Source organism: Callospermophilus lateralis, chromosome 15 (genome assembly GCF_048772815.1).
Source record: "Callospermophilus lateralis isolate mCalLat2 chromosome 15, mCalLat2.hap1, whole genome shotgun sequence".
In the NCBI taxonomy this organism is placed as follows: Eukaryota; Metazoa; Chordata; class Mammalia; order Rodentia; family Sciuridae; genus Callospermophilus; species Callospermophilus lateralis.
In genome coordinates, this window is record NC_135319.1 from 44832219 (window position 1) to 44976397 (window position 144179).

Below are 144179 nucleotides of genomic sequence, written 5' to 3' on the forward strand. Positions count from 1 at the left end.
ACCTGATTTGTATATAGTAGTTCTCTGATTTTTCTTCGTACTCAACTGTATAATATGTCCTTTCATCTGAGTGTGTATTACCCAGAAATGGAATTGCTGGATCATGTTAACTTTTGATTAGGAAATCAAATTTTGAGGAATTTTCATATTTTCCACAGCAGTTATACCGTTTTATATTCCTTCCAGGAATGCAAGAATTCCAATTTCCTCACCTAGCTAACATTTTTTAAAAATAGTAATCCTAAAGTATTATAGTTCTGATTTTACACTTCCTTAATGACTAGTGGTATGGCATACCTTCACATGTGTTTTACCTTTGGAGAAATGTGCCCATTTGCAAGTATTTTTCCCCCCTTGTTTTTTTTTTTTTTTTTTGAGAGAATTTTTTAATATTTTTAGTTTTCGGTGGACACATCTTTATTTTTATGTGGTGCTGAGGATGACCCTAGCACCCCGCGCATGCCAGGTAAGCGCGCTACCGCTTGAGCCACATCCCCAGCCCACCCCTTGGTTTTTAAATTAGGATTTATCTTTTTGTTTGTTCTTCTATTCCAGTTGTCTCTATCTTTCTTCCAGTATCACACTATTTTGATGACTAACTTTGCAGTAAATGTTGAAGCATTATGAGACTTCTACAACTATTCAAGATTGTTGGCCATTTAAAGTCCCTTGGATTCCTTATTCATTTTAGGAGGGATTTTTGTATTTCTGCAAAACTCTTGGGGATTTTGATAGGGAATATATATTTCCATCCTTTCACTTTGAGCCTGTGTCTTTAAATTTACAGTATTTTACAGACAGCATATAGTTGAATCCTTTTTTTTTAAATCCTTTATGACAATCTGTCTTTTTGATTGGATAATCTATACTACTAAGTTTAAAGAAATAACTGTTAGGGAAGGATTTCTCTGTTTTGTCTTACAGCTTTTTCTCCCATTTTTCCCCCCCATTATTGGCTTCCTTTGTGTTGACTTTTTTTTTTTTTTTTTTTTTAATAGTAACATGTTTTGGTTCCCTTGTTTTCCTTTTGTATAAATTGTGGTTTTCACGGGAATTACATGTAACATCCTAATGTTATAAACAATCTTAACCTGAGTTCTGGTGTGTTGTTGAATTACTCTAGTGAATTTTTCAATTCGGTTATTATGTATTTCAGTGTCAGAATTTGTCTAGCTCCATTTTACATATTCTTGTTGATAATCTGATCTTGTTCACGTAGCATTTTCCTACACCCTGTAGTCCGTCCATGTTTCCCTTTAGTTCTCTGGGTATACTGCAAACAGGTATATTAAAGTCCTGTCTAGTCCTCTGAGATCTATGTCTTCCAGATGGTCTCTACCACCCTTGCTCCCTTTGAAGGTTAGGTTTGTTTCCTCATCTGTCTTTTCGTTTTTGGTTGAACCTGCATTCACGCCAAGAACAACCTCTGCTAGGAGTGGGCAATGTTCTGAGCCTTGAGATCAGCCAGGGTGATGGCTTAGAGTCCTGCAGGTTTTCCCCAGCTGCCTCCTTGCTTCCTGCAAGCTCTGAGTTAGGTGAGACAGACTAGTCCTTTAGCCAACTCCCAGACAAGTCAGAATACTGAAAATAAGTTCTGCTCAGTTCTCTCTAGTTCAAGGAGGAAACTGGGAATTGAAAAATTTTACTTTAAACATGATGGTTTTCACTGAAATAAGGAATTTTTCCACAATGTAAATAACACATTGCTTTCATCTAGAAAGTCTTGCAATGAAAAAAAAATGAATTAAATATGTTCTTGATGTAATATGATTTTGATGTAAGGTCCTTAACGTTAAATAAGAAACCCCACGGTAGCTCATCTACAAATCACACTCAGAGCACTTTTATTATTGCTTTTCTTGAATTTTCCATAGACTTTCCCCATAGTTAAAGAAATAAAATGAGAATGTGGGAAAGATAGCACTGATTATTTTTAGTTAGGACTTTTTTTTCTGTTTCATGGTAAAAGTCTAAAAGGTATTTTCAGAAGTCACAGAACTTCAAGTAATTTTTGCCTTTTAAAAGTAAAAATAGAACATAACTAAGTTCAATTATTATGTAAATTATTTCATCCTTTAAGATTAGACAATGGAGGGCTGGGGTTGTGGCTCAGCGGTAGAGCGCTTGCCTCGAATGTGTGAGGACCTAGGTTTGATCCTCAGCACCACATAAAAATAAAGATTAGACAATGGCAATATTATTATAAAGGCATCAAAGGATAAGATAACTACATAATGGTTAACTTCTAACAGGTATTTATCTTATATGATTTAAATAATATCTAAACCCATATAAAACCACTTTGCAATGGAGATCAACTGTGACTTTGAAGTAGATAGGTAATAATTCTGATTTTTGTGGAATTTATGTGAATGATTTTCCTAAAAGGTTAACTCTCCTGAAAAACACTGAAGTGTAAAAGTGCCTGTCACTCTATATTTAAAATGCTTTATTCTGAATTCTGTAAGGTGCTTAGCCTAAAACAGATTTTTAAAAATAAGTCTATTAGGAAATTAGAAGGATCGAATGACATAATTTAGGAAATTTTCCTTGAAAGTTTTCAAGTTTATCTGTGATTATCTTGCTTTGTACAATTAACTTCAATAAAATAGTACTGCAAAAGAAGTTCAAGAAGGCCACCAAAAGCAGAATAAAGGATAGGCTCAGGGTTACTGAGGAAACCAGAGTTTCCACTCCACTGGTTTTCTTTTACTTAATATCTGCTTGTACATTTAGTAAGTTACAAAACATCAACAGTAGGCTATCTTATCAGTCTTCCTGTGTCAAAATTTAGATTTAATTGAAGGTGATGTTTATATAGAAAATGAACTTAAAAACCCTCAAAAGTTAAACAACCAAGAACTTGTCCACTGTAGTTAAATTTTGCAAAACACCATCAGAGTGGTAGGATAATATTCAAAGACATTAGAATAATATGAAATTAACATTATTCTGATCTGGTAATTGATAATACTCTAGTGTTAATTCATTCCTCTCTAACTTACCCAATATTATTCCTTCTAAAACACCTAATTTAACACAGTAAAAATAGGTCATACCAAGAGAAAGAGATTTGCTCTTATGTTGCTTACTAATCAGATTAAAATGTCATTTTTCTGTTCTGCTTTCTCCTTGCAATCTTTATTTCACAATTATCTATTCTTGATCAAATGATTACAGTTACTCATGAAGGTGTTTTGGTATTATTACAGTATAACTTTCCCATTCAACTATTTAGCCCATGATGTCTGGCACATACATTCATTATTCAGTTATCTGGGTATAAGTAGTCACCTGGCATGCACCTTACATATATAAATCTATACATGCTTATGTATAGATATTCAGATTTTTATCAGCAATAAGATTTCATTCATATACACATAAAAATTAGTCAATAAATTACATATTTTACTGCTTGCAACCCTTTCACACAATATAAACCTAAGATTTTTACTGAAGTAAATGGCTAATTGCTTCTTTCATCATTGTATTTCTCATTTAGCCAAAGAATCCTACAGTTGCCTTGGTCTTCTTTTACTAGGTCATGACCTAGCTATCATATTCACATATCCTGCTGTTTAGGATGTTCTGGTGGATACATTAGTTAACAATGAAACTTCTAAATTTGAAGGATAGGCCTAGGGTTGGTGAAGAAACCAGTTTCCACATTTTCCAGGAGAGTTCAGCTCATTAACTTGAAAGGTCAGCATTAAAAGAAAAAGGAAAAAAACAAAAAACAAAAAACAAAAAACTTGTGATAGCTAGACCCCAAGCTTCCTGTTTTTTTTTTTTTTTTTTTTTTTTTCCTCCTTTTTCACTGGAAGGAACAATCACTGATACTTATGAAACTGTGGTGGGTTCTATTGAGACCTAACTCTGAAAGGAATTTACCAATCCCCATGTGGGATTCTGGGTGAATATAATGAGATAATTTGTAAGGTCATGGAATATGCAACTTCCTTGTGAAAGTTATCTTACTTGCTAAAACACATAATGGCAATACATTTTATTTTCTATGCTTTGAATACCTATCTTATTTCTATACTTTTTCTATACATTGTTGCTTCAATCTTGATTAGAAATTTTTGTTGTTGATGTTCTGGGGATTGAACTCTGGATATCATTTATGCTAATAAGCATGTGCTCTAACACTGAGGTACATCCCAACATCCTCAGCCTAAAAAAGTGAAAACAAATGAAAATGCTAGACTTAATATTTTTGGCTAAAATACTTGGGGTGGAACAGAGGGTAGCTGAGAGAAAGGAACTTTGTAGTTCATTTATACATAGGTAAAAATAATAGCTACTTCCCCACAGAATCAAACAGAAACCTTCCTTACATATTCAAAATGCAAAAGGATAAAGAACCAGGATTCACCACAAGTAAAGTAAAAAGTCGGGGTTAATTAACATAAGTTCACAGCTTTCTACTATCATACCCTATTTCTGAATAGGAGAAAGCCTTAAGTACCATTAATGTAATAACCCCAAAACTAACCAAAGCAAAGCACTCTAAAAGAAATTTTTTTTTTTTTTCCTGTTGTTTTGGGGATATAAAACCTGGAGCCTTGTGCATACTAGGCGAGCTCTACCACTGAGCTAAAATCCCTAGCCTAATGGAAACACATTTGACTGTTAATTTATCTGAAACTTCAGAGTCTTTGGCCCATAATAATGTGTTGTCAGTGTGAGTGAAAACCAAGAGTTTATAAACTAAATCTTGTGTATTAGGTAACATAAATTAGAATTAAACCATTATTGCTATATTAGACGTTCGATTTAAATAAGAAATACACAGAAAACAAACATTTTAAAAAAAGATTTAAGATCATAAATAGGTTGTTGTCACAACACATTTCAGAATTTTTAAAAAACATTTTGGTTTTTTAAGAAATATTTTTTAAAAAATCAATTCCCTCATTGAAATGACCTGTACATTTTTAAAATTCCAGTCTTATAAGGCACAATATTTAATCAGAATGCCAACATCACCACCCTGCTATAGTAGGAATAAGATGCAAGGTACTGGCACTAAGAAACAACAAGATTTCCGGAAAAAAAATGTCAAGAAAAATGAAAAAGACAAAAATGCCTAGTGTTATGGAAGACTTTCTGTTAAAAAAAACTTAAGTATTTTAACTCATTTAATTCACTAAAGAGGAGCTATGAGAAAAGAGGGGCAGTAGCAAAATACATTTTCTTTAAAAACTTACCAAAAACAAAACAGCTTTGAATAGTGTATGGAGGGGGCAAACATCTAGAACCCAGATCAGAGCCCTAGATTATTACTATTGTCTGAGCAGATTCAGAAAATAAACAGGAAGACTTGGTTAGTATGACACAGTAAGGCATTTGTTCTGGCCTACCACCGAACAATGGAGATATAGTGGAATATTAAAATCACAATTATATTTTATCCTGCCAAAAAAATTCCTTAAAATTCCCCATTTTTAACTTTGCCTCATTTCCTGTGGTATCAACTGAACTTTAAAGTTCTATGCAATGTGGTGATTTACTATTTTAAAAGGAAAAAACCCACAAAGTGATTGTCCACAGATGAAACATGGGATGAGGTTCATGACTGAATCAATCATGGAGTGTTAGTCAATTGTAAACTCTCAAAGGTTAGGACTAGGAACTGTATCAGACACTAATTAGAGTACAACAATAGGAATGGAAAGGGAAGCCTATTTGTCATTCCAATTCTGACAAGGTACATGGTCTTCGAAATTCTTGTCCACGTTCATGAAGCCATTTATTGGATACTGTGAGGAGGAAAAAAAAAACATTAATTTTCTTCCCTTTTAAATGCTAGTCTATAACAAAGTTTCAACAAGGACTAGGAGTTCAAGACCAAAACCAGATAAAGGCAGACATTACTTTAAACACTCGGCCTGGAAATATGATTTTGTTATGTACTTGTATGTGTACACACGTATATACATTTGAGTCTATGTACGTTTCCTAAAGCTTCCAAAATAAGGCTTGAAATGAGTACAAATAGGATTCAGATTGAAAGGTAAAACAACACCCTGCTCTAAATATGACATCCAAAATAAAAATGAATGTAAACTCTCCCATATAGAAGAGCAACTCTGATCAATCACTATTATTATGTGCTCATTACTTTTCCTTGGTTCCTAGATAATTAATTTCTTTGAAATATATTTTTTAAAATTTTATCCTTTGGGGTGGGGTTGTGGCTCAGTGGTAGAGTGCTTGCCTAGCATCTGTGAGGCTCTGGGTTCAATTCTCAGCACCATATATAAATAAAATGAAGGTCCATGACAACTAAAAAAATATTTAAAAAAAATTTTTTTCCTCCTTCATCTCCAGTATCATAAACTACATACCTTATTTCTTAACTGCTTTTTTACCATCCCTTGAATCTGACTGCTATTCATCAAACTGTCACCACTTCTTTTTATTTTGGTACCAGAGATTGAACTCAGGAGTGCTTAAGTACTGAGCCACATTCCCAGTCCTTTTTACTTTTTAAGATGGGGTTTTGCTAAGTTGTCCAGGCTGGCCTTGATCTTGCAATCCTCCTGCCTCAACCTCCCAAGTTACTGAGATTGCAAGTACGTGCTACCACACCCAGCTCTGGATTCCTTATCTCTTGAAACTACTATTTGTTCCCTAACCCTTCTGCTGCTGCTTTAGTTCAGGCTCTCGCTTCGCCATTGCCAATTTAGAGGAAAAGAGCCTGCAGAAGGCTTCTCCAAACTTAGGTTATAAACAAGATGATGATTCCCTTTGTATTATTGTGTACTGCATGATACTGCTTGAGATTCTATACTAAGAATTCATAAATCAAACTCTAAGCCTCCGAGGGGAAGATGTTTTATCATCTTTGAGTCAATGTTTCTTATAAGAACAGGTGGAAATGCAGTTAAAAATATCTGTCATCAAAATTCTGATCTGAAAAAATGAAAATTTATATAAAGATCAGGGACTTCCTTGGTTGAATCCCATACAATCTATGTTAGTCATATGAAGCAAATCTATGGCAGGAGGTGCTTTTGTTTTAAGGTGTAGATTATGAGTTTCAAAATAAGACATTCTTTTCATGGAATACAAGAAATATTTACCCCATTTGTTTCCAACTAGCACTGGACAGGCTGCATGCCGTGTACTATAATCTCCTTCTCCACTGGCGAACAGATTATACCAGAAAACAGCAGTTCCCTGTGGGAAACAATTCAAAATTATCCCCAAATAAAATGCCAGGTTAGCTGAGGTTGAGGCTCAGTGGTAGAACGTTTGCCTAGCATGTGCAAGGGCCTGGATTCGATCCTCAGCATCACATAATAAATAAATAATATAAAGGTATTGTGTTCAGCTATAGCTAAAAATAAATTTTTTAAAATGCCAGGTTATAACTTTTTTTTTTTTTAATTTTTGGGATTACAGGTGTTCAACATAGCTGGGCTCTTTTTTTTTTTTTTTTTGGTTTGTTTTTTAATAAACATTTCCCTTTATTTTCATGTGGTGTTGAGGATTGAACCCTGTGCCTCACACTGTGCTAGTCAAGCACTCTACCACAACCCCAGCCCTACGTTATCACTTTCTATAGTTAAATATTTGTTTCCTCTGGGGAAGCATTATACTTCCCCCTAATTTAATTCTGAAAGTGATAAAATCATTTCAGAAACTTTCTTTGATTATTTAAAAAAGTTAATAACACAAAGCTTCTTGACGAGAGTATTTGCTAAAACAAAGATAATGAATCTAGTCATAGCAATGTGAAGAGGAAAAAAATGTCTGAAAACCAATATTAGGGATAAGAACTTTTAAATACCAATCCCTGGTTGTTACTCATCTCATGGTAATTTGTGCCATAAATCTAGAGATAATATATCCCTTAAAGGATACTACCTTTAAAAATTTAACAATCAGACCATGAAATACAAGTGCATCTCCTCCTCAGGGGAAAAACAGACAAAAACAAAACTCCCACAACAAACCCAGCTTACTTTTTTGGGCCAAACACTAGCTCCGACTTCAGGAAAAACAGTGGCTCCTCCTGCAGACACATCACTCATCTACAAGGAACAAGAGGGCATCATCAAAAGTGTTATAAAGTAAAACATGCCAATGAGGAAAATGTGATATTGAACTTTAGAACACCAGGGACATATAGATTCCTATTTACATGGCTGGTCTTTGCATGATACTCAGAAAAACACTACGAAAGAATGCTTAATAGCAAGGGAGATGGGGATATAATTTGAGATATGCACTTCTTTTATATCAACAGGGAAAATGAAATGACTTGAAACCAATAAATCAAGTAACAGGCATAAACATCTATTTTATTGCATTAACATGTAATCTCTTGGGCTGGGGTTGTGGCTCATCGGTTGAACGCTCACCTCAAATGCGTGAGACCCTGGGTTCGATCCTCGACACCACATAAAAATAAGTGAAATCAAGGTATTGTGTTAAATAAATAACATGTAATCTCCATGGAGACAAGAATGTCATTTGTTTTGCACTTCTGATCTTTAGCTTCTAGAACAGTAACTCAAGAACAGTAGGTACTCGATATTTCTTTAAATAAAGCTGATTTCTTTGTTTAAATTTTATCATTCTCATGCTAGGTAACCAATTATGTTAAAAATGAAAGGATTATATTAAGTTAGTCATGAAGGAAACAGAATTAAAAACATACATTTCAAAATTAATAAGCACATGCACCAATATAAGGTAAAGGAAGTATAGATCATATCATGAAGTTTTTTTTTTTTTTTTTTTTAAAGCAACACAACAGGGGCTGGGATTGTGGCTCAGTGATAGAGCGCTCGCCTAGCACAGGCGGGACCCAAGTTCGATCCTCAGCACCACATAAAAATAAAAGGCATTGTGTTGTGTCCATCTACACCTAAAAAATAAATATTAAAAAAAATTAAAAGCAATACAACATATTAGGTTTTGCTTTGTGATAACGAAAGTCTATGTGTAATATCAGCTTATCTAAAATAAGACTTATAAATACAAAGATAAGATTTTGGGGGGTAATATTGCCACCCCCAAAATACAAAGTATGATCTCACATCAGACAGAATAAATCAAGGTAAAAAGTATTAATGAAGGGTATTTCACAAGAATGAATGTATAATAATGAAGAGCTTATCTCTTAAGCAATGAGAAAATCAACCCTGGAGATATTTAAATGTTACGCATGATAGGAAAAATAAATATAAATGCAATGTGGCTCACCTGGAAATAGTATTTAAATATAAGAAATGAATACTAATCAAATGCTATTCAACTATTTTAGAAAAATAGGATGAGTGTATACATTAAGAAGGAAAAAACAATAATCTAACAATCTAATAGACCAAATAATATAACATCAATATTCATAAAGCAAAGACATATGAGAAACCCAGAAACTAACAAAACACAATGGCTCTAAAACCTCTGAAAATATGTAAGATCCTAAATAAACCTTTCTAAGAGAAATACAAAATTAAATAACTGCCAGTTTGGTGAGTGGAAGATATACAGATCAATAAGTCTGATAAATGTATCACACTTAGAGGTAGGACGATTTGGTACAACCTCTATGGAGAACTCACTTCTAGAAAGTATGTAAGCTTTCACAGCATAAAATTATACACTGTACCAGTTTCTCTTCTGGTTTTTCCTCGGTGATATTTCTTTCACTTTATTTTATATGAAACTTAGTAATGTACCTTACCTCCTTTCAGAAACTAGATGGAGTTGTGAGGGAGATGCAATTCGAAAGACAGGAGAGAGGGGAGGATAAGAGGGTGAGAAGGTGGAATGGAGGCAGGGAGAAGAGGAAGAAAATAGACTGAGCAAAGACAGATATTGATAGGGAGCAAGATACCACAGATAGCAAAGATAATTCCATAAAAGTCTAATAAGGGTAAGAGATGGAAATAATGAAATAAGCAAAACTAAGTCTAGTTATAAAATACATCTTTAAAATTAAAGGTCATAGCCTTGTAGCAAATTATATTTTCCAAATATGTATTGTATTCCAAATATGGATGTATTCATCACAGTATGCTTCATTCTACATGTTTGTTGTTTTGGGTCTCATGCATGCTAATGTTGTGGATTAGCATGCATGAGATCCAAGATTGAGCCTTGGGTCTCATCCATGCTAATCCACAACCATGCTACTGGTGAGTTACACCCACAGCCCATGTCTTTTTACATGACACTGACACTCATCTCAGGTGGTCGAACTTATATTCCCTCATCTTGAAGCTGGGCAGAGCTTTATGATTGCTTTAATTAATATAATAAAGAGCAAAAATTACACTGAAGGACATTGAGGGTAGGTTATAAAAATGCCATGTACTTTTGCATTGTTCTTTTGGGATGCTTGGTCTTGCAATACAGACACCATGCTGTGAGGAAACACAGGTCACATGGATTGACTAGACTTGAAGTATGCTATACAAAGAGCCAGTTTCAACCCCAGCTTCAAGATGACCCTAATACCAAACATCTGACTGCAAATGTGTGAGAAATCTGGAGCAGGAACATGAATTGAGCCAAGTCAACCTCATAACCATGAGATAATATTAAAAGGACTGTTATTTAAAAAAAGTTTTTTTTAGACTTTGGACATTTATTTTGTTCATTTATTTATATGCGTTGCTGAGAATTGAACCCAGTGCCTCACACATGTGAGGCAACAGCTCTACCACTGTGCCACAACTCCAGCTCCAAAAGGACTGTTATTTTAAACCACTTAGTTTTGGGGTGATTTGTTATGCAACAATAGAAAAGTAGAAGAAATATGACTGAAACTTAATTTGAGGGCTGGGGATGTAACTGTGGTAGCCCTGGGTTTAAACCTCAACATCACAAATACCAATTTCATTTTACATTTATGTCTATATAAATTTTTTAAAAAGATCGGTGTTTTGAAACTAACAATGTTAGAGTTGTTTACTGCTGATAGCACATTGCAGTACTCCAAAAGCCCTATTTGATCTGGGTACCAGTTACCAGATGTGTTCACTTTGTGCAAAATTACCAAGATATATACTTAATGTGTATATTCTTCTGACATAATACTTCAATAAAAATTCTAATTTAGAAAAGTTTAATAAAATATGTGAATATATGGGCTTTGACATATATTAATTATACATCACAAAACAATTCTATTAATCATTAATATTTGAATATTAACTAAATTTAAATTTTAAGTTTTTCAAATTTCTACACTGAACTTCTATATTACAAACTAAGTTAATTGTAAACTAGGATGTTGAATAGGAATAATGCTGAACAATCTTAGTTGAGTACATCTAAATATTATGTGATCAAATCCCAACTTAAATTTAGCCATAACTTACATAAAACAGCCATGTAGCAATTCTGTTTCCTGTCCCCAGCTCTTTGAAAGCATCTGGCTCATCTTTCTGTGAATGCAACAATGAATTCAATGATATAAAATTCAGTAATGCAAATACTCTAATAATAACTGAACATCAGTAGTAATAAGCTGAATGATAAGCCAAATTGTTCCCTTATAATGTCCATAAGCATATACAATAGCTGCTTAAATATCTGTTGAGACTGGTACTTCCATCATTAGCAGGATAAAAACAGATTTGTTAGCCTAAACAATAGTAGCCAGCATTAAATGACTATAGATTATTTAAAAGACATGACAGCCACCTCATAGCTACATTCATGAAGTCTATTCTCTGTGGATAAAAAATTTACACGGAGATTAATTTTCAGCTTATAACCTCCTCAAATACTTATTGCAATTCTGATTGTCTTTCTTTTGGATAGTCAAAAATAATGAGGTTGAGGGCTGGGGATGTGGCTCAAGCGGTAGCGCGCTCGCCTGGCATGCGTGCGGCCCAGGTTCGATCCTCAGCACCACATGCAAACAAAGATGTTGTGTCCACCGATAACTAAAAAAATAAATTAAAATAATAATAAAAAAATGAATAAGATAAAAAAATAAGTATAAAAAAAAATAATAATGAGGTTGAAGACTTCATATCTATCTACTTAAATCTAAATTAAAATACATAAAAATCTCTTGGCATTTATGAAAATGTATCTTTCACACAAATTTGTATACCATTGTTTGTAATAACCCAAAATTGAAAACAATCCGAATGTTTTTCGATTTGTGAATTGGTAAACTGAGGTGCATCTATGCTATGGAATACTACCAAGCAATAAAAAACTCACTGTTGATGTGTGCCTCGAGGAAATTTTATGCTTGGTAAACAAACACAATCTCAAAAGGATACATACTGTATGGTTCCATTAATATAACATTTATGAACTAACTGAAATGGAACAGATTATTGGTTACCAGCAGTTAGGGATGAGAGGAGGAAGTTTCTTTTAAAGTTTTTTAAAATTTTTTATTCTAATTTGTTATATATGACAATGCATTACAGTTCATATTATACATACAGAGCACAATTTTTCATATCTCTGGTTGTATACAAAGTATACTCACACCATTCGTGTCTTCATACATGTACTTAGGATAATGATGTCCATCTCATTCCACCGTCTTTCCTACCCCCATGGCCTCTCCCTTCCCCTCGCCCTATCTAGAGTTCGTCTAATCCTCCCTTGCTCCCCCTCCCAACCCCACTAGGAAGTTTCTATGTAGCTTTAGAGCAGTACTGCAAGGGAACACTGCTGTGACGCTACAGTGATGCATCTTGACTGTGGTAGTAATTGCATAAAGCTACACCATGTGCTAAAACTACATAGAGCCACACAGAAACAAGTGCACATAATTGGTATAATATGTATACTCATGGTGGATGTGTTAATGCCAAATTCCAGGTTTGGATATTTGACCATACTAAAGTTATATTAACATTGGGGGAGGATGGATGAGGGGTGTATGGGACCTCCCTGAATGTATGTTTACTACTTCCTATGAACTAATAATTAAAAATAAAAAGTTAAAAACATACAACTTAGTTTTGTAATTCAAGGATTTAACTGTATAGTTTTCTACACCATCAAAAACCTTCACATCTTTGAAAACTGAAAATAGAAGGAAAACAGGCTTTACATGTCTTGATAGAAAAAAAGGCCCAAGATTTGGGGATTAAGGCAGTAGAGGGTTTTTATAAAATATAGACTGTTTTCTGTGAAAAAGAATCTACCAGGCTGGGGTTGTAGCTCAGTGGTAGAGTGCTTGCCTAGCATGTGCAAGGCCCTGGGTTTGATCCCCAGCACCACATAAAACTAAATAAACAAAATAAAGGTATTGTGTCCATCTACAACTAAAAATATTAAAAAAAAAAATCAAACCTTGTTTCATAATGGTGACCAAGAATGTTGTGGATACATGAGGCACATTCCTTAGAATTCTGTCATTATAATAAAGATTAAATTAAGATTGGTAATGCTATACTTTAAAGCCAAATATATAAAAGAAGTAAAAACAGACTAACATTTATTAATCTTAAATCAAGAGTACTTGACAAGCAGCACAAACTTTTATAAACTGCTTTAATATTATTATCCTCTATCCTCTAAGCTCTCTAGATGCTTCTTGTTTTTTGAGATAGTGTCTTACTATGTTGCTCAGGCTGCTCTGGAATTTCTGGGCTCAAGTGATCCTCCTGCTTCAGCTTCAAGTAGCTGGGACTACAGACACACACCACTGTGCCTGGCTTCTTTTGTTTATTTTCCTGTCTGAAAATGCGTTCATGTCATTGCTTCAGATCTATTGGTTCAGAATTCATATGAATTCACTTCATCTGTCTCTATTCTGTTTTGAACTTAGCCATTACAATTTAATTCTCAATTATTTTTTAATTTGAAACTTCCCTTATTTTTTAAGTATAAAAATTCCTTCTTATAGTTTCTTTTGTCCCATTCTCTAAGTACTATGTAAGTATTTTATATTATGTATCTGATAAATTTTAGTATGTAAAATCCTGGGGATATCTGTCAATTGCTTCAGTCCTACCAACAGTGTCTTATTTATTACCAGTTAGTGATTTTTAAAAAGTGAATCCATGTTTATAGCTTAAGTGCTCCAATGAGGATTGTCTCTCTCTAGACAATATGAATTTGTTTCTGACACAGCAAGGAATACCACCTAGCTGAACACTCTGTTCTTTTCCAGAGTAGTAAAAATTCAAAAAGCAGATTCATGTGAGGGTAGGCCTATACTTCTAGAAGCAGCATCCCATACCACCCCAGCCAGGATAGATTATTTTTAAACCCACTCTTTCTTTCACTGAAGGTGTAATTCTTCTGGAGATTTAGGTGTGATACTGGCGGTTCAGGTGCAGCAGCTCACATTGAGGCAGATCCTCTCCCTGAGCTGGTAATCTGGGTTCTTACAGGTGTGTGCCTCTGGCATCAGCTTTTCTGTCTCCTGTTAACCATCTAATTTTGTTCTCTAGGTGTCTTTGTTCAGTTTGTCTTTGGGAATATCCTTTACTTTCTTCCAAGCTTACCAATGCACTTAACCAAGTATCTTAAATACTTTCTCAGGTATCTAGGTGTTTTTAACTGCTAAAAAGGCTCTGCAGAGTATGTATTCGCTCTGGATTTATAACACTAAAATAACGGAATAAATATGTTGACATTCTCTTCTTGACCAACTCTACTCAGGTCCCTCCAAAAACTCTTTTCAACTAGGCCCCAAATTCCAAGCTTCTGTGTTCACTTCTGCGTTTAAGCAAGAATCCTGTTAAAGTTAATTTAGCCAGGATTACCCAACCTCAATATCTAGTCAGGTTCCTCATCTTTTATCCCCTAAGTGAATATGATCTCTCTACCCTTTCTGCAGCAAGATTCTTCTCTTACCTCTTCCATAATTTTTCACTTTTCCTTACTGTATTTGGAGTTAAGCTCTCCCTCACTGCAAAATCTGACTGCAGTGGTCCCTATACTTATCTAACCCAATAGTCCTCTACTGAACTAAGTCGGCCTTCATCTTTAACAAGGGTCATGAATAATTTTTCTTTAACAATGTAATACCTAAGCTTCAGTGGATTTGTTAGGTCTCCATTTCTTTTACTTACCCGTGCAAAGTCAAAATGGGGTTCATATTGTCCTCCAACTCCATAATTTGCAACCTGAAGAAATAAAGTATGAATTAAAGAACTGTCAACATTAATGCTTTAAAAAAAAATTCTGTGAGCCCTATTCTGGCCTTTTATATGGTTAGGAACTTCAAGAGAAATAAAAAAAAGTATTTAAAGTCAATGAGAATTCCAAAGAAAATAGGAATGAAAAACTAAGGATAGCTACTATGTGCTATTTTTAGAAACTTAGTTAATGTGATTTTCTCTCTTGCTTTTGCAGTGAGGGCACACTTAAGCATATTTGAGAGACATGCTAATATGCTTTTTTCCAAATACATGATTTAAACTAAAATTTTAAGATTGCTATTTATTTTCACAAATACATTTTCCTTAGAAATTTAAATGTAAATAAAGTTTCTCAAAGCACCAAATGCTAGCAAATTCCCAATGTATTTTAATAAAATTCCTTTCCTTGAATATTTCCTCCTCCTCTTTTTTTTGAACCCAGGCCTTGTGTATGCAAGGCAAGCACTCTACCACCTGAGCTATATTCCCAGCCCTTGAATATTTTTTCTTTGCTAAGGTAAAACGGGAAAAGGTCCACATCTATTTAGTTATTCCTGCTGAAGGGCCCCAACAACTTCAGTTGGTTATGACAATATCTCTGTGTGAGAAAAAAGGAAATAAAATTTTTGTTCTGGGCTGGGTGCAGTGGCGCATGCCTATAATCCCAGCAGCTCGGGAGGGAGGGAGAGAGAAAGGGGGGTCGAGAGTTCAAACCCAGCCTCAGTGAGGTGCTAAGCAACTCAGTAATACCCTGTCTCTAATAAAAATACAAAATTGGGCTGGGATTATGGCTCATAGTTGAGTGCCCCTGAGTTCAATCCCCAGTACCCAAAAACAACAATAACAAAAATTAGACCAAGTATCTTTTTTATGTTCCAGCTCTCCTATTTACAATGTTTGTAATGTTGGATACATCTAGTTTTCTTATTTGGAAAATGATGCCTTCCTTAATTTCCTCTATCACAACATAAAATGCTGACAAAACAGGAGATCATAATTAGAAGTACTGCCCACAGAAAGTGCAAGTCATGTATATTATTCTGGACATTTTATTTTTGTTTTAAGTAGGTGGACCAATCTGTTAGAAATTGCAAACCAATCTGTTAGAAATCCACAATTTGCTTGGAAGAGGTTATAAAGGTTATGGAGGTTACAATAAAAACAAGATTGGAGAAGAAGAAGACAGTGTTTTTTTTTTTTTTGATGATAATAATCAGATAATCATAGAATAAATGACAATTTAAGAACATATAAATATAGGCAGTTCTGCTTTACACAGTTCTAATCTCATTTACTATGGCTTATCTACACCAGGACCCTAAAACACAGTTCAAATTTCAGTTGCCATGGTATATTAACTGTAATTGCATAAAGTAAAACTTTGCTATTTCCTCAGTCCACAAGTAACTATGTAAAATAAAAGCTACACATCATGATCAATAATCAGTCATATCCAATTTTTCAAAGGCTGTCAGTGACTGGTCACTGTGCATCTATTATTTTTTGTTTTAAATTATCATGACAAGTGACTTGCCAAGACAATTCAATAGGAAAAGAACAGTCTTTTCAATAAATGGTTCTGGGACAATTGATATCCACAGGAAAATAATGAAGTTGATTGCCTACCTCACAATATCATATGCAAAAGTTAATTCAAAAATCAAAGACCTGAATGGAAGAGAGAAAACTATAAAATTCTTAGGGATCAGTGGTATAGCACAGTGTCAGTGTATGCTTAGCATTTGTAAGGCAAGGGAGGAGGGTTTAATTTCCAGTACTGAAAATGAAAACTACACAACATTTAGATAAATGCACAAATGTAAATCTTCATAACCCTGCATTAGGCAATCATTTCTAAAAAGCATAAACAACAACAAAACCCTGACAAATCAGATTCCATCAAAATTAAAAATATTTGTGCCATTAGAGTAGATGCCATTAGAGTGAAGACAGCTCACAGAATGGGAGCAAATATTTGCAAACCACATTTGAAAAGGGTCTGGTATCCAGAATATATAAAGAAGACTTGACAAACAATTCAATCTGAACATAGGCAACAGATTTGAACCTCTTTTTTTTTTTCCCAAAAAGATATAGTAAATGGCCAACAGCACAGGAAAAAGATGTTCATTATCATTAGCTAATATGGATATGCAAACAAAAACGAGACAGTACTTCAAACTCATTAGGATACCTATGCTAAAAACAAAAAACAAAGACTGACAATATCAACTATAAAGGTTGTGAAGAAACTTTAACCCCCATATATGGCTACTGAGAACATAAAATGGTTCAATCACTTTGAAAAATAATTTGGTATATCCCCAAACGTTAACCACTCTGGAAAGCAGTATGGAGATTCCTTAGAAAACCTGGAATGGAACCACTACTTGACCCAGTTATCCCATTCCACAGCATATACCCAAAGGATTAAAAATCAGCATACTATAGTGATATAGCCACATCAATATTCATAGCAGCTCAATTCACAATATCTAAGCTATGGAACCAATATAGGTGCCCTTCAGCAGATGATAAGTAAAGAAAATGTAGTACATATACACAATGGAATACTACTTAGCCATAAAGAAGAATGAAGTTATGGCATTTGCTGTTAAATGGATGGAACTGGAGGCTATCATGCTAAGTGATATAAGCCAATCCCCAAAAGCCAAATATTCTCTGATATGTGGATGCTGACTCACAATTAGGTGTGTGTGGAAGAGAAGAAGTTCATCGGATTGAATGGGGGAATGTGGGGAAGGGAGGGGGAATGGGAACGTCAGTAGAATGAATCCCACATAATCTTCCTATGTTCATATGCAAACACATGATCAATGTAACTCTCATCATGTACAACCACAAAAATGGGAAGTTATACTCCATGTATGTATGATACATCAAATTACATTGTGTCATGTATAATTAAAAAGAACAAAAAAAAAATGTTACCATATGAGTCAGCAACTCCTAGGCATATACCCAAGAGGATTTAAAATACCTGTACATGAAATGATCACTGCAGTTATTCATAATAACAAAGTAGAAACAACCCAAATGTCCATCAAGTGATGAACAGATACATGAAATGTATTCTACCTACAAAATGGAATATTATTGTGCCATAAAAATAAAGAAGGGCTGGGGTTGTGGCTCAGCAGTAGAATGCTCGCCAAGCAACGTGCGAGGCACTGGATTTGATCCTCAGCACCACGTAAAAATAAATAAAATAAAGGTGTTGTGTCCAACTACAACTAAAGAAATGTTTTTTTAAAAAAGGAATAAAGGACTGATATATGCTTCCACATGAATGAACCTTGAAAATATAATGCTTAGTGAAAGAAGTAATATACAAAAGGTCACATATTAGATGATCCCACTTATATAAAATACCTAGCAAAAGCAAATTCAGAGACAGAAGGAAGACTAGTGGTTGCCAGGAGTTCAGAGAGGGGGAATATGGTATTACTATTTAAAGGGCATGGTTAGGGTTTCTTGCTAGGATTGTGAAATTTTTATGGTATGTGAATCACATTTCAATTCAAAAATTTTTTAAAAGTCAAAATTCATAGTGGCTACCCTCCAGACAGCCTGGGGAATGAAAAAAAAATTATTATGTACTTAGTAAGTTTTAGTGTCACATACTTTCCATTTCCTTGTACATTCATATTTAATAGTACTTCATGTTTTGACAAAATTCAAAGGTCATAGAACAATTATAATTTCTCCCACTGATTATTAAAATCACATTGCATGGTTTCAGGCAACAGTTACTTTTTACAGTTTCCAACTATTATTCAAATAAAGAACTGCCTGTTCAGTGTCCAAAGTTCTTATCTGAAGCCTTTCTTGAAGAACTATAAAAATAACTTGCAAATATGATTACCTACCTGTAATTCCTCTGCTGTGGAAACATCGAGTCCTGTTAGATCTTGAATTCTCATATTTATTCGAGACACTACAGGGTCTTCATAGCCAGAAAGCCAAGCACTACAGACAAGAGAATATTAGTTTTACTGATATTGTTTTATTATATGAAGATCAAGAGCTGTAATGGGGAATGGGAAAGATAGTAGAATGAATCCCACATAACAAGAGTAATGGGGACTAAACCCAGGGGTTTTGTACCACTGATGCATATAACTGGCCCTTTTTCTTGTTTTGAGACAGGGTCTCTTTAACTTGTCCAAGCTGTCCTTAAACTTGTAATCCTCCTGCCTCAGCATCCTAAGCTGTGATCATATGCCATTGCACCTGGCAAGAGCTCTAATTTTAAAAATCAATAACATATAGGACAATAAACGCTTAAAGGCATTTAGGTGATTTGCTTGTTTGTGCTTTTTATTAATGAATATTTTTTTTTCTAAAGAGAGAAATTTTTTTTTCAATATTTATTTTCTAGTTTTTGGTGGACACAACATCTTTCTCCGTATGTGGTGCTGAGGATTGAACCCGGGTCTCACGCATGCTAGGCGAGTGCGCTACCGCTTGAGCCACATCCCCAGCCCGTGAATATATTTTTTTAAAGGATGTCACATTCTATAGTTAGAGACTGAAAGGAAAATATTTTTATCATTTTAGTGTTTCTATAAAAATGGTTGGATTAATGTAAAGAGACCACACTGAGAATTTCTTTCCTTGAAACAACATCTCACTATGTTCCTGGCCAATCTATTAACTCCTGGAGTCAAACAATCCTCTTGCCTCAGTCTCACATGTAGCTGGATTGTAGGCAAGCATCACTGTGCTCTGGCTTACAATGGCAATTTCTAAAAATTCTAGAAAAATACATTTAAACCGAAAACAACTGTTTCATATAATGTATAAGAACAAACTGGGGTGGAGGTCAAAGGGTCTTTAGTCATATGTATATAATAGTAATATTTTATAGGAAACAAATTCATGTATTTTAATTACTTTATTTAAATAAGTTTTATAAAAATATCCAAACACACCCACTAAGATAGTTATAACAAACTGAGGATAAGCATTTATAGAAACTGGAACCCTCATACATTGCAAGTGAGAATGTAAAATGATCCACCAATGTGAACACAGCTTGGCACTTCCTCAAAAATGTCAAGTACTACCCGGAAGAATGGCACACACCTGTGATCCCAGCTACTCTGGAGGCTGAGGCAGGAGGACTACAAGTTTGAGGTCATCCTTGACAACCTAGCAAGATCCTGTCTCAAAAAAAAAAGGGCTGGGGATGGAGCTCAGTAGTCAAGTGCCTCATGAGTTTAATTCCCAGTACCATAAAAGAAAAAAAAAAAACCCAAAAGTAACCATATTAGCTTATAGCCATCTATGCAAATTAAATATTACATACAGAAATGTTCAGAGCAGCATTACTAACAGCCAAGAAAGTAACACCACAATGTCCATCAATTGATAAAAAAAAAAAAAAAACCCCAAATGTAGGGTGTGTGTGTGTGCGCGCATATATCCATAAAATGGACCTTTACTGTGCTGTGAAAGTACTGATATATGCTATAACATGGATGAAAACTTATAAGCATATTCAGTGAAAGATGCTAGATTCAAATGGCCACATATTATATGATTTCACTTATATGAAATATACAGAATAGGTAAATCAACAGATGTAGATTAGTGATTGCCAGAATAGGGTGGGGGGGGATGGAGAATAACTCATATTTTGGGGGTGGGGGGACAAAAATGTTTTGGAATTAGATAATGGTGACAGCTATACAACTAAAAAGATTAAAAATCATTTGAATGCACATTCAAATGGGTGAATTTTATAGTATGAAAACTATTTCCATTTTTAAAAATATAACTCCATCATAAGGCCCTGGGTTTAATTAACCCCAAATTCAACTATATCCCCTTTACATATATTTTTAAAAACATTTTTTAATAGTTGTAGATGGACAGCATGCCTTTGCTTAGTATTTTATAGTGCTAAGGATCAAACAAATGCTAGGCAAGTGCTCTGCCAGTGAGCTTCAGCCCAGCCCCTTCACATATATTTTTGCCCAGTCTATTGGCCCTTTTCTTTCTTCATTTCTCCTCTCGGTAAGCTTAATTCCGTGGTTTGTCATTTTAACAATATTCTTGATATGGGACTAAATTTAACCGAGAAAAACAATCCTGCATGAATTTTTTTCTCCAAGCTATACCTATGTCACCAAACCATAGTCACAAAATAGGGCAGATATGGTCCACTAAAAAAACATGAAAACCAATTTCAAATGGGCCCTTACTCTTACTTCCTTCTCTATTCTGGACCCCAACCCACCCAGCTTCTTCTTTACTTTGCAAACAGAACAAACCACACAACTTGCCTACATTTGTATCCACCCGTTCCTTCTAGTTCCTAGAGGCTAACCTAAGGCTTACCTTTTCCTTTAGATTTCATTACCTCAGGCCATCTCAGGAACTGATTAGCCCTTCTCTCTATGATCAACTTGTTCTCTCTCTCGTACCCACTGCCCTTAATTGTGGTGCTGGCAACTGAACCCAGGGCCTTCTACATGCTATGCAAACATCTTACTGTTGTGCTACAACCCATCTTCCTCAATAATTCCCACATCTTTTAACTGGGCTTAAGTCTCTCATTAATATAGAAAAAAAAATTCCCACAGTTGTCTCCTTCTCACCAGCTACCAAACACCTTATTCCCCTCTTAATCAACTTTTTCAGACTCATAAATCCATTCTAATCTAGTTTTAGTCCCTTATCACTCCATTTAAATTGCTCTTGATAATGTTACCCATAATCCTATCATGCTACTAAATCTAATAACACTTTCTAATTCCTGTTGTTTCTCCCTTTGGAAACATTTGACAGTATTAATTCTTTCTGGAAACTCTTCCTCAAACACTCCTTCTCCAGATATTCCTGTAGTGTCTGGCTCCTTTACAGTCACCTCCACAGCCTTCTACCTCCCTCCCAGGACTTCACCACTTCCTATGGAACATGCCGCCTCTAGCCCTAAGGCTAGTGCCATGCTTTTCTCTTTGCCCAGAATATTCCTTTTTCCTTTGCAAAATTAAGGCTATGGATAGCACCTTAGACATCACTTCTTCAGAGAAGCATTTCTTGGCCTCTCTCCCTGTCAGACTAAAGTCAAGTCTTATAATACTCTTTTTTTTTTTTTTTTTAAGAAGACAAGGAAGAAAGGAGGAGGAGGAGAAGTTTTTGCTAATCACATGAAACTGGCATAAATAACATCCTATTAGAATTAAGCGAGGATAAATACTGTTATAAAATTTCTATTTCTCACATCAATTTCAATGGAAAATATATTTGGCTTTTTGATCATATGGACTTATGTCAGTGATTTTGATCATATGGACTGACTTCAGTAATACCATGTGTGTGTTGTGTGGTATCAGGGTTTGAAACCAGGGTTTGTTCTACCTAACACTGAGCTACATCACCAGCCCTTTTAGCTTTTTGAGACAGGTCTAATCCATCCAACTTTTAGTCTTCCTGCCTCAGCCTCCTATGTAGCTGGGATTACAGGCTTGCACCACCATACCTGGCCAGTAAAACCATTCCCCATCCCACTGCATCCAGTAGAACCATTTTTAAAAAATAGTAAATAGCAATTAACATCATCCTAACTGCTAAGACATTGTCTTAAAGGCAATTATAAAATCATATAATAACAACTGGCAGGATTAGGACTGTGTTGTAGAACACTAAGAATCATCTCTATTTTAGCTGTTATATCAATACACCTTGCAGTTTTCTCTCCCAGTTTTGCTCTCTTTTGGAGTACAATAAATAATATGTTTATAGGTAGGGAAGTATTATGAAATGCAGCTGTTCCAATTTTCTAAATTTTATTCCTTCAAAAGTAATGGGGGGCTAGGGTTGTGGCTCAGCGGTAGAGCTCTCACCTAGCACGTGTGAGGCCCTGGGTTCGAACCTCAGCACCACACAAAATAAAATATTGTGTCCATCTACAACTAAAAAATATTTTTTTAAAAAAGTAAATGGGCAATTCATGATTGTTAGGAGTAATTCTTTGAGATACTTCCAGTTTTCTAAAAAGCAAGGTTTCTGAATAAGTTCTTAAAACTAGTTTTTCATTTTGGTACAAGAGCTTATAAGCATTATACATTTTGAACTGAATTTTAGTACTTTTTTTTATGACTGTACTTACCTTCAATGAGGATTAATGTTTTAGTTTAAAACAAATTCTACTTAGATTTAAAAACTGAACTGAGATCTTTTTTCCACATGTATACATTAATGTGTTAATCTAACATACACATAATATACACTTGTATATGAATGTACATGTATTCTAAAAGTAAGTTACTTTTACCAGTAGAATAAAACTAAACTCAAGGAAAAACTCTAAGGAACAGTTTGGTTTGCCTTAGAAATCATTTTCAAGGTTGGAGAGAGCAGGTAGTTTGTTAAGAGTACAATAAAACTACCTATAGTCTAAACATCTGTCAGTCTCACACTGTGTCAGATTGCTCTGCAGCACAGGTCTCTAGAGGGATGCATATCAGACACAGCATGCTGTTGGGTGGTCAGTCAACGCTATCTGCAATCTTTCAATAACTTTTATTTTCCACTTTGTGCCTAGTTTTTGTACCAAAGTAATCAACACATTCAAGAATATCTCCCTCTATAGAATGCCCAAATAATAGCCTTTGTGCCACTATACTCTCTTAGATATACACTTTCATTTAAATCTCCCTTCATTAACTGAATGCTGTAACTACATCTTCAAAGAATTCTTATATCCAGCTCTGAATGCTTCTATCTCCATGTATCCCTGTAGTTATTTCAGAAATAACTGCTAACACACATTATCTGCCACAGCCTGGTTCATCTATTGCAGGTCATATGCCCTATTCTCAGGATACAGGGATCAGAAGGGTCCCATCCTGGTGGGAATCCTCTTCAGGACTATTTTCTTAAAGGACTTATATTCTGCTGGCACTCCTTTTCTTTCCGAGAGGGAAGAAGCATTTTTTCTTGTGTATTTTTTTTTTTAAGTTGTCAATGGACCTTTATTTATTATTTTTGTGTTTGTTTATATCGAACCCAGTGCCTCAAACATGCCAGGTAAGTGCTTTACCACTGAGCCACAACTCCAGCCCTGGAAGTTTTTTTTGCCTGTAAATATTCTTAATGTTTTCTTTTAATAAGACTTCTTCACAAAAGCAATCTATTTTGTGGCACCTTTGCTACATACTGGAACTGCAATGACTTTGGCATCTGCTGGATGCTACTAAATGAATCAGCCTGATAGTTGGGATAATAGAGGGTGTCATCAACTGTACACCCAAAACTCTCCTAGGTTTCTCATAGTCCTTTAAAGAATCTTGGAGTTAGCAACTGCCTGCAGCCTGAAGCACATCAGGGAAGGCCACCTATGAGCATTAGGAAGTGGAGAAAGCTGCTGCTTCAAAATGCTTTTGTTGTTGTTGTTGTTGTTGTTGTATAAAACATTTTATTTATTGATCTTTTGGGGGGAATGTGATGCATCACCATTTTGTATTACAGCTGAGCCTTCATCTTGTAGCTTTGTCAACGTAAATTTTTTTGGCTGGCTATGTGAAATACATTCCTGGACTTCTGCCCTCCTAATCTGTTCTTGGCCATCATCTTTCACCAGATCTCCCACATGCAGCTGCTCAAGTTCCAGGTGATGCTCTGCCTCAAATATGCTTTTATAGTACTATGCTATCCTTCCTTTCTAGCATTAATCACAGTAATAATTTTACATTTATTTGTTATTTGACTATAGTAGATATGTTAATTTGACTCTTATTTCCAAATACATTTAAATGCTGCCTGTTTCTGCTCACCAGTACAACTGTAGAACCTACAATGTCTGGCATATAGTAGATGCTTAGTAAATATTTGCTAAATGAATGAACATATTCTGTACACTTCTTAAAACAAATCCAAGATTTATCTTATTTTACCAAATTTCTTTGTCTGTTGATCTCTTATAAATTTATCAGGACTGGCTGAGTAGATTTCCTTCGTGAGCAGAATGGGAAGAATAAAAGAGTCTTATTGTAAATTATATAGGTAACATACAGGTAATAAATATTAAGAATTTGATGGATTTCATTTAAATTTAATAAGCAATCACCAAATGACTTATAGTTAGCGGCAATGCAAAACTGACAAGTATTCTAAGAAAGCTTCAAATTAACACATCTTGATAACTGTTCCTATTCTATCCTAGAAAAACTATTATCTCAAAAATCTGTTACCCAAAAAGAACCTGACTTCTGATATCTTCACTCTCCTTCCTTGCTACCACCAATTTAAGTGTCTAGGCCTATCTTTTTCTTATACTTTAGTGGAATCATTTCCTTCAGCCTTACAGAGGCATACTCCCCCACACCTCCCCTTTTGGGCTGAGAACTAAACTCAGGGCCTTGCACATGCTAGGAAAGCAATTTGCCACTGAGCTAAATCCCCAATCCCCAGAAGCAGACTTTTCTATGATGCTTTTGAGTCTATCCTACTATCACATACCTTATTCTAGCAGCTGTAGCCTCCCTTTTTATCTTTAATCTCCTCCTTGCCAATGCTTGTTTGCTCGTTTGTTTTGGTACTAGAGAATGAACCCAAGAGCACTTTACCACTGAGCTATTTTGAGACATAGTCTCATACAGTTGCTGAGTCTGGCCTCGAAATTGAGATCCTCCCGTCTCAGCCTCACTGAGTAGCCAGAATTATAGGCATGTGCCACCACACCCCACTCTAGTGCTTGCTTTTTATTCTTCACTGTGAAGTCTCCTGCTACCAAGAGGAAAAAAAAAAAACTTTCATTTTTTTGCTCTTCTAGAAAGTTTTCAAAGCTCTCACTTTACTCATGTAAAATTACAAAAGCAAAAAAAAATGTTTGTTATATTCAACAAATGGTCATGGAACACTAGATAGCTACATTCAAAGAAGAAAACTTCATACTATATTAAAAAATATTTTACTCAAGATGTATGAAAGATTCAGGTGTGATGGCACATGTTTCTAATCCCAGCTACTCCAGAGGCTGAGACAGGAGAATCACAGGTTCAAGGCCAGCCTGGACAACAGGGCAAAACCCTATCTCAAAAAATCAAAGGTGTGTGTCTGTAGTTCCAGCTATTGGGAGGCTGAGGTGGGAAGGTTGCCAGGAGTTCAAGCCAGCCTGTATAGCACAGCATGACCCCATCTCAAAACAAAAAACAAAAACCACACTCCACCATAAGATATAACACTTAACCTCTACTGGGATGGCTACGTTCAAAGAGACAGTAACAAGGCAGGGGCTGTGGCCCACACTGGTAATCCCAGGGACTTGGGAAACTGAGGCAGGAGGATTGCAAGTTCAAAGCCAGCCTCAGCAACTTAGAGAGGCCCTAGGCAATTTAGCAAAACCCTGTCTCTAAATGAAAAAAATAAGAAGGTCTGGAGAAATGTAGCTCAGTTGTTCAGCACTCCTGGATTAAATTCCTAGTACAAAAAAAAAAAAAAAAAATCCAGGCACAAGTATGTCAATCACTAGACATGATAGACATCAAAAACCTTTTTTTAAAAAAAATTTATACAATTTAGTAGTTCTTGATATATCCATAGAGCTGTACAATCATTACCAATACTTAATTCCAGAACATTTTTACCACCACAAAAGAAACTCAGTGCTCATTAGCAGTCACTTCCATTCTTACCAAATATCTCATTTATCAGAAAAATGATTTGTAAATATTCTATAAGTTACCTTTCCATCTCTTGATTGAATCTGTGGATGCATAAAATTTTTTTTTCTGATATAGTAAAAAAAAAATATCTGGAAAAACTAGAAACCTAATAAATTGTTGGTGGGACTATAAAATGGGACAGCCACTTTGGAAAACAGTCTGACAGTTTCTCAAATAGTTAAACAGAGTTACCATATGAATCAGCAATTTCACTTCTAGGTATAAACTCAAGAAATTTAAAATGTTTGTTCCTACAAAATCTTGTAAATATTTATAGCAGCATTATTGTAATAAAATTTGTATATATATATATATATATATATATATATATATATATATACACACACACACACACACACACACATTTGTGGGAATATCTCTGGATAAATTCCCAGATGTAGAATTGCTACAACTTTTATATTCTGAAAAACTATATCAAATTGTCCTTTTAAAAAGCTGCACTGATTTATACCTGCTTATTTCATAAATGCTTGTTAACATCAATCTTTTTATTCTTTGTCAAACATAAAGGCAAAAATAATTTTAAAAGTTTAAATTTTCTTAAAACTTTTAAAATTTGCATTTCTGATTATAAAAGATCTCAATGGAAGGTTTGGAGCTTAGCCGTTAAAGCCAATAATGATTACAGGTTAAAAAAAAAAACTTGCCATTTTAACTGTGGTTCTATTGTAGTCACTGCAGAGGAAAATGAATGACACATGGGAATCAATCCTGCAAATATAACTTTGCAGACATTACTATAGACCTATCAGGTAATTTAAAAATCTAGCTGTTATTCCTGCACTTAATTTAATCATCAGAAATCATGGTTTCTTTTTTCTAGTACCCAGTGCTTTACGTAAATTAATATGTAAAGTTATTTAGGGGTGGGGATGTAGTTCAGTAGTACAGCACTTGCCTACTGTGTACAAAGCCCTGGGTTTGATTCCCAGCACTGCAAAAAATAAAAAGAAAAATAATTTTAAAATAAGTAAATAAGATTACAGAATTTATTTATTTTTTAGTTGAAGTTGGGCACAATATCTTTATTTTATTTTTATGTGGTGCTGAGATCAAACCCAGAGGCTCGCACATGCTAGGCGAGGGTTCTACCGCTGAGCCACAATCCCAGCCCCAGAATTTATTTTAATAGGAAAAAAAATCATTTGAAGCTGGGCATCTAATCCTAGCTACTTAGAAGGCTGAGGAATGAAGATCATAAGTTCAAGATCAGCCTCAGAAATTTTGCAAGACCCTCAGCAACCTAGTGAATCACAGTCAAAATAAAAAGGGCTGGGGATGTAGTTCAATGGTAAAGTGCCCCTGGGTGGCTCAACCCCCAGTAGGAAACAAAAACAACCATTTGAAGATTTTTTTTTTTTTTTTTTTTTTGTACAACTGTATTAGAAAATGTTAACTAAGCTATAGTGTTTTCCCCATAACACAGTTTAGTGCCAGGAGGAAAAAAAAATTTTGCTTCAAATAACTTCATACAAATCCCTAACTTCCATTAAAAGCTAAATTGCCCAGGGCTGGGGTTGTGGCTCAGTGGGTTGTGCATGTGTGAGGCACTGGGTTCAATTCTTAGCACCACATATCAATAAATAAAATAAAGGTCCAGTACAAACTAAAACAATAGTAAAACAAACAAACAAACAAAAAACTAAATTCCCCCAAATATCTTCCTTTTGGCCTTAAAGACAAACTTATTAACCAAGTTGTACATTTAATTAGGGTACTATTTTTTTTTACATTATCATTTTTTTAAAAAATCACAATAATGCTTTATTGACAAAGAAACAATATTCTCACACTAAACAAGCACAAGTGAATAAAACCATTTTGGAGGTTTTTACAAATGTCAAATGTCAGTAATATAGTTTGAACACCATCACTGCCTTCTTCTAACACAACACAGATGTGAAAATTAACTATGTACAATTAGCTAATATAAAAATCACTATGCAAATTATCTTTTGCCTTTGTAATTTGGGGCTCAAAATGCCAGGGGGCAAAAATTCCAACAGTTCTTCAAGTGCTCTAAGGTTAACAAACTGTTGTAAACAGTGGTTCTCAGACTGAAATGGACAGATCTGTAGTCTTGTTAATTATTCTACTATTAACAAGACTACAGATCTGTCCATTTCAGTTCTTAGTCTGAGAACCACTGTTCAACCCATTAAAGGGCAGTGTTGTTAAAAATTTAAGCTAAGATTATGTTAAAATTTTTAAAAATCTGAAATTATTTAAAATTATTTGTAATGCTTACATATTGTAAAAGTACTTTTATATCTGGATCTGCTCCTTATTAGCATGGTAAACTAAATTCTGAGCAAAATATAAACATTATATTTGGTATCATAAATGTCATATTGTAGGAAAACATTACTTCAGAGCAAAGCAATTAAAATCATTTCCAAGAATAATTCACCAAATCATAGAAGATTTTTCTACCACTTTAAATAGATTGTTGTTTATTATATATATCACTATTTATATTACTTCAACCGAACTTTATAAGCTCATCTAATTTGTCTTTTCAGAACATGTAACTGAACGTTTACCTTTCAAAACTTCAATTTCTTAGCCAGGCATTAACTTAGGAGGCTTCTGCAATTTAGCAAGGCTCTAAGCAATTATGTGAGATGACCCTGAGTAGCTGGGGCTACAGGTGTGCACTAGCATGCCTGGCTTAAATCATGTTTTAAATTATAAAGAACTTTCAAAAATATTTTGCCAAAGAAAATTCCATTTGCTGGAATGCTGGAATAAATTTTACTTCCACAGAAGATAATGTACTCTCTTAGATATTTCTCAAAACACAGTTATTTGAAATCACCTTCCAGAAATTTTCAGAATACAGATGTTCCCAGAGCAAAAGAAAGCATTATATTAACAGACATCAGAACACATAAATTTTCTTCCATTTGTTATCTGAGATGCCTTTTTCTTATACAAGAGAAAATATTTATTTCACTTACAGGAATCTTCAAAATTAAGATTTACAGTGATGGGTGGCAAATGACTCCACATAGCTTTAAAATAAATTTTCAAAATAGAAAAAAACACATTTTTATTTATTAATATAAAACATCAGGGGGCTGGAGTTGTGGCTCAGTAGTAGGGCACTTGCCAAGCATGTGTGAGGCACTGGGTTCGATTCTCAGCACCACATATAAATAAACAAATAAAATAAAGGTCTGTCAACATCTTAAAAAAAAATACACACACACACACACACACAAACATAGGACTAGGGGATGTATCTCTGTGGTATAGTGCTTGCCTAGTATGCACAAGGCCCTGGGTTCAATCACCAGTACCACCCACAAAAGATTTGTGTGCTTGTGTGTATATATATATATATGTATATACACACATACATATATACATACACACATATGCATATATACATATATATGTATATATAGATTTTATATATACAATATAATAGAAATTATAATATATATAATATGTATAATTATATATAATAGAAAATTTCCAGGAAATGTCTTCCAAAACCCTTAACTTATTAAATGTTGTTTTATATGCTTCCTAGAAACATCCAAATGTGAAGAACTAAGTACTTATAAATTTTATGATAGTAAAAATGTCTAAAACCATGCAATCAATCTCTGATGAATTACCTAACAGCTTGTTTTTCTTTTTTTTAAAGAAGGGGTTCATTTTTGTGGAAATGAACAAGGTTCTGTAATACAATGGAAAATTAGTGTAACTTAAAATCAGGTTAATAACAATGATCAGAAGCACAATAAATTATTCTCAGAACATGTCTACCCAAGTTGGATACTGCAAATCGTTACCATTTATTGGTGTTCCTGAAAGACAATTGGCTCCTACAATTAAATCAAAATCATATTAAAGCAAATTTAAATTTTCTTCGTGTCTTCTGATTGAGTTCTGGATGCTCTACTCCAAAATATGGCACCTGGCATATGAGGAAATAGCAAAGCCAGAAAATCTCTCTGACCTCCTCCTATTCTTTACCCATAAGGCAGGCCATAAAAGAATTCTCTGACCTTCCTCAAAATAAAGATATTTTCATTCCAAAGATACCCTCCTTTATACCTGAAGGAAAAGAACTTATTCTTATCTTAAAAATATAGAGATGCCAAGAAGTATCTGAACAAACAGGCCTTGTTAAATTCACTCTTGTTTATCACCATTAGATCATATGCTACTTTGTCCAATCATGCTTTTCTAAAGGCTTTAATGTAATATAACACTTTATTAAATAAATTTGGATGCTCTTATTAATCTCTTTGGTTGTAGTGACTCAGCCATAACCTAGTGAGAAGTGAGAAAAAAACCTTTTCTTCCCTATTCTTACTGGGCAAGAGGACAAGTAGTGGTATAGGGTAGAGACAGGTAGGAAACTAGAATATGTATATGGTGATGTTAAGGTTAGTACATGAAGGACATAAATATATGCTCAAAAAACAGTAAGAAACTGTTCATGAATGTATTATCTAATCTTTAAAATTATTTAACAATTATTTGTAAAATAATTGTTAAAAATCTATGAAATTATTTGCATAATTTTTTTAGTCGACAACTAAAATTTTCATAAATAATTTCAAATGATTCCATTCTGTCACAATGAAATATTGGTGTTATTTTGGTTTTGGTACTGGGAATTAAACCCATGAGTGCTTTACCATTGAAGTACATCCCATTTCTTTTTGAGATAGGGCCTTACTAAATTGCTGAGGCTGCCCTTGAATTTATAATCCTCCTGCTTAAGCCTCCTGAATTGCTGGGTTACAGGTGTGTGCCTCTGTGCTTGCTTCTAAATCATATATTCTTAAAAATCATTCCAGTGATCTATCAGCTAATAATTGGAGTCTCTTTAAATATTGTCAAAAGCAAGGAATCTAAAACTGACTTGCAAAGGTTTCCTTATGTAATAACTCAAGGTGTTTACTTTCTTAATACTTACAGCTACTATGTGAACTAGAGATTAACTCTTATTTATAATAGAGTACAAATTAGGCCCTATTCTATGGAGAGTCTTCAGGATCTTCTCTTACTTCAATATGAAAATACAACTTTACATATAAGTTAAAGAGTTTAGGAGCCTTACCAGGCACTCTGTAATCTAATAAATTACTTTGGAAAATGTCATCAACTGCCCCATAACCATGTCTGTTTATTGGTCCATCATAAAAATTCAAGCACAGATGTCATCAAATACCTACACTTAACAGCTGAGGTCTCAGAAACCATATCAAGGATTTTGTGAAAATTAAATTCAAGAAAGAAAATGGTCCAAATATGACCAAAGTTCTCTCCATTACTCCCTTACCTCTTAGATACTCTGTACTGTGCTGTGGTCAATTTTCCAGTCTCAGGGTCATGTACTGTAGCTCGGCTCAGCTACAAAAAAAAAGAAAAAAGAAAAAAAAAGAAAGGACAAGGGCTTACTCCAGTAGCAGGCAATTTTGGACTTTATTCCTTTTCTTTTGTTTTGCCAAGCCACAGGTGATTGGAAGGATTCAGATTGGTCTGGATGGTAGGTAATAGTTTCAAATCAGCAAAAAACATTTAGAAAGGTGGCAATAAGAAGAGCCACTTCTAAATCAAGAGAAAAAAGGGTTGTTGACAGATTCTATGTTGTAGATTTATTGTCCTTTCACTTTAAAAAAAAAAAAATCATTTGAAACTGTATGTAAATGATTTTTGGCACTGGATTTCACAGGCATTTTCCCAGATCCAGAAGTTTAATGTTCTTCAAATATTTGGGGGGGGGGAATAGTCTCTGTAATACATTTTTTTTTAAAGAATTTAATCTTTATTTTTTATTTATGTGAAGCTGAGGATTGAATTCAGTGGCTCACCCGTGCTAGGCAAGTGCTTTACCACTGAGCTTCAACCCCAGCCCTATAAGTACATTTTAAAAAACTCTCACCAAGATAACTGTTTTTCACTGTCTCTGCAAAGTAAAAGGCAATTAAGTTCAGAAGTAATTTTTGGAAGCTTGAGCTCAGAAGCATAACTCTGTTCTTTCCATTGCCAACTTTTGAGTCAGCAATTTTTTTTTTTAAATAAAATACTCCAACAGGAGAAATACATTACTTTGTAATGACAATATTTTATAAGATGTAAGGGCAAATGCCAACACAATCACCATGAAAGATGATGTGAATCACTGCAGCACTTAGGAATGCCAGAGAAATGCATAAACAAGGTCTATTCCCAGATTAACCAGGCTGCTGCTTTTTCTTTATTTCCTTCATTAGCAAAGTGGGGAAAAGAAAACAAGTATCAGGCCATTTCCTGGATATCTGATACCTGATCTTAAGAAACAAAGCTACTAATTCCCTAAACATAACCAACCAACTAACAATTGAAAAGAGAACTTCTAGTTAAAGGGAAAAGCCTGTGAAACACAGAGCAGTTTATCTGTGTGTTATCCTGTTTACATATAAGGTGGCAACTTGAGCTGGAGACTGAAAATGACCTATTTCCCTTAAATGAATAAAAATTCCTGTAGGATGTACAAAACACTCATTAGAGGGCAAAATATGCAGCATACACATCTCTTACCTTTTGCTAATTCTGTAATGTACCGTCTCCAAGTCTCCTGTTATTGGGTTTGAAATGGTGGCTCGCCTCAGCTGTGAAGCCAACCATCAAAACAATTGCATTACAAGACAAAAAATGAATCACATTTATCCAACCAGTCAGAATTCTGGTGTTTTGTTTTGAAAGGAGAGTAAGTAGAGGAAATAACTCCATACACTTCCATTCACCTTGTGTTGAGCAGTGAAAGTCAGTTGGTTTCTTAGGATTTTGTATTTTTTAAAAAAATTATTATTTTATGTGCTTTTATGTTCTATGAATAAAGGATTACAAAAGAGATTGGAATATAAATTTCTTTCACTGGTTAGAGGATCTGACAGTGAGGAAAAGAGAAATTTCTAAAATTTAAAGCATAACTTACAGCTATAAGAAAGAATGGCTATTTACAATTAGTGATCTATTCCAAATTCTCTGATTTTAATTTTTAGTGACAGAACTGTTTACGCTAATACTGTTTAGAATTCATTTTAAGGTCAATCTTTCCTCCTTCAAGACATCCACTTAACATATACAGTGAAATAATTTTGGACTGAGGAGAAAGGCAGATGAAAAGAACTCATAAATGAAAGAGATGACAGCCAAGATATTATTTCAGACGAGATCGGGTGCATTCAGGGTGGCATGGCCATAGACTATTATCTCAAACTTCTTTTTTTAAAATAAAAGAGTGTTTCTGAGGTTAACAAAAGAGTATGAAATTTTATTATTAAAAAAAATCCAAACTACGGAATCTCTGAATACAGAACCTTCAAATCCAGAGATGAATTCTTAATATTCTACCAAGATAATTTAGTAAACTAAGTTTACTGACCACAAATAAAGGACTAAAATAGGAAGAAAATAACATAATATGATGTAGTTATAAGTAGCATTCTGGTAGTAGATTTATAAAAATTTCAGTGGAGAGTGCCCATCTGCATTAGACCAGTCACTTCAGTTACAATGTAATCTTTGACTAAAAAATACCAATTTGGAACAGTAGTCAAACTTAAAAAATTCAAAGTTAATTTTGCAGTACACATACCCACATAATTTAAACCTTTATGATATAACAGGGGTGAGCAATTTTATTTTTAGAAATAAAATTTTCTTGTAATATAGCCACATTCATGTATTTTAAAGCCACACTTTATATATTTTCTTTGGCTGTTTTTACACTGCAGTGACAGAGTTGAGTTGCCCAAAAGGCCTAAAAAGTATTTTCTATCTTGACCATTACAGAAAAAAAATTCACCAATCCCTGTGTAAACAAGTAAATAAAAATATGCCCACGATTTAACAAAATCTTTCTGAAACTGATAGCAGTTTGTAGTTTACTATCAATAAGATGAACTGTTTTAAGAGCAAGCTGATTAAAAAAAAAAAAAAAAAAAGGCAAGAGCATAAAGGCTATCCTTTCCCACATTATCACACACACAAAAAAAGAATTTCTATTTTGAATAGTTTGTAGGATTGGGTTTTAACCTACATTAAATTATTTTTCTTATCAAGATATAGGTTAAAGTCAAAAAACTATGATGTCAACCCTTTAAAAATTAGCATGATTCTTGTGCCCAATTATATTTTTCTGGTATTAATGTGTCTAAAAGGGAATGAAAATATTTCAAAAGTCTGTTTTTTAAAAAAGAAGATATTTTAAAAAGTTAAGTTTTGACCTCTGCAGTTATTAAGACTACAAAATATATGAAAAAGTTCTTCAGTAAGACAGTGAAAGAGATTTGTTAAGTGTGAACAGTGTGAATAAAAATCTCATCTATAATTTTCATAATTCAGTTTCAGAATTACTTGTTGTCATAACAAACAGAAAAACTGGTATACATAGAGCATAATTAACAACTCCATTATGTTTAAGTGATAATATCTAAAACTATTTGTGAAGTTATTGCCTTATCAATAATCCTTTCTATTATCTTACAAAGGAAAAATTATAGACAGGTACAGTAAACTGAGGAGGAAAAAAAGAAAAAGAATTTACCCTGGGTTTTGCTAGATCTTTGACGATTTCAATTTCTGCATCAGAAATAATATCATGGAAACGAATAATACGAGGTTTGTCCCACTCATCCTCTTGTTTGGCGGGAGCCAGAATAAATTTAGGATTCCGGTTTCCATCATGGTAGCGGCAAAACAGCTTTTTTTGTCTGCGAGGAGTCTGTAAACAAAGTTAAAAAAAATGCTAAGTATATTATATTTGGTAATATTTTAAATAGCTATTCCTTCATATATACATAAGAGTATCTCTAGAAAAATACACAAAGTACTCTGCAAATACTTTGCATCAAACAGGACTTTCAGGGCTGGGTCTGTGGCTCAGCAGTAGTGCACTTGCCTTGAATGTGTGAGGCACTGGATTCAATTCTCAGCACCACATATAAATAAATAAAATAAAGATCTACCAACAACTAAGGGAAAAATATTTTTTTAAAAAGACTTTCAGGACTTAAAATTTATTAATGATTATTTTCTTGGGGGAGATATGAGACTAAATAGGAAAAAAAGGGTTTTTAACTATTCCTCATCAAAATAAAGTTCAAAATTACAAATATGAAAGAAACAAGGAAATGTTTATGGAAATATGAAATGAATGCCACCACTGTTCCAGACTTCAAAAAGTAACTGGGTCTGTGCACGTGGAATACGCCTGTAATCCCAGCAGCTCGGGAGGCTGAAGCAGAAGGATCACGAGTTCAAAGCCAGTCTCAGCAATTTAGCCAGACCCTCTCAAAATAAAATATGAAGAGGGCTGGGGTTATGGCTCAATGATAAAGTACTTGCCTACCATGTGTGAGGCACTAGGTTCAATCATCAGTACTGCATATAAATAATAAATAAAATACAGGTCCATTAACAACTAAAAATCTATGTTGAAAAGGTATGTGGGTGGGGCTAGGATTGTGGCTCAGCGGAGAGCACTCATCTAGCATGTGTGAGGCCCTGGGTTCGATCCTCAGTACCATATAAAAATAAATAATAAAATAGAAGGTATTTTTTTAAAAAAAAGGTTGAGGGTGGCTTGGGGTAGGGTTGGACCAGGAATGTGGCTCATTGGTTAAGCAACCCTGGTAGCAAAAAAAAAAAAAAAAAAAAAACAACTGGAAAGTACACAGAAAGTGAGAAAATACCTAGAAGAAAAGGGACAAAACCAAACAGGTTTTCCTAAATACTTCACAATTAAATGCTTGTAGTGGTAGTAGTAATAATAATAATAATAATAATATTTAAACTGCAAAGGTGAAACTGGGCCATTCTGTAAAAGAGAAAACAAGTTATTAAAGAAGCCAGGTGCTTTTATTAGGGGGCATAAAATACAGCTGTCATCAAACATCTATACCTTAGGGGCTGGGGTTGTAGCTCAGTGATAGAGTGCTTGCCTAGCACATGTGAAGCAGTGGGTTTGATCCTCAGCACCAAATAAATAAATAAATAAATTAAAGGTACTGTGTCCAACAACAAAAAAAAAACTTTTTAAAAAAATCTATACATTAATGAAGGGCCTTACACGGCTAGACAAGCATTCCAACACTGAACTACAACCCCCCTTTAAAGAAGTCTCTAACAATGAAATGAAAACCATTTGATAAAACAGATGCTCCTTTGTGGGCAAAGTTGACGTGTATTTGTTACATTAAACTACTAAATTAGTAGGCTCCTGTTTTCTACCTATAATTCTATTTTGCTCTCTTATGCAAAGGTTATTAAGGGCAATAAAAAAGTCTGCTTACTGTTGGAAATTTGATGATTTTATAGAACTATTGTAATTTTTTTTTAAGGTGTGATCATGGCCTTATTCTGAATCTTTATCTTTAAAAGATACACACTGTTAAAGTTTGGATCAGTTTGAGTTTGTTATAGTCAAGAAAAATTCAAACATCTTTCAGAAATCTACCCTTTCTCTAAAAATTCACTAATTATTTTTCAACTGAACACCACTACTTAAAAGAAGTTCTCATGATCGATTAATTTTGATCATGTATATTAGATTTATAATAATGCAAGTTATTATAAAAAGTTTCTGAGAAGTCCTCAGGCTAAACAAAAACCTATGTTCAATTTTGTTCAACTGATGTTCCTTGGAACATTTTTGGTTTGGGCCCCAAAATCTATTGATATCCTAAAGAGCTGGCATTTTTAGTTCTAAATACATAAAAATCAATATACAATAAATAAAGGAAAATTTATAGATATATTTGGGCCTCTTAAAGAGTAAATATTAAAATAAATCTGTCAAATGTCTGTTTTAAGTATTTCTTAAATAGACTAAAATATTTCACAAAGGAATCTTTTTAAGATTAAATAGGATCAAAACTACAAGAGATTATTGTACAAATGAATCTTTATGTCTCATAAAATCAGATTATAATTTCAACATAAGATGGCTGAAATCTTTTCTGCTTTAAATATAAGAAAATATATCACTTTCCTTAAAATTATTTGATCCTTCACCCTATAAGCCTCTTTTGACCTGTGAAAATGTAATATTACCACAAATGCATATAATGGAATATGATCCACAAGTTTTATGTTTTACCAACAACTGGAGCATATAATAGTGTGACATACACAGCAAGGTAATGTGGCATACTATAATATTTTACACAGTCATTCTGAATTTTATCTCAGACTTATAAGAACTCTGGCTCTCTCTTGCACAACGTACATACACACACACACACATTCTCTTACATACACAATTGACTTTTCCACTTTACCATTTTGATACCCTCCCCACGGCACAGCATTTCGTACTTCTGTCTCTCTGGCAGGTAATCCACAGCAATCCCTTTTTTCTTCATTGTGGTTTTCTGATCAGACTGCTCATCTGAAGCAGACTTATTGACATCTTTTTCTTTAGCCATTATATACTCAAAATATTTTAAGTTACCATTAGCTCTCTGATGTTCAGGGTCTATTTATTACAAGAGAAATAAAGCATGTCCATGGGTAAATTTACAGTTGTTCAAGCATCAGAATATAGTAACATAAATATAGCAGACCATATAATTTATCTTCCAAACTAAGATGATTTAAAGGAGTAATAAAAATTATTATATTGTAACAATAGATATAAAATAGTACTTTGCCAAGTAAATGAGGATATACAATCATACTATGTAAAAACAGTTGGAAACAGCCTTTTATTCAAGGTAGCAATTATTGCTTCTACTTTGAGAACTTACTAATCAGCTAAAGGAACTATGTTCAACTTGATGTCAAATGAATCTTGAAATCTTACTCATTTTATTTATTTGAAGAATTGGAAAAGATCTTTCTGAGACTGAAAAGTAATCACTATGGTGAAGACAAAGCATACATGGTTGAAAAGCAAATTTTTCCACAGATATATTATTAATGCAGAACACAGTCTACATCTGAGGGCTAAGTGGATTACAGTCCCAACCTTCTAAGTAAGAAGGAAAAAGGAAACTAAAGATATAATTTTCAAATAAGCCAGAATCCACTAACTGCCTCAGAATTGCTAGTGATAATTTTAGCTATCTTTCAGTAAAGAGGAAGAAAAGAAACATACCACCCATCTGGGGAAAGAGGGGGGAAAAAAAATCAAAGCAATCCAAACTACTACTATACACAGATTAAAAAAAAAATGCAGAATGGTAATTAGAGACTTCATGAGGTGTTTAGAAAAATCTAGTACTAGATTGTATAATATTTCTGTCCTTCAGAAACCACTCAAAATATATGTCATGATATACTATAAAAGCCTATTTTTTGTAAAATGGAAAAGTGTATATTATGTGCAGAGGAGTATATACTACATTGAAAATTTGTGTGTATCTTTGGGTAACTGACTCATGGATGACTCTTCTATATATTTTTCTATTTTAATTTTCTACAATGAGTACAAAGTATATTTTAATTCAGGAGGAAATTCATTGAAAGACACTGAAAGAAAAGGAAAGGATAATTGAACTAATATCTATTTGACTTTTTTCTTAACATATACAAATATTCCTATTCACAAAAGAAATTTTTACAAAGTTTTAAATCTTCATTATAGCCAGGTACACTGGCACATGCCTGTCATCCCAGTTCAATCTAAACTAAATAAATACATAAATAAGGAATTTTCATTTCTAACAAGTGTCCATGTAGTGTTCATGGTCCCTGGATCATACTTGCAGAAAGAATACATCTCTGTAGAAAGTGGTAAAATTCTCATAAAATATAATTTTTTTTTTTTTTTTTTTTTTTTTTAGTAGAGGTGACTGAAACCAGGGATGTTACCACCAAGCTATATACCTAGTCCTTCTGATTGATTTATTTTGAGATAAGTTCTAAGTTGCCTAGCTGGGTTTGAATTTAAATCCTCCTGCCTAGCCTCTTAAATTGCTGGGATTACAGGCATGCACTACCACACTGGTCTTATTTTTCTAACATCTGAATATGAAATTCAACAAACTGATAACACTCTTCAAAGGAAACTCATTAACATGTAATATGGCAACATGGTAAATAAACATTTTTAATTATATTTTTATTGGTGCATTATAATTATAAATTATAGTGGAGTTCACTGTGATATGTTCATACATACACATAATCGGATGATTTCATTCACCTGCACCTCCCCTTACCTTCCTCCTTGATCACCTTCCTCTACTCTATTCTTCTCCCCCTTCTATTTTTATGAGATTCCTTATTTATATTCCTTTTTCTCTCTATCTTCTACATATGAGAAAAAGCATTCAACACATGATTTTGAATCTGGCTTATTTCAATTAGCACACTGTGAATTTTTGACTAAATTAGACAAGATTTGGTTTTGAAATTCCTGGAAAATATAGAGCAGAGGAACACAGCCACTGTTGTAGTACTATTAGGTGAGAAAAAACTGGTTGCCATTTACTTTGAGAATTAACAGTGAGAGGATAAAGTGTATCTAACAGACATGGCTCTTGAATTCTAATAAATGAAAAAGCACCAAAGATATATCGATGAGTGAATGGGTAGATACATATATACATACACAGATGATATATATCCCCAACCCAATATAATTATAACCTTAAGTTACACATGGATAACATACCTAGTTCAAGAAGCTTCTTTGTGAGCAAAAGAGCCTTATCCAGATCTCCCTGCTGGTATACTGCATAGCTCAAATAATCCAGAACAGAGACTTTATCTATGGTAGAAACCTCGCCTTCATCCAGCTGCCTTAGTGCTTGATCCATCCATAGTTCTGTATGGTAATAATCTGCCTCTGTATAGGCCACTTTGCCCAACTCAAAGCAGTCCTCAGCTGTTAGAAAAGATTTGTGTTTTACTCCTATGAAAGAAAAAAAATAGAGAACTTTAGGAATCTTTACATTACTTTAAATTTTATTTAGGACCACAGAGCTTTCAAAGTGCGATTTAACTTTACAATAATCCTGAGGTAAAAAAGGCAAAAATTATCCTAATTTTATAACAAAGGAACAATTTACAAGGTAATACAGAATGATAGAGAATACACTGCTGGTAAAAGAGGACACAGCACTTAAAGAACCCAAGATTTAAATCATCAGCCATTATACCCAAATGAAACATCACTGAAGTTGAAATATACTCTTCTCTAACACACAGCAATAACCATGAGATGTATCTATCTTACTCTTAACCAACAATCTGGGCAAGAGATGAATGTACAGTAAGAGAGGCAATCTTGTAAAATGTTTGCTTTTTAAAAAATGGCATTAATGATATATAATTTAAAAATCATGGTCTACCCACTTAGATTACAATAGCTCTTAGAATACATAGAATAATGCAACAATCATCACAATCTGTTTAAAACTGTATACTATAAGTGAGAGAAAATATCCCCTATAGAATTCCATAGGCATATCCTAAGGGAGGTTTTAATTTCAAATTTATATTGCCTGCATGGTCTGAAAAACTAAAGCAAAAAAATTAACATGATCTGAGTTGGCAATGTTATAGGACATCTAGCAACATTTATACTCTGCAAAATGTACTCTTTTCCCAAGCTTTGCAATATTCCTACAGGTGACGCAGAATGAACACACACAATCCAAAACGGCAAAATACATTATAAGCCATTATGAATAAAATCAGAAATTATAAAAAAGCAGTAGATATACCCCAAGATCTTCATATACTGGAGATTAAGAATATAAAATAACTGATTAAAATGTTTGAATAAATTATGTGAATGATAAAGATACCTGCTGACATTTGGATGTTAAATGTCTCCCAAAGGTCCATGTGTTTAGGGTTGGTCCCTAGATTGGCAATAGGGAGGTGGTGGAAACTTTGGGGAAATATCTGTGAAGGAGACTGTGGGACCTTGGCCCTTTCCTCTTTGCTTCCTGGCTTATGAGGTAAACAATTTACATTCCTACATGTTTCCCACCATAGCCATCTAACACTCCCACCAGAAGTCCAAAGCAATGGGGTCTACCTGATGCTAGATTGGAACCTCCAAAACTGTGAGCCAAAATAAACCTTTTAAGTTAATTGCCTTAGGTATTTTTGTTATATTAATATAAAGCTGCCTAATATAGTAGCCTACAAAGGACCAGGCAAATTTAAGTGGGGTGAGGTGGTAACTTCCAGTTATTAAGTACAAGTTGAGTATCCCTAATCTGAAAGAAATGCTTCAAAATCTGAAACATTCTAAGCACTGACACAACGCAATAGTGAGAAATCCTACACCTGTCCTCATATAACAGGTCACAAAGTGCAGGCACACTAAAAAGTTGTGTTAAATTATCTTCAGGCTATATGTATAAAAGGTTTATTAAACATAAATGATTTTTTTTGTTTAGACTTAGGATCTATCCTAAGATATCTTATTATATGCATCCAAATATTACAGAATCTGAAAAACTCCAAAATCTCAAATACTTCTGGTCCCAATTTCTGGTTTGAACTTATTTCAGATAGGGGTTACTCAATCAATGCTATTAAAAACTCACTGGACAGATTAAATAGTGGACCACATATAACTACAAAGAGAATGATGAAACTAGAAGAGCTAAATAAATCAGCATGTGATAAACTAGCCAGAATACAACAGAGAGAGAAAGAGAAATGAAGTGCCAGTTTTAAAACACAAGGAATAAAAAATAAAGTCTGTCTACTTAGAGTTCCAGGAAAAAAAAAAAAAAAAACAGGAGACAATATGTGGAGACATTAAAAACAGAGTGGTAGAAATTTTTCCAGAATTAAAATACCTGAAACTTTAGATTCAGGAAGCACAATGAATTGCTCACCAAATGAATAACATATATACAAAGGTTTATTAAGGATGTATTTCAAGAAGGAGAAAAATTTGCTCAAAAGAAAAGTTTGAGGTACAAGAATGATAAACAAAATGGCATACATATGAGCCAATCTAAATTAAACTAACAAATTGGCAAAAATATCAGTTTCACAATATCTTTTGGGAAAAGGGTCATATACTACTGGCAGAAATGCAAACTGATACAAACCCTATGCAGTGTATGGGGACAATATTAGCAAAATTATTTATTTACTCTGAATCAGTGGTACCCCTTCAAGAAAAATATCTGTAAAGACTAGTTAGCAAAAACAGAAAATAGCCTATTAACGAGGTTACTAGCAGCATTATTTTTTTTTAGCAGCAAAGGACTGCAAATAAACCAGATTTTCATCAATAGGGGTGTGGTTAAATAAATTGTGGAACCTCCACAATAGAGTAACATGCAGCTGTAAAGTGAAGTGAAGATATTTTTAGGATATAAAGTAATATTTAGGAAATATAAGTTCAAATACCAAAGTACAGAACAGTATTCACAATATACTGCCTTTTGTGTAAATGTTAACTGTGTTACCTTTTGTGCATATGTCAAGAGGAAATTGGAATATGTATACTTAGTTTTTCTATTTCAATTCTTTAAAAAAAATAACAAAATGGAAAATATAACACAGGAAAACAAAGGGAGTAAGATAAAGAATACAGAAATTAAAGTGAGATTTCTATAAATGTGCTTCATTAGTATAGATTGGGAGATTAAAGAATATGAAAGTTTTATATAATTAAAGGGAAAGGTCAATAATCCTTAAAAATACAGAATAAAACACTGATTGAACCTAACTGTAAAACATGTTGAAGGCAGACCATACAGAGCAATTAATTATTTTAGGTGTCTTCAAGGTAATATTTTGACTTTTCATAACTGGTGTGATATATATACTAAGGATTTAAAAAAAAAAAAAAAGCCATGGACTGGGGTTGTGGCTCAGTGGTAGAGTGCTTGCCTAGCATGTGTGAAGCACTTCGATTCTCAACACCGCATATCAATAATAAAATAAAGGTCACTGACAACTAAAAAATATTAAAAAAAAAAAAAACAGCTGTAGTGGTACATGCCTGTAATCCCAGAGACTTGGGAGACTATGGCAGGAAGATTGCAAAGTTTAAGTCAGCAACTTATGAAGAATGTGTCTCAAAAATAAAAAGGGTTGAGGATATGATTCAATGGTTAAGCATCCCCAGTTCATCCCAATACCCAAATTAATAAGTAGTACAAAAAATACTGCAGTGAGTAGTCAATGTTATTAACAGCAAAGGCATTGTTATCCTCTGATATTATTTTGAGCATATTATAGGTAATACAAAGAAGTGATTAAGTTAATGTCATTAGGAATCAAAATTTTCACTAGAGAAAGGAGATATAAGCCCTGTAATCTTTAATTTGAATCAGAACTAATATGAATCCACATATGTCCCATCTCTATTCATTAAAAAGACCCAGAATAAATGACAAACAGAAGTAAACACCCCTAGAACCTAGCTAGTCTGTTCCTTAAGTGCTGTTCCCTGTTAAAAGGAATCAAGGGTTGTTGAAAAGCCCGATTCCAGCTTTGGAATAGAATTTATAAGATAAACTTGGAAAAAACTATGCCCAAAAGTAAGAAAGTTTCTTAGCTATCAAAGAATATGATCATTTCAAAAAGACAAAATGAGATGACAAGCTAATCTGAAGAAATTCACATTGGCAAAATAAGGTAATCTGATTCGATGAATAAAACAGACTGAAATAAAAAAAATACTACATTTAAAAATGTGTTCATGATATTTTAGATGAAGATCACTGGTCACTAACAAAAGTTATTAGGATATCAACTAATTATGCTGAAAACTGATAAAGAGGAATGTTCTTGTTATTACAGAATTCCAGCTAATCAAAGTAGATGAAATGAGGAAAATCACCATTTTGTAACCCTGAATGAAATAGTGGCTTTAGGCAATGATCATCAAAGCTCCAAAAACCATGAGATAAAACTCAGAAAAACATTATATGAAAGGATCAGGCTCTCAGTACCTGAACCTACTCATCAATCAGCATCACAAAAAGTGCAGGAGACATTAGGTGTCCATTCAGATAATTCAATAGAAAGTTCACAGCGCCACCTATGGAGTTAGTGAAATAAACCTAAACTGAATGTAACCAAGCCTCAAGCTCTAACCAGTTTATAGGAAAGGAGAGTTAGAAAAAGAAGTTTAAACACCACCAAAGAAGAAATCAGCCAATTCCAGGATGTGGGACATTCCATAAAACACATGTCCATATTTTTCATACTTATCAATAGCACGAAGAATTAGAAAAAGAAAATAGAAATTTAACCCAAAACTCCAACCATGAAAAGATATCTTTGAGATCATTGCAGAAATTGAATATTGACTAGGTATTAAATTATTAAGGGAATAGTATCCATTTTGTTATGCAGGATAATAGCTAAGTAGTTATGTAAGTTTTTTAAAAATCTGAACAGTTAAAATATGCATACTGAATTATTTGTGAATAAAATAACAGAAATGTCTAGGATTTGTTTTAAAAATATTCCAGCAAAAACAACAAAAAGGAGGAGTGAAGGAAACAGATAAAATACCAAAATATTAAGAACCTTTGGGGGGTTGGGGCTGTAGCTCAATGGCAGAAAGCTTGCCCAGCATGTGTGAGGCACTGGGTTCGATCCACATAAAAATAAACACATAAAATAAAAGCATTCTGTCCATACACAACTACCAAAAAATAAAAAATAAAAAAAGAACATTTGGAGCTCTATGATGGATACACGAGGCTCATTATGTTGCCATCTTTATTGTGGGGGTGTGTGTGTGTGAGAAAGAGCGAGAGTGTGCACTTACATGTGCACATGAGTGATGTTTGATATTTTCTATAATAAAAGATTTGTAAATAATAAAAAAGGAGAAAGCCAAGCTAATCACTATGCTTAATAACTGATTATTAGTGTACTCCCAAAATGAAGATGAAGTTCCATGTTTTGATGTTTTTCCCCTTAACTAATTCTTTACCTTGCCACCCTCCACTCTGGAATACTCTATCTTTGGCCATCTGTGTTGCTGTAGCAAAATACTGGTGACTGGGTAATTTATAAGGAACAGAAATTTATTTTCTCACAATTTTGGAGGTTGGGAAGTCCAAGGTCAAGGTGCCAGCAGGTATGGTTGTCTGGTGAGGGCTGCTCTCCACTTTAAGATAGCACCTTGTTGCTACATCCTCCAGAGGGGAAGAATGCTGTCTCTCACATGGCAGAAGGCGAAAGGAAAATAGAGCTGAATACTGCATGAAGCTTCTTTTATAAAGGTCTTAATCCTGTTCATAAGGGAGAAGACCTCATGGACTGATTCCTAAAGGCCCCATTTCATTGGCAATTGCTATGGTTTGGATTTAAAATGTCCCACAAAAGCTCATGTTTTTAAAGCTTGTCCCCAAAGTAGCAGTGTTCAGAGGTGAGGCATTTAACGGATGATTGCCTCCTAAGAGCTCCAACCTCATCAATGGATTTATAGGTTAACAGACTGTTGGGAAGTGGTAGAAACTTTAGGAGATGGGGCCAAGTTGGAGGAAGTAGGTCACTGGGAGAGTGTCTTTGAAGGATATATTTTGTCCTTAGCCCCTTCCTTTCCTTCCTTCCCTCTGCTTCTCAGCTGCTACCTAGGCAGCTTTTTTTAATTAATGATGTACTGCCTTGCCACAGGTCTAAAAGCAACAGGCCAAGCGACCATGGACTGAACCATGAACCAAAATATATCTTTTTGCCTTTAAATTGGTTTTCTCAGGTATTTTGTCACAGTGATGGAAAATCGACTAACAGCCATTAAGTTTCAACACCTGAATTTTGGAGGGAACACATTCAAACCACAGCAGACACTAAGAAACTAACTCAGCAGTTTAACATGACATAATTCCAAAAACTAAAACAAGTATATTAAATTTTAGCTTCCTTATGATTTTTTATTTCTGAGAACTGGTGATGCACAGTATAGCAATTATGAGTGTTTCAGGGATATGCAAAACATGTATGAGAACAGTACACCATCAATACATGCAAGTAGCATCAGTAATATTTTACGTGACCTAACACTTTGGCTATGTTACTTGAACAAACATAATTAAGAGCATAGGCTTTAGTGAAATACCTCTGCTGGTCTTATTTTTGATCTAGTTACCATTATTAAAGGAAACTAGGAATCAGATTCTTAAAAGAAGAAAATAAATGATGTGCAGCTTTGAAAGTAGAAGACATTGCAAAGTAGTAAATATGAGGGTAGAAATAGGCTCGACAATGAGAAAAAATGAAATGAGCAAAGTTATACAGCCAAAAATAGACCTTAAAAAGCTTTCATATAGGGGCTGGGGTTATAGCTCAGCGGTAAAATGCCTGCCTCACACATAAGGCACTGGGTTCAATCCTCAGGCACTGGGTTTGATTGTGTCCATCTTAAAAAAAAAAAATCTTGGGGCTGGGGCTCAGCAGTAGTGCACTTGCCTGGCATGTGTGAGGCACTGGGTTCACTTCTCAGCACTGCATATAAATAAATAAAATAGGGCTGGGGATGCGGCTCAAGCGGTAGCGCGCTCCCCTGGCATGCGTGCGGCCCGGGTTCGATCCTCAGCACCACATACAAACAAAGATGTTGTGTCCGCCAAATACTAAAAAATAAATATTAAAAAAAAGTTCTCTCTCTATCTCCCTCTCTCTCACTCTCTCTTTAAAAAATAAATAAATAAATAAAATAAAGGTCTATCAACAACTGAAAAAAATTAAAAAAAGAAAAGCTTTCATACAAAGGGTAATAGTTGGAATCAGGCCTATAAAAAATTAGTTGTAAATTCCTTTGGTTCAAAGGAAGAGGCATTGATGACTTATTAATATAAATATCAGACTGAATATTTTGAGACTCTGTCTCAAAATAAAAATAAAAATAAAAAAGGCTGGAAATAGCTCTGTAGTAAAAGAGTCCCTGGGTTCAATCCCCAGTACAAAAAAACAAACAAAAAGATCCTAATTTATTGTTACAATACAATCACCTCATGCACTCATGACTTAAACTCATGTTGTTAAACCATACAAATTTGTTATCTGAATATGACATGCTCGACTCTTCAGCCTTTGTGTATGTTCCCTCAGAATGGAACACTTTTCCTCGGTATGACCACTTCTGCCTTCTTTTTTTTTTTTTTTTTGAGAGAGAATTTTTTAATATTTATTTTTTTTTTAGTACTTGGCGGACACAACATCTGTGTTTGTACGTGGTGCTGAGGATCGAACCCAGGCCGCACGCATGCCAGGTGGGCGCGCTACCACTTGAGCCACATCCCCAGCCCCCACTTCTGCCTTCTTCTTCCATTTTCATGGCTAATGCTTTGTCCATTAGATCTCTTTTTTGGTGGGGGAAGGGGGCACCATGAATTGAACCCAGGGGTATTTATCCCCAGCCTTTTTATATTTTATTTAGAAAAGGGCCTTGCTAAGTTGCTGAGTCTGGCTTTGAACTCAATCCTCCTGCCTCAATATCCCAAGCCACTGGGATTAGAGGCGTGCACCCCCATGCCCAGTTAGATTTCAATTTTTAAAATGTTGTCTTCTCCAGGAAGTCTTCTTTAACCCTCCTTATCAAGTCCAGAATTATGTTTCCAGTTATGTGCTGCCACGGTATGCATTTACTGTCGTATATGCATTCACTGTAGTATATCTTGAAAATATAAGCACCCTGAAAGGCAAAGGTAGAATTCTCTCTTGTTCATTATGTATGCTTAGTTCCTAACATAGTAGCTGGTACATACTAAATAATTAATGTCTATTAAATGTGGCATTTTAAACCAGAACTTTTTTTTTTGGGCAGTGCTGGGGATCAAACCCAGGATCTTGTATATGCTAATCAAGCACTTTATCACTGAGCTACATCCCTAGTCCTTCAGAAGTCGATTTTTAAAAATAAGTTATAATCTTAATGAAAGTGTTACAATATATAGTATTAGCAGAAACAAATTTGCAATTTTGTACATTTTGGGGAACTTGAGTTAATGGAATTATATTCCAGTTTAACAAATTTATTTAATATTATACCATGTTTAGCTTTACCACTTGATACTTTTATCCCAAATGAAGCAAGAGAAATACCTTTTTTTTTTTTTTTGGTACTGGGGATTGAACTCGGCCATGCTCAACCACTAAGCCACATCCCCAGACTATTTTGTATTTTATTTAGAAACAGGGTCTCACTGAGTTGCTTAGTGCCTATTGCTGAGGCTGGCTCTGAACTCATGATCCTCCTGCCTCAGTCTCCTGAGGTGCTGGGATTACAGGAGTGTGCCAATGACCTGGTTACAAAGCATCTTGACAAACGACTCATCCCATTGTTTTTTCCTTCCTGAGAAAACCAATTTCAGTATGAACAGAGGCAACATATTTATTTTTTTCAGATGACAGTGACAGGAAAAAGTAATCGTAGTAAGCCTCTGACTGAAAGAAAAAGTGAGTAAATTATCATGAAATAAGACGTAACTTTAAAAAAGGAGAGCTTTGCCAAAAAGGTTAAAAACAAAATGTTCCATAACATCTGTGTATACTCAACACATCTTGGCTCTTAATTATTAAGCCTATAAACTTTGATTATCAATTCCCTTACAGTTTTACAAAACATTCTAGTAAGAGATGTTCTAACCTAGAAATATGATTGTTTCTTTTTCTAAACATTAAAATTGCCTACTTAAGTTAGTTCCCATAAATACAAGCTTTCCCAGTAACAAGCTAGAAGAACATCCACCACTATTAAGTCCTAGAGAAAGGGACAGTTCTTTTGTTCTCAAAAGTTATGAAACAAACTAAAGTTTAAAATCTTAAAATACAAGTCTTTTTAAATTAACATTATCCTAGTGGACTGAATAGAGCAACCAGGTGATAGACATTACATTGACTGGAAGAATGACCTTACCTGGAAGATTTCCCTTTGAAATGGTATCTGTATCCAGATTGTAAGTGTCCTGGAGACGCAATAGAGCTTTGGCTGCCCCAACCTGATCTTCATCATTAGGAAAGTATTGTCTCTGAATGGTTAGGTTAGAGATAAAGCCTTAAAATAGGAAAAAAGAAGTTAAAAAAAAATGTACAACCTCACAGACTTCTAAGAGTCTTTACAAGGATTTTTAAAATTTTATCATTTTCTACCATTCTATGAATGTTTCATGTGTTCATCAAGAAAACATTAAATACACTGAATGAGATTTGACATATCCCTAATTTGTTCGACCTTCCCAATGTCTTCTAAGGTTAAATTATTTGAGGTAACTGCACAAATTATATGAGTAGATAAAGATCAACTAACACATAATTGCAAGAAAACAACAATACAATACCAGCCAGGCTGGAAAACAAAAAGTGCCTCCATTAAGCTTCAGAAATGAAATATTTATGAATTTGCAAAGGATATACCTTGGCAATAAATTAAAACTTTCAGATAACAGATGGTACGTAAAATCTGTGCTCTTAAAAAATCTGTGCTCTGTTTTCTTCCATGTACCACATGTTATATAGCATGTAAACATATATTTTAGTGGGATTCTTTGGAGGACAGAAAATTATAGATTTAAGATTAACAGTTAAGCTAGTATACTGAAATATATTTAGAACTGTTAAATTATCAAATACAGTGATAATCAATCAAGATTTGATATATAAAACCTTAAAGATGATTTATAAATAATATAGCAAAAATCAAACTAACAAATCAATTACTGATAATGATATTAACTCCTAAGAAGGATGGATGCTAAATACTCTTTGAGAAACCAAAAACAATGAGTTTAAAATTTTTATAATGTAAATGTCATCATTGTAAATAAAAAATAGGTATGAGATTTCTCTCTTCTCTTATTAACTTTTATTTTTTTTTATTGGTTGTTCAAAACATTATAAAGCTCTTGACATATTTCATACATTAGATTCAAGATGGTTATGAACTCCCAATTTTACCCCAAATACAGATTGCAGAATCACATAGGTTACACATCCACATTTTTACATAATGCCCTATTAGTGATTGTTGTATTCTGCTACCTTTCCTATCCTCTACTCTACCCCCTCCCCTCCCCTCCCATCTTCTCTCTCTACCCCATCTACTGTAATTCATTTCTCTCCTTGTTAATTTTCCCATTCCCCTCACAACCTCTTATATGTAATTTTGTATAACAATGAGGGTCTCCCTCCATTACCATGCAATTTCCTTTTTTTCTCCCTTTCCCTCCCACCTCATGTATCTGTTTAGTGTTAATCTTTTCTTCCTGCTCTTCCTCCCTGCTCTGTTCTTAGTTGCTCTCATTATATCAAAGAAGACATTTGGTATTTGTTTTTTAGGGATTGGCTAGCTTCACTAAGCATAATCTGCTCTAGCGCCATCCATTTCCCTGCAAATTCCATGATTTTGTCATTTTTTAGTGCTGCGTAATACTCCATGGTGTATAGATACCACATTTTTTTTATCCATTCATCTATTGAAGGGCAACTAGGTTGGTTCCACAGTCTAGCAATTGTGAATTGTGCTGCTATGAACATCGATGTAGCAGTATCCCTGTAGTACGCTCTTTTAAGGTCTTCAGGGAATAGTCCGAGAAGGGCAACAGCTGGGTCAAATGGTGGTTCCATTCCCAGCTTTCCCAGGAATCTCCATACTGCTTTCCAGATTGGCCGTACCAGTTTTCAGTCCCACCAGCAATGTACAAGAGTACCCTTTTCCCCACATCCTCGCCAGCACTTGTTGTTGTTTGACTTCATAATGGCTGCCAATCTCACTGGAGTGAGATGGTATCTTAGGGTGGTTTTGATTTGCATTTCTCTGACTGCTAGAGATGGTGAGCATTTTTTCATGTACTTGTTGATTGATTGTATGTCTCTCTTATTAACTTTTAATCAGGGGCTGGGGATGTAGTTCAAGTGGTAGTGCGCTCGCTTAGCCTGCGTGAGGCACTGGGTTCGATTCTCAGCACCATATAAAAATAAAATAAAGATATTGTGTCCATCTAAAACTAAAGAATAAATATTTTTAAAAAACTTATAATCAACTATTTGTATTTTGGTCAGCAAAAGATTAGGCATTTTTATGTTAATGGAAATATACAAATATCAACTAGCTGGAAGAAGGCTAAAGCTCATATAAAGTTTGAGACTATCCCTCAGTAACAATTTCCACATGGAATTTTACAAACAAATTTCACAAGTCTTACAGAAGATCACAATGTTGTGTGTGTGTGTGTGTGTGTGTGTGTGTGTGTGTATGTGCGTGTGAAGCACATTATGGGATAACTACCACAGATTAAACACCAAAGTCTACAGGTCATTATTTTCTTTTCCAGCCTTGTACACTGCACATTACTTTAGAATGAATGATATGTGTGTTTATGTTTGTGTAAACATGCTATGCATAGAATGAGGGGGGTGGAGAGAGATAGGTGGATGTTATTTCTTTCAAAATGTTCTCATGGGGCTGGGGTTGTGACTCAGAGGTAAAGTGCTTGCCTCACATGCAGTGAGGGACTGCGTTTGATCCTCAGCAACACATAAAAATAAATGAAATAAAGATAGTGTCCATCTACAACTAAAAAAAAATTTTTTTAATGTTCTCATGGTGTTATATAGCAAAGAAAATAATCACAGACATTTCCCCTCATAGTGAAGTATTCATAAGTACTTGCAATTACTTTTCAAGATTTCTGGTCTTATGCATAATACAGTAGTCCCCTAAACATAAAGAGACATTCTAAGACTGAATATTGCCTGAAATCATGTATAATACAAAACCTATATAAACTATGTTTTTCCTATGCATATATACACAAATTTAATGCTTTTTCTATCTTAACAAGTACTTATGATATTGATATCACACTTCTGTAGTTTGAGATGCAACTATAAAACAACCATGTTTCTTTTTCTTCACAATTTCATGGAAAATTCATTTTTACTATAGATCCTAGTAACTTTGTGTGTAATTTTTTCAACTTCAGTACATGATTTTTTTTTCCTATCAAGTCAATAACTTTCACTTAAAAGAAATAACTTTCACTTAAAGAAAATACTTTATGTCTTCTCCTTGGCACATCCAAACTGTCATCACTACTCTTGCACTTTGAGGTCATCATTAAGTAAAATAAGGGGTTATCTGAACATAAAGCACTATGATACTATGACAAGAGAATTACTAAGTGACTAAGGTTGGGTAGCATATATAGCATGGATACACTGGACAAAGCTATGATTCCTATCCCAGATGGAACAGGATATGACAGCATGAGATTTAATCACACTACTAAGAAAGGCACAAAATTTAAAACTGTTTATTTCTGGAATTTTCCATCTAGTATTCTTCAACTGTAAGTAATTAAAACTGCAGAATGTAAAGCTGTGCCTAAGAAAGGAATAATATAGTTTACTTCATTGCCTAAAACACTGGTAAGTACTCCTGGAGGATTTTTTGGTGTTTTTTTTTTTTTTTTTTTTTTTTTTTTTTTTGGTGGTACTGGGGTTGGGACCCAGTAGCATCCTACCACTGAGCTATATCCCTAGTATTTTGGGCGGTTTTTTGTTTGTTTGGTTTTTTTTTTGGGGGGGGGTGTTGTTTTTGTTTTTTGTTTTGAGATGAAGTCTTTCTAAGTTACCTAAACAGGTCTCAAACCTGTGGTTCTCCTGCCTCAGTCTCCCAAATGCTAGGATTACAGGTATGTATCACCATTCCTAGCTATCTTGGGAGTATTTTTATTTGAGACCAGCTCTCTTAGAAATTTTTTTTCTTTTTTTCTGGGTACCGGGAATTGAACTCAAGGGCACTTAATCACTGAGCCATATCCCCAGCCCTATTTTGTAATTTATTTAGAGACAGGGTCTCACTGAGTTGCTTAGCTGGCTTTGAACTCACACACTCCTCCTGCCTCCACCTCCAAGCTGCTGGGATTACAGGTATGTGCCACCATGCCCAGCTTAGAATATTTTATCTCTACAGCTGGCTCAGCATTCTTGCTCCCTCTTTTGGCCACCTTATTATATTCAACAAATATATGAGCCCCTAACTGTGTACTAGGCATAATTCCTTTACCTCCTGCAATTCTAGACTAAGTTTTCTGTTACTAAAATATCTAAAACACCTGAACAATTTCAACTACAATTTTATTGTTTCAACTAGGAAGACTTATTCATTATTGGTGTTTGTAGTCTCAGTTTTTAAATTTATTGCCTATATTCAGTAATAGAGTAATCCTAAACTCAGAATAATAGGTAGAACATACTAAAACTCTCTTTATGATATCACTCCTGATATTTTAAGAATTGAAAATAAAAATTTATATATACATCTTTAAAGTCTGAAAGTAATCCTAAATATAAACGATTACCCTCAGAAATGCCAAATGCTATTTGCCAAATAATCTATTCACTTCTGTGGATTTCATAACAAAATCACCAGTGTTAGTCACTAGTAGCATAAATTACTATTTTTTAAATCAAAGTATTCAGGATCTTGACTAAATTAGCTCTGATCTAACCAAATGGAGTTGGGCAATAATTCACTTCATTTACAACATTGATGTCCTAGGAACTGAATTTATCACAAATTTTGGCATTTCTATAGGTGGTGAAAATATTGCCTTACCCTTTTTTTCCCCCCCTCATTAGACTCCTCAGACTTACCATCTGACATATCTTTAAGGATCAGATTCTCCAACTCACTCCACTCAGTGTTGAGTCGTTTCATTAACTTGAACGCATTTACAGGATGCCCAACAAATCCTTCTGGATCTTTTGTTGCCGTGCTAGTTAGCTGATCTAACTTCTCTGCCCATCTACAGATGTTAAGACATAAAAATGGAGTATACACACAGTCAAATAAGGAAAAACACAATTTAGTAGCACTTGAAAATAGAGACTAGAGGCTTAAAACTACAACTTCTTTTTGGGCTGGGGTTGTAGCTCAGGGGTATAGTGCTTGCCTAGCCCATATGAGGAACTGGGTTAGATCCTCAGCACCACATATAAATAAAAAGTACTGAGTCCATCTACAACTAAAAATATTAACAAAAAACAAAAAACTTGTTTTTAAAGTAAAATTATAAAGGTTCTTTAAAAAGTAAAATGTTCTTATGGGTAAATCCAACTTGGCAGAATCAAAATATAACTGTAAAAGATTTTTGGTTTAGTTTTTTGTTGTTGATATTGTATGTTTGTTTATTTATTTATTTGCAACACTGAGGATCGAACCCAGTACCCTCACATGCCAGGCAAGTGCTCTACCACTGAGCCACAACCCCAGCCCTCATGGTTTAGATCTGTTTTTTTCCAAATAGTAAACAGAACCTACCTTAGTAAAAGCCGAGATTTGATACCTCTAGTACAAGTAAAAAAAAAAAAAAAAAAAAAAAAATTCATTTTCCCATAGGTCCTTAAGGCCAAATAACTGATGATTACAAAGTACAAATAAGCTCAACCAAATTCAGCTACACGTTCATTTAAATCAACTTACACTAAAATTTTTTATGTGGGTGGGTAGAGTAGGAATGGCATCTTGCCACGTTGACCAGGCTGACCCAGAACTCTTGGGTCCAAGCAATCCTCCTGTCCTACCTCAGCCTCAGGAGTAGCTGGGTTTATGGAAGTAAGCCACTGAACTTGGCTTAACTAATGCCAGAGTTTTACATTCAATATCTAGAAAGTAAACAAAAGCCTTAATACTTAGCTACTCATTGAACAAAGAACAGGAATTCTCAGGTCAGGATTAACTATAATCTGAGTCAATTAAAGATAATTAGCATTTGAGAAAAACTACATCAATTAAATAATATTAACTATACTTACCACTATTGGCTCAAAAATGAAGGAATGAAGGATAAAGAGAACTTTATCCAGGTGGCTTCATTAGGGGTTGGGGCAATAATAGAAGGATAGATGATATTTTGAAAATATTTGACACCATTTTTAAAAATGGTCAGTCAATTCCTCATTACCCATCATATCCTCATCTCAATCCATGTTCTTCCACATAAACCCGGGCCTAGGCTTTAACCCTTGTTCACTATACTCTTGCTTTAGCCATTTTAACTTGTTTTCTAAAACTCAAAGATGGTTTTTATTTCTACTCAAAGTTTTAGCTTAAAAAAAGAAAATATACAGGTGGAGGTCTGTTTGTTTGGTACCAGGGATTGAACTACTGAGCTTAACCACTGAGCCACATACCCTATCCTTTTTTATTCCGAGATAGAGCCTTGCTAAGTTTCTGAGGCTGGCTTTGAACCTTTGATCCTCTTGCCTTAGCCTTCCAAGCCACTTGGATTATAAGTGTGCACCAGCACACCCAGTTTGGAGTCAATCTTAATAAGTAAAACATACTACTTACTTTTTTATTTGTTCTAATTTGTCCTCTTCGGCCTTAATATAATCTTTCAGAGAAGTCACCAGATCTTTCTCAGTATGGATCAAATCAGTCATCTGACCTATAAGGGAAAGAGGAGAAGAAGGTTTTGCTCATATCCATCTACACAAATATTTTAGAATAAGCTTAGAATGATTAAGAATGCTTCATTCTATGGGAAGATTTGATTAGAGAGGATCATCTTTTCCCTTTTTATAGCACTTGCCTAGTATATGAGAAAGGCTCTGGGTTCTATCCCCAGCAAGATAAAAAAGAAAAGAAAGAAAGAAATTAAGGAGATAAATCAAAATAAAGCCCAAACTTTATTCTAATCATGTGTTCCAATTTTAATTTTCAATCTACTTAATTTTACAAGCCTTGTCTTTTCATTGACAAAATTGTTACAAAACAATACTACTTTCCAAGGATCAATGTTTGCTTTTTATCACTTCCTTCCTCACCTTTTGTTTTCAAGACTAGAATTAAACAGAAACTACACTAAAAAGGTTGCAAATATTCTATTTTTAGTTATTTATAAGAGATTGAGATTGCTCATCATTTTATATGATGAAATCAAATATTATAAATATTTGTGTTTTAGCTTACAATTCTATAAGGGTCAAAAAGTCAACAGAATGAAGGCAAACACCTTATTTAAGGCAATTAAAAGTATATACATGAAAATATAAAAGTATACATTTCAAACTCTAAGGAATTATTCTGGGAGCAAGGAGACATGAGGAGATGTACTATAGTCTGTGTAGTATACTTTTTTCCCCCCACTTTAACCAATATGCTATTTTTATAATACTTTTAAATAAGATCTATAAAAATTATGATGCAGAAAAATAATGTATTCACAGTAGATTTTAAATGGAAAAAGATTAGAAAACAATATGTAGGATATTTGTTTATCTATGCATCAAAAGACTATATGCATTAAATTATTTCCTAGATTAAAAAATCAGTAATTTTCTTTGGCATGCTTTTCTAAATTTTCATAAGCTTCTAATCAGAATATTTATCATGGAACTGCACTGTATCTGTTTCTACTAATTTAAAAACACTTAAAAATGGAAAATTTTAAATGCAAAATATAGTTAAGACTTACCAATTGAAGTAAAAAAGCCTGGATGGGCCAAAGACTGGGGAAGTAGAATCCCTATGATTAAAATACACCAGATCATCTTAGAAGACTTAATTTTACAGATTCACACACCTGCAAGAGAAATAAAACCATTGCCAAAAAAAGGAAGAAGGGAAATGTTATTTATCTTTCCCATTTACATAGTAAAATCCAGATTCCAAGAATTTTTTTTAATCTGTAAATGGACAGATTAAATGTCTCACACTTGCAAGGCAAGTGCTCTAACCCCAAATTGATGTTAATTATCATAAACTCAGTGGATTAAACAAAGGGGAAAAGGGAGCGGGACTAGGAATAGGAAAGACAATAGAATGAAAAAGAAAAAAATTCTTATAAATTGATATAATAATTTAATGAAATAATTTAATGATAGTTAACTTCTTATTTTTCATGTAGAATACTACCCTGATATTTCATGTTAGAGAAAAAAATACATATTTTTTATTACCTGATAACTTATGCTTAAAAATTTAATCTGAATTTTTTTCATAATTAATACTACAATCAGAGTAGCTGAAGAGCAAAGGCTCTTCATATAACCTAAGATATGTTTTCTCTGTGATATAGATCAAAACCATGATATTCCCAGAAGATATGCTTTATTAGATATTGCCAATATATTTTAAAGATGTCAGAATATGTTTTAAAGGAAAAAAATTTCAGAGCTTTATAATTAATCCTTAAAATTCCTAACTTGTGGGCTGGGGATATAGCTTAGTTGGTAGAGTGCTTGCCTCACATGCACAAGGCCCTGGGTTCAATCCCCAGCACCACAAAAAAAAAAAAAAAAAAAAAAAAAAGAAAGAAAGAAAAAGCAGAAAGAAAGAAAAGAAAGAAAATTCCTAACTTGTTCCATCTTTCTCTGTATGGTTTTAAATTTTAAATAAATTCAATTAAAACTTGTGCATTTGGGGGTAATGAAAATGTAGGGACACATGATTAAATAACTCTGACAGTACTGAATCATGAATACTAAGTAGGTGAATTGTAATGGTATATGAATTATATCTCAATGATGCCTAAAAATAAGAAAAAAAAGTTCATAGTTGTGAATTTTTTTATTTTTTAATCCTGGAAGCAAAGCCCTTCTGTTTCTCTGTGCCACTGGTAGCAGTTTTTTCTAGTGAAAATTCTTCACAGCAGATGAGGATATCAACTAACCAACATAAAGGTTTTAACTTGATTTCCCAGATGCCCTACCACCACTCTTCTCTTTCTCCTTCTCTACCCAAACAAGAACTTTAAATGCTTCTGATTACCTTACAGGCGAATAAACCACCAGTATAATCCTGTTTGCCCCAGTAACAGGCTCCCATTGGTTATTCTAATTTGTCACACTGTTCTCTTTGTATAGGCACCTCTGATTTCCAGTGTGAATTTACCTAAACCAACAGGCTGAGTGGAGGCCACAGTGAAAGGTCCCTATTCCAGCTGAAAAATAACACTACTTTCCCTGTAACTTGAATCTCAATAAAAATAGATCACCACAAAAAATGACATTCTGGAAGAACTCCTAAATCTCCTCCCTCAAGTTTGCTGAAAACTTCCAGATACTTCCAGAACCACACAGTAGTGAAATGCCCTGCTTTCTTGGCTGCCTTACAGTGATTTTGGGAAGGCTTCTAGAATGTAGCAGATGCAGACACTTCCTTTCCTGGGTTCCTGCCAAAGCACAAGTCTTTTTCAAAACCCGATGCTGTCTGAAGAGTCTAGAAGTTTCTCACTGTTTAAAAATATTTCTGTCATCATTTTCTTCATGAATAAATGATATTTCCAAAAAATACAAATGCTTTGTCTGTACTCACAGAAAGATAATCACAAATGTTGTTTGAACTTTTAACTCTAATGAGAAAGTTTAGATATTTTCAGATAAGAGATTATTGTTTCATTGCTAAAATATATTGTCATGAACGATTCTTTGTCAACTTTTATTGTCCTTAAACTTCAAGAACCATTAGCTTACAGAACTAAAAAGATTTCAATGGTGCTTTTCTTCAAATACAACTTGAAAGTTTTATTTTAAGAATGACAGAGCTTACATAAAAACCCAAAGCATTATTCACATAAAGAATAAGTATTTCTTTACCTTATGTTATGCTTTAAAATAAAGTCTACACAGGTTTAACAGTTATAAACAGTTATAAACAATAAAACAAAACAACCACAGAGTATCTCTGAAAGCAGATAATTTCTAAATTTAAGAATAAGAAAGCAATCTAGATAATTTACACAAATTCCAGGTGATGCTGATATTACTGGGACTAAGGATCACACTTTGGAGAACCACTGGATACAAAAACCCTTGTAATTATGGAATTCTGCCCTTAAATAGCTTTTACATCAACTCACATTTTGTAAAAATTTAACTGAAATTCTAATTACTGTAGGGAATGGTTCCTCTAACCTGTTTTAACACTATGTCTCATTTATCCACATTCATTCAGAAACCTTAAGGAGTATGTTAATGTGCTTTATCAATCACAGATTTTTTTTTTAAAGAGAGAGTGAGAGAGGGAGAGAGAGAGAGAGAGAATTTTAATATTTATTTTTTAGTTATCGGCGGACACAACATCTTTGTTTTGTATGTGGTGCTGAGGATCGAACCTGGGCCGCACACATGCCAGGCGAGCGCGCTACCGCTTGAGCCACATCCCCAGCCCAATCACAGATTTTTAAAACAATGATTTCCTTACTCATAGTGTTTTACTTCCATCATTTCCACTCTCATTCAGTTATCAACTTGCAAAGTAAATCATTATAGAACATCTAAGAGTCAAGTGCCCAAAGACAATATAACTTTATAAAAAAAAAAGAGAGAGAGAGAGAGAGATGTCTCCTGTTCTAAATTTTCAAACAAGCTTGAATAGAATGTAAATAGATCAAAGTGGATGCAATCTCCTTTAGGAAAAAAAAAATGTCTCAGGTAGGCCTGGATAAAAGTAAATTGCAAAGTGCATGAATTATTCAACATCAAACTTTCCTAAAGTGCTTCTTCCAGGAAAGTCCAGTCCCACTAACTCAACAGGTCAATCAAACCCTCAGAATAGACTTTAAGAGTTCTACTACACTGTAAATATTTACAATGTTGAGTCATCAGGATTTATTGAATTTTAAGTATAAATTATTCAATAAATTACTAGAATTGGGCATCTGGCAAAAAAAAAAAATTCTATTATCCTTTCGGTTTCACATTTTTTCTTCCAAGAAAAACCTGCAACATTTCCAGACAAATCATCCAACAATTTAAAAAGGCAGACTCAAGAATGCTTGATATCCTAAACTTTAAAATTTTTCACAAAGCTCCTTTTAACAAGTCTCTCCACACCTTCCATACTTGTTCTAATTATTTTAGAAGGCTCCAACTTTGTTTTTCTTCATACAGATCTCATATCCAACTGTTGGTTCTCCTGTCACAGTGTTCACTTAAATCATTCTGACAGTTTTCATGATCAACACAAAAGACCAACACAAATTCTGGCCATTACAATGTGCTATGTGTCAAGATGTGGCATGCCTTTTCCATCAAAGATGGAATGGATTTTCTGAGACAACTAAGAGTGATTACTGATGCAAGTAGTTTTATTTTTGCTTTTCTCTGTAATCCCTTAGCAAATTGTCATTTGTTTAACTTAATTCCATGAATTCCAGTCATACTTTTGTTCCCAAAGAATGTGAGCTAGTATCTAGTACTTAGAATCTGATGGACAAGAGCTTTAATGCTCTGATCAACTGCTCTATCAAAAACTCAAGAAATCTTGCTAACTTCTTTTCCACACCTTTATTACTTGAGCAGTGAACAGAGTTGCTGACTTAATTCCAACTTAATAGCATTTTAAGACTCATACTGGGAGTCAGTTCCAAGTCAAGATATTGCCCTTTATTAAAAGTGCAACATGGGGAATCATTTAGAAGTTCTTCTATCAGAGAAAACCTTAATATAAAATCATTTCAGAAAACACACCTCTGATTTTGCCTATTATACCTCCATTACTCCTATTCTCTTCTAGAAACTGCCTCTTCTACCCTTTTGATGCTGCTCTCCTCTACCTTCAACTCATCCTCACAGTTTTAGCAGTCATGTTACAAACAGCATGATCCCTAACTAAGTGGCTCATAAATTTCTGGAAATTTTGGAAAGTGAGAAAGAAATGGCACTCACTCTTTGAACTACATAAAGTAAGTTCAGGAGAAATTAGAGATCAAGCTCTGTCATATAGGTCCAAAGAGTGGATGAAGCAGATATACAGAAAGACAAGAAGACGAACAAGATGGAGAAGAAAAAAACATATTCTTGAAGTCTAACCATACTCTTAATCTCAGTTTTTTAGACATTTTCCTATTTATACTTACAATTACCTAATGTGCTAGTAGGAGTTGGGTTTTTATTGAGCCCAGAGTACTAAAAAATAATCTGTCTCCTCATCCCTGTGCTTAATGCAATATTTCTCAATAATTGCTTTTTGCTTGTTAAAGAGATCCAAAAATACTACTTCTAAGTCAAACAACAATAAGTGTTGGCGAGGATGTGGGGAAAAGGGTACACTTGTACACTGCTGGTGGGACTGTAAATTGGTAAGGCCAATATGGAAAGCAGTATGGAGATTCCTGGGAAAACTGGGAATGGATCCACCATTTGAACCAGCTATCGCCCTCCTCGGACTATTCCCTGAGGATCTTAAAAGAGCGTACTATAGGGATACTGCCACATCAATGATCACAGTGGCACAATTCACAATAGCTAGACTGTGGAACCAGCCTAGATGCCCTTCAATAGATGAATGGATAAAAAAAAAATGTGGCATCTATACACAATGGAGTACTACGCAGCACTAAAAAATGATAAAATCATAGAATATGCAGGGAAATGGATGGCATTAGAGCAGATTATGCTAAGCGAAGCTAGCCAATTCTTAAAAAACAAATGCCAAATGTCTTCTTTGATATAAAGAGAGCAACTAAGAACAGAACAGGGAGGAAGAGCATGAGGAAAAGATTAACATTAAACAAAGACGATTGGGGGGAGAGAGAGGGAGAGAGAAGGGAAAATATATGGAAATGGTAGGAGACCCTCAATGTTACACAAAATACATAGAAGAGGTTGTGAGGGGAAAGGGGGGGAAACAAGGGAGAGAATTGAACAACAGCACAAGAGGTAGAGAGGGAAGATGGGAGGGGAGGGGAGAGGGGATAGGAAAGGTAGCAGAATACAACAGTCACTAATATGGCATTATGTAAAAATGTGAATGTGTAACCGATGTGATTCTGCAATTTGTATTTGGGGTAAAAATGGGAGTTCATAACCCAATTGAGTCAAATGTATGAAAGATGATTTATCACAAGCTTTGTAATGTTTTGAACAACCAATAAAAAAATAAAATAAAAAAAAATACTACTTCTATATCAAAGGTAGTTTATGAATATGTGACTTAATCTACTTTTTTAAAGATTTGAACTGGAATTCAGGTTCACTTCAAGTTAAATTAACTCGATATTTATTCTTTTATTTATTTTTTTAAGTGCCAGGGATCAAACCCAGATACACACACACCCCAGGCAAACATTCTACCACTGAGCACATGCACAACTTAATGTCTGAAGTTCTGCTCAGCTAGGAAATCAGATACTCCTAAATCAGAAACTTTTTAATGTAGGTTAATGGAGAAGTTTGACAAAGATATCAATCTTATTAAAATGGTACCATTCTTCACTAACTTTGAGACTATGTGTTTTAAACTACATAACAGTTGAATATTCAACTATTTCAAACGCCTACTTAAAAATACATACATTCCTAATATGCAAAAAAGGTCAAAATTCTTGCTTCCAGGATAGAGAAGCTAAAAATTTACAGTAAATCAGTAAATGTCAACCTTTATTTGATGGTTCTTTTAACAGGAACCAGGAATAAGCCAAAGGGTAAGGTGTAAATATGAAGGTCAAATGTGACTGCCAGCAAGTAATTTAAAAAGCAATAATTTATATCAAGGTGCTTAGGTTACCACCTGGAACACAGAACACACTTAAAAAATGTCAATTACTTTTGGATGTGGGGCAAAAACTCAATAATAGCTGAATTTGTCACCAAAGATGTCTCATGGGGCACAGAAACAGAAATGACCTGGAGAAGAAAGCTCAATTTCAACTCTGGTTAAGATAGCAAGAAGGAACAAGTAGCCCAGACCCCTAGAAGACAGATGCAGGTCCTTTATGTTTTAGGAATTTTGAGAAGACAATAGACAGAGGCTGAAGAAAGAAGGAAAAGAAAGAAACATTAAATGATATATACATTCCTTGATGTTGCTTAATCCAAATATTATGTTGTTATGTCCAAATATTAACTTAGTCTAAAGGTTTCTCTCAGAAATAAAGATTTTTTTCTTCTTTTGCATACAAATATCCAACAGTTCCAGACTGTCTTCTCTCTATTGAATTGCCATTTATTTTTCCCAAAAGAATTGACCATTTTTGAGCATCTGAATTCTTTTTTTAATTTTTTTAGTTATTTAGGTGGACACAATATCTTTATCTTTAATGTAGTGCTAAGGATCAAACCCAGCGCCTCATGAATGCGTGGCAAATGCTCTCCCTCTGAGCACAATCCCAACCCTGAGCATCTGAATTCATATTTTGTTCCATTGATCTATACATCTTTTCTCTAAAACCATACTGCCTTGATTACAGTAGCTCTATATCAAGTTGAAATCAAGTAATGTTTTAGCTTTTTCAGTTCCTTTGCTTTTCCCTATCAATTTTAGAATCAGCTTGTGAGTTTCTATAAGAAATCCTGCTGAAATATGGACAGAAGCTGCATTGAATCTATATTTCAGGTGGAGAAGAATGTACATTTTTAATAGAGCTTCCAATCCTTGAGCATGGTATAATCAGTGTTTTTTAATTTTCAGCATACAGATTTTGTAAAGTCAATTCTTCAAATATTTCATGTTTCTGGTGCTGAGATGGTAATTTTTTATTTTCAATTTCCAATTGCTCACTACAAGTATAGAGAAAAGCAATTGATTGATCTTCTATCCTGAAAATCTGCAGAATTCACTTATTTACCATAGCTGTTTTTGAAGAGCCTTTTAAGTTTCTACATAGAGATGTTGTCTGATAACAGAGATTTCCCTTTGAAATACACTTGTTAAAAGAATGAAGACAAGCCACCAACTGGAAAAAAATTATTTCCCTATCACATAAATTCAAGTTATTCCACTCCTAGAAAAGAAAGCATATGCCCTGCTAAAGATGTGTACATTAATGTTACAGATTTATCACAGTCAAAAATGGGGAGAGGCTGGGCATGTGGCTCAAGCTGTAAGGAGCTCCGCTGGCATGCGTGGGGCGCTGGGTTTGATCCTCAGCACCACATAAAATAAAGATGTTGTGTCCACCGAAAATTAAATATTAAAAAATTCTCTCTCTCTCTAAAAAAAGGGGAGGGAAACAGCCCAAATGTCCATCAACTGGTAAATGGATTTTTAAAATTATGGTAACTTGTACAATCTACTACAATTTAACAAACAACAAAAAGGAATGAACAACATGGGTGAATGTCAAAATAATTATACTGAGGGCTGGGGATGTGGCTCAAGCGGTAGCGTACTCGCCTGGCATGCTTGCAGCCCGGGTTCCATCCTCAGCACCACATACAAAGATGTTGTGTCCGCCAAAAACTAAAAAATAAACATTAAAAAATTCTCTCTCTTTAAAAAAAAAAATAATAATAATTATACTGAGTATAATAAGCCAGACTCATACTCTATAACAATATATATAGAGAGAGATTATACTAAACAATCCCATTTATATAAATCTGTAAAATACAAACTAATCTCAAGTGACAGAAAGAGAAAAATGGTTTCTTAGGGATGAGAAGCAGAGGAGGAACTGCAAATTCATAAAAAAAATCTTAAGGGTGATATTTTTACTTAACACCATCACAATTCTAGTATTCACATATAACTTATTTTTTTTTAGTTGTAAATGGACACAATACCTTTATTTTTATTTATTTATTTTTATGTGGTGCTGAGGATCAAACCCAGTGCCTCACATGTGCCAGGCAAGTGCTCTACCACTGAGCTACCACCTCAGCCCTAGAGTGTTTTTTGTTTGTTTATGGGTACTTTTTTTTATTTGTTCCTTTTAGTTATACATGACAGTAAAATGTATTTTGACATATCATACACAGAGTATAAGTTCCCATTCTTGTGGTTATACAAGTTACACTGATCATGTATTCATATACGAACATAGGAAAGTTATGTCAGATTCATTCTACTGTATTTCCCATTCCCATTAGGCCTTCCTTCCTCCCATTCCTGCCCCCCTCCAATCCAGTGAACCTCCACTGCCCTCCCCCTCAACCCCCACAAGGTCCACTGTGGGTCAGCATCTGCATATCAGGGACAATATTTGGTCTTTGGTTTTTTGCGGATTGGCTTATTTCACTTAATATCCTCCAGTTCCATCCATTTACCAGAAAATGCCATAATTTCATTCTTCTTTACAGCTAATATTCCATTGGGTATGTACCACATTTCTTTATCCATTCATCTGTTGAAAGGCACCTAAGCGAGTTCCATAGCTTACCTATTGTGAATTGAGCTGCTATGAACATTATGTGGCCACATCACTACACTATGCTGATTTTAAGTTCTTTGGGTATATGCTGAGGAGTAGGATAGCTGGGTCAAATGGTGGTTCCATTCCAAATTTTCTGAGAAATCTCCATACTGTTTTCCAGAGTAGTTACACCAATTTGCAGTTCCACCAGCAATATATGAGTGTCCCTTTCCCCCCACATCCTCACCAACATTTATTGTCACTTGTAATAGTGTTTTTTAATAAATTAATTGAAACCTATTCTCTAAATATCTTTGAGGTTAAAAGAAATGACAGTAAAATTTGAAACTATGTAACTTTGAGAATGTCTTCATGCAACCTTTGAATAGGAATAAATCTGTATGAATTTAAAAGGTGTTGGGACAGGATTCTCTGGAAATGAGGCAATAACAAAGGTCAACATAGCAATGCTGAGAGATCCAAAATGTTTTGAGGTCTTAAATTCAAACAAGTAGATTTTAGAAACACTAAAATAAACACTTATTAATTTTTGAAGGAACTAGATCTATAAATACAGCTAATCTTACAGTGTAACAATAGTTCTAAGCCTATTTAAAACGAGTTAGTTGATATTTACTGCACTCTTATATAAACATATAAACACATCCTCCATTCTGTATGTTATTTCAAACAAGAAGCTATTATTCTTTAAGCACAATGTAAAGTAACAATATCATTATGTGCAATAAGACTTAATGATCACAACACAGAACCCAGAAGAACATTTCCAGGACAGTTTTTCTAGAAGTAAACAACAGTGCAGTCTTTGTATACATATTTTCCTTCTTTAGTGAAATAAACATTTCACAGAACAATTTTTGGTTAGAAACCTTGAGAAATTATTTGGGCAATACAGCTAGGGAGCCAGGTAAGAAATCTTATTCAGAAAATAAAAAACAGATTAACCATATCTTAGTGATTAAAACTTTATAATTTTGGGCTAGGGATTTGGCTCAAGCGGTAGCGCGCTCGCCTGGCATGCGTGCGGCCCAGGTTCGATCCTCAGCACCACATACAAACAAAGATGTTGTGTCCGCCAAGAACTAAAAAAATAAATAAATAAGTAAATAAACCCCTCTCTCTCTCTCTAAAAAAAAAAAAAAAAAAAAAAAAACTTTATAATTTTCATTTCTATTACTTATTCCCCAGAAACCTTACTAAATACCTTCCAAATATAATATGTTTATAAAAATTTGTGGGGGGGTGTGCACCAGGGATTGAACTCAAGGGCACTAGACCAGTGAGCCATATCCCTAGCCCTATTTTGTATTTTATTTAGAGACAGGGTCTCACTGAGTTGCTTAGTGCCTTGCCATTGCTGAGGCTGGCTTTGAACTCAAGATCCTCCTGCCTCAGCCTCCTAAGCCACTGGGATTAAAGGCCTGCACCACTACCCTGGCTAGTAATTTTAAGATGCTCACAGAATCCACTTCTGTCACTGTAGACATGAATAACAGAACACAATAGTTTTCCTTTATCCACAGGTTTACTTTCTGTGGTTTCAGTTACCCATGGTCAACTGTGGCCTAAAACTATCATTTTAGTGCAATGAGGAATTAAGACAAGTGCAGTGATCTGGCAATTTGGATATACAAAGAGAATCCATAAAGTGCTCCCAAAGTAACATTCAAAATTTTGAGAGACCATATCACATGACTTTTATTATAGTATAGTTATAATTATATTTTAATTTATTGTTCTATTTTAATTTATTGTTCTTAATCTCTTACTGTGTGTAGAGAGAAAAAAAACAATATATGTACAATCTGATACTGAGGCTTCAGACATCCTTGGGGGTCTTAGAATGTAACCCTCCTGGATCAGAGAGTACTACTATATACTGCTCTTCTACTTGATACTTCATACAATGTTCAAAGCTTTTTTCATGACTTGTAGTTGTTGACTATCAATTCTTGGGTCTTATTAAGTTCCAAAATCAAAGTTAGTTTGATTCTTATAACTGAAACATCTGTTTAATTCATTCTGCATATATTACAGACAAATACCCACAGGTACCTATAATATTACTCAAATCTCATTCCTAATACAAAAGAGGTTATTTATGTATGCTTGTATCTCTGAACATGATCAATTCAGGCCAGGGTCCATTAGTTCAGAGTAGAATAGCCAAAACTGGTTAGCAACTCCTTTCTTAATAGATGGATTATAGCTTCAAGACTCAGGTATACTTTACTCAACTTCAACCCTCCCAAGGCTATATTGCCAAAATGCCACTTTTCTTTACCCTGGTCTAATTCTTCTTTCCAGCCTTCAATTCCCTTTTTTTCTGATGCCAGCTGAAGAAAATATACACAAAAGACTACATATACTAGGAAAAATGAATTCCTTATTGCAGAGGATAAGAATCTAGATAGGTGCTTCCATTCAGCACTGACTTAACAGAGTAAAATAATAGCATTATTTTAAGTATTCATGTCCTATTTTTTCTATGAAACATTTTTCATCACTCTTTTGATACTCCCAGTCATTTAAATTGAATGGAAAAGACTGTTAATTACTACTAGCCAGGAACTCAAGTTTATTTCAACTCTAGATACTGAAAACATTTCTAATACAGTGGTAGATATGCTATTAATCAACTTTCATCAGCGATGATGAAAGAATATGAAATATGAATCAGAGAACAGGTGACCTGAGTCCAAGTCCTAGTTTTGCCATTTATTAAATTCTTGAGCAAATTACTTGACTTTTCTGAGTCTTGTTTTCTTTATACTGTGAAATGGAGATAATTTAAAACTACCTCACAGAGTCATCTTCAGGCATTATAATATATAAAGAAACTCTTCCTAAGGTGCTTTAGTTATCTGGCAGATCATATAAAAGGACTTTCCAAGTCTTTTTAGAGTCCAGTCCAATCCCTGGATGATTAGAGGAAGAATTATTGACTGCTATGGTTTAGATGTGGTTTGTACACCAAAGGTTCATTGTGAGAAGCCTGGTCCCAATGTGGTGATGTGAAAGGCAGTAGAAACTTTTAAGAGTTGGGCCCTAGGGGGTGGGGTTGTGCTCAGCGGTACAGCGCTAACCTAGCACATGTGAAGCCCTGGGTTCCATCCTCAGCACCACATAAAAATAAATAAATAAATATATTGTGTCCAACTAAAAAATAAATATTAAAAAAAAAAGAGTTGGGCCCTAGTGGGAGGTGGTTACCTTGTTGAGGTTCTGCCCTTAGAAGGAATTAATGCTGGTCTCAGAGTAAGTTTGTTTCCCCAGAGTGGATTGTTAGAGAGAGTAAGCCTGAACCCTCAATTTCTCTGGCTTCCTGTCTCACCATGTCATTTTCACATACACTTCCACCATGGTGATGTCATCTATCATGAGGCCCTCACACCAGAGCTGAGCAGAAGCCAGTGCCATGCTCTTAAACCTCCAGAAGAACAATCTAAATCAGCCTAATTTTTAAAAAAAACCACCCTGTCCTATTTTTTCATAGCAATAGAAGACAGACTAGTATATGAATAAGGTTTTAGTGTCATGTGTTTCTTTCTTTAAAGAATACAAATGGAAAGAAAAATAGTTAAAGTTAACTGTGGCTACCAGTTATTTATAAAACAGGTTAATTGCCCAAAAAAGATTTAGGCTAAGTATATTAATTTATGATTCTTTTTATTAACTTTACAATTTAAATTGGATTTATAAACAAACAAAACTTGGACATACCTATATGAAACACTAAGGAAGAAAAAAATCCAAGACATTACTCACTCACTGACCTCTGTATTTTTAGCTAACACACAATAAAGTATACTAATGGTCATACTGATCATCCAAGGAATGATCAGTATAAAGTTCAAAAACTGTTGGGAGTAACCTAAATGAGAAGCCTTTTGAATTCTGTAAATTTTTATTCATGCACAATATTTATTTGACTAGAAGACAGGATAGCTTCAATTTAAACAAATACATTTCACCAAGTAGGAAGAGAAATTTAACAAGTTTCATATATATATATATATCTACTTTGAATCATCTCATATATTTATATACACACCCATTATTGTTTAATTCTAAGATTCAAGATCTCAGTGTGAACAGCAATGAAGTTTAATCCAAGAGTGATACAATTTATTTCTGTTTACCTTCATGCCTATTCTACTTTGAGTGACAAACCAAATATGTCACAATATGGTGGGAATACACAATATGATGTACTATTATTGACTTGGCAATTCAATAATTCTAACGATCTATTAACTTTTCTTAAAACCCTTTAAGCAAGTGGGTTGGGGTTGTGGCTCAGGGGTAGAGTGCTTACCTGGCATGTGAGAGTCACTGGGTTCTATTCTCAACACCATATATAAATAAAATAAAGGTCAACTAAACACACACACACACACATATAAACAAAAAAAAACCCTCAAAATTCATGCCTAATTCAATTTTCAGAAATATTCAAGAAATTCAAGATGCCTAGATAGCCTTAAACATTAGCTTTCCATGCCTTTTATTTTTTCTAGAGTATCTTATAATAAGAGTTCATGAGTAGGGAGGGGGCAGAAATGGTATATAAAATCCCATGTTAGAGCATATTTGCCCTTTCTGACCTAGGACCACACTTTCCAGCAGTTTTCCAAAGGATTCCATGACCTTGAAATAAGTTGAGAACCACTACTATGTATATCCCCTAGGTCAATAAAAGAGCAGTAACTACAGTTCAGTTCACTAAATAAAATAAACACCCCTTCCACAGAAATGAAGACTCGCAAGCTTTATCACTACTCTAACTCTTGCTTTATCCTTGGAATAAAAGCAGGAGTTTGAATTTAACTGCTCTATAAAAGATACTGCTTGTCAGTATACAGTTCACTCTGCAGTAACAGAAAAGGTTAACATCTCCTTACCAAAAGCCAAGGTCCCTCTCTTTTACAACATGGACTACACAGGTGATATAGTTTTCTTTTTTCAATGGTTGTTTAAACAATAATTAAAAATTGTACACAATTTTCATCTGTTTTACCAGCTAAGTACCAAGACAAAAAATGGCCAATGTAATTATCCTCTTATCAAAAAGACCTGGCTTTGAGTAATTTAAAATTCATTTCAGTATGTCAATGGAAACAGCATTACCCATTTTAGAAGAGACAAAGTAGTCATTTTTCTTAGACTGTAAATCCAAGAAGCTTTTGCCATTAGCTATCAAAAACACTGGTAAGACTTACAAGAGCCAATAATCCAAAACCAAAACTGACAAGATTTTTAAAGGTAAGTGGTAAAATCTATTCTTCTAAATAAAAAGATAAAATTTAAGTTTCATATTAAGCCAAAGACAAAAATCACAGAATGACTATTCATGTTTCAAATCAAGGCAAAATATATTCAAGGTTGTTCACTTTTCAGCTTCTTGGCTATTTTCTGCTTAAGGTACCTATTTTCTCCATATAAACTAGATCCAAAGAACCCTTCAAAGTGTTTAACTTCCAAAGTTCCTGCTCTGATGCTGAATATTTCATCTGATTATTTTAGGAAAAGACTAGCCCCATTCATAAGCTACATCCAAACCTACAAGGGAAAATACGTTACTTCCCAGAACCTTAAAAAAAAAAAAAAATGAGCAAAAGTTGATGAAAGAACACTGCTGCCACGTCTTTCCCCCTCCCCCACTCACGTAGTGGCCACTTCATCCCTTCAGAGTGCATTCCAAGGGAAAGTCCAAGAGCCACAGCTCTCAGAGAAACAGTTAAGTAGAAATTGGCAAACGTCTTAGACATTTTAGATCAATTCCTAAAAGGGGATTTAGCTGCTTCTTTATCCCTTTAAGACAGTGCAAAATTCCAAGAGTCTTCTCCACTCTGCGGAACGCATGTTAGCGTCTAAAAATTGAATTATGTATTTAATAGGTTCGATTATTTAGGAGAACTATTCTCATACTTACCGTACCATCCCTCCTCCCCTAGAAACATGTATCTGGAGGCCAGTCATATAATCCAACTCAAAATTCTCACACAATCATGAAATGTTTGACTTAAGTGGACTTTTAAACTCTGCAAATTCTCGAGGGCGGGGAGAACTCATGTGCCTTTAAAAAGATTTATGGGGACGAAGAGGGAAGCAGCAGCCCAGCTTCCCCAACTGGGAGATGTGACAGCAACTTCCTCGGCTCCAGCAGCCCTAAACTCGGTGCCCCCGGCTACGTCTGGCTGCTGAGGCAGCACCCCAGCGCAACAGATGACTTCAGCCCGAACTTTCAGAGAAGGTCCGCTTCCCGGACCAGACGATTTTTTCGATAGCGCAAAATGCCTGGAGAGCTTCAGCCTCAGCTGTAAGCTGTAAAGCCCACTCTCCATTGCCACATGCTAACCATCTGCGGCTGTGGCAGCCAAAAACCCACGCCCCACCCTCGCGTTCCTCTCAGCTTTGTAGGGAGCACCAGGTACGAAGGGAGCTTGGAAAAATCAACAGGGCGATTCCTGCCCGGGAAGGAACATTCAAGAAAGTCCTGGTCCCTGGGGCGGGGACAGAGGCTGCTGCAGCCCCAACAGTCAGAGGCGGGATGGGGGCAGAGGTGGGAAGGGGAGCCCCGAGCAGAGCAGCCGGGCCTGCGGGGCAGCACGAGGGCACTGGGAGACGCGGACCCGTCTCCAGCGGAGAAAGTACCCAAGCTGCTGTAGTTAAGCGGAGACCCCCGCCCCCCAGCCACCCTACCCACCGCCGGGAGAGCACGGACCGCTGCGGCAGTGCGAGGTGGACCCGGGCTGCCCCTGGGCCACAGCCCGTCTCCAAGGTCGAAGGAGCGTCTCACCTGGAAAGTGGGACGGGAGGGCGGCGCGCTCTTCAGTTCCTGTCGCCTGCACTCGGGCCGGCTACCTACTCCCTGCCCTCAGCCCGCTGGCGGCGCAACTGGGCAGCAGAGGGAGCCAGTTAGCCCTTTTATAACCTCTAGGCCGCGACGGCAGCTCCGGGGAGGAGGCAACTGCAGCCCTCGCTACGTGAGCTCGATCACACCAGCGCCCCCAGGACTGCGCAGGCGCCCCAGCTCGAGCCTCCCTCCCGCCCCCACCCGCGGCGGGTGCGTGGAGTCGAAGGCGGAGAGCAGGGGCTGAGGCTGGTCGCGCCGCCAAAGCGGGCAGGCCTAGGGAGTAACGCGCGTGCGCAGTGGTGTCTCCACGCTGTCGTTCCCGCGGATACCACAGGATTTCCCCGCTCCTGTTCAATTTCATGGTCAGCGCCAGGTCTGAGCAACGAAGCCACCAGCAAAGGCATATCTTTAAAATGAAAAGAGGAACAAGGAAGCATAGAAAATATAGCAGAAAGGAATCCTGGAGTGGAAAATAATACAGTTTGTCCAGTCTAGTGTCTCAACTATCTTGGCTTAAAGCCTTTTTGCTTTTTAACCTCCCTCTCATATCTCTATAGTCATTTTATAGGAATCTCATTCTATCTCCCATCTTTATTCTTTATCAGCAGATAGTAGGCTAAAAGCTCCAGAGTCAGATTATCTGGTTTTAAATCCTGCTTAGTCCTTTGTAACGTTGGGCTTTAACCTTTCTCATATCTTTTTCCTCAACTACAAAATAGGAATGACGGTATTATCTGTCTCCTAGGATTAGCCTGAGAAAATGGGTATAAAGCACTTAGAACATGCCTACCATACAGAAAGGATTTGATAAATATTAGAATTTGTTGTTAAAGTAGTAAGTCCTCTAGAGTCTGGGGGTGTAGCTCAGTGGCAGACCACGTACCTAGTATACAGGAGGCCCTGGGTTTGATCCCCAGTCATGCAAAGAAAAGGGAGGAAAAAGAAAAAATATATACTAAGTACTCTAAGACACCAAATAGTGCATTGGATCTTAGTCATTTTTAAAAGAAGAAAGCTTTACTATCAAGGATCAGCAAAGGTGATTTTCCTCTTGTCAATGAAAAGAAAAAAAAAAAAAAAACTTCCCTACAACATTTTATTCATTAAAAAGTGTTCACACAAAATTTTCCATATGTACCAGAAAGTATATCCAGGAGGTGTGGTTGAGTATACAGATATCAAAATAGATAAAGCCTACTTGGGAGCTTCAGGCAACCAAAAAAGTAGATAAGGTGATGCCTTAATCAGTGGTTCTTAAAGAGTAGTCAGGGTATCACAAGGTCAAAATTCTTTTCATGTTAAGAATTTATTTGCTTTTATGGCAATACAGTGGGGTTTTCCAGAGAATACAGATCCTGTGCTCTTGCAAAGGATTGAGTACAGAGCATCTATAAGAATCTTCTTTTAAGCCAGACATTAGATTTGCAGAAATGTAAAATAGTGCCAATCTTCTTACTTTAGAAAATGTATTCTATTTAAAAAGTTAACATGCAACTTTTTAATTGTTTCTGAATGAATTAATAAATCATATCCTAGACAGATATGATCTACATAAAAGCTTCTTGTTGCCAGGCACAGTGGTACTCACTTATAATCACAGTGATTTAGGAGGCTGAGGCAGGAGGATTGAAAGTTCAAAATCAGCCTCAGCAAATTAGTGAGACCTTGTCTCAAAAAAAAAAAAAAAAAAAAACCAACTTCTTGTAGTCCTCAATATTTTTTAAAAGTATGAAGTGGTCAAAGAGCCAAAAAAAACAATGGCTTCAGCAGATTTACTGTGAAGTTAATGAAGCTCCAGCTTCAGGGATACTCATTTGCACTTCCCCTTTCCAAGTCCATAGAAGGAGTCCTAACAATATGTTCAAATAGTCATATGCTTTTGTAAAAATTTTAAAAGCAAAATATTTTAACAATCTTTAGTCTTTAGTGATTTCACCTCTTCCACACTTCCTCTTGTCTAGTGGAGTTGGATAGCTAGCAGACATTTTTTAAATGAAGCTAAAGTTGAATTAGGAATACATTTGGTTTGAGTTTAGTGGGATATATTTTTGTAACCCACAGTCTCTTTCATGTGCAGTTAAGATATTGCCAGCTGTCCAGGCTTCCAAGAATACTCCTTACCACCCATTGTGTTGACCCACCCAGGATTGTAAAACAAAGGTGTGGGATTAGACCTCTTAGAATTATTTGAATGTACCCTGTGTGCTAGCATCAAAAAATATGTGTGGGCTGGGGATGTGGCTCAGTGGTAAAGCACTTGCCTAGCATGTGTGAGGCCCTGAGTTCCACCCCAACAGTTCAAAAATTAAAAAATAAAAATATGTTGTTAGTAGGGGAAGAGCAGGGTTGAATTTTAGGGAGCTTGAAGCTAATTTGTTGGAAATTCTTCCTATTTGATGTGTAAGCCTTTAAAGTAAAGATTTAATGTTTACCAATGCATAGCCCAAAAAAGGAAGTTCTTTTCTTTTAGAATGTAATAAGAACATCCACAGAAAACTAAAGAATGTCATTCACCCAAAGAAAACTGATGTTTTCTGAATTCTGAATTCTTTTAAGTCATATATTTAACAACCCTTGGGTATTTTCCCAAATTTGACAACAATCCTAAAAATTTATATGCATAATCAACAATAGTTGTGAAGCTTAAACTTTTCTGACCTGTTTCTTTGTCAAATATTATAATATTTTAAACCAACCACACAAAAGGAAAAAACTAAATTTTCTTTTTATCTTCTCTATAAAAGTTGTTAGTGAATTATTAGCATTTGAAGCGACAAAGAGTATAAGGTATAAAAATGTAGAGAAAGAAAAGTAATACAGAGATGTCTAGCAGCTAATTAATAAAATTATTATGTTCTTCTAAATTTTATGATGTTTTGATTGTCTTAATCCATTTGGTGTTGCTGTAATAAAATACCTGAGACTGGATACTTTATAAGGAAAGTGGTTTATTATAGCTCACAGTTGTGAAGGGAATAAGACCAAAATCAGGCTCCCACATCTGGCAAAAATCTCATGCCACATCATAACATGGTGGATGGCATCTGGTGGTGAGAGCACATGCAAAAGAATCAGAGAGTTCACATGATGAGAGACAAAGCCAGAGGGCAAGCCAAGAAAGTTGAACCCAACTTTACAACAACTCTGTCTCATGGAGACCAATCCAATTCAAGAAGACCTAATCCCTCACAACATTGATCCCTTCTGAGGGTGGTGACTCCAATTACCTAGTCACCTCCCACTAAGCCCTGCCTTCTAAAGTTCCACTACTTCTCAATACTGTTGCATTGGGTTCCAAAATGCCACATGAGACTTTGGGGGATAAAACATACCAAACCATAGCAGTGAGGGCATTTTTAAAAATATTTGTTGTTTATTTGCTCCCCGAAAAAACACTTCAATTGAAATCTACATGACTATTCAACCTGATCATCCCTGCTTGGTTATAATGACAATGAGAGATACTTAGAGTACTAGAAAAGAATAACATGAATCCCTTTTGAATGGGCAAATATTCGAGCAGAGCTCATCTAGCCTTACTCTAAATGGCCAATAAATCTCTTCCTCTTGCATCTGAAAAACTTGAACATGTCCATCAATCAATAAATATTTTTGAATAAGGCATTAAAAATTTGATACACGTATATATGTAACAGTCTTAGGAAAAGACTGTTCAGTAACTATGGTAACAACTAACACAATAATAGATTGATGGCAACTCAACTTGGCAAACAAGACTAAAAACAAAACAAACAAAAAACCCCAAACAAGGGGCTGGGGCTGTAACTCAGTGTCAGAGTGCTTGCCTAGCATGTGTGAGGCACTGGGTTCGATCCTCAGCACCACATAAAAATAAATAAAATAAAGGTATTGTATCCATCTACAACTAAAAATATTAAAAACAACAACAACAACAACAACAGCCAATCAGTAACAAGCTTCACACTTTTTAAAGTTAGTTAAATAAAACAGTCTTACTCTAGTGAATTCATCTCTGAAAAGTCAGCCAGTCATCCAATAAATTCTTTCCACCAAAGTAATCATGCTGCTAAGGGTGATGTCTACCCTTCCCCACCTCTGAAAATCAATTAATCCCTTCCTCAAAAAACTATACAAGATCAGCAGAGAATTGATGTCAAAAAGCATAACACTTATACGTGTAGAAAATAAAGTCACCTTTTTCTTTTACATTTTGAATGTTTTCTTTTCACATTGAGCAACTGTGTGACCAACAGAGGGAACCAAAATAGAACACATTTCCATGTTATCGAAGGCAGTTTTAAATAACTTGCACTCACATATATGAAACAATTAGAAATCATTTGAGATAGTAAAGTATTAAATTATGAAGTAAGGATTATGAAATAATGTACAATTCATAATCAGAATGAATAAAATTAAATCTGATGAAATAGATAACAGTGAATAGTTCCTTTGGTAGGGGGCAAAGATGATGGAAGAAATATTTTAGATCCTGTGTGTCCGTGTTTTAGTCAGCTTTTTCGCTGCTGTGACTAAGGATCTGACCAGAACAATTGTAGAGAAGGAAAAGTTTATTTGAGGGCTCACGGTTTCAGAGGTCTCAATCCACAGACAGCAGGCTCCATTCCACAGGGCTCAAGATGAGGTAGAACAACATGGTGGGAGAGAGGGGGGGAGATTAAGGCTATCCACCAATCATTTTTCCTCCAAACTTTCTTGCATTGTCTCACATATGAGCTTTTGGAGGGCACCACATCTAAACCATAACAGTCAGGCACTGTGCCATGGGGCTGAGAAGCAGACACTAGTGGCCCATCTCCTGGAAGTCACAGCCCAGCCAGGGGACTACTGCTCAGTTCCATTAACTGAGGAGCTTTAAAGTTCTGGTTGTGTATGGGGAAGGAGACAAATCCACATAGACTGTTCTCACAATGGCCCTTCCTCCCTGGGCAGCTCTTTCACCCCACCTATGCCTCCTAGGCCAAGGCAACCTGTTACTTTCATGGTCTTTGCAACAAACCATGCTCACAATGTGTGTAAAGCCTGGTGGGAGAGAGAGATGTGAGGGTATGTGTTACCGGGATAGCTGGTTTGGAGAGAAGAAAAGGAAAAGGAATGAACCACTTCATGAGATTCATTCAGACTCTCTCTGCATGGGTTTAAACCTGGGATTTGTGAGTCCCCTTGTGCAGTTTTCCCTCAATTTTAACCGTCCCAAATTTCAGGTGTTCTTCTCCCACCTCTATAATTTTGCAATAGCATGCAATATATTTTTAATTAACTCACTTAAATAAACTAAGTTAAGAATTTTTATATTTTATGAACTTTCATAATTCTTTATATTACATATAATTATTTATAATATTTATATTTTTCAAATGTTCTTGCCACACTGTCTTGGACACTCTTAGGTATTTGCTTTCTTAGGAACAGTCTGCCTAAGAAACTCATGACTGTTCCTTAAGGAGGACCTTGAATCTCTAAAATTAAAAATTGTGCTTATAGTGCAAAAAAAGGAAACATTTTAGAAATATTATACTATATGAATTAGAAGAGAAGGGTCTGGTGAGAAAATTAAGATTCATTGAATTAATATTTATGGAACATTAACCTACTATACACAAGACACTGGCCACTGAGCTGTAGAAAATAAAACTTTGATTAAACAATCTCTGTTTTAAGAGGTTTAATTCTATCTTATTAGAGTGAAAACCTGCACTTGTGGCAATGGGAATTCATTCATCCTGCCTACATGAACTAGACTATGCTAAAAGCTAGGTATGTGGCTTCTGCTGTCATAGAACTTGGACTCCTTCTAAGTAAACTGACAACATGCCACATTAGTAAATATATATATTATATACATATAATATATATTATATATAAATATATTATAAACATATAATATATCATATACATATAATATATTTATATATTATATATAAATATATTATAAACATATAATATATTATATACATATAATATATTATATATAAATATATATATTATAAACATATAATATATTATATACATATAATATATATATGGAAAATAATAAGAAAATAACCAGAGTGTTATAGGCAAGAATAAGAGACATAATTTAGATTGATAACACAAGAAAAGTGTCAATGAAGAAGTCACATTTAAACTGAGGCCTGAGTTAAGCTGATAGAGTGTGTAAATAAGAACATTATAAAGAGAGGAAATAGTATATGTGAGGACCAGGGGACAAGATAAGTTTGGTGCATTTGAGAAGCTGAAAGAAATTCAGTGTGGCTGTAGTGCAGGAAAGAAGGAGGAAGCTCTTATGAGAGGAGATTGGAGAGGTCTGCAAAGGCTAAATCATGTGGGGCATGTGGGGTTTTTTTTTTTTTTATACTGTAGCAAGTATAATGAGAAGGCAGGGAAGTATTTTAAGCAGTGCCATAACATATTATTTGCCTTTAACAAAGGAAAATGCAATGTAAGAGAATAGAGATTTTTCTATGAATAACATGTCACTGAATGTGGGGATGGACCTTAGGAAAACATGAAAGTCAAGAAACGAGGAATTCTAGAATATAGCTAAAATTGGAAAGCATTCTATTCACTAACATACGGGTATTGTGACATTGTGGGAAATGACTGCATTGGAATAGCCAGACCTCCTACATCATGTGATCTCACCAGGGATGGAATACTTTTTTTTTTTTTTTTTTTAAGAAAGAGAGAGAGAGAGAGAGAGAGAATTTTTTAACATTTATTTTTTTTAGTACTTGGCAGACACAACATCTTTGTTTGTATGTGGTGCTGAGGATCAAACCCGGGCCCACGCATGCCAGGCGAGCGCGCTACCACTTGAGCCACATCCCCAGCCCCAGGGATGGAATACTTGCTGTAGTAAACAGGATAATGACTTCTAGAAGATATCTACCTCCTAATACCCAGAACCTGTGAGCAGACTGCCTTACAGGTCAAAAGAACTTTGAAGACATAATTAAATTAAAAACTTTCAAATGGGAAGATTAGCCTAAATTAGGGAGCTGGCCCCAATCTGATTACACAGGTTCTTTAAAACTGAGAACCTGGGCTCAAGATGTGGCTCCGTGGTACAGTGTTTTCCTGGCATGTATGAAGCCCTGGGTTTGATCCCTGAACACTGCCCAGGCCCCCCACCACCAAAACAAAAAAGGAGTACCTGCCATGGTCAGGGAAAGAAATGTGAAAAGGAAGTAGGGTCAGCTATATACTGTTTTGCTGACTTTGAAGATGGAAGTGGACTTTGAGTCAAGGAATGTGGTGGCCTCTAGAAACTGAAAAGTGAAGGAAATAGATTCTTCCCTAGAACTTCCAGAAAGAAAGGAAGTCAGTCCTCTCAGCTCTTTAGATCTTACCCAAGAAAATCTATATTAGAGTCTGACTTACAGAACTATAAGAAAATAAATTTGTATCAAGCCACCAAGTTTATGGTAATTTGTCATAGTAGCAATAAGACCTTGTGTGACCACAACAGAAATAATGGCAAAGACAATGACTGAAGATATTTCTGAAGAGTTCTTAGATGTGAATGTTCCCTTACACTAGGTAAGTGTTCTTTTTTTTTTTTTTTTTAATGGGCATAGAGTTTTTTTTTTTTTTTTTTTTTTTTAAGGTAAGTGTTCTTGAGACCATGGGAATTATCTAAGGAAGAGAATTTAGAGAGTAAGAAAAACCTTTTAATAAGCAGGACAGGAGCATTAAGAGCTTTAATTCTAACATCAAAAACTTTATGACCTTGTATTGTATCTTCAAGCAAGACACGTGTGTTACATAAGAATTGTGCCAAGGTTTCTACTTTGGAAAACCGTCAGAATAGTGGTATCAACTACTAACATAAGGAATTTGGAAAAGCAACCTAGCTTGTAGAGCATATGATGACTTTGATTTTGTATCTTATTGGGTTTGAAATGACAGTGGCTTTCACAGGGTTCAAAGGCACTCCAAGAGCTTGTCAATACGAAGCAGATTTTCATATTGCAAAAGAAATTGATCTAAATTCTGTCTTTCTGTCTACATGTAATTCTAACTTAAAAATAATCCACAGTTTCTTGGGCTCTAACTGCTAACTTGAATCAGCTATATGTTTACTGAACATATCTTTCTGTTGTTGGATGGCATGGCAAGACTACCTCCTTGTACTAGCCATTAATATTCCCCAAATATTTCTAGGGCTTTTCTCTTCCTGGGTAGGAAGATATGTTCTTCTCTACCATCTCTGAAGTTAACTGTCGCTAATTAACTCGCTTTAGCAAAAAACAAAAAACAAAAAAAGTGCCAGTTTGAGAGTCAGAATTGTTTCACCACGTTCTCTTCCCATTGTAGTTTACCATGGAAGTTCATATCAAGATGAAGCCTTCATCTGTTTGGGTCGAGAGTTCCTACAATGAACAGAGCCCCAGACTCTCCATTGCCTTGACAATCTATACTGAACCTGTACCTTGAGTGAAAAATAAACTTGTATTATTTAAACCACTAAAATTTAAGCTTTATCACTGCAGCATTACCTAGTCCATCTTAACCTATGAACTGCCTTAACCAAGTCAAACTCACCCTTTACAAAAATCTACTATCAGAATTGTCAGGGGACTCTGGTAGTAGTTCAGTGGTGGTGCGCTGCCCCTCACATGTGAGGCACTGGGTTCAATCCTCAACACCACATAAAAATAATAAATAAAACAAAGGTAGTATATCCATCTACAACTAAAAGTATTTTTTAAAAAAGGAAAAGAATAATATTTAAGTCAGGTGTGGTGGCTCAAGCCTGTACTCTTCGGGGCTCAGGAAGGTGAGACAGGAGGATCACAAGTTCAAGGAAAAACCTCAGCAATTCAGCAAGACCCTAAGACACTTATTGAGACCCTGTCTCAAAAAACAAAAAGGATTGGGGGGACTCAGGTTGTGGCTCAGTGGTAGAGCGCTTATCTAGCTTGTGTGAGGCACTGGGTTTGATTCTTAGCACCCCATATAAACAAACAAATAAAATAAAGATCCACCAACATCTTAATTTTTTTTTTAAAAAAAGGACTGGGGATGTAGCTCAGTGGTAAAATACCCTGGGTTCAGTCCCCACTACCAAAAAATATTGTATTTATTAGGTCTGTTTTGTATCTGGATTGTAGCAGAATTCTATTTATTGATTATATTTTGTAACTCTTAATAAATACTGTGTGTTGCCCACATACTGTTCATTTCCCACCTCCTCCAACCATTAAGACTCTCCAGATTGCTCAGTTTTCTAGTTTAGATGTGATTTCTACTTCTGTTTAGGATGTAGAAAATGGCAAAGAATTACTTCTGTCCTTACAGTGGGGAGGGGGAGCCAATAGTCTACAATATAACAAAGTTTTGATCATAACAGACAGCTGAGGTCACAAGAAAACCAAGTAACCTGAGTTCCAAGGAGAAACAGGACACACAATTAAGACCTTCAGCCAAGCAAAAAAAGAAATCAGCAAACATTTTAACAAATTGTTAGCTGGGCACACTGGAACATGCCTGTAATCCCATTAACACAGGAGACTGAGGCAGGAGGATCACAAGTTCAAAGCCAGCCTCAGCAACAGCCAGGTGCTAAGCAAGTCAGTGAGACCCTGTCTCTAAATAAAATACAAAATAGGGCTTGGGATGTGGCTCAGTGGCTGGGTGCCCTGAGTTCAATCCCCAGTACCCCACACACCCCCAAAATTGTTAAAAGCCAAATGTAGGCTACATGTCAGTTGAGAATCTCAACCTCCCAAGTAGCTGGGACTACAGGTGTTCATTACCACTCCCAGGTCCTAGCCCCAATATTAATGGCCATTTTATAACATACTCTCTGTACTCAACTGTTGTCTTGTTTTGAACAAATTCTAATTCCTAAAGGAATCTCTTTCCCAAAGGGAACTGTTCTAATAGGAAGACTATTTCAATTATTCATGTCTTCATTCACTCAACAAATATTTACTGAGCACCTACAATGTGCCAGGCCTTGTATTAGATACTAAAAATATATTGGTGAATGAGGAGCAATTATTTATTAATGTTGGTGTATTAAAATTGATGAATAGCCTGACAGCTGTAGCAGACTCCATTTGTTCCTCTTTCATTTTCTGGTCTCTTTCCTAAGAAATTTATCATCCTTTGAATATAAGTAGTTTGAGTTGCAAATATTCAATATTTTCAGTTTTACAGTTTTCAGGGGAATATCTAACAGCTATTCTATCAAGCATAGAAGGTGTTTACAATTTTAAAAATACTTTACTGAAAGCAAGAAGTTACATTTGAGAGTGCTTCTGTTTATAAACAAACAATCTGACTTGGCTGACTAGAAGATTTGTAGAGCTTGGCCAGTCCTCACATTCTTCCACCCAAATGAACTTGTCAAGAGGTCAAAAACACCCAGCAGGAATGCCAGAAATCTCAGCTTGATTTGGTGAAGCAAGACTTGGAAGAATAACTCTTGGTTTGAAAAGAGCACTAATAGATTCAATGAACTTGGGTCCTGGTCCACCATTAAGAGGATAACAGAGGATAGTAGAGGGCTGGGGTTATGGCTCAGTGGGGTATGACGGTGCTTGCCTAGTATGTGTGAAGTACTAGGTTTAATCCTCAGCACCACATAAAAATAAATAAAATAAAAGGTATTGTGTCCATCTACAAGTTAAAAAAATTATGAATTTTAAAAAATAAAAAAAAAGAGGATAGTAGAATGTTCCTGTGGAATTGCTCTAACTTTTATGCTGAAATTTCTTCATCCATCAAATGGCTGTTATAATATGCATTATATTTTTTAAAAATCATGTATTCGGTGCTGGGGCTGTGGCTCAATGACAGAGCGCTTGCCTCGCATATGAGAGGCACTGGGTTCAATCCTCAGTACCACATAAAAATAAATAAACAAAATAAAGATATTGTGCCCATGTATAATAAAAAAAATTTTTAAAAATCATGTATTCAAATTATTTTTAACTTTATCCTAATTTTTCTTTTTTCATCTCCACTTCCAGCTGTTTATGGCCTTTGGTCTTGGCTCTATTCATTGCTGTGTGTTAAGCATCACTTCATGTTCGAGAAGATAGTTAGGAGGGAAACCTATTCTACTTTGCTTTTGAAGAGAAGCATAAAGATCACCCCATGTTTAGGGCATCATTGGCTCAAATGGACAAGCTCTTTGCCAGAGGCTTATATTTGAAGAGTCCTCTTGTAAACCCTTTCCCATCTTCATTTGCTAAAATCTATTTCTTGTTCTACCTAAAATAAAACAATATCCATCTGACTATACTATAAGCCTGCTTACTGAACAAAATTACAATTTTTCTCCAAGTTTGCTAGCACATGCCTTACTTCCTGATGTCCATTCCTGTATTGGTCAAAGGCTGAGTAACTTGTCTATTGTCTCATATATTTGTATGCTCAATCATTTATGTACCCATCTGTACACACACATTCACACACACACACACCCCACACACTACACACATACATGCATAACTAGTTTTTTGATGGCCAAGACAATAGGTTATTCACCATCACATTGCCAATTCTAGCATGATGCCTAGCATATGATAGATTTCAATGCATGAATACACTGTTATTCTCCTTTACCACCAAAAGGCTAGAGTGGGGAGAGGCTGGGGCTGTGACTCAGTGTAGAGCACTTGCCTTGCACATGTGAGGCACTGGGTTCTATCCTCAGCACCATATAAAAATAAATAAAGATACTGTGTCCATCTACAACTAAAAAACATTTTTAAAAAAGGCTTGACTGAGATTCAATGCCCTTAAAAGTGTGTTCGGTGTGCATTTATTACATCACTACACAAATCCTGTTACTTTGAAGTTAAGCATGTCCAAGAAAACACAATTTTACCTCATCACCTAAAAACACTATAAGGATTATTAATAACATATATTTTATATTTATTAACCATGCACTATAATTGTTTGATAGAACAAATGATTGGGTTGAGTTTTAATAGCTTTATTGAGATATAATTGAAATAACATGCAATTTACCCATTTAAAGTGTGAAATTCAATGCTCTTTAGTAGAGTCACAGAACTAAACAATTAGTACCACAATCAATTTTAGAATATTTGCATCCATCAAAGGAAAAAAATTAAAAACCTGTTCCCATTAATGGTCACCCCCTTATTTCCAACCTCGTCCCCCACCTTCCGCAGGCAACCACTAATCTACTTTTTGTCTCATAGATTTTCCCATCCTGAACATTTCATATGAATGTAATCATATCTCTATGCTTATTTCATATAATTGACCCCATCCTTAGGCAATCACTAAACTATTTTCTGCCTTATAGATTTGCCTTTTATGAACATTTATATAAATGCAATATGTAAATTTTGTGACTGGAGCCTTTCACTTAGCATAATGTTCTCAATTTCATTTCTGTTGTAGCATCATATATCAATACTTCATTTTTATTGGTGAATAAAATGCCAATATATGTTAAAGAACATTTTGTTTATCCACTTATCAGTTGCTGAACACTTGTCTGTTGCTGAACTTAAATAAGGCTGCTATGAAAATTCATGTACAAGTTTTTGTATGGATATATCTTTTCAATTATCCTAGGTATATAACCAGGAGTGAAATTGCTGGGTCATATGGTAAGTCTGTATTGTAACTTTTCGAGTAACTGTGAGATGTTTTCCAAAGTGGTTGCACCATCTCGCCATCTGTGTTTGAGAGTTCCAATTTCTCCATATCTTGTCTTTTTGTTTGTAAATATCCTTGTAAATATGAAATAGTATCTTGTGATTTTGATTTATATGCTCTGTTGGTTAACGATGATATTTTTTTTTCATGTGCTTTTTGGTCACTTACTTGTATCTTCCTTTGAGAAGTACCTATTCAGATCCTTTGTTTATTTTTAAAATTGAGTTGTTTATCTTCTTATTACTGAGTTGTCAGTGTTCTTTATATATTTTGGAAACAAGTTTCTTAACAGGTACATGACACACAATCACTATTTCTGATTCTATGGGTTATCTTTTCGTGTCTTACTGATATTTTTTGTAGTGCGAAAATTTTACATTTTTATGGAGTCCTGCTTATTTTCTTTTGTTGCTTGTGCAAAAAAAAAAAAAAAAACAGCTGAGATTTTTGGTATGGATTGCATTGTATTTAAAGGTAAATTTGGGGAATATTGCCATTTTAATAAAATCAAGTTCTACAATCTATGAGCATGAGATTCTTTAAAACATTCCAATACTTTTCAATATTTTGGTTCAGTTTTCCTGACCCACGCCTGGTCAGAGATATACCCTAGGTCTATAGAACATTATAGTGGTCAAAATTACAGCTTCTGTCTAGAGTTTGATAGCTCTGAGTGAAAGTCCCAGCCCTTCTTCTGACTAGCTATGTAAATATGGACAAATTATTTAACTTTTCTTAGTCTCTGTTTTGTTAAAACAGAGTATAAAGTGCAAATAATAATACATATTACATAGGATATAAAGATTAGTGATAAATATGTAACACACTTAGCATTACACCTGGAACGTTTTCCCCTAAGTGCACTCCACCATCTCTTTGGAATTCATTGACTTTGTATCTTGTTTCCCTCAAAATTTCTGTACCTTCCTTAAAGATAATGAATCAAACTACTTAAAAGCTTCAGTTCATGTCTAATGGAAGAGGTTCAAAAGAAATGGCTGGTCAACTAACCAGCTCTGCTCTTCCTTCCCATTTGATCTAGGTACATATCAACTAGGAAATTTTGGATTTAGTTATCCTTTTTCTCTACAGTCGGACTTCCACATACAATGATTCTTTTAAAATATAAGTCAAATCATTTAATTGTTCTGCCCAAGTCCTTCAGTAATTTCCCATCCCTCCTCCCATAACAGCCAAAAACATTGCAATAGTTTAAGAAGTTAAGACTTGTAAAACCTTATGTGATATAATACCTGACTATTCTTTGACCTCATTTCTGATACCATCCTCTGTCCTAGCCTTTCCTCAAACCTGTCAAGACACATTCCCACCCAGGGCCTTTGGATATGCTCATTTTGTTCTGTCTACAAATATGTTCCTATGGATATCAACTTGGCTTCTTCAGTTATAGCCTTTGGGATCTTTGCTCAAATATTGCCAAGTAAGGTTGACCATCCTGTATAAAATAGCAAAATTATTCCTCTTATTAATTTGCTTTATTTTTCTCCCTAGCACTTATAACCCTCTGACAAATGAGATATTTACTTGGTTGTTTCCTTCTATAAACTGCAAGTAACATATGTTCATGTATTCGATTCCTTTAATAGTCCCAGGCATATTTGATGCTTGTTAAATATATGCTAAATGAATGGCCTCCAAAGTTGTCTTTTCCTATAAGTAAGTAACTTCAGTAATAAGAAGACCAACAGGGTAAGACCAAGGGAAGGGATTGCTTTCAGTCAGATGGAATGTTCTTCTCCAATCAATCAAAGGATAAATTCTATTCAAAGCTCAAACATAGCTAGACACAGTCCTGTATTTTTAAATTAACAGAATTTCAAGAAATGTTAGAATTAGCTCTAAAGTGGACAGAGATAGAACTAGAAAAAAAAAAAAGAAAGGTAGAATTATCTGAGTCCCATTCCCCTTTGCCCTATCCCCATAATCTATGCATTCTATGTTTCAGAGTGGATTTATAACTTTATCATTTTATTATTTAAAAATTGATATAATGCCACTTTACTTTTTCCACACATGATATTTCTCTTGGTATTAAGATCTTAGGGGGCTGGGATTTGGCTCAGTGGTAGAGCACTTGCCTCAGCACCACATGAAATAAATAAAGATATTGTGTTCCTCTACATCTAAAAAAAAAGAATTTAAAAAAGATCTTAAAAATTCATTAACAAGATTGTGAATAACTTTGCAATTAGAAAACTCAGTGCCCTACCTAGGAATTGAACTACAGTTCCCAGAGTGCATCTCTTAGGAGAACTCTGGGAAGTGTGGCAGAAGTATGCTTTTTGACAACCATAGATAACTTTATCAAGCATAGGGATTAAATTACATTTCCCAGAGTGCTTCTTTTAGGAGGGTTCTGGGAGGTGTGGCAGAAGCAGCAATGGTCTCTCCAGGGAAGAGAAACTATTTGAACTTGAACATTTGGAGTATGCTGGTTTCTGCTGATTCTTGAGGCCTAGGAAGGCACCCCCATAAGAATTCAGAGTGAGTACAGTAGAACAGAAATGTGCTCAGGTTCTAAGTGCAAGAAGTATTTTATAGAGAGTCATAATTAGAACTTAATAAAAGCTCTTAGTTACAGTGTTTTACAATTTAGGTTAATTTCTTCTCTGTCTTGAAGAAACCAGGGGAATGACCAGTTTTGCACTTGTGAAGCTATCTCATTAACTACAGTTCATCACTTTCTGATACCTCTTTGAAGAGTTGTTTAAAAATAGAATTTGCTAACTTCTCACTCTTTTGCCTTAATTTTTTAGTTAAAGGAGGAAACATGATCTTTTAGAAAGCAAGTCATAAGACCTTGAAATTTGTACCAGTGTTTCCTCAGTTCCCCATATTGTTGAGGTCTATTGTCTTGCCAAGATAGATAGACTCTCTCCAGAGGGCTCTCCCAAACATCAGAGTCTTAACCTCTTCTTGGTGATAGTAACATGAAGATTTGAGATGAGCTTTTTTTGTTATGCTTTTAGGCTTTATAAATTAATCCTTCTCCTGGAAAGATGAACATAATGGGAAATGTGTGTAATTCGTTGATTTCAGAGAGTTCTGAGAAATTGTTAATCTTAAGGTCATCATTTATTAGTTTTTGATAAAAGTAATATTACTTTTCATTTCTATTAGGCTATGTACTTTAAAGGGAAAAAAAAAAAAGTCAGCCATGATAATTCAACCATAGGCTGGTAGCAGAAACTGGGCAAAACATCAGACAGCCAAGTACACTGGGCTACATAGATTCGTCAGTAGTTAAAACCACAACCAAATAGTTCTTGCAGTTCCCAGGATCCAAAAAATACTCCAAAGGAATTCCCTTTGACTCACAGAGAATATGCTGAGGTATTTCCAGTAACAGTGGCTTAGAAATAGCCTCATTGACCAATTAGTCCCAGGAACTACTATTTTATGATATTTTCTTTTATTCAAAAAGGAATAAGTACATACGGTTATAAAAAAGTGGCACACACCTGTAATCTCAGCAACTTGGTAGGCTGGGGCAAGAAGATCACAGTTTGAAGGCCAATTTCTGCAATTTAGCAACACCCTGTCTCAAAAGAAAAAAAAATAAAAAGGGCTGGCGAGGGGCTAGGGTTGTGGTTCAGTGGTAGAGCACTCACCTAGCATAGGTGAGGCACTGGGTTCCATCCTCAGCACCACGTAAAGATAAATAAATAAAGTTTTTTTTAAAAAAAACGGCTGGGGATGTAGCTTAGTAGTACAGAATCCCTGGTTTTTTAATCCCTAGTGTTGCAAAAAGAAAAAAAAATTAAGTGCCGAAATGAATAAAGTAAAAATTACAAGTACCTCTTTCAGCCTTACCTCTCTCCCGAATTAGTCACTGTTAAGAGTTTGGTATGGGGCTTGGGATGTGGCTCAAGCGGTAGTGCGCTTGCCTGGCATACGTGCCGCCCAGGTTCAATCCTCAGCCCCACATACGAACAAAGATGTTGTATCCGCTGAAAACTGAAAAATAAATATTGAAACTCTCTCTCTCTCTCTCTCTTAAAAAAAAAAAAGAGTTTGGTATGTGTATTTCTAGTCATTTGAAAAATATAAACAGATACACAAATTATGTACTCTGGAATATATGTATATGTCCATTTCTTTATAAATTCATTAGACCATGCTGATCAACCAAATATTACTTACTTTTTTCCTCCAGTTTAAGGCATAAATGGCAAATAAAAATCATATATGTAATATACATACTATAACATAATATATAAAAATTATATATATACGTATATATGTATATATATGCATCACACAATTTTGATACAGGCATTCATTATGAAATTATTAAATCAAACTAATCCATCACCTCACATCCTTGTGATTTTTTTTTCAATTGTAGATGAACACAATACCTTTATTTTGTTTTATTTATAAAACAAAATATTTATTTATTTACTGTGGTGCTGGGGATTGAACCCAGGGCCTTGTGCAAGCACTCTACCAACTGAGCTATCTCCCCAGCCCTATTTATTTTTTTATGTGGTGCTGTGGATCAAACCCAGTGCCTCACACATGCTAAGCAAGCACTCTACCACTGAGCCACAACCCAAGCCCTTGATTTTTTTTTAATTGTAGTAAGGACACTTAAGATCTATTCTTAGTAATTTTCATATATATAATACATTAACTATAGTCATCATGCAATACAATAGATCTCCAGAATTTAATATCCTGTCTAACTTAATTATCCTGTCTAAAGTATTATTTTAGTGCTTTTGATCAACATCACCTATTGCCCCCTTGCTTTTCTTACTTAATGATAGATTCTGAATAAACTTCCCTATTACTACATAAATATATTTTTAACTGTTATATTATTTTCTATTTATTTTTAACAGCAAAGTGTGTTATTCCATTTCATTATAATTTTTAAAACATTCTTGTACATGTCCTTCTCTTCCTAGAATAAATTCCTAGAAGTAGAATTGTTAGGTGAAAGGAATGCTTATTTAACATTTTAATAAGTATTCCTAAATTGATCTCTAAAAATATTGTTTCAATTTACATTTTCTGAATTGTATATGAACTAGAAATATTTACATCAAATACAAATATTGACTGAAAATACATTTCTCCCAATATATCACACAAGTCCCTGGGTTATTAAAATGGGGATTTTACCTTTAATACTGTCTCAAAGAGTGCTTTGCAACCCACATATCACATATTGCCTTCTGTGAAAGCTAGTTATATATTTGTGTTCTCTCTCTTGCTAAACTTTCTTGAATGTAGGAATTTTCATCCTATAAATTTTTGTGCTCCTTAAGAGAGACTCTGTAGAAAGTCAATATTCAACAAATACTTTGTTGACTCCCATTGCTAAATATATTTTACCCTTGCTTAGGACATAGATTGCAGCTAAAACTATCCAAGGATTAGTCACCAGTGACTCATAATTATGCAACCAAGAAGTAGGCCTCAAACTTTACTTATTCCTTGGTAGGTTAAGGTCAAAGCTTGATTCCCTTAGGCACAATTAAAGGGATGGCTTATTATTTAGCTGTACTGATTTTCCCATTTTTTTCAGTGAAAATTTGTGATTTTTTTTGCTGCTAACGTGAAAGGTATTTTCATGGGGAAGAAAATACTACTGACATACAATTTAAAAGGAACCCTGCTGGGGTTGTAGCTCATGGATAGAGCACATGCCTCTCACATGTACAGCACTGGGTTCCATCCTTAGCACCACATAAAAAATAAATAAAGATATTGTGTCCATATTTTTAAAAAATCTTTTAAAAAACAAATAAATAGGGGCTGGGGTTGTGGCTCAGTGGTAGAGTGCTTGCCTACCATGTCTAAGGCACTGGGTTCGATTCTCAGCACCACATATAAATAAATAAATAAATGACTATCAACAACTAATGAAAAATATTTTTTAAATAAATAAATAAATAAAAAGGAACCATGGGAGCCATAGATGTAGCTTAGTGGTAGAGTGTTTTCTCAGCATGTCCTAGGCCCTTGATTCAATCCCTCTTCTAGTGAGCTACAATAGATAGAAACTGTCTTGGATCCGTGTGAATTTATATAGCTGCCTTTTGAAATATTTTCCTAGTGTCTATGATTTTATATTTTTCTTATCTACAGAATTTCCTATTAACTCATTCCCAGAGGGATGTTGGTTTTTATATATTCTGAGAAACTTTGTTTCATTACTATGGAGATATCCCAGGCTTTTTACTTGGTCTATTAATGAAAATAATGCTTGACATTTTAATAAATAAACTTCAAATTTTCAGTAGCCAAGCCGGATGCAGTGGTGTGTGCCTGCAGTCCCAGCTATTTGGGAGGCAGAGGCAGGAGGATCATTTGAGCACAGGGGTTCAAGACCAGCCTAGGCAACGCAGCAAGATTCTATCAAAAAAATTCAATGGCCAGCAGTATAACTTTAATAGCAGAATACGTGCTCCCTGCACAAGGCCTGGTTTCAATCCCCAACATCAAAAAATAAAAATAAAATCATTTTAGTGACTTAATATGGCTGAAGCTCTTATTTCTTTTCTTTTAATCTTTATTTTATTTCTTTATTTTTATGTGGTGCTGAGGATTGAACCCAGGGTCTCGCACATGCTAGGCAAGTTCTCTACCACTGAGCCACAACCCCAGCCCCATCTTATTTATTTTCTTGTAGTGCTGAGGATTAAACCCAGAGCCTGTGCACACTGGGCAAGTGCTCCATCGCTGAGCTACATCATCCCTCAGCCTAAGTGGTAGAATTTTATTTCTCACTCACAAATAACCCAACCTAGAGCATCTTTGGTCAGTAGACAGCTTTTTCTCCATGTGTGAGTCAAGGATCCAGCTTCACCATCTAATCTATCCTTTTTCCGTGGAGTCTTACAAGGAGAAGGAGAAAAAGAGAATGGAAAAGGCATACCCACTTCATGATTGCTTCAGCCTAGACGGTACATACCACTTCCACTCATATTCAATTGTTAGGACCCAGCCTTTGTTCTCCCCACATGTAAGGAAGGAGAGAGATTTAGGCCATAGCCTGGCAGCCATCTCCCAGCAACAGTTCCACAATATGAAGGATAATTAGGTGATTTTCACAACTTATCAGTTTGGCAGAACAAATTTCAATTTTGTAGATTAAGAGAGAAGCACTGAAAAATTGAGATCCTTAGGTTAGTTAGTGGTGGAAGTGCAATGGCGAAGCCAAATCACCTGACTCTTATTTAGTTTCTCTTAATATTACAAAGCCATCCTAACCTGGCTTAAAATATAACTCTTGGTGATTCATTACTTTAATTTTCTTTAAACTCCTTTTTTCTCTAGGGATCTCACAATGTCTCTGTATTGTGGAATAGCTTTCAGAGGAAAATCCTTTTGTTGCTATAGGCTGCTGTCAACCTATGTCACTAAGTCTAGGTAAGTTGTGACTAATCTGAGCCCTGACTATTCTATTCTGGGCCTAATAAGTTATGAAATCTAAACATCTCAAAATCCCATTTTGAGGATTAAATATGAAATTACCATTAAGAATGTTCAATGTAAATTATTTATCATTGAAAATATTTTAAACAAATGAAATTTCCAATAATATCTGAAATACCTAAAATATCTCACACTCTTGAATGTAAATTCTGTTAAGACTTTGGGGCTATGGATGTGGCCCAGTGTTAGAGCACTTTCCTGGCATGCATGAGGCCTGGGTGCAATCCCCAGAACCACCAAAAAAATAATAATAAGATTTTGTCTCTTCCACTATGATACCCTTAGTGCATAAAACAGTGCATAGTAGGTACTGAAGTATTAATGAATGAATAATAAGGAAGGAGTTAAATAAATTAAAGTTCATGCATAGATGGAATAATAAACACATTAAGAACTATATTGAATAACATTTCATGAAGTTTCCTGAAAATAATGCAGATAACTCCAATATCTCCTTCCCCCCAAAAGAACTAACTTTCAGTGAAAAGCAGACTAGAAAATAAAAATCTAGGGGCTGAGGTTGTGGCTCAGTGGTAGAGCGCTTGCCTCACATGTGCAAGGCCCTGGGTTTGATCCTCAGCACTACATACAAATAAATAAAATAAGTGTATTATGTCCAACTATAACTAAAAAATAAATTCTTAAAAAGAAAAGAAAAATCCATAATCACATAGGAAGATGACAAAGGAATTTTTTTGTCTTAGCCTGGAGAAATTTGAAATCACTAGCCTGCTCTCATAGTTTCAGGGTTTGAATGTTTGCAATCTCTGTGGTATAGCCCAAGAACCCCCACCTAATAAAGGAACTGAAGTAGTAATCCTGGACTGATAATACCCCTGGAACACCTTGCAAATCAAATGTAAAACCCTTCAGGAGCCAGACACACACAACCAGGCTCTCCAGTTAGCCTTACCAAACTTGAGTGCCAAGTGCAAATTAATAGGCATAAAATTCTTCATGAGCAAGAGTGAACAAACAACAAAATTGCAAATTTTTTTGGATATTTTGGGACATTTAGATGTTTCTCCTTCTTACACAGAGACTCCAAAAACAATAACAAAATTATTGAGAAGAAGTCTAAGAAACGAGAATCTTAAAGTGATTAAATGTATTTAAAATGAATTGAGGCTGGAGTTGTGGCTCAGTGACAGAATGCTTGTTTAGCATGTGTAAGGCACTGGGTTTGATCCCCAGCACCACATAAAAAAATAAACAAATAAAATAAAGGTACTGTGTCCACTTACAACTAAAAAAATATTTAAAAAAAATAAATAAAAATAAAATGAATTGAAAGCTTGAGAAAAAAATAAAAGTCTATAAGTGAAGAATATGTTATGATATAAAAAATGTTTATATATGTTTAAGAAGAAAAGACTACAAAAGAGTAGGTATGACTGATTCTAAATATACCTATACATGCACTGATGTTTGTAGAGTTCCAAAGTGTAAATAGTGATCATCTCTGGTAGGATTACTGATTATTTCCTTTTTTAAAAAAATTGATAATTGTATATTTTCTGATTTCTAAAGAATGAGTTTTTTAATGGGTATAAGAAAAAACAGCTAAAGGTTTTCTTGGTATAATTTTAGCATAGTAACTTCTATACTATTACAACTAAATGGAGAAAATGAATTATTTTAAAACACAGTTCTTTACTGAGGAGAGTATGAGTATGAGGAACTTTTGGACTTAGTTCCTGTTCCATTTGTGGGTGTTTTGCTTTTTAGGGTCATTGGGGCAGAGCACAGGTTGTACCACTCTTACTCTTTTGTGAAAGCAACAGTGTTTGTTCCATTGTTTATATTTGGTAACTTCTTGGTCACTCTACTTTAACAAACAAGGAGTCTTTACTCCCCATTCCAGGCTGCAGTCACTTAAAATGAGTTTTAAAATATCACAGGTCTTAAAAGGTCCAGTCTCTTTTGTCTTCTAGTTATAAAGAGCTCATTATAATTACCTTTATTACACAATCAAAATAAGTTCCTAAAAATGGCTACTGGCATGTGTTTGTCATTTTGCTTTGTATTTTCACTGTTAAGTCAATTCTCCCTACTGGTATAACAAATGCTCCCAGATCCTACAGATTTTCTGATTTCTGTCAGTAAATCATATTTTCCACTTACTTGACAAAATATGCCACATACCTAAGAATCTGTTTTAGGGTTTTTGATAGGCAAAATTTTTTTTTTGTTAATTCCAAGGCCCAAAAAAGCATCTGTGTTCAATCTACTAATCACATGGACCCTGACTCAATTCCCAAGGATCTTGAAGGAAGAGATCAGACCACCTTTAATAAAGGTATTGGGAAAGCCTAGAATTCCATTTTATCTCTTTCTGAGAAATCAATAAAAGGATGTTTATTTTCCCACATTTTTATTTTGGCTATTGAAAATATTGTCCTCATTAAACAAGTCACATATAGGCTTCATCAGTGGTCCCTTCAAAACAGGTAAGCTGCCAATAGTGTCTACTTTTGGAGCTAGATGTTTAAAGTCAGGGTATACTGAAGATAAATGTGTTTCTTATCTTTGCTCAATCAAATGAAAGCTCCTGAAGGTATAGTGTCTGCTCCTTGGCCGTCTGCAGTAATCAAGTCTGCTCCTTTCTCTAGATATTCTTTGGTTGATGTTTCTTTATGGTACCTGTTTTCCTTTCACTCCACTGCCTGTAAATTCTTGCCTCATAGTATAATATTGGCAAAGTTCCTTGAGGTTCATTCAGTAAATATTTTATTACCCTTGAGGTTCAATAAATATTTATCAAATTGAGCCATTCAGTATGCTAATGACTGAGGTGAGAGCTGAGAAAGGCAGACTCTGCCCTTAAGAAGATCAAAGTCTTCTAGGGGAGTCAAATGAACAAATAGTGTGACAGTGCACCCACAGAAGTGTGGGCAAGGGGTGCAGTAGAATGAAGAACAGAAGCAGTGGTTGCCTGTAGCCACCTCAGATCCTTTATAGAGCACATTAGAATGCAAATAAATAAGTAAAGGGAAATAACCATGGTGGGAGAGGGATGCAGGAACAGAATTCTCAAAAATATATGCTATGCTAGTAAGTATGGTCTTGTAATGGCTTAATTATTTCCCAAATGCAGGTATTTATTTGAACTGAAAGAAGATGATGACGCATGCAGAAAAGCCCAGCAGACAGGAGCATTTTACCTCTTTCATAGCCTGGCTCCTTTGCTTCAACCATCAGGACATCAATACCTGGTCCCCCGGCTTAACCTATTAGGTAAGCCCAATGCGGACCGGTAGAGTAGATCAGCTGTGGCCACTAAGCAGAATTCAGTCCATATTGGATCTCAGAGAAATATTCTTGAACTTTAGCATCCAAATTTTTCAAACAGCTTCTGCATCTCAAGCTTTTACAGCTGCTTCTGCCAATTAGTCATTTATTGTATGGACAACTTTAGTTGACCAGTCAAATATTAGGTGATGATATGAACTCTAATATTTTAAACTAGAGGTCAACAAAACTGCTATGAAATGGAACCTGCTGCCTGTTTTGTAAAAACATTTGTTTTTTCAGTGCTGGAGACTGAACCCAGGGCCTCATACATGCTGAACACACTCTGCCATTGGACTACATCCTCAGCCCCTATAATTAAATTTTTACTGGAACAGAGCTACAGTTATTCGTTGACATACTGTCCATGGCTGCTTTTGCCACACAATGGTGTGACAGACTGTATGACTCACAAAGCCTGAATTAGTTAGTTAGAGAAAGTTTGCCAACCTCTGCCTTACACTGGTGATTTCCAGCTTCCATGGAGTTGTAATTGTTTTACTGTTTAAAATTTGCATCCTTTCTTAGTTTTTGCTAGATAATTTTTTTTTTTTTTTTTTTTTGTACTGGGGATTGAACTCATGGGCACTCTGTCGCAGAGCCACATTCCCAGCCTGATTTTGTATTTAATTTAGAGACAATGTCTCACTGAGTTGCATAGTACCTCATTTTTGCTGAGGCTAGCTTTGAGCTCATGATCTTCCTGCCTCAGCTTCCTGAGACACTAGGATTACAGGCATGTGTCTCCTAAGATCAAAATTTAAAGTGAATTAAAATTAATTTGTTTAGATAACTCTTTTTTAGTGTGTATAAATATAGATATCTAAGAAGTTGGGATTTAGTGTTTTTGGTTTTTTTTTAATGGGATCTCAATATCTTACTATGTTGCCCAGGTTGGCCTTGAGCGCCTGGGCTCAAACAATCCTCCTGCCTCAGCCTCCTGAGTACCTGGGACTATAAGCCTGTACTATAGCACCCAGCTGGGATTGGATATTCAAATATTAACTTTCAGTTTTATATTGATACATAAATATAACAAGTCACTATATACTGGCTAACTTATAAATACATTGCCAGTAAATTTCTGTCATGGGTCAGATGTTGGAGTACTTGCATAGGTAGTCTCCAACAAATACAAGGGCTCCACTCGAAAGCAGTAAACATTTTTTTCAATGCCTAAAGAAGTTGACTGTCACTCATTTTATGAATGAAGAGGTGTGTTCCTTGCATCATACAATCGTAAACAGAGTTATACAGAATTCCTCAGATTGCCGTTGAGAAATTGGAGGCCAAAGAAGTAAAGTGATTAACCAATGAATGTTATACAGCTAATTAGCTTCAGAGCAGTGACTTTAAGCACAGTTGGCCTCCATATCCTCAAATAACTGTGGATGCCAAAAAAAATTTTTTTTAAATTGTGACTGTGCTGAACATGTATGGACTTTTTTTTTGTTATTTTCCCCTAAACGATACAGTATAACAACTGTTTACTTAACGTTTGTAGTGTATTGGTGATTGCAAGTAATATAGAGATGATTTAAAGTTTATGGAAGGATATACATAGGTTATATATAAATACTATACCATTTTATATAAGAGACTTAAGCATCTGCAGATTTTGGTATCTGTAGGTGGTTCTATAATCAGTCCCCACAAATACTGAGGGGCAACTGGATAGTTAAACTTCAAGCTAAAGTAGATGATTTTCTGTAAGTCTAATCTGGCTTCAGTGATGTTATTGAAACTCTTGTTTTTGTTTGTTTGTTTGTTGTGTGTGTATGTTCTGTTTCTTAGAGTTGGAAAGGCTCCTGGGTAAGTTTGGACAGGATGCACAAAGAATAGAAGATTCAGTGCTGATTGGATGCTCTGAACAGCATGAAGCATGGTTTGCTCTGGATCTAGGTCTGAATAGCTCCTCTTCCACATATGGTACATAACACTTTCTAGTGGGTACTTCTCAGCAATTCTCAGACTTTGAGATTTCACAAAATAATATTTCAAGAAAAATTTTAGGAGTACAAAAGTTATCAACTTTTAATTTTTTTAGTAAGGTCATAAAATTTCTATCATTTAAAAGAAAATAAAGGACATTTTTAATGTTTGCTTTCTAAGCTAAGTGGTGGAACACAGATATTTATTGTGTTTTCTCCATAACTATACTTTTTTGCGTTTATGCACTTTAATATATCATACATAGATGGGATATAATTTCTCATTTTTCTGAATGTACATGTTGTAGACACATTTTAAGTCTTAAATATTTTATAAGAAATGTTTTGAAATTCATATCATCATACTGTTGCTCTTACCAATGCACAGAAATGAGTGTTACAATGGAGTAGATCTGGATCCCCAGACCATCAGGTGGGAACCACTCTGCTCTAGATTTATAGCTCCTACCAAACTTTCCTTCTCTCTTTTTAAGGGTCTGGGTGTAAATGTAATGATGCTGGAATGAGGTTCAGAGAGGAATTTAGAGGTCCATTTCATCTCTTTTCTAGGGAGAGTGTGTGGCTAATTCAAATGAGCTTATTGCCTTGAAGAGGATCTTGAGAAATACTATGCTCTAATGTTTCCCAAACTGGCCTGACCATAAGAATCACCTGGTGCTTGTTAAATAAAGAAAGAAAGGATTCTGGGCCTCACTCCACACCTGCCGTTTCAAAATCTCCAGGTAGGAGCTTGAGAACCTGTATATTTTTTTATTTTCCCCAGTTGAGTCTTATTAGACAAGTTTGGGAAACACCGATCTATCAAGATAGACTGGGGTTGGGGCTCAGAGACAAATTTGACATTTGTTTAATTTCCTTCTCTCTTCTGATTTTCTAGCCTCCTTACCAAAATCTGAATTCGAGACGGAACTCAAGGGGTCTTTCGTTGAGCTGAGGAAGGCTGTCTTTCAACTGAATCCAGTGGATTCCTCCTTGTTATTCACAGTAGGTTCTGATTTATCAATTCTGTAGGAAATTTAATAAAGTTGGGTCAAATCCATGTGTGCTACACAAGACTAGAGTGACATTTGATTTCTTCTTTTGTGGATCATAGCCCTGCCTACAAATCTTGGCAGGATAATGTGTTGTAGGAAGTTTGCTGCTGCTTCTTTATTTTACCCTTGTTTTTGGCAGAATTGCTATCAAGGCTCTTTTCTCCTAAGGACATGCAGATCTATGGCAAGAGAGTCCATCAGCCTCATAAACATTATTATTGGCCCACAGAAGGACATACATTCTGTCTTTAGCCTGAGAAATAATTTTTGAATTGTTTTAATAACTTGTCCTCACTGCTTTAGATTCTACTTCATTTGGCATTTTGATTGTCTATTTGATTTAAAAACTCTGAACACTTAGTTGCAAAAAAAATAAATAAATAAAATCCAGCCTATTAAAGAGAAATACATGGGGGTGTTCACCTATACTGAAAATGTTTTCTTTTTAAGCTGGTCATGAATACATGGGTGCTTGTTATCTTTTTATATTTTATTTAATAATCATAATACACTCTGTGCTTCCTTTTATTCATATTTCTGATGCTAGGGGATTATATCCAGATAGTTTCCTTATCTTAAACAGTTAGTAATCAGTTAAAGATAGTGAGGTGGAAAGGGATTAGCATTTCCCTCTACGTTGCTCTAGATACCAGGCCCAATGCTGTTGTGGATGAACCTTATTCTCTCCAAATGAAACCAGGCCCTTCTGTGTATTTCTAGGCTCAATCTCTTCTCCGTTGGCATGATGATCATCAGTTCTGCAGCAGAAGTGGGCAGCCCACCAAGAAGAACATGGCTGGCAGCAAGCGTGTGTGTTCTTCCAATAAGATAATCTATTATCCACAGGTAAGGGTTGCTTTAAGGGAACAGTAATCCAAGAAGGCTGTGAGTTACACTGTCCTGGGGAAGGAAGCCTGTACAATCAAAATGCTTCCTTAGCTGGACACGATAATGCATGCCTGTAATCTCAGTGGTTAGGGAGGCTGAGACAGGAGGATTGAGAGTTCAAAGCCAACCTCAGCAATTTAGCAAGGCCCTAAGCAACCCAGTGAGACCCTAAATAAAATACAAATAGGGGCTGGGGATGTGGCTCAGTAGAAAAAGGCTTCCTTGATTATCTATTCCTTCTGCCCAGTTAGCAGACCCCAAAGTGCCAGTGTCTAATTTCTGTTCTCCTTCTCTAGATGGCTCCTGTGGTGATCACTCTGGTGTCTGATGGGACCCGATGTCTGCTTGCCCGCCAGCACTCCTTTCCCAAGGGACTATATTCTGCTTTGGCAGGTTTTTGTGATATAGGTAAGAAGTGTGGGGGGATATACAGGTGATAGTGGGGGACAGAAAATCTTATTAATAGTAGACATTTCTCTGTTTTGTTACCATACTTCTTTGAATCTCAAGCACCATCTTTCCTATTATATCAAGAAAACTGCCTTCTGGCATTATGAATTTCCAATATTGTGTTAGGCAAAATTTCAAACACAGAATAGTTAAGAAGACTACATAGTGAACACCCATTCAGCTACTACCTAGAGTCAATACTTATTTATGCCACTAATTTTATTGCATATCCATTCATCTATCCATCAATTCATTTTATCTCTGATGTACAGATTGTGGACCTAGTATGCTTTTCTCTAAATACTTCAGCATGCATAGTACTAACTAAGATTTCCATATTTATTTACAGGGTTGTTGTTTGTTTTCTTTCTTAGTTTATTGGAGCAAAACTTAAAAATGGTGAAAAGTGAGATTTTTATTAAAGGTGAGGACAGTAGTAGCCTCTCCCATTGAAGCCCTTATATAATGTAGTTATAATATATAACTATAGTAGGAGCTGGATGCGGTGGCACACGCCTGTAATCCCAGCAGCTTGGGAGGCTGAGGCAGGAGGATCACAAGTTCAAAACCAGCCTCAGCAACTTAGTGAGGCATTAAACAACTTATCCTGTCTCTAAAATATTTTTTTTTAAGTGTGGAGGATATGTTTCAGTGGTTAAGCAGTCCTGGGTTCAATCCCTGGTACCAAAAAAAAAAAAAATAGGTGTGTATGTGTGTATATATATATAAAGAGAGAGAGAGAGAGAGAAACTCAGATATTGAGAACCTCCCAAGAGTATTTTATTGAGACTTTAGAGCCAGTTTTTTACTCTCTTCACAATGGGCTAACATGGTACAGAAACATGATGCAAACTTCCGGCTCCAGAACTGTCCTGAATTAATCTGAGTTCTTGCAGGTGAAAGTGTGGAAGATGCTGTCCGAAGGGAAGTTGCAGAGGAGGTAGGACTGGAGTTGGAAAGACTACAGTACTCTGCATCCCAGCATTGGCCCTTTCCTAAAAGCTCACTCATGATTGCTTGTCATGCAACCGTGAAACCAGGGCAGACAGAGGTAAATTCTTGACTTTCATTTACTCTGGGATATTTCCTTTGCTTCATCCAATCTGCTGGTCTGCAAGTAGTCAGTGAGCTAATGAGTGAGTCTAGTCCAGCGATATGTAAGATTCGATTTATACCCTCAAGGAATTTGCATTCTAGTAAAAGAAACCAATAATTGCCACTCTCCCTTGCACATATATCAATCATAAGACAATTTCTTTATATTTTTAACTATTGAGGTATAATTAGCATATAAAAAGCTATAGATAGATATTTAATATATCCAACTTGATGGGTATTTAGATAAATATACCCCATGAAGCCATCAATTAATCTTTATGAATGTTATCAACTTATCCATCATTTCCAAAAGTTTCCTCTTGTCTCCTTTGTTTTTTCTTTTTTTTTCTTTTGTGGTAAGAGCCATTTACAAAAGATCTATCCTTTTAGCAAATTTTAATATATTCAAAATAGTACTGTTAACTATAGGCCCTATGTTGTACAGGTCTCCAGAACTTATATTATATATTATTTTATATTTTGTGTATTTATTTTATATTCTTTGACCAACACCTCTGTATATTCCCTTCCTTCCAGCCACCCCACTCTTTGTTTCTATGTATTTGACTCTTATATTCCACATGTAAGATCACACAGAATTTGTCTTTCTGTGTTTGGTTTATTCCACTTAGCCTGCCCTCCAGTCTATCACCTTGTTGCAAATGCAGGATTTCCTTCTTGTTTAAGACTCAATAATATTGCATCATCAGTATATGCCACATTATTCATTCCTTAATAGACATTTTAGTTGTTTCCGTATCCTGGATATTGTGAACATAGGAGTTCAGATATTCCTTCAAGAGACAGATTTCATTTCATTTAGATATATACCCAAAGTAGTATTCCTGGATTAAATGATCATTCTATTTTTAATGTTTTTATAAAAAAAAAGATAACAATATGGAGATTTAAGTTTTTAGTTGTTGATTGACCTTTATTTATTTACTTATATGTGGTGCCAAGAATCAAACCCAATGCCTCACACATGCCAGGCAAGCGCTCTACCAACTGAGCCATGACCCCAGCCCTCCATATTGTTTTCTATAGTGACCATACACATTTAAATTTCCTTCAGCAATGTACAGGATTCTCTTTTCCCCCACATCTTTGCCAATATTCATTTTCCTTTGTTGCTAGCTATTATCAGGTATGAGGTGATATCTCACCATGGTTTTAATTTGCATTTCCCTGGTGATAAGTACCATTGAATATTTTTTTATATATCTTTTGTCCATTTGTATTTCTTCATTGGAGAAATGCCTATTTAGGCATTTTGCCCATTTTTAATTGGATTATTTGCCGTTGAATTGTAAGAGTTCCTTACATATTTCGGATATTAACTCCTTATCATATAAATGGTCTGCAAATATTTCCTCCCATTCTGTAGAGTGCCTTTTCATTTTATTGTTTCCTTTCCTGGGCAGAAACTTTTTTTAAATTTTTAAAATTTATATATGACAGCAGAATGCATTAGAAGTTTTATTACACATGTAGAGCACAATTTTTCATATCTCTGGTTGTATACAAAGTATATTCACACCAATTCATGTCTTCAAACATGTACTTTGGATAATAAAGATCATCATGTTCCACCATCATTTCTAACCCCATGCCCCCTCCCTTCCCCTCCAACCCTCTGCCCTATCTAGAGTTCATCTATTTGCAGAAGCTTTCTTGTTTGATATAATCCTATTTTTGCTTTTGTTGCCTAGCTTTTGATGTCTTATCTACAAACTCATTGCCCAGTCCAGGGTCTAGATGCTCATTCCCTGTGTTTTCTTTTAAGTGGTTTATGGTTTCAAGTTTTGTTGTTGTTTTGTTTTTTGGTATCTGGTGCATGAGTAAGGATCCAATTTCATTCTTTTGCAGTTGTTTCAATATCATTTATCTGATAAAATTTTATTTTTCATCTTTAGATTATACTAGTACCTTAAATAATAGGCATAAAATACATATGTCAAATTTAATGACCAATTTTAGGATTCATCTCATTGCTCAAGTTAGTCAGAATCTCGGGGGCTAATGATATAAAATCATAGGAACTTCTGGTTTAAAGGTGCTTAGATGTTGTCTTATCTAAGCTCATCTCACTCATTTTCATCTGTGGCATCTCTGATAATAGCACTGTGGTCCTTGTGAGCCAAAGTGTGCCCATTATGTGCTTTGATTTTTATAGAATATTCTGTTTTGATTTCCTGTGGACAAAGTTTGCATTTGTTTGCTTCCTGCAAAGAAGATACTGTGCTTTTGATTACCATTAACCCTTAATCTTTACAAAAAATAGTAATATTTGTAAGTTCTCTTTTAATTCAATCATATAATCAATGGAAGCACAAAGTAAAACAAGTATTATTCATAATTTACCATTCACTGTTAACCACTACTCTTGATATTTTAGTATTTGTACTTCCAGAATTGGTGGGGAGGGGCTTGCTTTGAACCCAGGGTCTCCGGCATATGAAGCACATGCAGAACCACTGAGCTATCTATACTCCTAGCATTATATTTTCAGGATTTTTTAAAAAGTATCCTATTTTTAAAAACTGTTATTTTTTCAAATGCATATAAGTCTCATTCCTAGTTGTACTTCTCTTGTGTCTGGGCCATATCTAGAACTGAGTTTCATTTAACCTGTAGATCCCAGGTGTTACCTTCCAAGGTAGTCATTTTCTTATTTTTGGCCATAGTCTTTTTAAATTTTATAGTTCCTAATCTTACTTTGTTTTATCCTCATGTCTTTCAGATCCAGGTGAACTTGAGAGAACTAGAGGCAGCTGCCTGGTTCAGTTATGCTGAGGTGGCTGCAGCTCTGAAGAGAAAGGGCACCTATATTCGGCAACAGAATCAGAGTGTCCCATTTCTCTTGCCCCCAAAGTTAGCCATTGCCCACCAACTGATTAAGGAGTGGGTGGAAAAACATGCCTGTTCTTCTCTGCCTAATTAGCCCAGGTAAAGCCATTGAGATCCCTCCTTGGATTGCTGAAGGGCATACCAGAGATTAGTTATAAAGGTGAGAAGGACAACCTCAAGCTAAGCCACAGCAAGACAGCTCTATCAGCAATGTTAATGAAAAGAGTTTCTAATAATGGGTCATCAAGAATGCCAGTGTAGGGCTGGGGATGTGGCTCAAGTGGTAGCACGCTCGCCTGGCATGCGTGCAGCCCGAGTTCTATCCTCAGCACCACATACAAACAAATATGTTGTGTCCGCCCAAAACTAAAAAAATAAATAAATAAATATTAAATATTCTCTCTCTCTCTCTCTCTCTCTCTCTCTCTCTCTCTCTCTCTCTCTCTTAAAAAAAAAAATGCCAGTGTAAGCTGTTATGGTGGTGCAGGCCTGTGGTCCCAGCTACCTGGGAACATGAGGCAGGAGGATCTCTAGAGCCCAGGAGTTTGGGGCTAACCTGGGCAATATAATGGGACCCCTATCTTTAAAAGAATGCCATTGTGATAGGAAAAACAGATGAGATGTCAACTATAAAAATCCGAGGGAAGCATGAAGATTAGTTTGGATGTAGACCTTTGATCACTCATTTTCTCTCAGGCCTTAGGAGCAAACATCTGGTACATGGCTTGTTAATGCTGTGTTTCCTTCTGCCAAAATGTGCCTGGGGTAATTTTGGTGAAAATCTTTATTTTAGTATTGAAAATATGTAGCAAGTTTCAAATCACTACTGAGTTACTGTTAATCCCCCAGAATTATGAAAAATTGTGCAATATAACATTTCTGAATTTGTGTACAGGTACATTCTTATATATGGTAATCAAATAAAACTCGTATTTCTTTAAGTCATCTGAAAGGTCGAGGAAGGAGGGAACTCGGGTCTTCCTGGGAGTACTCTGCCATAAATCAGAGGTAGTGAGGTTCTGTTGAGGTAGTTGAATCTCAGTGGGGCTCAAGATGATTAAACACTATTTTTGTGTTCTCAGCTCTGTGGCTTGTTCAATTTGTGAGTCAGTGAAAGGACTACCAGTTTGCCATGCTTGTTTTCCTAAGTGTAAAAGAATCACTGACATTTACATACCCAGAAAGGGCTGATTAATTTCAGTTAAGGGATTAGCAAGGATAAGCAAAGGTCAACCTGAACCATTTCTTGAGATTTATGGGATAAACCAAATTTAGGCTAACTTATCATTCATATAGGCTGATCTATACCTTGTCATAAGTGAGGAGTGTATTTGGGAAAAATAAAATATATTTCCACACCTTTGCTCAGATGTATTTTTTTTCCTATTCTATGAATTAAGAATTTTAAAACATGAGGATGGGAATGGGTAGGAAAGATCCCTTTTTGATGTGACAATAAAATGTTTTAAGTGTACTTTCCAAGTCTGCAGCACAATTGAAACATTGTGTAGAAGAGATGCTTTTAGAGGCCAGGACTGGGGCTGCGGCTCAGTGGTAGCACGTTTGCCTGGCATGTGTGAGGCACTGGGTTCAATTCTCAACACCACATATAAATAAATGAATAAATAAAGGTCCATCAACAATAAAAAAAAAAGAATAACTATGGGAAGAGCCATTTCTTCAGATGATTCTAGGCACTAATTTATGACTAAAAGGCACAAGCCCCAGAGACCCCTAAGATTATTCACACATTGATGTCCCATAGGACTAAGCAAAAGAGATTCTAGAATTGGAAGAGTTAGAGAAATGAACTTCCTTTTGACTCCAAAGCCTCATTGCTATCTTCCCTGCCAGCAAGCCATCAATGCTTTGGGAAAATCCAGGTGCCTTTATCCACTGTCCTTGAGAGATAAAACGTGATGGGACTCTATTGTCCTGTTAGATTGGCAGCTTGCCTTTCCCTGGGGTGAACCCAGAATGTAGAAAGGAAATGCACTTAGGAAAGAGAGGACCAGAGATTTCTTCATATCTTGTAATCAGAAGAAAACAGTTCAGGGTCCATGTGTATTACTGTCTGCCAATCATTTCCATCCCTGTGGGTTTGTGAGCACATGTACACCCATTTCCCATCTGAAATACCAGTAGAAAGGGTAGTGTGCAGGGTTCCGGTTATGAGTTTCTCAAACTTACCCTGGAATAACTGTTTGCTTTTTGATTAATGTTTTTTTTTTTTTTTTTTTTTTTGGAAAAGAAGAGACTAACAGTCACAACGTTGAACTTTGTTTTCCTAGCACAAGTAGGAAAAGGGCTTTGCTATAGAAATGATATCTGAAAACAGGCGGAATACAGGGTTAGGGTACTGAAAAAGGCAGATAAATAGAAGAAACTGGTACAAAGTTTTGGGACTGGAGAGTGAATGTATGCAATGAATTATGGAGGTGCTGAGAATAAATAGAATTCAGCTGAGTCCATGATGTAGCATAGCAAAAACAGGCAGAATGTTAAAACAAATATATTTGTCACCAGCATGAGCTTGGCTTAAGGTCAGGTAACCATGGTAACAGAAATTAAAAAGCAATGAATTCATTCCTTATTTTTGCCTGTTTTCCTTTCTCTGCTTAACATTTAATCTTCCATGAAGATAAACTTTATGTACCACAAATACATTGTGGAAAAACCTATTTCTCATAATCAATCTGGAATAGCATTCTTACCAATGAAATGTAACTTGGAAGCAAATTATAAGAATATATTTACTTAAAACATTTTAAATTGTTAACATTATTTAAAATGTTGCCTTATGTAATAAAAAGAAACATTTTTCTCTGCTGCTTTCTTTTTTATGTATATTTTATTTTTTTAGTTGTAGTTGGACACAATACCTTTATTTTATTTACTCATTTATATGTAGTGCTGAGGATCAAACCCAGGGTCTCACATGTGCTAGGCGAGTGCTCTACCACTCGGCCACAACCCCAGCCCTCTGATGCTTTCTTAACTACTAATACAATGCATTCCCTCTTCCTCATTCATTTCAGTCAACACTGCTATGAAAACAAGAGCAAGGACTGAAGGAGGATATGATGTAGTTTGTGATGTTAAGTTCACAAACTATATAACACCATTCTCCTAATTCCTCTCTTTGTCACTGGAAAGGAGCTATATAGAAAAAACTAGGCACCCTGTATTCAGGGGTTCTGCATCCTTGGATTTGACAACCATGGGTTGAAATTTGGGGGGAAAATTTTTATCTGTAAACATCAATCGTACCTGTTTATTTCTTTTCATTAATTTCTAAGAATACACTACAACAACTATTTATACAGCACATACATTGTATTAAGTAGTATAAGCAAGTGTGCTAAATTCAAAGTATAGAGGAGGTTGTATGTCAGCACTGTGCCATTTAATATAAGTGACTCAAGATCTGTAGGTTTTGGCCTGGGGTAAGGGTCCTGGAACCAATCCCTATGGATACTAAAGGACAATTGTACTTTCACTGTCATTACCTTCACAGGACAAGATATATAAGGGCATATTTTTTTTCTGCATACAATTAAGGGAAAAATCAGAGACTCAGATTATAAAAACATGGTTAGTAATACGGAGCTATTTGTACTGACTTTATTCATTTTTGGAGGAATATAAGGATCATCTTAAGAGATAAACACATTTCATCTTGGTAATAGATAGAGTAGTTATATTATCACTTTAAGAATCATTTCTTCTTAGTTAATAGATGTATGAGTTATATTAGTATCAAGCAGACTCAATTAATTCAAACTAATGTAATGTGTGAAACATCCCAAACAGGTAAATCCATAGAGACAGAAAGTAGATCAGCAGTTCTAGGAGCTGGGAAGAAGGAGGGAGTAGGGACTGACCATTATTTGGTACAGGGTTTCTTGGTGGGTTGATGAAAATATTCTGGAATTAGATAGTGGAAATGGCTGCACAATTTTGTAAATAATACTAAACTACTAAATGGTACACTATAAAGAAGTAGATTTTTGGTATGTGATTATGTCTCAATAAAACTTATTAAAAAAGTAAAGTCTTTATCCTGACATAGGAGCATACATGCAAAAATTTATCTACCATAAACTCAGAATTAAAAACTAGAATGAGCCGGGCACGGTGGCACATGCCTGAATCCCAGCAGCTCAGGAGGCAGAGGCAGGAGGATCATGAGTTAAAAGCCAGCCTCAGCAATTTAGCAAGTCTCTAATCAACTCAGTGAGACCCCATCTCTAAATAAAATATAAAAAAGGGCTGGGGATGTGGCTCAGTAGTTAAGCACTCCAGTACCCCTCCCCCCCAAAAAAATACCACAAGAATGAAAAGTAAATGAGTTGAAATATATCATTTCAATCTATTTCAAAATATTCTGGTCCCCACAAAAAGAAACCCCACATCTATTGGTAGTTTCCCCTCACTTCCATCCTCCCAAACCTCTGGCAATCACTAATCTAATTTGTGTGGATGGCTTATTTGAACATCTCATACAACTGGAATCCTACAATGTGATCTTTTGCACTGGGTTTCTTCTCTTGGGATAATGTTATAGTAGGTAATAATACCTCACAAAAATTTTCTTTGAGGGCTGGGGTGTGGCTCAGTGGTAGAGCGCTCACCTAGCAAGTGCGAGGCCCTGGGTTCGAGCCTTAGCACCACATTAAAATAAAGGTGTTGGGCTGGGGATGTGGCTCAAGCGGTAGCGTGCTCGCCTGGCATGCGTGTGGCCCGGGTTCGATCCTCAGCACCAAATACAAACAAAGATGTTGTGTCCGCCGAAAACTAAAAAAAAAAATAAATATTAAAAAATTCTCTCTCCCTCTCTCTCTCTCACCCTCTCTCTTTAAAAAATAAAATAAAATAAAGGTGTTGTGTCCAACTACAACTAAAAAATAAACATTTTTTAAAAATTCTTTGATTGCTTATTTAATGTCTCTGGGAAGTTTGTGATTTCTATAATGATTATTCCTTCATTGGGTTTAAAACCATTAGGAAAAAAGCAAAACAAAAATAGGATTACTTTTTCACTGAAAATTGAAGCATAGCACATATATATAGCAACACTAACCTGTCATTAATCTTAGCAACAGACAAGAAAAGAGATTGAGTATAAACCAGCAATCATCTGTGATCACATACTTTCATAATATCTATTCTACTTAGGAAAATATAACCTGATATGAAAAGCTTGAGTGCCTGATTACCTTTTTTAAAAAATATTATTTTAGTTGTCAATGGACCTTTGTTTTATTTCTTTATATATAGTTCTGAGAATTGAACCCAGTGCCTCACACATGCTAAACAAGAGATCTACCGCTGAGCTACAACCCCAGACCCCTGATTACTTTCTGAAAAAGTACTTTCAAGTTTGTCAATTCAAATTATTTGTTTCTAGACTTCCTATTTAATTCCAAAATTATCTCATGCTGACTTTAAGCTACTTCTTTTAGGCAATGTCACTTCTTGCTTTTTTTTTTTTTAATATTTTTAGTTATAGATGGACACAATGCCTTTATTTTGTTTTTTTTAATTTTATGTGGTGCTGAGGAAAGAACCCAGGGCCTCACACATGCTAGGCAAGTGCTCTACCACTGAGCTACAACCCCAGCCCCCTTGATTTTTTTTATATGTAATGTTTAAAAAATATTTTTTATTTGTAGATGGACACAATACCTTTATTTTATTTATTTATTTTTATATGGTGCTGAGGATTGAACCCAGTGCCTCACACATGCTAGGCAAATGTTCTACCACTGATCTACAAACACAGGCTTTTTATATTATGATCATTGATATAAGCCTTAAGTCTACTGCAACATTCAAAGCTAGTCATAAATTGTGTACAAACCAGTGTACTGTCTATTTATTTTATTTTTATTAGTATTATTTTTTTCAGTGCTAGGGATTGAACCCAGGGCCTTGGGAATGCCAAGTAAGTGTGCTACTACTGAGTTATACCCTCAGCTTTATTTTTATTTAATTTTTAATTTTTGGTACCAGAAATTGAACCCAGGGGCACTTAACTACTGTCACATCCCTAGCCCTTATATATATATATATATATATATATATATATATATATATATATATATATTTTTTTTTTTTTTTTTTTTTTTTTTTTTTTTAATTTAGAGTCAGGGTCTCACTGAGTTCCTTGGGACCTCACTAGGTTGCTGAGGTTGACTTTGAATTCACAATCCTACTGCATCTGCCTCCCAACCTCTAGGATTATAGGCACGTGCCACCACACCTGGCTTACTTTACTTTTTAAAATAGACTATTCCTTGCCGCAGTCTGGCTGGGCACAATTCAGGAGCCACTTGTCAAAAGAAACTAACTTTATTTTTAGAACCACACACGCCAAACAAAACAGCTCCTCAGGAAAAAACCCTCAGAGCCCAACTGCCACCACCGGCTTCCCACAAGCCACACTCCCCAACCACCAGCCTCCACACCTCCCACAATCCTCTTGCTCTTGAGGCCGATTGGCTGGGTCGCATGGGCGGAGCCAAAAAGTCCCCCAATGAGCAGCTCCGTGGCCTGAAAGGGCAGGGAAACAGCCCAATGAGCTTCACCGCAGAGGAGCCAATCAGCTAGATGTTGCTGGGGCCGCTGTGAGTCAATCATCAGCTGGCAGTCTGAAAGTTTGCTGGGTCCCCTTCGGCTGTGGCTCTCAACAATTCGTCTCACACTGAATCACTGTTTTCTTAAATATCATGAAATAAATGAAAAAAGAAATAGATATAAGATAAAAGAGGAGCTGATATATCAAAGACTCAATTAGTAATGGAAACAATAAAATAGAGAAAAACTTGTCTTGAGTTCATGCATAAGTGACTAAAACACAAAACGTTTTTCATATTTGTAGAATGTTACACATGCTTTATGGGAAAAATTTGCATAAGAGCAAGTCTAAATATATCAAATGCTTAAAGATATATATTATTCTAAACTATTTTTTAAATGGGATAAATCCTAATTTTAAAAATATATCACTGTACTCCACAGACAAAGGAAGACTCAATTACCCATCCATTTCTACAAGAAGTTGATTTATATTCTGCCTTGAATATGGCTGTGTTCAATTCTCTTCCAACCAACATCATCTAATTCATCAATTCACATAACACAAGGAACATTTGCTTTGGCTTCCCCTTAGAGAATATGAAAGATTCAAATAAGTTGAAAGAAATCGACAGTTTTTGAACAAAACTATATATATATATGTAAAACTGTTTTAAAAACTTGTAAGGAGAAAATATACAAAAGAAGGTTTTTGTTTTTAACTAGGAATAAAAACCCTGTGGGAGTGGGTGTTAAGGATGGGGGTACAATATTAAAGAGAATGATGGGAACAAAGACTTCACCTTTTTATCCTGTAGTATCTGGGATACAAGTGGATAATACTTGAGAGGGCTTAGGGAAAGCAGTCTCTGCAGGAGAGAACCAGGTTTTGATTAACTCAGGAAGTAGAAGTAATACTTTAGGGTAGTGATGGCCAAGAGAATGAACATTCTGGAAAGGCAGAGACGCTTCTGAAACATTTTCTAAACCTTTCTGTTATATAAACTTTCCATATACTATTTATGTTCTTCTGCACAAATTACTTGTAGAATCAAGTTTTTAAATGCTTTATTTTAAAACAATTTTAATATTTAAATTTTGAGCCCAAGGGTGCTCTACTACTGAGCTACACCCCAACCTTTCTTTTTTTTGAGATGGGATCTTGCTAAGTTGACCAGGCTGACCTCAAGCTATGATACTCCTATCTCAGCCACCCAAGTTGCTGGAATTACAGACGTGTGTCCCCATGGCTAGCAATGTTTTTATATTATTAATTTAATTTAATTTTATTATTATTATTATTTGTCTTGATACCAAGGATTGAACTCAAGGGTGCTTAACCACTAAGCTATATCACCAGCTCTTTTTAAATATTTTATTTAGAGACAGGGTCTCACTGAGCTGCTTAAGGCCTCACTAAGTTGCCGAGGCTGTCTTTGAACTTGTGCTCCTCCTTCCTCAGCCTCCTGAGCTGCTGGGGTTTCAGGTGTGCACCACCGTGCTGGGCTGCTTGTATTTTTTATGAGTATAAATCAACAGATATTTTAAGCTATATATTTTTTAAAATTTTCTCATTTCCTACAGTTTTTACAGAAAACTTCTTACATATCTGCTTTTCTACTTCAGAAGTCATGTGAATGAGCAACACATACTTTGAAAACTCATGCAAAAGAGCATAAAAATGAAGCAAAGCTCTATTATTGACCCATGAGACTTTGGATGCCAAATTTTCTTAAGGGGAAGAAATTAGAAGTGAGATGATAATTCTCTTGATAAAGATGTATTGCTGATTTTATTGCAAGAATCTAAGTAGCATCGCAGTAGCCTCTTTTTGCAGATACCGCCTCCCCATTCCCCACCACCACTCCATTCTTGATTTGGTATAATTCAAAGTCTGAACTATTTTGTCCATCTTTTGTCAAATTAACTTAATTTTGGTTATTCTCAGATGACACTTATTGCAAATTAGTAACCTAAAGCAAATATATTTTAAAAATAAAGAGCTATTAGGGTTGAAAACATCTTGTTTGAGAAATGTCGATCAGTTGTTATGTTGAAAGTAAATAATGCTTTTATGGTTGGTTCCTGTATTAGGTGTGAATAAAAGTCTCCCTTTAACTCCTGGTATTTTTAATTTGCAAGATAAAATTAGTAAAGAATTATTGAAAATAGACTTTCTCTGAAATTAAGGGACACTTCGTTATAAGGAGAATGAAACTCCAAACTGCTTTAGCTTCTAAACTTACTCAGGCTGAGATTAGAAACCATCCCCTGCCCTGGCCAGGCACCATGACATCTCTTTCTAGCTCAGCCTAACTAAATCTGCATATGTTTATTTCCTGCCTTTTGTCCTACTTTGCCTTCTCTTCTCTTATAAAAGTTTTCCTACCCCTTGTGTTTTCTGAAAAAAAATCTGAAGAATTTAAGTGTCCATGTTCCTTCAAAGCTGACTCAGAATAATTTTTTTTTTTTCCTGACAATTTGACTCTCAAGTATTTGTGGAGTAAGGGGTGGTAACATCACTATCTCTTGATTGTAACATTGCTCTTTAATAAAGAAATAATGCTGCCGGGCACGGTGACATACACCTTTAATCCAGGGAATTGGGGGCTGAGACCCGAGGATCCTGATTTCAAAGCCAGCCTCAGCAATGGGGAGGCATTAAGCAACACAGTGAGACCCTGTCTCTAAATATAATACAAAATAGGGCTGGGGATGTGGCTCCGTAGTTGAGTACCCCTGAGTTCAATCCCTGGTACCCAAAATTTTAAAAAGAAAAAATAAAAGAATGCCGTTTTGTTGTTGGTAAATCATATTTCTAAGTACATCAGTGAAATGTCATTAAGATGTACTTAATTATACTCCAGATCTACCATATATAAAATAGTTTTCTAAGAGGGGCTGGGGTTGTGGCTCAGTGATAGAGTGCTTGCTGAGCATCCATGAGATACTGGGTTCCATCCTGGCACCACATAAAAATAAACAAAATAAAGGTATTGTGTCCATCTACAACTAAAAAAATATTTTTTTAAAAAAAGACCACACATTAAAAAAAAAAAAAATCTAAGAGTAAAGAATTGTAAACCTAAAAGTACAATTTGAATTTAAATGATTATAACTTTTTTGAAATGCACCATGCTCTTTCATCTTCACTAGACAAATGAAATTTAACCTAGAGCAACAGTATTTAGTAAATAAACAAGCAACAAACTTTATTCTGAATAGCTATATAATTAGGCTTAATTTCAAGAGCAAAAAAAAAAAAAAAAAAAAACCCAAAACTTCCTTTCAAAGTGAGCTTTGGAATGACCCTAGGTTGTGTTTAGTTTTCATGAATGTGAACATGTTGTTACTGGGTTTACAGATGAATATCTATTTAACTCCATAGAAGACATTTTAAAGTGACTTGTATTGGGTTTTACAGCCAAATTATGTTCTTGAAGTGACTTTATTAAAATCACTAGCAGTTTTCCTTGGAGGCTGCCTCCCTGAGGGTGATTACAGCGAGAGTTTGGGATCCTAGCCCATGCTGATTGTTAAAAATGAACCTTCAGGGTTGGGGATGTGGCTCAAGCGGTAGTTCGCTCGCCTGGCATGCGTGCAGCCCGGGTTCGATCCTCAGCACCACATATAAACAAAGATGTTGTGCACGCCAATAACTAAAAAATAAATATTAAAAAAAAAATTCTCTCTCTATACCTCTCTCTCTCTTAAAAAAAAAAAAATGAACCTTCAGGAGCAAACCTCTGTGTCAGTACATAAAAATTCTTTTCGAATTTTTCAAGAGACTTAAGTAAATAATTAAGCCTATAATCTTCTAATAATTTAAGCAATAAATGATCTTCATTGAAGATGATGGATATAGTTAGAGAATATTACATGATATTCTTGTCCTTCCTTTGGTAATCTTAACTTTTGATGTAATTTTAAATTGAAAAAGTTACCAGAGTATTACAAGCAACTCCTACATGTCCTTCATCTAGATTCACTCCTTTTTTCCATCTCCCCATTTTTTTAAATAGCCCCCAGGCTTGCTCATGTACATGTACTCTTTCTTCCCCCCTCTCTTTACATGTACATCTAATATACATATAATATGCACCCAGCCAGGAACAGTGGCGCAAGCCCGTAATCCCAGTGGCTTGGGAGGCTGAAGCAGGAGGAACACAAGCTGCGGGCCAGCCTCAGCAATTTAGCAAGGCTCTGCTCAAAAAAAAAAAAAAGAAAGAAAGAAAGAAAAGAAAAGGGCTAGGAAAATATGGTTAAGTGGTTAAATGCCCCCGGGTTCAATCCTTGGTACCAGAAAAACAACAAAAAATACACATGCAGAACACTAATAAAGTTTAACCTGTTATCTATTCTGACTTCAAAATTTTTTTACAGATTGATTGATGCTATAAAATTTATTGAGCTTAAGTATAGTTCAAAGGTGTGTGTGTGTGTGTGTATAATCATCAGCACAATCAAGTTTTGGAACATTTTCATCAGCCCCCAAAATTTTATCATGCCAGTTTGTAGATAATTTTTGAGACACTGGTGAACTGATTTCAAAGTGACTGTACAATTTTACTTTTTAACCAGCAATGTGTGAGGGACACAGTTTCTTCACGTGTTTCACACTACTTTTTTTTTTTTTTTTTTTTTTTGTACTGGGGATTGAACCCAGGTCACTTAACCACTGAACCACATCCCCAGCCCCTTTTCTTTATATTTTATTTAGAGACAGAATCTCACTGAGTTGTTTAGGGCCCTCACCAAGTTGCTGAGGCTGGCTTTGAATTCTTAATCCTCCAGCCTCAGCGTCCTGAGCAACTACAGACATTTGCCACCCCATCTGACTTCACAATACTTCTTAATAATAATAGTCTACCCTTTTGATTATGGCATTTTAATGAACATGAAGTGGTATCTCAGACCTCTCATGTTCAGATTAAACTCATCCAAATTGTAATACCTCCCACATTTAAATCATTGTGGATTTAATTTGTATCTCTCTAATGACTTATGATGTTGAATATCTTCTGTGCTTATTTTATATCTTTGGAGAAATGTTTATTCAAACATTTTCTTTGGAAAAATGTCTGTTCAAATCTTTTGCCCCTTTTTTAGTTGAGGTATAGACTTAATTGTAAGTTATAAGTGAACATATATCCTGGATTAAAATCCTTTATCAGCTAGATCTTGCCTTTTTATCCAGTCTGATAATCTGCCATTTCACTGGGATGAGTGTTCACTCATATTTAATAATATTGATATAATTGGACTTACTTCTGCTTTTTGCTGTTTTTCTCATATCTAAAGCAATTCCTTTGTTTTTCTTTTCAGGTCTTTTGCTTTGAACAAATACTTTTTAGTACCATTTTAATTTTTCCTGCTATACTGAGATATTATATGTTTGAGTGGTTGCTGTAGGGATGGCAATATAAATCTTATTATAATCTACTTCATACCAACACAAACTTTCTTTTCCCGACACAAACTTAAATTCAATAAAATATACGAACTTTGCTGACGTGAAGCTCAGTTGTAGGGCAGTTGCCTAGTGTACACAATGCCCTGATACTCAGCACCACACACACACACACACACACACACACACAAAAAGTATGGATCTTGTTCCAATATATAAATTCCCTTTTCCTTGTTCTATTATTGTAATGTATATTGCATCTACTCAATGTTTCAAGCTCAACAGTATCAAGCTATAACTGCTCCTTTGCACAATCTTAAATCTTCATTCTTCATCTTAGAATGTCTATTTTTACCTTTGTTGTAAAAGGTAGATTTGTGAATACATATGCTTGACAAGTTTTTCTTTATTTCTTTATTTTTATTTATTTATTGTGTGGTGCTATGGATTGAACTGAGGGACTTGTGCATGCAAGGCAAGCATTCTACCAACTGAGCTATATCCCCAGCCCAAGTTTTTATTTATTTATTTATTTTTGAGAGAGAGAGAATTTTTTTTAATATTTCTTTTTCAGTTTTCGGTGGACACAACATCTTTATTTTATGTGGTGCTGAGGATCGAACCCAGCGCCCCTCGCATGCCAGGCGAGCACATTACCGCTTGAGCCACATCCCCAGCCCCCAAGTTTTTATTTTTATCTCTTTGAATATGTCATTCCAATGAACCCTGACTTCCATTAATTTTGAAAGTCAGCTATTGATCTTTTTGGTCCTTTTCATAGGCTAGATTGTTTTTATTAGTGCTTTCAAGATTTTTCCTTTTGTCTTTTAAAAGTCTGCCTATGAGTCATGCACAGGGGTACACACCTGTAATCTCAGCTACTTGGGTGACTGAGGCAGGAGAATCACAAGTTTGAAGCTAGCTTTAGCAATTTAACGAGACTCTTTCTCAAAATAAACAAGACTTTTAAAGGTCTAGGGTTTTAGCAAATGGTAGAACACCCCTGTGTTCCATCCCCAGAATACAAAGAAAAATAGTTTGTGATGTTTTTGGCAGAGCTCTACTTGTGATTATCCTTCTTTTGGTTTGTTGGTGTCAGATCAGGCGAGGCAGGCAGCAACCAAAGGAGGTAGATTTAAAAGGGCCGCTGAACAGGCTTTATTGAAATATCACTCCCGGGCCCAACTCAGACCCACAGAGAAGACAGGGGAAGGGTCTGAGGAGAAACCGGTGGAAGCTCAACCGGACTGGACTTTTATGGGGTTTACAGCAGGAAGGGAAGGGCTTGGGACAGGAAAAGGTGTTTCTAGGGTCCGTTGCCCCCTTGGAGTTGGTCAGGGGAGTTGGCTGAACTCCAGGATTGGCCAGGGGGTCCTGCTGATTGACAGGCGTTAGTCAGGAGATCTGGCTGATTGACAGGCGTTTCCACCCACATCTGATTGATGTTCAAAGCAGCTCGGGCTGCTTTGTTCTAAGTTGCCACCAAGTGGCCACCAAGTCGCTGCCACCGACCTAACAGTTGGGTTTCTTAAATCTGAGAGATTTTTGGCTTTCATTTCTTCAAATATGTATTTTTGCCATTTTCTGTCTTTCCTCTTCTGTAATTCCTCTTATACATGTGCTGATGTTGTCCTGGTCTCTGAGATTCTGCTCATTTTCTTCTTTCTCTTTGTTCTTCAAGTCAAACAATTTTTTTTTTTTTTTTAAGAGAGAGAGGGGGCGGGGGGAGAATTTTAATATTTATTTTTTTAGTTTTCGGCGGACACAACATCTTTGTTTGTATGTGGTGTGAGGATTGAACCCGGGTTGCATGCATGCCAGGCGAGCGCGCTACCGCTTGAGCCAAATTCCCAGCCCCAAGTCAAACAATTTCACTTGATTTTTGTTCAGCAACTTCAAATCTACTGAATTTTTTACTTCAGACATACTTTTCAACTTCTGGTTCTTTCATATGCTCTCATTTTGAGATTCTTTTTTTGTGTGTGTGTGTGTGAGTGCCCCCTGTTTTTAGCTACTCCAAACAGCTCAAGGGCATCCACTGAAGGGTGCTTGAGACATTTTGGGGTTTTGGAGACTGCTTTAAGAAAATGGAGCTGTCTGGGGAGGACTGGAAAATGCCCCTGGGATTTAATGCCCTATTTCTTTTTTTAAGTTAATTTTTTATTTATATATGACAGTGGAATGCATTACAATTTTTATTACACATATAGAGCACAATTTTTCATCTCTCTGATTGTATACAAAGTATATTCATACCAATTCATGCCTTCATATGTGTACTTTGGATAATAATGATCATCACATTCTACCATCATTTCTAACCCCATGCCCCCTCCCCCCTCTGCCACACCACTGCCCTATCTAGAGTTTCTCTATTCCTCCCATGCTCCCCCTCCCTACCCTACTACAAATTAGCCTCCTTATATCAGAGAAATCATTCAGCATTTGGTCTTTTGGGATTGGCAGACTTCATTTAGTGTTATCTTCTCTACCTCCATCCATTTACCTGCAAATGACATGATTTCATTCCCTTTTATTGCTGAGTAATATTTCATTGTGTATGTATGCCACATTTTTTTCATCCATTCATCTATTGAGAGCATCTAGGTTGGTTCCACAATTTAACTATTGTGAATTGTGCTGCTATAAACATTGATGTGGCTGTGTCCCTGTAGTATGCTGTTTTTAAGTTCTTTGGGTATAGACCAAGAAGAGGGATAGCTGGGTCCAATAGTGGTTCCATTCCCAATTTTCCAAGAAATCTCCATACTGCTTTCCATATTGGCTGCACCAATTTGCAGTCTCATCAGCAGTGTATGAGTGTGCCTTTTCCCCCACATCCTCACCAACACTTATTGTTGTTTGTATTCATAATAGCTGCCATTCTAACTGGAGTGAGATGAAATCTTAGAGTAGTTTTGATTTACATTTCACTGCTAGCGATGATGAACATTTTTTCATATATTTGTTGATTAATTGTATATCTCATCTTCTGAGAAGTCTCTGTTCAGGTCCGTGGTCCATTTATTGATTGGGTTATTTGTTTTTTTGGTGCTTAGCATTTTGAGTTCTTTATATACTCTAGAGATTAGTGCTCTATCTGATGTGTGAGAGGTAAAGATTTGCTCCCAAGATGTAGGCTCTCTATTCACCTCACAGATTGTTTCTTTTGCTGAGAAGAAACTTTTTAGTTTGAATCTATCCCATTTATTGATTCTTGATTTTATTTAGTGCTCCAAAGGAAGTTGGGGCGTAAATCCACATGATGGAGATTAGGGCCTATTTTTCTCTTCTATTCAATGCAGGGTCTCTGGTTTTATTCCTAGGTCCTTGATCCATTTTGAGTTGAGTTTTTTTGCATGGTAAGAGATAGGGTCTTAATTTCATTTTGTTGCATATGGATTTCTAGTTTTCCGAGCACCATTTGTTCAAGAGGCTATCTTTTCTCCAATGCATGTTTTTGGCACCTTTGACTACTATAGGATAATTGAAATTTTGTGGGTTAGTGTCTGTGTCCTCTATTCTGTGCCATTGGTCTACCAGTCTGTTTTGGTGCCAATACCATGCTGTTTTTGTTACTGTTGCTCTGTAGTATAGTTTATGGTCTCGTATAGTGTTGCCACCTGCTTCACTCTTTCGGCTAAGGATTACTTTAGCTATACTGAGTCTCTTATTATTCCAGATGAATTTCATGACTGCTTTATTTATTTATTTATTTTAAAAAGTTTTTTTGTAGTTGTAAATGGACATAATGCCTTTATTTTGTTTATTTTTATGTGGTGCTGAGGATCAAACCCAGTGCCTCATGCATGCTAGGCAAGCACTCTGCTGCTGAGCTACAGCCCCAGTCCCATACTTTTTCTATTTCTATGAGGAATGCCATTGGGATTTTGATCAGAGTTGCATTAAATCAGTATAGTGCTTTTGGTAGTATGGTCATTTTGATATTAATTCTGCTTATCCAAGAGCAAGGTAGATCTTTCCATCTTCTAAGGTCTTCTTTCATTTCTTTCTTTAGGGTTCTGCACTTTTCATCATATAGATCTTTCACCTCTTTTGTTAAGTTGATTCCCAGGGTTTTTTTGTTTGTTTGTTTTTGTTTTTTGAGGCTATTGTAAATGGGGTAGTTCTCCTCATTTCCCTTTCTGAGGATTTGTCACTGACATACAGAAATGCATTTGATTTATGGGTGTTGATCTTATATCCTGTGATTTGCTGAATTCATTTACTAGTTCTATAAGTTTTCTGGTGAAACTTTTAGGGTCTTCTAGGTATAGAATCCTATCATCAGCAAATAGTGCCAATTTGAATTCTTCTTTTCCTAAGTGCATCCCTTTAATTTCTTTCTTGTGCCTAATTGCTCTGGCCAATGTTTCAAGAACTATGTTAAATTGAAATGGTGAAAGAGGGCATCCCTGTCTTATTACAATTTTTAGAGGGAATGCCTTCAATTTTTCTTCATTTAGAATGATGTTGGCCTGGGGCTTAGCATAGATAGCCTTTATGATATTGATATATGTTCCTGTTATCCCTAGTTTTTCTAGTGTTTTGGACATAAAGGGGTGCTGTATTTTGTCAAATGTTTTTTCTGCATCTATTGAGATGATCATATGATTCTTACCTTTAAGTCTATTGATGTGATGAATTACATTTAGTGATTTCTGTATGCTGAACCAACCTTGCATCCCTGGGATGAATCCTACTTGATTGTGGTGCACTATCTTTTTGATATATTTTAGTATTCAATTTGCCAGAATTTTATTGATAATTTTTGCATCTATGTTCATTAGAGATATTGGTCTGAAGTTTTTTACTTATTTTTTATTTTTTTTTTTGATGTGTCTGTGCCTGATTTTGGAATCAGGGTGATATTGGCCTCATAAAATGAGTTTGGAAGTGCTCCCTCTTTTTCTATTTCCTGAAATAAAGTGAAGAGTATTGGTATCAGTACTTATTTAAAGGTCTTGTAGAACTCCGCTGTGTATTCTTCTGGTCATAGGCTTTTCTTTGTTGGTAGACTTCGGATGGCATCTTCTATTTTGTCTATTTCGTCCTTGAAATTGAACTGTTTAAATTGTATATATCATCCTGATTCAATTTGGGCAAATTATATGACTCTAGAAATTTGTCAATGCCTTTGATATTTTCTATTTTATTGGAGTACAAGTTTTCAAAATAACTTCTAATTATCTTCTGTATTTCTGTAGTGTCTCTTGTGATATTTCCTTTTTCATCATGTATGTTAGTAATTTGAGTTTTCTCTCTCCTTCTCTTCATTAGCATGGCTAAGGGTCTGTCAATTTTATTTATTTTTTCAAAGAACCAACTTTTTGTTCTGTCGATTTTTTCAATTGTTTCTTTTATTTCAATTTCATTGATTTCAGCTCTGATTTTAATTATTTCCTGTCTTCTACTGCTTTTGGTGTAGATTTTTCTAGGACTTTGAAATGTAATGTTAAGTCATTTATTTGTTGACTTTTTCTTCTGTTAAGAATGAACTCCATGCAATGAACTTTCCTCTTAGAACTACTTTCATAGTGTCCCAGTGATTTTGATATGTTGTATCTGTGTTCTCATTAACCTCTAAAATTTTTTTAATCTCCTCCTTGATGTCTTCTGCAACCCATTGTTCATTCAGTAGCATATTATTTAGTCTCTAGGTGTTGGAGTGGATTTTATTTCTTATTTTATCATTGATTTCTAATTTCATTCCATTATGATCTGATAGAATGCAGGGTAGTATCTTTACTTTTTTATATTTGCTAAGAGTTGCTTTGTGGCATAACACATGGCCTATTTTAGAGAAGGATCAATGTGCTGCTGAGAAGAAAGTATATTCTCTCATTGAAGGATAAAATATTCTATATATGTCAGTTAAGTCAAAGTTATTGATTATAATTTTGAGTTCTATAGTTTCTTTGTTCAGCTTTTGTTTGAAAGGTCTATCTTGTGATAAAAGAAGTGTGTTAAAGTCACCCAAGATTATTGTATTGTGTTCTATTTGATTTTGAACTTGATAAGAATTTGTTTGATGGAATGTAGATGCTCCATTGTTTGGGGCACATATATTTATAATTGTTAAGTCATGTTGGCGTATGATTCCCTTGAGCAGTATGTAGTGTCCTTCTTTATCCTTTTTGAAGTCTACTTTATTTGATATGATGATGGAAACCCCTGCTTGCTTCCGTAGTCCATGTGAGTGATATGATTTTTCCCAACCCTCCAGCTTCAGCCTGTGGATGTCTTTTCCTATGAAAGGAGTCTCTTGGAGGCAGGATCCTGTTGGGCCTTTTTTTTTTAAATCCAATCTGATAGTCAATGTCTTTGATTGGTGAGTTTAGGCCTTTAACGTTCATGGTTATTATTGAGACATGATTTGTATTCCCAGCCATTTTTGTTTATTTTTGGTATTTAACATGACTTGGTTTCTCCTCTGATTAGATTTTCCTTTAGTGTAATACCACCCTCTGCTGATTTTCATTATTGTTTTTCATTTCCTCTTTGTGGAATATTTTGCTGAGGATGTTCTGTGGTGCAGGATTTCTAGTTGTAAATTCTTTTTAACTTTTGTTTATTGTGGAAGATTTTTATTTCATCATCAAATCTAAAGCTTAGTTTTGTTGGGTATAAAATTCTTTGTTGGAATCCATTTTCTTTCAGAGCTTGGTATATGTTTTTCCATGATCTCCTGGCTTTGAGGGTCTGGGTTGAAAAATCTGCTGAGATACTAATTGATCTCCCCTATATGTGATCTGATTTCTCTATCATGTGGTTTTTAAGATTTGATCCTTATTCTGTATACCAGGCATTTTCATTATAATGTGTCTTGGTGTAGACCTGTTGTAATTTTGTACATTTGATGTCCTGTAAGCCTCTTGTATTTGGTTTTCCAATTCGTTCTTCATGCTTGAGAAATTTTCTGATATTATCTCATTGAAGAGATTGTACATTCCTTTGGTTTGAAATTCTGTGCCTTTCTCTATCCCAGCAACCCTTAGATTTGGTCTTTTGATACTGCCCATAATTCTTAAATGTTCTGTTCATGGTTTCTTACTATCTTCACTGTAAGAAATTTTATTTTCCAGATTGCAAACTTTGTTTTCATTATCTGACGTTCTGTCAATTTTATTTTCCAGATTGCAAACTTTGTTTTCATTATCTGACGTTCTTTCTTCTAAGTGATCTAGTCTGTTGGTTATGCTTTCTATTGAGTTTTTTATTTGGTTTATTGTATCCTTCATTTCAAGGATTTCTGAATGTTTTTATGTTTTGTTTTTTAAGAGTCTCTCTCTTGAATTAATCTTTTGCTACCTGCTCTCTTATCTCTTTGTTGGAGAGATCAGTTTTTGCCTGTATTTGCTCATTTAGGTCATCCTTTAATTCACAGATCATTTTAATTATGAACCTTCTGAACTCCTGCTTTGACATTTCATCAATTTCGCTGTCCATGGGTTCTGTTATTAAAGTGTCCTGGTTTGTCTGGGGCACTTTCCTCCCTTGTTTATTCATGTTGTCTATGTGTCTTCCTTCTTGCAGTGTGGATCTGAGATATTACAGTTTCTACCCTGTATTGTACCCATATAGATTGTACCCCACCTTGATATTGGGCTTTCAGACTCTGCTGGTGTCCCTCAACGTATGCTATGCAACTAGAGGTAGTGGCAGCAATAGCCAAGGTAAATCAAGATAATAGTTGAGATATCCCAAGATGGAAGCTATGTCTCTCAGAGATGGGCTGAAAAGCTGGGTCTCATGCTCTCTTTGGGATGCTTGCTCTGAGAAGCAACTGCTTGTAGGCCCTGTCTGTTGTCAAAAAGTTAGGGGCTACTGTGTGGGGAAGGCTATGGTGATGACTTCAGTGTCCCAAGATGGAAGTGGATTAGGCTTAGGCTCCCAGGTGGGGGTGGGGAGGTGAACTCAGACCTACCCTACCCTGGACCTGGGTCCTGAGCAAGTCAGTGTGGATGGATCTGGGCTGGACCTGGGCTCCTGACGTAGTCTGCTGGTTGGAAGGGACAGTCCTGTGCTGGATGCTGGGCTCTGGTGGGTGCCTGCCGGTGGAGGGATGGATCCAGGCCTACTGTGAGCCTGAGTCCCATGCAGACTGGTGTGGGTGGATCTCTCATTTTGAGATTCTTTGTTTACTGAATCATGGTAATCTGTTACCTTTAATTGTGTGAACATGGCTTCTTTATTTAAGTGCTACACTTCCTTTTTGTGTGTGTGTGTGCCTTGTAATCTTTGATTAAATTTCAAATAGAAAGTAGAATATAACAAGTATTGTTTTGGACACACACCCCCCATTGTTGTTCTTTTGTTTGCCTAAGGTTTTGTCCTAAAATGGCCTAAAATCTGTGAAATCTGTCTCCACTGAAGTGTGGATAGCTATTGATGTCTGTGATCAGGTTTTTAAAGTCTGGTTTCCTAGGTTTAGCCACAGTGTCTGCATAGCGTAGCAGAAATTGGCCAGGTCTGTGCTTTCCTTTCAGTCAGGCCTCTGCTTTCTGCTGATGAATGTGAACTGGCAAAGTACATTCAACTTTTCCCTGGCTTTCACTTTCTACTGGACATTTTTGCTTCTGCTTGTGCATAGGCAAAGGCTGTAGCAACAAAGGGTATGTGAGAATTTTCTGTCTGCATGCCTGGGGGAAAGCTGAAATGTGTGAAGTACTTGTCAAGCCCAAAGGCTGTCTCACCTCCTAGAAATCTCATTTAAGGATCTAGATACTTGCCCTTTGTTTGCCTCAAGCAGGACTGCAACCTCAGGCCAGTGAACTGTTTATCAATGATATGACAAAGTTAATTTACAATATATCAGATTGTGAATCCCTTCTGGCAGTTGGAACAAGCCTTATTTATAGGGTTTGCCTTCTCCCTGGATGTTATGTCCTAGATATGAGGTGTCCCCAAAAGCTCAAGTGTGAGACAATGAAAGAACAGTCAGAGGTGAAATGATTAGATAATAATTGTAACCTAATAAGTGGATTAATCATCTGACAGGAACTAATTTGGTGGTAATTTAGGCAGGTAGGTTATGGCTGGAGGAGGTAGGTTATTAGGAGTGTGCCTTTGGTGATTTGTTTTATCACTGATGAGTGGCCCTCTCTCTCTGCTTCCTGATTGCCAAGTCCTGAACTGCTTTCCTCCAATGCACCCTTCCACAATGATGTTCTGCCTCACCTCAGGCTCAGAGAAACGGATTTGGCCATATTTGAATTGAGACCTCTGAAGCCATGAGGGCCAAATAAACTTTTCTACCTCTAAAATTGTTCTTGTCAGGCCTTTCAATCCCAGCAGTGAAGAAGCTGACTAAAGCACTTGTTGAACCTTAGAGCCAGCATAGAATAGGAGCAACCCCAGACAGGCAAAAATACCAGACTCATGTGCTCTTATCTGAACTTCTGTGGTTTCATGAATACACAAGTCATGATTTGTTGTAGGTTGTCTATTGAAATGATTCAGAGTGTTGAAATGACTATTTCTGATAATTTTATTGTTTATATTTGATTTATTCAAAGGGGAAAGGAATTTGTCAACTTACTCAATCCATCGTGCTGAAAGTGAGTCTCCTGTGATATATTTTGGAAACACTTTCCAACTAAAGTAATTTAATGAGTGGACTTGAAGACTCGTGAACTTCTCAAAGCTATCATTTATAGCCTCTGAATGCCAGAAATGAGTTGCTGGAAAAGAGGCAGAGCAAGATATGGAAGATAGGACTCTCCAATAATCACCCTCCCCACAGATTTTGGGTTTTGTGGACCCAGATTTATTGTGAGCAGAACTATCTTGCCCTGTATTAGAGATCATGTTACAATAAGCCCCTTCCCTGTGTAGTTCAAATTCACTTGGCTATAGAAAGACAGGTTAGAGAGGCTGGGAATGTAGCTTAATGGTACAGTACTTACCTAACATGCATGAGGTCCACCTGTGGGGTTCTATCCCCAGAACCCAGCTAGGAAGGAAGGAAGGAAGGAAGGAAGGAAGGAAGGAAGGAAGGAAGGAAGGAAGGAAGGAAAAGAGAGACAGATTGGACATGTTGAGCAGCAACATTTGCCCTATTACACAGCCTTCCTCTATTGCTATGCAACAGCAGACTTTTCATTTGTTTAACATTAAAATCAATCACATTTCTAATAAATACACTCATCTCTCCCAGGAAAATCAACTTTATCCTATACAGTAATAAAAATCAAAGTGGAAAAACAAACAAACAAATAAAAAAACCTATCTTCCACAAAATCAAAGAAACACTTGGAATTGCTAGCAAAGTTAACTCATAAATTAAGGTATCCTACACAACTGTACTAAGCTTCTTTTCTATGTGGTTGGAAAATAAAACATTCAGGTAAAAGTTACAATGGCTGCTTCATGTAATACCAAGTACTTGCATGAAAGACAATATTAATGAGATATGAAACAACAGATTATCAGGACTTAGTCATATTTTACTCATTTCCTTAGTTACTTAAACATATTCATTCATCACAGTTTATTTTGTATCTCTTCTATACACGGTTAACATCCAAAATATGAAGACTTGGCTGTGCATTATGTGGACCTTGAGAAGCAATAAAATTTTAGCTAACAGAGTGACAAGATAGTAGCTTTTATTTAGTTTTCTCTTTTAAATCTTTGCTTATAAAGATTTAAAATCTGAGTATTATGTGTAGAAAATTACCAAAATAGTTTCAGCTGATTTCCTACTAGGCTTCTCCTCTTCCTAGTAATCTGTGTAGACTTGTTAACATGTTGCAAAAGACAAAATATGTTCCCACTTTGAAAGTATGATTGGATGCTTCTCCCCGAGGTGACACCCATAGTTTTAAAGGCAGGGGAACCACCATCAGAGGCCAGGGAGTGTGCTCATCATTTCTGTGATCTCAGCAATGTCCTCTCTGTGCTCCCAGCTGGGAAATGTTGGTGTCAGGGGTTCCAGTCCAGCATACATAAGGTAAGACTTGGTGTGTAGGATGTGTAGGATGGGAGGGGGGCGGTGCAGTGCAGCTTCTTGAGACTCTTTCCTGTAGTTTCACAAAATGCAAATGTAGTAGACCCAAAGGCCCAGTCCTCCTCTGATTTTCCCTTGCAATCTCTTCTTGGTTCAAAATTCTCGACTTTGTGATTAAAACCATTGGTTTTGAGTAGTTTATTACAACAAATGGGTGATGTTCACCCCAATGTTAAATGTTTAATTTTCTAAAAGTAAAGAATGGAAAGTTCACTTAAAGGAAAAAAACATGGAATTGAAAAAAATTATTAAACATTTCTAAAGGGCCAAGATTGCTAAGAGTCATAATGTGATTGCTAAGAGTCTCAAGAAGCTGCACCGCACCGCCCCACTCCCATCCTACACATCCTATTGCTAAGAGTCATAATATATTCAGTATAAACAATGAGTTAAATTGTTTAATCTTTGTATTATGAAGATAAAACAGCACCCTCCTGAAATGGTGTGCATTTCATAAACCAATCTTAATTTTACTTTTGCATCAGATTAAACAGCATTATGCAAAACTTTTTTCTATTTTTATTGTTATTTAAATTTGGGGTTTTCATTTCACAGAAGAAAAGAGGCATAGTGGGAGAAGCAAAGGTTTGATCCCGTGGGAAGAGTATCCAGACTCATCCTTCTATTCTGTCTTTTCCTTGAAGATGATTTAGAGCCCTCCAGTATGGGGACAGATATGTCCTGCTCTAGGTTTTACAGTTGTCCAGGAAAAAATGTTCAAAACATTCAAATTCTCCAACCTCATCACATTTCATGTTGTGCCACCGTGGTTTAAGGAAAAAAGGGAGGAAGGAAGGAAGGAAGGAAGGAAGGAAGGAAGGAAGGAAGGAAGGAAGGAAAGCCAAATATCCTAGATCAGAATGATAAAAGCAGACAAAGATCAGAAAGGAGGGACAGTGTGTCCAGCGCCCATCACCCCAACACTCACAAGACTAGCTGAGGCAACCTAGGAAGATCTCCCCTTCAAACAAACAAGCAAACAGACGAAGAGGGTACCCACAGCAAATAAAGTAAGGGAAACACCAAACATGGAAGAGGGGAGGAGAGGAGACAGAGGAGAGGAAAAGAGAGGAAAGGAGGCACATGGGATTAGCTAGTTCAGGACTTGGGTTCCATCACCAAAGCACAAATGGAGCTGGGTGAGTGTGGTAGTGCATGTCTGTTACCCAGAGACTCAGGGACTGAGACAGGCAGGAGGATCCCAAGTTTGAGGCCTGCCTCAGCAACTTAGGGAGATCCTGTCTCAAATCTCATATACAAAAAAAAAAAAAAAAAAGTCGAGGTGAGGGATGTAGCAGTTCAGTTGGAAAGTGTCTCTGGGTAATCCCCAGGACCTAAATAAATAAATAAAATTGAACAAATGAATGAATGAAATATTTACACACATATATATATGAAAGAATGCATAGCGAACAAGACAGAGATAGATATGGGGGGAGGGAGGCAAAGAGAGGGAGAACAGGGGAGAGGAAAGGAGAAAAAGGAAAGGAAGGGCTGGGCGTGATTGGCACATGCCTGTAATCCCAACAGTTAGAAAGACTGAGGCAGGAGGATCATAGCACCAGCAACTTGGTGAGATCCTGTCTGAAAGTAAAAATGAAAAGAGCTAGGCATGTGATTAATTGGTCAAGCACCCCTGGGTTCAATCCCTAGTACAAAAAAAACAAAAACAAAAACAAAAAATGGTGGGGAGAAGGAAGGGGGAGAGGGACAAGGCTGTATAAATGCATAGTCTCATACCATTAGTCTTAAGGAGAAGGAAGAGGAAGAAGGAATGGGAAAAGAGAGAAGAGAGAAGATTGAGAAAGAGATGACAGGAGAGAGGAGAGAAAGGCGGGGGGAGAGAGAGAGAGAGAGAGAGAGAAAGAAGAAGAAGAAGAAGGAGGAGGAGGAGGAGGAGGAGGAGGAAGAGGAGGAAAAAAAAGAAAAAGGAAGGAAGGAGGAGGACTAGACTACATAGAGTCACAGTCCCACACTGTTAAAACTGGAGTTGAGGAGGATAGAGAACCATTCCTGGGTGCTGATCCCCACTATGACAAAATCAGTAAGTAAATAAACTCTAAATTTGAAGTAAGTAGGAGTTTTATTTTATTTATGTGATTTTAATTTTATTTATTGTTACTTTTTGTTGGTGGTGCCAGGGATTGAACTCAAGAGTGCTTAATCACTGACCCACATCCCCAGCCTTTTATTTAGCTTTTGTTTATTTATTTTTAAATTTTGAGACAGGGTCTCACTAAGTTGCTTAGGGGCTCATCAAATTGCTGAGGCTGACTTTGAACTCACAATCCTGCTTCAGTCCCCAAAGTTGCTGGGACTATTGGTGTATGTCAAATTAGGTCTAATTTCTAAAAGACTTATTTAACAGGCCATATTTTCTAAGTGATATCATTCTCATGATAATGTCTCATTTAAGCTAAATATTGTAAATAATATTTGACTTTAGATGCAGCTTGAGTTGGACAAAAGCATAACCAGAGAACTAAAAGAAGGCATGCTGCCAAGCTTTGTAAATTAAATTAAATTTGGATTATTTATAATTTAAATATAAATCTAAATTTAATATTATTTAGAATTTATTTTTTATCTATAAATTAAATAGAAATTAAATTTAGATAAATTGATTTCTGAAACTATAAATAACAACTGCATCCATTTCCTTTGTTTGGCTAATAGATTCTACATTATTTTTTCTTACATGTATCAAACGTAAGCTGTGAAAACAGACATTCTAATGAAGAGGATACTTATTAGTCATTTATTCATGTTTCATAGCTATTAAAAAATCTCAAAAAGTCTTTTATATCTTTTTTTCCCTGTTTCTTTGTTGACTTGACTCTGGTACAATCAGGAGAAAATGCCCAACTTGTTTTCCTCTTGGGGGTCAGAGAGAACAGGGGAACTAAGTCCAACATTCTGGCTCTTCAGGAGACTGCTTTCTGTCCCCTGAGACACAGAGCTGGTGACACACTTGAGGTAATGGAGAATCCTGTTTGAGCACCACGGAGCCTGCAGTACTGCGGAAAGACACCAGGTGGAGCAAGAGATTACTCTCTTCTTAAGAGGGCACAGATCTGCCTGGAAAGCTAAGTGCCCAAGCCCAGAGAAGATGCATCCCCAGAAAGGTTGCAGAGGCCCCAGAACATCTAACCAGGTTCATTGGTGAAGATCTTGTACCAAGCCGCTCTTGAGAGAGAATATCCAAACTGAAATTCTCAGCCACGGACAAGGCAATTCAAAGAACACTCCAGGACAAGGCAGAAGACAGTCATTTTATGGAAAGAGAAGGACAAAATGAAACATCTCTAGTATTTATGCTAAGAAATAAGACAAAGAGTGAGATGAACACCTCCATCTCCAAAATATGAAGAAATATTACTAACAAAGAAAATTCAGTGTTAGGGATAAATACATCTAAAATCTGACTGAAAATAAAAATCATCATTAACTTGCTCTCTATTTTAAAGGAAAAGGCAGTGCAACTACAATATTATTACAAAGAAAAAGGATCACAAGTTTGAGAGAGACATTAATACTTAAAAGAGGAACAGTTTCTTTGGAGCTCATGGTTCCAGAGGTCTTAGTCCATAGACTTCATTGCTCTGGGCCCAAGTTTTGGCAGAATTTCATATGTGATGGACAGCAGGTCCAGTATGGCCACCAAGAAGCAGGGAGAGAAGACATAATCAATAATTCCTTTTTCTTTTCTTTTTTGGGGGGAGGGGCAGGAGATTTAAAAAAAATAATAATAAAAATAATTATAGACTAGGCACAGTGGTGCATGCCTTTAATCCCAGCAACTGGGGGTGCTGAAACAGGAGGACTGTGAGTTCAAAGTTAGCCTCAGCAACTTAGCCAGGACCTAAGCAACTTAACAAAACCCTGTCTCAAAATAAAAAAATAAAAAGGGCTGAAGATGTGACTCAGTGGTTAAGCACTCCTAGGTTTAATCCCTGGTATAAAATTTTATATATATATATATATATAAAGCCATATATGTGTGTGTGTGTGTGTGTGTGTGTGTGTATTTAAGCCATCCATTTAAGGACTAAAAAGGAGAACTATGCTGTTTTGGGGGGGGGGGGGTTTGTACCAGGGATTGACCTCAGGGGCACTTGACCCCTGAGCCACATTCTCAGCCCTTTTTTTGTATTTTATTTAGAGACAGAGTCTCACTGAGTTGCTTAGAGCCTTGGTTTTTGCTGAGGCTGGCTTTGAACTCATTATCCTCCTGCCTCAACCTCCAAAACTGCTGGGATTACAGGCGTGGGCCACAGCACCCCCAACAGGAACTATTTTTTAATGCAATTTCACACAGATAAAAAGAACTCAGTGTCAAATGTAAATGGATGAATTACCATATCAAAAAGGGGACTATAAAGGCAAGAGTATCAGATGGTTTCATAGCTCAGTTCTTGAAGACCAGATTATTAGAGTCTAAGGAATTTAAAAATATTCCAGACCCTTGAGGATCCAACATGGAACTTTTAATGTTCATTTTATTAAGCTGGCAAAACATGAATACTAAAACCTCACAAAAAGGTACAAAAATGTCACAATGAATGGGAATTGGGGGAAAAAACCCATTCTAATAAAATAATTGCAAAGAGAATCTGTCAAACATAAGAAAAATACATTCCAAGGAAATAAGTCCAGAAATGAGAGTCCTTCTCAGAAAATTCAATCTTAATCAACAGTTTGAGCGAAACTGCCAGGTGTGGTGGCATACTCCTATAATCCCTGTTACTGGGAGACTGAAGCAGAGGGTTTGCAAGTTGGAGGCCAACTTGTGCATCTTAGCAAGACTCTGTCTCAAAATTTTAATTAATGCAAAGAATGGGGATGTAGCTCAGTGAAATAACACCTCTGGGTTCAATACCCAGAGCCATTACCAGAGATGACCTGGATGGGGACTATGGGATCATCAATAGATGAGCAAAGAAATTTTACAAGTGGCTCTTGTAAGAGAAGGGAGAGGGGCTGAGCAGACTCTGCAAATGTGTGTACTATATAAGATTAATTTCTTGGCTTTGCAAAAGGATCAAGCCAAACAGTATTCATTCCACAGGACCACTGGCTCCTTGGTCTTCTCTTGTGCCTATTCAGTAAGTAGTCTCTGGAGGAGCACCTGGATACCAGAGCAAGTGATAGATGTTCTGTTCAGCATGATGCTGCCAAAATTTGGAACACTAGCTCAACTGGACCAATGTTTTGCAAAACTACTTGAAAGCTGTACCCTGCCATGGCAGTCAAGTGTATTAGAAGAAGCCAGCCCCACCTGAGGCAAAGCTGGCCTCCAAGCAAAGGTCAGCCTTTATCAGGGAGGCTCAATCTAACATTCCACTGGGACAATGGGGATGGCTTATAGAAGATGAGCCATGCCTCAAGTGAGTTTCGTGCATGGGAGTATGTTAGTATAAAAGTATAGACACAAAACTACAAAACCTAACACTCTACAAAATGCAATTTGAATAGTTACAGCTGCAACTACTGTGGATTTCTAACAGTGTGGTCAGGATTTTTTACCATAGTGTTCTTTTCCCAATTGCAAACATGCCACTGAAAAACCCCTTGGAGACTTGGCTGCCCCACACCCATGTCCACTAGAAATTGGGACTACAGAGCTAGGAATGCAGAGGAGTCATTCCTGAGTGCCACCGTGTTCCAAAATAAATCATGGATTGATGAAGATTTAACAGGGGAAACTAAGATGAAAGTAAAGAAAGCAGAAATGTAAAGTTGGGTCAAAGCAGAGGAGCAAAAGGCATGCAGAAATGCACTTTCATTTCATCTGAAGAACGTGCTCTGGTTTTTCCTCAAAAGTTTGTACCTGATACTACATTGCCACACTCTGAACTTATGAAAATGGCCTCTATTACTGCATGTGCTAAACTCCTCTGGAGACCTGCTGGGACCTAGGGGGATGTGGGAAGGGATGAAAGGGAGGGACAAGGAGATTTATACAGAAACTATATTAAGGGGGTTCTCTTGGAAACCAGGTATTCAGCATCCTGAAGTTGCTGTCTACTTTAAACCCAGTCGTGGGCCTCTGGCATCTGGAAGGCTGCAGGGCAGCTGCCCTAGCTAATGTCAAACCCTCGGATCCTGAGCCCTCCCCTGGGGCCTCCTTCCAGTGTGCTCCCCCCTCAGGAGGTAGGAGGCTGCAGCTCCGGGAGGGCACCCCGGCTGGGATTGGGTATCTCCTGGAGCTGAGCCAACAGAACCTCTTTCGTGTCCAGTGGGGCTCAGCCCTGGCGCGCGGTAGGGGACTTCCTGACCTTCCACGGGGGGTGCAGCATGGATGGAGAATCTCTAGCATGGTTTCTGGCCGACCTAGGACGCTCTAGCCCAGCAGCCCCCAATGAGCGGGTCCGACAACGCTCTACCCAATCTGATGTGGCAGACAGAGCCCCGGAGGGGTTAGGGACCCCGGGTGGCCAGCCACGACTGTCGGGTGCTGCAGGGCCGCCTTGGTGGTGCTGAACTTGGGTGAAGCCTGACTGGCCTTCCAGGAGCTCAGGGCGGTCCTCTCCTGTCCCATAGTATGTGGACGGGCACCAGGAGGCTTAGGCTCCTTCCAGCCCCAGCTCTGGCACCATCACAAGCTGGGCTTCGCGAAGCTGAGGGCGAGCTCTCCTTCTACGGCTGACGATCTACAGGGACCTGGGGGCGCCCACCTCCACTCCAGCTCTCAGCGCCTCCACCTCCACTGGGCCGCGGAGCTCGGCGCTGGCTGGAGCGCAAGCGACGGACCTCCAGGTACCGGGTCACTCCTGGCCAGGCACATCAGGTCCTGCACGAAGGTTGGGGTGCCAGGAACGCACTTGCGTTTAGCAGTGTTGCTTGGCAACCACTATTCCACCTTTGGCAGTTACCTAACCGCCCAACTGCCCTGTTCCCAAGCTGGGGACTGACCTATAATCTCCGGCATGGGTTCGAGAAACAGTGACAAGCCCCGTGGGAGCAAAGGCAGTAAAGGGGCCTCGGAGAGACCAGGATGTACGCAGCCTTGATGAATTTTCTTGACTTCAGCCTCGGGAGTACGGTTTTGGGATATAACCCTGTAGGCAAGATCCACAAGGCTGCAAGAAATGGAAATGTAGCCCAAGTGAGACGTCTGCTCTGTCGGGGACGTTATATCGATGACGCAGACAAGAAGGACAGGTACATAGAGCCCGGAGGGCAGGGACCCCAGGGGCAAGGGGCCAACCGGGGAAGCGGGACTCATGAGGCAGAAGCATGCGCCATCCAGGCTGCGTCCAGCGGCACAGAGCAGAAGGGAGTCCAGCTCTCTTTTGACCCGATGCTGGGCTTTTATGCCTCACGGACCCGGACAGCTGGGACCTGCAGACCCCGGAGCTCAGGTCCTCTTAATGAGCAGCAAAACTTCAGCTGCTTTCCCAGCAGCTTACAACCTCCCTATAGAGCGGCTGATTGACTGTTTAAGAGCGATTTAACTCACAAAATTAAGTACACACAGCGGTTTATTGTTAATGCACACATTTTTAAAAGCAAGTTATATACATAGTAGAAAAGTATATTCTGAGAAAAATATTTCTTCCAAATGGAAGATTCTTCCAGGGCAGCCCAATTTCCATTTGCATCAGTGTACACCTATGTCCTTGTTCTCTATGGAGGGGCCTCAGGGGGACTTTTTGAAGTGAGAAGATGGCTCTGCGGGTTTCCTAATGGTCGTGTTTAAAGTTATTTCACACTAGTATATTTAGGGGTGCCACTTCCACTCAAGATATTTTACTTATTTCTCAGCTTCACTAATTCCTCGACTTCTGAAGGGTCACTTTGTGTCATCTTGGTCAGCCAACCATCTTCATGACAAGATGTTGAGAGTACTCCATTTCTGTGAGTGGAACAGAGTGCACCGCAGCTTCCACTTTCCAAAGCACCACACACATCCCATCGTCCTGTTTCCACTTGTCACCACTGCAGGCAACAGCAAGCAACATCTGCCAAAGCTTCCCATGAAAAATGGCCGATTCCCACTGTTCGGATACCCTTTCCTGTGGTTATCCAGTCCCGCTTCTCTATTTACAGGGAGAGCAGAGTGCAGCGTCCCAGCGACCCACCAGGGCGGGAGGGGCAGCACAGGGAGGGCAGAGGACAAGCAGAGGGCATCATAGGCTGCTTGCAGCCACGCTAACGCCCCTCACCCTGTCTTATTCTCAAGGGACCAGGGATCCAAGGAGGGCCTGGGCCCTGCTGTGATTTTATTTTATTTATTTTTTGACACAATACCTTTATTTGTTTATTTTTATGTGGTGCTGAGGATGGAACCCAGTGCCTCAAACATGCTAGGCAAGTGCTCTACCCTGAGCTACAACCAGAGCTCTGGTGTAATGGTCTTGAATAGGAATACATTATCTCCAAAGTGTGAGCTCTTTCTATGGTTACCAATTTTTATTTGCCAGTAAAAATATCAGAGTTTTAACATTTTTGAGTCTCACATTCAGCCTTAGGGTTGTGATGACACTAAGAAAATATTTGTAATAAACACAGGCTTGCCCCCTGGGTATCAAAATACACAATTAACTGTCACAAATTACTTGTTGCCAACAGCTTAAAGGACAGAAAATCAAATGGAACAGAATAAAAGTCAAGAAGCACCCAAATATCTGAAAGTATTTGGAATGTGCTACTGGTAACATTTCATATTAGTAGGAAAAGAATTATCCATGAGTGAAATGCCTGTTCATTGTTTGGAGAAAATTAGCTAGATTTTTATGTCACAAAAATAATTTCTTGATCAACTATAGGTTACTAATTTTAATATAAAATGAGAAAAATACCCGAAGAATACACAAATGCCTTTTTAAACATTTTATTTTGGCAAAGACCTTCCTAAGAATGAACTGTGAAGAAGCTTTTCTTTCTCTCCTTCTGTCTCTCTCTTTTACCTTTTATTTAATTTTGATGCCGGGGATTGAACCCATGGCCTTGAGCTTTCTATGTATGTGCTCTATCACTGAAATAAACCCCCAGTACTTGAACTCTATTTTAAACTGGGCAAAGTACTCTTTTCCAGAATCACAAGTGACCTATGGACATAGAAAAAATAGAAGAAATTTAAGCTCAAGGAAAAATAGTTTTTCAGTTACAGAATTTTTGAGGATGAAGAGTAGTAATACTAATGCTGCTGCTTAAGGTTTGGGTTGCTATGGCTTCTTAAATGGATGATCTGATGGTGAGCACTGTACCACATTGAAAAATGTGTCTCTACCCATCAATTCCATTGTGCTAAATACCTTTAAGAAGAACCCATATAATTATATGAATAAAATGCTATGCATTTCTCAGATGGAATATTATGTGACCATTGAGGGTAGTGAAGGTCAACATGTGACATGGGAAGATGTATAGCAAGTGGGAAAAAAGTTTGATTATACACATTTGATTATACATTGTTAGCCACCAATATGTATAAAATGAGGTAAAATTTGTTATTTTCAGGCATTGGAATTATAAGTTTTCCTCCCTTATTAAAAATTTATTTTATTTCCAATGCCTGGTGATTTTTCATCTTTTTATTTGTAGCTTAGTTTTATTGACAGCAGAAAACATTCTATATCAATTCAGTATTTTGAAATTTTTTGAGATCTACTTTCTACTTTTTTGGCCTACTATATGGGTAGTTTTGGTAAAATTCCACATTCGCTTCTACTTTTCCTTTTACTTATCTGTGATTTATATAGTGAATATGTATAAAATAAAAAGATTTTCTTGTTAATAATTCTTGGAAAGGGCAGAGCTAAATACCTTTGGGCTAAATACCTTTAAGAAAAACCCATAATGAATATGAATCTTGTGCAAATAAAAAATCCTCACTTTCTATTAATGTGTGTATGTATATTTGTATAGATTGCTATCTTCTGCAAACTTTTAGCCTCTTTAGAAGTGAAGAGAATATTTTCATCTGTGCTTGTAGATATTACTACATACACATTATGTTTGATTATATATAGATTTATTGCATATGTACAATTGTAGGTTAATCATTCTGTTTTAGTTGCATCCTTATGAAAATAAAAGAGAGCTAGATTATTGATTATTACTACTGTAGAAGTATTGTTTTATTAAAAGTTTTGCTTAAAAATATTGTAATTTATCTGTTTTTCATTTCACTTGTTCCACCATCCACAACCTGAATATCTATCATATTGTCCACATACTCTATTCTCTCTCTCAGGACCCTCCATCCTTCAAAACTTCCTGTTTGCCTAACCAGAGGTTTAAAACTGCAATGATAGGACTCAATTCAAGTGAAGCATTTCCTCCCTCTTTTCAAACAGAAGCACTTCTAGGGTAGGAAATTGTAAACTTCCCATTTGAAAAATTAAGACAGCATTAAATACTGATGTTAAACATTGTGAATACCTGATTTACATAATTCCTATAAATCTATGAAGTGAGCCATACTAATTAACATTCCAGGGATAGCAGTGTTAGAAACAAGAGTCAGGCATGCTGGCAAGAGGATATAGTAGGAGGATTACAAGTTCAGGACCAGCCTCAGCAACTTAGCAAGGCCTTGAATGGTAAAGTATCCCAGGGTTCAATCCCTTGTACCAAAAATAAACAAATAAAATATTAAGGAAAATATCTAGTCCTTTAAAGATATCTGCAAAATCAGTATAATTGTATTATTTTATTAATTGAAATACTATTAATTAACAGTAATAATTACAGTAGTTAACAATTATTGAACTGTTGTTTGTGCCAGAAACTGTTGAAACACTTTGCATAGATTCTCATTTAAGATGATAGTGGTGTCCTGGGAAGTAACTACTAATTTTAATTTCCATTTTATTGGTGAGGAAATTGAGGCATATAAGAACTTAAAGAAGGATTTAAACCCAAGGTGAGCTAAATCCAAGGGCTATGCTCTTTATATGCAAATGGGCTGCTCTGGCCTTGGGATGTGGCTCAATGATAGAGCCCCTACCTAGCATGCTCCAGGCTCTGGGTTCCAACCCCAGCACCATAAAAAAAAAAAAAAAGTTAATGGGACCAGGTGTAGTGGTGCATGCCTGTAATCTCAATGACTTGGGGGATTCATGGTTCAAGACCAGGCTGGGCAATTTAGTAAAACCCTGCCTCAAAATAAAAAATAAAAAGGGCTCAGGATATGGTTCAGTGAAAAGAAAGAAAGAAAAGAAAAACTCAATGAAATTTATTATCTATTTCTTGGTACAAAACCAACAGGCTAGAGAACATCAGTAAGAGGAATGTGCAACTATTCTAGAAAATGACTACAAAGGCATAACTCCTCTCCACTGTGCTCTCTTTTGTAAGAACACATCAATTGCAGAAAAACTGCTTTCACTCAATGCAAATGTTCAAAGCAAGCATCAACCACCCTTATTTCCAAAATATTTGAAACACGTTTAAACAGTGTCTTAAATCAACAAATGTTGATTATACACAGCGTTTTCTTGATTAGAATAGCAAATGTTCTTCTCCTTTTTCTTCTTTAAATAGCTCATGGGTATATTTAGTTTGTCTCTATACATTGAGTCAACATTTGAAATTCAGGAGACTCATGCAGAAATCTGGATTTCAAGCTTCTCTTAAAGAACCAAATATAGCTGGGCATGATGGTACATGTCTGTAATTTCAGTGACCAGGGGGGCTGAGACAGGAGGATCACAAGTTCAAGGCTAGCCTATTTTTTGAGATGCTCTATCTCAAAAAAGACAAAAAGACAACAATAACAGCAATAAAAAGAAAGATAAAGAAAGAACTAGGATGTAGTTCAGTAGTAAAGTGCTCCTGCATTCAATCCCCAGCACTAAAAAGAAAAAACCCAAATGTAGTCTCCCTTGAGCCCATGTTACTGTGTGGTGTGCTCTGCAGAAGATGCCTCCTTCATACCAGCCATGTGTATTCTCCAGTTTGCTGCTGGCCAGCTGCAGCATTCACTCAGATCCCCTACTTTGCCTTATGAAGGAGTTTTATAATACACTTTGATTAAGATTTCACAATTTCAAAGTAGTTTCTATTACCTTACAAAAGAATATGGTCTATGGGCTGGGATTGTGGCTCAATGGTAGAGCACTGCATCCTCATCCAGTTTGATCCTCAGCACTGCATAAAAATAAAACAAAGGTATTTTGTCCATCTACAACTAAAAAAGAATATGGCCTATGTAATACATTAGTCTCTTTGAAATGGGATTGAATTTTAGAATTTAGAAATTGGCATTTCAAAAACCTTTTTCTTATATATACACCATATATATATGTATATATATTCCCATTAGAATTTCCATAAGCCTGATTTAAGTTTCTTATTGTTAGAGGTGGATAGGTTACACAGAGTGCAAGCAATATTAAATCTTTCTCTTCAGCCTTGTCCCTTGAAAATGCAAGTGTCTTTCATCATGCTGGAAATATCCATGTAAATTAGTATTTTGTTTATGCACAAAATTTCTGAATTACATTTTGACTAAAAGTATAAATAACTTTTAGTAGCAAATAAAAGACAAACAGAGTGAAAAAGAACTTTCAAAGTAGATGTGCATTAGGGTCCTAGGATTATCGTTACAAGTGAGAATACATTTTGTACTGAACTTCCTAATTAATTATCTTTCATCTTATAATAGGAGAAAACATGAGGACCAATTGGGAATAAGCAATCAAAGTTCATTTGAAGTCTCTTTTAATTCAGAGCCCATTTCCTTAGTGACCTATTCGGAGCAGGAGTGTCTGACACTGCAAATAGAAGAGAATCCAGAGGGTTTGTGTGAGCAATCTCCTATGTTATTGAGAAGCTCTCAGAGCTGTCTCCCTGTGAATGTCTGCCATGAAAAAGAATTGTCAAGTAGGTGTTAGCAATGGTAAATAGATTTCTTTAATACTGGACATATAATCACAGATTTGAATTTGATGAGGTATGGCATTTCTGGGAAAGTAGTTATTTTTGAAATATAAATTGGCAGTATTTTTTGGAATATAAATTGGTAAATATTGCTCTAGAGATGAAAATTTAGCTCGTTAATAAAAAGAATCATTTACTACTATGTTTTGGGGTTCTATTCTTTTTTTTTATTGATTGTTCAAAACATCACAGAGCTCATGATATATCATCTTTCATACATTTGACTCGATTGGGTTATGAACTCCCATTTTTACCCCAAATAGGGTTCTGTTCTTATTCAAATAAAAGATACAGTCCCTGTCCTCAATAAGCTCTTGGTTTAGGTGGGGCAGGGGTCACATAGCTCCAGGATAGTGCAATAAAGGCTTCGACAGAGGCAAAGATTCCTGGTAGCAGTAGGTGTTTGCAGCAAGTTTGGGAGATGAAGGAGTTCATGTGACCACTGGAGGCAGAGGAAGGCATTTCAAGGTGAAGGAGCAACACATGTGGAAGCACAGTGGGGTGAGAAGAAAGAAGCTACTCTTAATTTACTTCATACCTGTCTGTGTTCATACTGTCTTCTATAAAACTTTCAGTTCAGTTGAAAAATAAACAATTGTTCTTATAATGTTTTCCAGTATGAGGACACACCACTTTTATTTGCTCTAAAGGAAAACAAACAGCAGATGACAGAATTTTTAATTCAGAAGAAAGCAAATATACATGTAGTTGATAGAGAAGGAAGGCATAATAGTTTATTCTTTAAAAAAAAATCTTAATAGTATAGTGACACTCAAGTCAAAGATACTAAATTAATGGTAAGGTGAACATTAACTTGTAATTATTGGGATAGAGTGAAAAATATAAACACACCCAATTTTTAGGTAGAAATGCATTTATTCAGACTGGTAAGATTATGTGTGTGATTCATGAATTTATAATTATTGGCTGATGTTATCTGATTTTGTTGGTCACATGATCTTACGTTAGCTAATAGAGTTTCATAGTAGTTTTATAATTTATGGAGTTTACTTTTTGATTCAATATTGAACTTCTTAACCTTTCTGTTGTATTTTTAACTTCTGCTTCTTATATAATTTTTCTTTAAAAATGTTATATATGGAGGGCTGGGGTTGTGGCTCAGTGGCAGAGCACTTGTCTAACATGTGTGAGGCCCTGGGTTCGATCTTCAGCACCACATAAAAAGATAAATAAAATAAAGGTATTGTGTTCATCTACAATTAAAAAAAAAATGCTACTTGAAGCATAAGTCAGCATTTTGTCATTTGGATGACTCTACATTTTAAATTTCTTTGTAGAATATTGATGTTAGGTTATCCCTAAGGGAGTATTGATCGCTATTGCCAGATGTTGCTTATTTTCTAATGTATTTTGATGATTTTATTTTTAATTGGCATGGGAAGGGGGAAGAAAGATAGCTTTAATGGAATAAATGTTTCTTTTAATAAAGATAGGACTGGTGGATGATAAAGAGAAAGAAATTGTCTTTAGATTCCACACACCTGGGTTGCACTCTGAGCTTTCCTAGTTGCAAAGTGAGTCACTTTGGAAACAATATTATCACTAAATCTGTAATAGCTGTTTGAAAGGTCACTATAAGATTATACACATAGCTGGAGTTCAGCACCTAGCAAATGTTTATCAGCGTCCTTAACTGAAAGGACAGTGATTACCACCAGCATTATTATTGTTGTTTTAAGCCTGCAGATAGCTTTTACTTGCGTGACCTTTAGCTGATTGTGAGTTCCAGTATATTACATCAGACTAGGGAAGAAAATGGGGCATTCTTCATTGAAATCTTTACCCACTATGGATAAATTACCTCATCGTGGTTCTTGTTCATCAGAGGATTTTAAGTTTGTTAATTCTCCCCCTTTGGATAAGAAGTTTCCCTTTTTGTTTTCTCCTTTTAGACTTAGAGATGATTTGCAAAGATGAACATTTGATCTCCCAAGATGCTTATATCTGTTAGCATATGTAAAGCAAGCTATTTAAATGGCAAAATATATCAAATTAACTATTTAAATAACTTTACTAAAAGTACCTAAAGGTGAAGTTATCTCTGTTATTTTAGAATAGCCCTCATGCTTGCTGTGAGATACAAATAAAAAAATATAGTTAAGCTGCTTCTTCAGGGTAGTATTAATGTCTCTTGAAAATAAGTTTAGACAGACTGCATTATCTTATGTTGCTGCTAGTGGTCATAATGTGTAAGTATTTACTTTAAATATTTAATCAACATTAAATAATGGGGGTTTAAAATAATCACATGAGGTGAGATTTCATAGTTTTGGTATGTGTGGAATAGTAGTGAGTTAGTCTTTATCAGATAGAAATACTGCAAAAAGTCTATCTCGGAGATTTTTTTCCCTCCATACTGGGAATTAAGCCCAGGGGCACTTAATCACTGAGTCACATACTCTTTTTAAAATTTTGAGAGAGGGTTTTGCTGAGTTGCTTAGGGCCTTGCTAAGTTGCTGAAGCTGGCTTTGAATTCATAATCTTCCTGCCTCAGTCTCCTTTTGGTGGTGATGAGGATTAAACCAAGGACCTCATGAATGCTAGGTAAGTGCCCTACTACAGAGAGATGCCAGCAGCTCATATCTCAGGACTTTTAAAACATTTATCCTTAGGGTTCCCAGCATAATCCATTTTATTCCAAGTATAACCCCTACCCCACAGGGTACAAATACTATCACATCTTTGATTTTTCTAATTAGCTACTTGGGTCTTGAAATGTCCAGTTTTATAGAAAATCTCCTTAGTTTCCCCTGGGAGCTAGATTTTCCACATCTTTCTTGAATTTCCCAAGGACCTAAGGAGTTCCTTAAAACCGAGGAAGATAATCCTCTTTCACCAGTCAGATGGAGGGGAAAAAAAAGACTTTCAATCATTCTTTGTTTCTGTCAATTCTGTTGTCGCTGCAATGTTGCTGTGAGAACTGGTCCTAAGGTGGTGCATGCCTGTAATCCCAGTGGCCTGAGAGGCTGAGGCAGGAGGATCACAAGTTTGGGGCCAACCTCAGCAATTTAGAAAGGCCATAAGCAATTTAGTGAGACTGTCGCAAAATAAAAAAAAAGGGGGGGCTGGAGATGTAGCTTAGTGGTAAAGCACCTCTGGATTAAACCTAAAGAACCAAAAAATTAAATTAAAAAAATAAATAAAACAACTGATCCTGCAGTCTGATAATGATTAAATTTTGCTACCAGATTCTGACTATCCCAATTCCTGTATCTTTGTGTCAATACACACTTAAAAGTTATGTGTTTTGTTGTTGTTGTTTGTTTGTTTGTTTGTTGTTGTTGTTGTTTTTGGTACCAGAGATTGAACCAAGGGGGGCTTAACCACTGAGCCACATCCCCAGCCTTTTTTACATTTTATTTAGAGACAGGGTCTCATGAAGTTGGTTAATGCTTCACTAAATTGCTGGAGCTGGCTTTGAATTTGTGATCCTCCTGTCTCAGCCTCCTGAGCTGCTGGGATTACAGGAACAGGCCACCACATCCAGCAAAAGTTATAACATTTTTTAAGTTCATACATGCACATGCTTTTATAATCAGCCATAGTTCAGCAGTTCTCTACTTTGGCTCTTCTAGGCCTCCTAGCTTTAGTCACACGCGCGCGCGCGCGCACACACACACACACACACACACACGCACACGCACACGCACACGCGCGCGCGCGCGCAATGAGTATACTATCCCTGGTCCACTTGGGTTACACATTAATCAGTGCCTAGGAAAGCTTGCAGTGAGATAAGAAGGTCTCTAAAGAATGTGGTTAAAGAGGGAAACTGGGGAGGGGGAGCTGGTCACTCCCCTTATCTCCAGTCCTTGGGAGAGAATCTGAAGAGAGTGATCCTGGTTGTAAGTAAAGGAATATGCTCATAAAACATTTGAAGAAAGCCACCTGTGCAGTGTAC

General features: G+C 35.9%; 2 protein-coding genes and 1 non-coding gene across 5 annotated transcripts; 2 read left to right on the forward strand and 1 right to left on the reverse strand.

Annotated features, from left to right (window-relative positions):
- Positions 1-3809: 3809 nt before the first annotated feature.
- P4ha1 (prolyl 4-hydroxylase subunit alpha 1) lies at positions 3810-72838 on the reverse strand. 3 transcript variants are annotated; one of them, XM_076834597.1, is made up of 15 exons: positions 72620-72838; positions 57196-57303; positions 56070-56166; positions 54371-54522; positions 49632-49769; positions 40446-40685; positions 38107-38303; positions 35373-35549; positions 32121-32191; positions 18989-19088; positions 15030-15083; positions 11352-11417; positions 7980-8048; positions 7095-7191; positions 3810-5768 (listed from the first exon to the last, which is right to left on the reverse strand). In XM_076834597.1, the coding sequence occupies exons 2-15, from the start codon at positions 57269-57271 to the stop codon at positions 5698-5700; spliced, it is 1605 nt and encodes a 534-aa protein (XP_076690712.1). In that variant the 5' UTR covers positions 57272-57303; positions 72620-72838; the 3' UTR covers positions 3810-5697. The 3 variants fall into 3 exon arrangements, with proteins under 3 accessions (XP_076690712.1, XP_076690714.1, XP_076690713.1); XM_076834599.1 differs by lacking the exon at positions 32121-32191 and adding an exon at positions 33362-33432; XM_076834598.1 differs by lacking the exon at positions 72620-72838 and adding an exon at positions 72527-72598.
- Positions 72839-87719: 14881 nt separating this feature from the next.
- On the forward strand, positions 87720-105307 carry Nudt13 (nudix hydrolase 13). The gene is made up of 9 exons (XM_076834642.1): positions 87720-87838; positions 92645-92737; positions 95901-96040; positions 97889-98023; positions 98924-99030; positions 99801-99926; positions 100265-100376; positions 101315-101469; positions 104260-105307. Exons 2-9 carry the CDS (start codon positions 92655-92657, stop codon positions 104458-104460), a joined length of 1059 nt encoding a protein of 352 aa, XP_076690757.1. The 5' UTR covers positions 87720-87838; positions 92645-92654; the 3' UTR covers positions 104461-105307.
- A 3663-nt stretch (positions 105308-108970) lies between these two features.
- Positions 108971-109042, forward strand: Trnaa-agc (transfer RNA alanine (anticodon AGC)). The gene has a single exon. It is a non-coding gene; the product is annotated as a tRNA-Ala (tRNA).
- The last annotated feature ends 35137 nt before the right edge of the window (positions 109043-144179 follow it).

Excerpts from the sequence above, each read along its gene's own strand:
- P4ha1 (XM_076834597.1), bottom strand. The coding sequence starts at position 57,271 with ATGATCTGGTGTATTTTAATCATAGGGATTCTACTTCCCCAGTCTTTG. Across the intron at positions 49,770-54,370 it reads CCTTAAAGATATGTCAGATG|GCTTTATCTCTAACCTAACC; the intron begins GTAAGTCTGAGG and ends TCCTATTTTAAG. Across the intron at positions 7,192-7,979 it reads CTAGTGTTTGGCCCAAAAAA|GGAACTGCTGTTTTCTGGTA; the intron begins GTAAGCTGGGTT and ends TGTTTCCCACAG.
- Nudt13 (XM_076834642.1), top strand. The coding sequence starts at position 92,655 with ATGTCTCTGTATTGTGGAATAGCTTTCAGAGGAAAATCCTTTTGTTGC. Across the intron at positions 100,377-101,314 it reads GGCAGGTTTTTGTGATATAG|GTGAAAGTGTGGAAGATGCT; the intron begins GTAAGAAGTGTG and ends GAGTTCTTGCAG. Across the intron at positions 101,470-104,259 it reads TGAAACCAGGGCAGACAGAG|ATCCAGGTGAACTTGAGAGA; the intron begins GTAAATTCTTGA and ends CATGTCTTTCAG.